The sequence below is a fragment of the Lotus japonicus genome, chromosome 4, assembly GCF_012489685.1.
Source record: "Lotus japonicus ecotype B-129 chromosome 4, LjGifu_v1.2".
NCBI classification, from domain to species: domain Eukaryota; kingdom Viridiplantae; phylum Streptophyta; class Magnoliopsida; order Fabales; family Fabaceae; genus Lotus; species Lotus japonicus.
This window is the reverse complement of record NC_080044.1, coordinates 81,542,660-81,657,610: the sequence shown is the minus strand read 5'-3', so window position 1 is coordinate 81,657,610 and position 114,951 is coordinate 81,542,660. Positions and strand designations below refer to the sequence as shown.

The following is a 114,951-nucleotide window of genomic DNA, read 5'->3' as shown; positions in this document are numbered from 1 at the left end:
GGGGCGGGGGAAGAGGGTACGTATGACATATATGGGTGGGAAGGGTGGGAAAGAGAGGAATGGCACATGTAAGCTAACATGTCATGCTGAGGTAAAAAAATGTAGGCAATGAATGACATAGGTAAGGTTGACTAGGAGTGTGGTTGTGGTGTTTTTCTTGGAGTTTTTGTACCAATGTGATTGTGGTCTCCTATGTGGCCTTTGTTCTGTGCTTTGTTAGGGCTGTTGGTTAGTGGCTTCATAGTGTGGGTGGTTTATGAGCTTTTCTTTTATGGCCTTCATAGTTTGTTTGGTATTCTCATGCTTGTTCATTAATTAATCTATTTTTTTGTTGTTAAAAGTTAAAAAAGATTGACTAGGATTACCGTTTAACTTAGATGGACAATTTACTAGTAGCATTTAGCCATGACTAAAAATTAAAATCGTAGTTTTGGAAGGATGAAAAAAAAAATCAAGAATGAAAAACAATAATTAGATGTATTATAGGGTAAAAAAACTAATTTAAATGATAAGTAAACAAGATTTAGGTCATTAATCTAACTCAAATAACCCTTAGTCATTGGACTAGTCATTTTAAAGCACTATTTTGTTATGCATATCCAACATACTATTAATTTGGATCATGATCCTATAGAGTTAAACCTCAAACTAAACTACATGCTCCTACAATTCAATTCAATGGTGAGAGCATTGATCATTTTATTTATGTTATTTAAGTAGTTCTAAAGCATGTAATATTCAATGGTTAAAATCGCATGCTGTTAAAAATTAAATCGCAGAGGATTCTAATCCATTAATTTATTACTCATCATGATATAGAAAGTGTTACAAATAAGAGTATCATACAGATATCATCCCATTATATATTTGTTTAATAGATTTAGCTGGATAGGGATCTTAATCTTAATAATATATAAAGCCCATCCACCAAAGTGGACCGTACTGTTATTTAATTTCCACATGTCACAGCTCTATTGGTTGGTTTCTCCTATTTTCCACATGGGCTCAGCTGATTGGTCCAAATCCTTGCATTTTGATTGGTCGAAATCATTGAATCATTAAATAGAAACATCAATAGTACACGGTTTTGGCAATATTAGTACCCGGTTTTGACAATATTAATACCCGGTTTTATTACAAATTGCACATGGTTTTGACACAATTAACTTCCTCCACGTTCAGTTAGAAAGTTTTGGAAAATATGATAAATTTTGCACACATATTACGTAAATTTTGCCCATACAATTAATTTCCTCCCGTGATTGCACTATAAACGGAAATTTGGACTCTTAATAATGAAAATATGCATTGATTGTATCAACAATTTTTTTTGTAAGAAACGTAAAGTCAATAATTATATTTGCTAATAATGGAAATGTACCACACGTACCGTTTTATCAATTCAATGTCACAATAATATTTGAAGTTGTATTTATCAATTCAATGCCACACAGAAATGTACCACACGGTCTCTTCTGTATTAATTGCCTGATAGCAATTTTTGAATTCAAACTTGAACAACATCAATTCATTTATCTCATTGTTCTATTTTTACGTTTCTCATCAAATTTCTTTCCTTTCACACCTTTTAAATTTGATGTGTCTGCGTTATCTTTGTTCTGTACTTCTCCCCCTCCAGATTCTCATCTTCTCTTCACGGCTATCTCAAGTAGGCCTCTTCTCTCTTCTCTATCTGCTTCACCTACAGCTTTGCCCCTTTTCACATGATTTATTTCAAATTTTTGTATTTCACCAGCAGGAAAACAATTTATTGTGTTGTTTGATACTAATAAGAGATGAAACTAAAAGAGAGAGTCAAAGCACTAATTATATGCTTTCATAAGGTATATAATATTGAATAGATTGCGATTTTGTTTGCAGCACTCAAGCTTCAAACCCTGGTCACAGCCAACAAGCTTCATTGCATTGGTTATCTTCTGAGTGTTCATGGTTTCAATTCGTTCTCAGAGCTCGCTTATGCCGCCACAGATTAGGGAACTGCACTACCATCTATAAGTTAAATTTTGCACAAATTCCATTACATGTTCTTTTCTATGTTTTATGTTCCTTTGAATAGAGAAACTCTTGCTCTTCCCGTCGCCTTTTTTGTTTTTCGTGCTCATTCTTTGAAAAGCTTTTTTTTCCCTATCTGTGAGTTTAACTGTTGAATCATTTTCTTTTCAGTGGAAAGAATATGAAAAAGGAGTATATTGGAGTACAATCTTATTTCTCTTATGCGCTGAAGTATGTATCTAATTATACTATTCTCTTCAGTTTGGTTATTTATTTTCACTTTTTCTGAACTAATTTTAGCTCAACGATGGCAGGAGGGATAAAGAAATAAGCAAGTTGAGTGACCATTTAGTTCAAACTGCAACCTCATTCTCCAGAAAACCTATTAAAGGTAAAATTTTCTATCCCTTCATCATTTCTTCAAGCTGAACAAGCATAATTAGATTAACTTGGTTGGGCTCCAACAATGAAGTTCAAGGCAATTATGTTGTTAATTAGGTGAAAATGAACTTTTTTATTACCACTTAACGTAGTTTATGCAAATGGGCACTTTATCTTCTTCAATTACAATAGCGGATTGTTAGCACATGTATGATTTGTGAGGGATGAGTGATAGTTATTTGATCACTTTTATGTGAGAAATCTGAGTATTTACTATGTATTTTTTACTGCTCATTTTTTCATGACATCTGATCATTGTTTCTCAAATCATAGCTATACTATGAATTGCCCCTTTGCCATCCTATAACTTGCTTCTAGCTACTCTTCAACTTGATAACTAGCTTCCTAAGAATGTTTGATTCCAAGTCATTGCCAAGTAGCCCTCTTCTTTGGACGTTACCAATTAAGTGCAACTAAAGGGCTAATTGTCTTTTCTCTTTAGCTTCAAAAAGTGAGTTTTCACAGATATAAAAATGTTGTGTTTTGATTCTGCACTGCTGCTTCGCACTAAAAGTTCCCTTGAGAATGTGTCTTGCTATGAGAAATGTAACATGAGGGATATGACTAGAAGAAAGCATGAAAGGTGACTTTTTGTTTCTGGGTCACTTGAAAAATATTATCAAGAGTGGTGCATTAAGTGATCAAACTTTAGTTTGCTTCCTTTCAACATATTAATAATACCAGAGTTGAAAGGAAACTATTTTTTTAATAGGTCTTATCTTGACAATCAAGTAATGATGGAATGTAATACATTTAAATTTTTACCTGTGCCATTTGATCACACACCATTTTGTTCCTTCTACTAAAGTTTGATTTTCTATATTTCATGGAAAATAAAATTGCATTTCTATTTTGCAGAAAAGGCTACTGAATTACATATGACAATAAGTGTACTTCATCTCCAGATCTTTCTTTATTATGGCACCTGACCCTATAAATTCAGGCTGTCTTCAGTCTTTAACCTTTATAGTTTTCTAATGTAAAAATAACACTCTCTTAAATTGTGAGTTTCTTTTGCTTTTTTAGAGATGTGAACTCTGAGTGTCAAAATTGTTTCATGTTGAAGAAATTTATTGACTATTTATTTTGGTAGTTATCTGTTTGAGTGACTCTATCTCATATATCCACAATGAGACATATGTTCAAAAGTTTCCTATGTATCCCACAATTAATTTTTTCGTTTGCAAATGACTTTTCAAGTCTATTATTTTGCACCTCATCTGGTCTTACCAATTACTAAAGCAAAATTCAAGAGCCTTTTATTATATTTGATCTATGTATGATTCTGTAACTTCTACAGTTAGTGTTTCCATGTTCTGCATGTTTTTTTGCCCCTTTTTACTCTTACCAAACTGGAGCTATGTAAATAATGTGCCACATGAAGGATGTAAAAAGCTTACTTTTATAGTTTTAATAACTCTAATCACGCAGGTTGAAAAAATAAGATTCAATGTCTATCACTTCATTTGTTTTGGTTGGGATGAATTGTAATTTTTTTTGGAAATTCATTGAACATTTGCATCAGTTAGTGTCTTAGCTATTTGCCCGCTGTGTAGAGAGGATTGTGAATTAGCGGACCACCTGTTTGTAACTTGCCCCTTTGCTGTTAAGGTTTGGAGTCTTTGCTATGGTTGGTTGGGTATCCTTACTGTTTTACCTGATAATTGCAGAATGCATATGCTGCAATTCTTTTTTCTGGGCCTAAATTCAAAGCAAAATGAGGTTTTCCGAGCAATCTGGCTTGCTGTTTCGTGGTCCCTGTGGCTGCATAGGAACCAGATCATTTTCAGATCAAGTGATATGTGCGAAAGGGAGGTGCTGGAGGCTGCAATTCTCAGGGTGTGGCATTGGGTTACAGGCAGGGGTAAAGGGAACACATGTCTCAGTTTATGAGTGGTTCTCACAACCACTGGTATGTATCAGAATGTTGGGGTAGCAAACTATTATTATTTCCAATTTGTGTTGTGGAATTGAAGGGTATGGAGGGAACGTATCTGGTTGGCTTTTGGTCTTGATCAAATTGCTTTGCATATTTAGATAGTATTGTCTGTTTGCTCTTCTTCTCTTTATCTTGTCTTTTATTAGTTTTTTTAGTTCTTTTTTTGCTGTTGTCTTTTCCCTTCTTATTTGTACCATGGGTGGCACCCCTTGTGCCTTTCAATGTTACTTACTTTGGCTTATCAAAAAAAAAAAAGCATTATGTTTTTTCTTTTCCCTTTCATTTTTGTTTGGTGTGGTGTCTTATTTTAGTTATCATTCTCAATTTGTTATTTCTTTTCTTTTCTAATCCATGCTTCTAGGTGTGATAATTTAACCTCAAACAGTAGATATCCCCTACCACAATTTTGACGGCAAACCCTCTTTAAGCTATTTTTTTGAAACCAACCCCAAAGAAGCAAGGGGACGGGGAGGGCTTGGATTGCTAATTTTTTCAAGTGTTAATCAAGATATTCCAATGGCTGTTAGTTATAAGACTAATCTATCGTCTCACTGTCAACACACTAAGCAGTAAGATATGACCAATGAATTTTTTCATTCGCAAAACTTGGGATCAAACCCGACCAATGAGATATTGACCAATGTTTACGTTTATGTGGTTTCCCTGCAAATGATTAATCCAATAGTACCACTTACTAATAAATAGTGCAACACTTTTTCCTGAAGCTTGCTATTTAAATATGAAACATCATAACAATGAATATGAGTGAAACAACTATAGCTCCTATGTGAATTGTGAACTACATGGTCAAGTAAATTAAAATAAGGTTTTGAGTTTAAAAAAATATTTTGAGTTTAAAGTTTAAGTGAACGAGGTTTTTTTTTTAAATTAAAATTCTTAAAGTTTTACTTTTTTATTTGGTATTAAAATAATTTAGAATTTATGGTAAATTGAAAATATTATTCTTTATTAAAAAAAAAGACTCTAAAACAAGTGTATAAGAAATATTTAAAAAATATCAAACTTATAATATTTTCATCACTATAGACCCTATTTCAATATTTAATGGAATATGAAGAAATATTAATGTGAGTATTATAATACATTTTATCCAATGTTTTTAAAAGTAAATTAGAGAGGGATTGTATGGAGGCGATAGTAATTTTTATTGAGTTTAATTTTGATGCACAGACAGTGTAAATTTTTTTTACAATCAATCAATCAATCGGATTTCAAAGATTTGTCATGTCAGTCAATTTAAATAAATAAAAAATTCAATTTCCCGCAATCACGAAATCTGATTGGTTGACAGTGTAAAAAAAACTTTACATTGTTGGTGCATCAAACTTTTTCTCATTTTTATTTTATTTAACTATGTGAGAATTTTCCAATGAGCTAACAAATATAAGAGTACTTCTTAATGTGGTTGTACACGGGGTTGAGTTGGGTGGACTTTTAGATTAATCAGGATCTGAATCAATTAAAATTGTTTCGGCTGAAATTTTGCAAATTTTCACTCTCAGACTCGAAATAACCCAACTCGACAAGGTTCGTGATCGAGGGGTTGATTAAATCACTATATTAAAATAATAATAAATCTGTAATATTGAAAAAATATTAAAAAATTGAAAAAAATCATAAAAATAGTAAATTTATCATAGTACCAAATAGTATAAAAAGGATAAATAAAAAAACAGACTAAATAGCATGAAATAGTACAACATGCATCGCAAATATCATACCATGAAAATCAAGTACAGCAATGAAAGTGAGAGTCTGCGTTGTTGGACTTGGAGAAGAAGGAAGATCGTAACTGAAGAAAGAGTAAATAAAGTGAAATAAATTTAGGGTTTCGAATTTTACATGTAGGTTAGGTAAAATTATTAAAATATTTATTAAATGATACATCATTATTATATGTTTGGATTTGAGTTTGGGTTGGGTGGATTATTTTTAAAATCGATATTCGATTTTAAAAATGATTGGATTGTAATAAAATTCATCCAATTGACCCGTTTGTCCAATCTAACGCGCATTTTTTCATTGGATCGGACGAGTTCATTGGGTCTACCCGACCATGTGCTTCTTAAAAACAATAGTATACCTTTTTCTAATTTAATAATTAAAAGACCTGAAATTTTTTCAAGATAGAGCAATATTGGCCCATACACTAGAAGCTGTTGAAATGATAAGGACTTACATGTTTGGCATGATAGCTGCACCTGAACATGAATATCTGAGCTTCGACTCTGCCTTGCGATTTGATGATAGTTCTGAAATTCGAGGTGAGTGGTTTACCGCAGAATTTTTGAACAACACTAAAAGTTCAGGAATCCCAAACCACAAACTATTATTGAAAGTTGGTACTCCAATCATGCTTTTGAGAAATATAGACCAAACATCAGGTTTATGCGATGGAACCAGGTTAATTGTACTCCAATCATCCTTATGATTCCAAATTTTCAATTAAATTCAGAAGAAGACAATTTTCAATTACAGTATGCTTTGTGATGATCATAAACAAAAGTCAAGGACAAACACTATATCAGGTTATGCTCTTCCTTCTGAGGCGCGTCTGCACTCATGGTCAAGTATATGTAGCTCTCTCTAGAGTAAACTCAAGAAATTAAACTTTGTATTGAGTCGGGCAAACAACAGCAAGTACTGTAAATGTGTGTTTAAGGAAGTTTTTCAAAATGTTTATTGTATACAACACAATTTCATTTATTTATTCTATTTTTCTCTTCATATATTATTACACGATTGACTTTTGTATAATTTAAAAATTACATATATATGAAAACTAAATTATTTATTAAAAAGTTCCAACATAAAATGCCGTGCAACACACGGGTTATCGTACTAGTAATATATAAAGCTCATCCACCAAAGTGGGTCATATTGCTTTATAATTTCCAAATGTTAGCATTCTATTGGTTGGTTTCATTGAATTTCCACATGGCTAATTTTGATTGGTTCACATTGGTCGAAATTAATTTCCACATGGCTACTTTTGATGGGTTCACTTCAATAAATAAATTAATCAATACATATAAATGTTAATAAATCATGCAATTGACCTTCAAATAAATTCACCGCGCAATTATTACATTCAACAAATTTGTTTACATTCAAATTTTGAATAATTTCCTTACACGGCCAGCCTTTATCATTACTTACGTTTTGAATAATTGCACCACCTTGAATAATTGCCTTTATTATTACATTCAAATTTTGACCAATTTCTTTCACGGTCAGCCTTTCTTACTTACGTTTTGAATTTATTTTCAATACCTGCAAATCTTCGCCCATGATATATGTAGAAATCTATATCTATCTATCTATACTATATATAAAAGAAGAGTTTTTGAAGCTTGGAGGGCAACTTTGTAATTTAATAATGAAATGCACAACAATCTAATTTTTAATATGGACATTTTAGTAAAAGTGCAATTATTTTTTAAAGATGCAATCACAGCCGTCCATTCCTTTGCAACCTCTCATCTTCCGTCTGTTCACATTCATAGTTGTTTTCTTTGTTACTTTTGTAACTCTTTATTGTGGTTACAAAAATAAGTGCAAGAGTCCCTTCCTTTTCTCTCATATATGAAACGTCTTTTCATTCTCCTTATAAATTCTTTTCATCTTTTCTATCTTGATCTCCATAACCTCTATTTCTATGCAAGAAATTTCTTCTGTCTGGATTCTCCAATAGCATGATCCCTCCACAAGAAGATCTTCCACCAGGTTAGAAAATTTTCTTCTTCGTCTTTTCTACTTCATCAACCACTTCTTCTTCATCACTTTTCATTCTTAGGCTTTGATGTTCTTCTCAACTAACTTTGTCCATCAGGTAAGAGGTCATTTTTTTCTCCCTTTTGGTTTATTTATTTTGATTTCACCATCATTTTTTCTTCACATTTCGTTTTCAGGCTATGTTCTTTTCAGCCGAACTTTTTTCTTCTCATTCCTAATCTTTCACCGAGGTAAAATTCAGTGTTTATTCGTAATTTGCATGTTGTTGCCGCTAATTCAATCAGTGAAAGTTATCCATTTTATTTTACTTTCGTCATTGATGCATGTTTTATTCTTATGAATTATTAAAATTATTATGATATTTTATTAACTTATTTCTGTATTAAAAATGTGTTTTCTTCACTGTCAATTGTAACATTAAACAGTTAAAGTCATCTCCTTTATCATTCTCTAATCGTGTTTCATTGTTTTTCACGCTCAATTTCATGATGTTGCTTCTCTTTCTTTGATAGTTTAATGTCCAATTAATGTAAGTTTCTTGCTTTTTTTCATTGTTTTATTATTAACTAAATCAACTAAATAATTTTCTTTTCTTCTAAAGTAATACAATGAAGCCTTCGTTCTCCTTTTACATTTAACTGATTTCGTTTCAATATTTTTTCTTTCAGACTTTGCCGCTATTGTTTCCTTCTACTAATGTATTATTTTGAAAACATATAAGTTTCTTGCACTTTTTGTATGTCTGAAAGATAAATTAATATAGTAAATTCCAATGAAGCCTTTGCACTCCACAATGTGTTGCATCTGTTAAAATATTTGTATACAACTCTTTGTCTTCTCTAAGATGCTGATTTTCTTTAAAGGATCCATCATGTAATAAATTTCGTTATTCGATGTTGTTACATCAAATTTCATATCAATGCGGAAAAAAACATTTCATTAACACTTTTCCCTACAACTGTCTTCCTTTCATATAAAAGAAAATGCAGGTTGATGTTTTGACATTAAATTTTATATGGATGAAAAAATTACTCACTAAAATAAAAATATTAGTAATGGTATTCCATAGGATATTTTAGACTTTCTAAATTTTAGAGAATATACAATTAATATTAATATTAATCTTTATAAAGTGAATACCTATGACAAAATTTCATAGACCGGATAACATATTTGGTTTATTGTGTATTAAGTTAATATTAGTTATAGAACTCAATAGGACATGTATGTTATTTTTTATTTATAGAATATTTCAATTGATATTAGTATTAATATGTAACAATTAAAGGTAGGAATTTTATCATTAAATTAGATTTCAAAAGAGTGTTAAATTTGATATGAGGATGACAAAATAAATATTGGACTAGCCCCTTTCACCTTCACAAAATTTTGTTTTTAAAACCATATTTAATATTAGTTACCCACCAAATAATGAGGTCAACGTCGGTTATATAATACATAGGACACGTATAATAACTTTGAATTTATAGAATTATTAATTAAATAATATAATATTAACACTAATATTAGTCCATAAAAGTTAAAGGTGGCAGTGAAAATAATATTAAATATACAAAATAACCTTTCCACTATCCATTTTCCTCGCAACTATATAAATATTAAATATTATTGTAACAAATAAATTATACATATCTTTCTTTAAAATGCCAAATATAAAAAATAACCTTCCCACTATCTGTTTATTATTATTCGGCTCATCCTAATTTAGTTAATATGAGTTATGGAATTTCTTATGACACAATTAATTATTTTTTATCTAGAGAATTATTAATTAGTTAATAATTAATATTAATATTAATTCATAAAAGTTAGAGATGGTGGTTTTAATGCTAAATACAATATCACTCCAAAAAAAAAATTCACTAACAATTTTTCCTACAATTATATGATTTATTAACACATACATTTCTCATAGTCCATGGTGAGGTATATGCATTAGATTAAGGCACAAACTTTTAGTCATTTGGCATATATACATATATACGCAGGAGTTTGATAGTGAAGTACTACCTTAAAATATCCAAATTTGCTATAACTTTCTCTTTGATATCCTAATGATTTCCTCTTTGATTCCAAGGTGGCTTTCATGTATAACTAAATGTTCCTCATTTGGCATATATACGCAGGAGTTTGATAGTGAAGTACTACCTTAAAATATCCAAATTTGCTATAACTTTCTCTTTGATATCCTAATGATTTCCTCTTTGATTCCAAGGTGGCTTTCATGTATAACTAAATGTTCCTAATTTTTCATGGTTTGCAAATAGGATTTTTTGCGTTATTTCACGGTAAAAAAACAAATTTATGATATCTTATATCTATGATGAATTTTATTCTTTTAATTCATAAACTGTTTTTTGATAGATGCAACAAAATAACATAGATTTTGAGGAATTATAGAGTATAAAAAAGTGAATATTATCTAAAATTATTTCTAAATTTCATAAAGGGGCTTCATTCATTTCCAAGCATAAGAAAAGCGTATGAAGTTACATATGACATCTTGAGGGTAGAATAGTGATTCAACAGTTCATTACACTATATTTAAATTTTGACTATGATCATTTTGGTAAAAATGCAAATTATTCTCCCTGATTCAATCACAGTCGTCCACTTTATAACACTCTCTTTGCCTTTTTGCATTCCCACATTCACTAAAAATCAGTGCTCCATACTTTTGCCTTTTTGTAAAAATCAATGCTCTCATTCATAGGGGATCCTAAGAACCTTTGAAGAGAACTTCAATATTCTTCAGTTTTTTAGACACTCAATCTTCTTCAGTTTTTTAGACCTCCAATCTTCTTCAAAGCTTAAGCTACATGTATAAATACCCCTTTGCTCCATACTTATTTTTGCCGGTTTTCTTACTTTTATTTTTGCTTCTTATTTGGTTTAAAGTTGATTCAGTCATTGACACTTCAAGCCTGATCAAAATCTAAAATAATATCTACACACCACACCAAAATTTTTAAACACAATAAACTCTTCAGGGTTTCCTAATCAGCAATTAAATCTAAAAATTGGTGCTCCAGTAATGCTTCTAAGAAACATCAACGAATCAGTTGAAATGTGTAATGGTACACGTCTGATTATTATACTCAAATGAGGACAAAAGACATATATTTTGGAGGCAATGATTATACATGGAACAAATGTGAGCCAAAGTGTCAATACCAAGATTAACATTAACTCCATTAAATAGGATAATTCATTTTAAATTTTAAAGGAGACAATTTCCTATAGCACTCTTTTTTTCCATGATAATAAACAAAAGTCAAGAACAATCATTAAAAAAGTGGGGTTATATTTGCCAAAATAAGTGTTTTCACATGACCAATTATATGTTGCATTCTCTAGAATCACGCACTATAAAGGACCAAAAATCCTCATTTGCGATAGCGATGACAACAATTCTCACAGTACTTCAAATATAGTTTATAAAGAAGTCTTTCACAATGTCATATGAAGATATTTTCACAAGAAATGTGCAACCATACACTCACAATTTTATTCTCAATGTAATTATTTCAATTGTAAGAAAAACATTTCGTGGCTATTTTTAGTACATACATGTTACTTCAACCCCTTAAACTAAACTATTCAATAAATATAAAAAACTATCAATCATGCATTTAGGAAAACAAGTACAAAAGATAAAAATAAAATAATAACTAAAAAAATAAAAGGAAACATTAAGTAAAAAAAACATACAAATTTATGATTTCGTATATCTAAAATAAATTTAGTTCTCTTAATCCATGAAATATATTTACACGAGCATACAAAAAATCAAAATGAATAAGTCAAAGTACTAGTACTATATATAAAAGCAAAGTTTTGGCAGCCTAGAGGGTAAGTTTGTAATTCAATATCCCATTGCACTACAATTTAATTTCCAGTATGGGTATTTTGGTAAGGTTAAATATTATCTTCCAAAGATGCAATCTCAACCGTTTATTCATCCGCAATCACATTCGACAACCTTTCGTATTTTCAATCGCTCCGTTACTTTACTGGAAACTGAAAGGGAAAAGAGAGAGGCACTTGGAGGAGAAATTAAATGTGGAGCCTTGCCCTCCTTAGAAATAATCGTTAAAAATCAGAATCTGAGTCAATTGTTAAGGGTTTTGGCTGTTGTCGATCCCCTGTGCGCCGTTCTCCATTTTGCAGTAAGATCGACAACACTCTCGACGTCAATTTCGCAAATGTTTCTTTCATCTTCATCTCCATAACTCGATGATTTCTTTAACTATCTCTTACAGAGAAGCTGCTTTGAGAAGGAAGAACAACATACCCCCTATTAAGGTCCTTCTTCCTCTCATATATGCCCCTGTTCTCCCTCTAAGTCAATCACTTCTCTCATTTTCCCCCTCTTTCAATTTGTTTATTTTTGTTTGGGTGTTTCCCTTTTTCTTTTATTTTTATTTTTTCAGTTGGTATAGCGCTGCAGCTGAATGTTTCCTTTGACGTTTTTCAAGTGAGGGGATGTGTTCCAAAATTCTGATTGATGTTTTTTTTTTGTACTCATAAATATTTTTATTAGAAGAAGTGAAAGGAAGGCATAAAGTCCTCTCGACCATTTCTTCTTCTCTGCAACGTTACACTAAACTTTCACCTTTCATCGGGTAAGAACTTTCTTTTTCTGCATTCTTCCTTCTATTTTCAGTTATTCTAATTTCATGGTTATTCTGAACTTGACATTTCTTTCTCAGGCTATGTTCTTCTCAGATGTCATCTTCTACTCCGGTAAGAACCATTCATTTTGCACCTTTTTTCTGCATTTTGACTTTGGCACACTGATTTCTCCTTTTTTATTTTTGTTATCAGACGACGTGTTCCTCATTGTCCTCTTCCGCTCCGGTAAGAGTCCTCATTTATTTTCCTTCTTTGATCTTTTTCAGTTCCACCTACTGATTTGTCAAACGTTTGATAATAGTTCTTTTGCTATTGAAGTTTTTTTATTAAATGGGTGCTGATGTCTCCTGAATATAGGCCTTTTATGTGGAGAGGTTAATTTTCTTTGAACAAAAAAAGATACCAGCTCAAACATCTTTGTTCATCTCTTACAAGTTGGTGAGTTCAATGCCTATTCAAATAAAAGGCCTATATTCAATGCCTATTCAAGAATTGCCATATATTTACAAGTTTCAATGCAGAGCTCTCTTATAAGGTCAAAGGTAAAATCTTCTTTTTAATTTACATGTGCTTATTGTGTTTATTGAAAAATTTAGTGGTTAGTGGTTACAGACTTACAGTACATATTAGTAATTAAAATTGGTTAAGGAAATCCATAGGACTGGATTAATTAGTTAGGATTTATACAATACTCCTAAAAAATAAAAGTTGACAGTTTAAACATTAAATTTGATATCAATTCCAATAAAACCTTCCCACTACAACAATTACACGTAACTCTCTAATCTAACTTTTTTTCTTCTCTATTTGTGGCCATTTAATACACAAGCTGATTTGTTGTTGAATGTAACAAGAGTGGGAAAGGGAAAGACCTAAGCCAGGTGGTACAACTCCTATTGAAGAGGATGAAGAGGAAGAAGAGAAGGAAGAGGAAAAAGAAAAAGGACGATTCTAAGAAGTAGGATAACAATAGTGTCGTAAATGACTTTTTTTTCCCTTAAACTATCTTGATATGTTACCAAGAGTTACTTGCTATTTTTTTAAAATTAAGGGTATGCTATGAACATCATGTTATTGCATCATAAAGTTTGAGCTTTCTTAGTTTGTCTAGCCACCATTGCAATGCATACCCTTATATTCAAATATTTATTAGGTTATTCATAGTGAATTGACAAAGATACAACTTTATCATTGAAAGGTAGATTTTAACATACCCTAAGAGGTTAACGGTAAACTATATCATTTTTTGTAAGTGGCTAATTAGTGTTTTTTGGTTAAATGGTAAAGTTAGTTTGTGGTTAATTATAAGGATAGTGGTTAACTCAATTTGATGTTTGAAGAAAAAAATATACTCTCTTTTTTTCTTCATTGGAAAACAAGAAAAAATATAACCTAATACAATTTTAGTATTTTTTTTATTGGAAAAATACAAAGTTTCAGGATTCTTAAATTTTTCCAAATAGTTTCAAAATAATTATTTCTGAATCAATACAATTAATAGTCTAGAATTCCTAATATTTTTACTCTTATTTTTAGTTAGTTAAATAATTTTATGAGTAAAATATATCTTACTATATATTTAATGATTAAATATATGTGAATATATATGAAGGGCGAAGGTCTGCCTCAAGCGTGTGGCTCTTAACGTTCGCACTCTTCCACTAACCATTTTTCCTACAATTATTTTCCTTTCATTTTTGTAATAAAATACTTATCAGAAATGATCAACTTTTTTGGGTACATGAGAAAAACATAAGAGATGATCAATTAGTTTAAATTTATAGAATATAACAATTAATTTTTTTTAAATAAAGGTGGATGTTTTAACATTAAATTTTATAAAAAAGTTAAAATTAATCATCAAAGTAAATGGTAAATATAAGTTATGATATTGCATAGGATATTATAAATTTTTGAAGTTCTTTAGAATATATCAGTTAATATTAATATTAAAAAATTGAATATGACAAAATTCATTAAACATGATAAAATATTCTGTATTTCTAAAATTTTGGGATTTTTACATTAAATATGACATGAATGCAATAATAAATTTTATATTTTTTTATTTAGTTAATAGTATTTACACATCAAATAAAAATAAAAATATCAGTTACGAAGTCCATAGGACATGATAAATATTTTGAGAGTTATAGACTTATAGTAATATCAGTTACAAAATTTCATAAGACATGGAAACTATTATCAAATTTATAAAATATATAAATAATTATTATTATCATTTTTTATCAATTAAAGTTTGTGAATTTTAACATTAAATTTAATATGAATGCCGCAATAAATTTTCTACTAACCCTTTCACTTACACATTAATAATTTTTTTGCTGTTTAGTTAATATTATTTAACACTAATTAAAAAATTTAATATTAGTTATGCAAATACACATGATATGCTTGATAATTTTATTATGATTATAGAATATAATAAGTAATATTAATATTAATCTTAATATCATTTCCAAAATTCCATAGGACATATTAAATTATTTTAGATGTATTGGGATTATGATTTAATTAAACCATTGAAATAAATTATACTAATTATAATTTTATCATGATTTTCTTGGCATTAAATTTGTTACAACAAAAGTAGTTGTAACTTTCTTACTCCATGTAGTTATTGTATGAAAAAAATCAAATTAATTTATCAAATTATACTAATTATTGTCTCTATTTTTTTCTCATATCTTAGAAATCCAGCGTGTAGATAATAATTTTCAAGGCCCATTCTCAATGTAATCATTCTATTTGTAAAAAATATTAACATAAAAATTATTAATATAGTATTTTTAAATAAAAAATATTAATATAATCATTACTTACTCAAATTTTATTAGTTCATATATAATATTTCATATCAGTTCGAGAGTCTCAAGCTTTTTGCTATATATAATTTATCTTTCAAAAATAAGTTCATCTGTCTAAAATAAACATTTCATTTTTATATAAATACCAAATTAAATAGTTCAACATTGAAATAAACGTTAAAAAAAACACAAATTAGTATAATTATTTCACTTCTACAAAGGAAATTCATACACAATCAAAAATATAAAAACACTTCAAAATTTACTTTTTCTTATTTCTAAAATCAATTTTAGCATTTAATTCATAAAATTTGTTTTAATAAACCTAAAAAAAAACATTATTTTATTAAATTTTAACACTATAAGCAAAAAATGAATATTCCCCGTGCAACACACATGTAATAAAATAGTCATGCGGTAGACTATGACTCCTAACTAAATATTTTACCATGAGTTTTTATGTAATTTCGTACAATATTTTTTAGGAAATCAATCATGACTGCTGATTAGTTTTGATCTTAATGCTACTCACAAATTATTGAAATGTACTTATTATTATTTAGATCTTATTATTCATGGAATCCCATAGGACAAATATATTTATTTTTCATTAATTAAAATATTAATTAATATTAATAATCCTTTAGAAGGGAAGTTGGTGGATCAAATATTAATATAATTCCACTCAAAATATAAAAAATCATATCTAACATTTTTTCCTCTCATCAATTTCATGCTATATCCTTTAACTCTTAACCTAAAATTATTTTTAATGGATTTTATATTAGAGAAAAGGAAAAATACACTGTCTGTGTAAAATTTTTTTACACAGACGTTCAATTGATTTCCACCACATCAGAAACTATAATTGTAATTTAATTAAAATAAATGAAGAATATAAGTATTTATCCCACGTGGAATACAATAATTGGATGACGGTGTAAAACTTTTTTACACCGACAGTGCACATCCATTAAACTCTTTATATTATCTACATCTTATTAATTAGGGAATTTCATAGGGAAAACATAATTAACTTTAACTTATTTAATAAATTAAATATGATTTCACTAAAAAAAACCACTAACATTTTCCCCAAAATGACACACAAAAATTCATGCTACGCTTTAAGGAGAGGAGATGTATTTTCTATTTTGATTTAATGAAGTTACAAAAATTCATGATGCAGTTTCCAAAAAAAACACACAAAAACTTACAAAAATTATGAATGCTTAAGAAAAAATATTTAAACAAAAGTAAGTATCCACGTGCATCGCACGGGTCAATAATACAAACACATATCAAATGTAGTTTACAAAAAAGTATTTCGCAATGTCATATGAAGGAGATATTTTTACAAAAAAAAATGTGAAATATTATCCTCTCAGCTTTATTCATAATGGAATAATGTCAAATTGCAAAAAAAAAATATTCTTAGTACATACATGTTACTTCAACTCCCTATTATACACTATCCAATTGATATAAAAATAATACTAATCTAGCATTTAAAACAACAAGGTACAAAAGATAAAAAAAACAAAAACAAACATTTGGTAAAAATAAAAAACATAATTAAATAATTCATAGTCTAAAATAAATTTATATATTTTAATCAATAAAATATATTTAAAAATATACAGATTTAACAAAAAAAAACACACACACACACATAAAAGATAAAAATGAACATCCCCGTGCATCGCACGGGTAAAAAGTACTAGTATTTAATATTATGAATCATTTCTAATTATATGAACATAACCGGTGATATATGACTAAAAGTCAAAAACAAGAATATAAAACATTGTTAAATTAGGAATAATTGTTACGAATTCAGTGTTTTGTTTTTGAAATCTTAATCTTAATAATATATAAAGCTCATCCACCAAAGTGGGTCATATAGCAACATTAATGCCACATTTTTTTTATTGGTTGTTACAATGATTTTTCAAATGTCTTTTTTTTTGAACGTTACTTGCTCATTCTTACATTACATGATTCATTGTTACACTTTTATGGTTTCATTTAAGTTTTTTTTTATATTTCTGAATCTTGATGGTAGACTAAATTATCGTTTGAGTTCTAGGTTATTCACACATGTTCTGCATGTGCTTCAGTTTCCTCTTTGCAAGAAAAGCTCCAGGGACAAAGATAGTGCACTGGCGGAAAATATTGTGACTATTGTTCATGATGGAATAGAAAGGAGGAACACAAATTTTCTAGAATTACGAAAATTAGAAACAACATACAAAATTTAGTGTATTCTAATAAGTGAAAATAAGGCTCTTATGCCACTACTACATGCTTCTGCCCTTATGTTTAGAAATTTCCCTCGAAGAATCACACCATTATGCCTTGGTTGAGACAAATGGACACCTAGACAGTGGAAATATAATCAGTGTTGGTTTTTTTTATTGAAATATATTATTGTTCTTTTCATTATTTGTCACTCTTCTAAATCATGTAATGAAACCAATGGACATCTAAACGGTAGAAATATAATAAGTGTTGGTTTTTTTTACTGAATATATATTATTGTTCTTTCATTATTCTTCACGGGGAATGAAGTTGAACACACTTAATTATTTAGTATAACTAATTTTTTAGCAAGTCAATCTTTTGAAAACAAAATGGGATTAAAAGTTGTACAAAACTCGGTGCTATGTTAATGGTAAAGGTTGTTATCATTAACAATTATTTTGATTTGTTTTAAAAAAATTTGTTTGATTTTTTTTTTGTAAATTTAAGGGCAAGACCCAAAGGGTGAGCGGGTACCGAATGTTTATACAAAAAAAATGTGGGCAAGATCCTTTGTAATTGCAAATTTTTTGAACGTAGAATTGAGACTTATATCATCATTTTAAACTCTGGAATAAACAAAAAAAAAATTAAATGTCAACTCATTGAATATAGTCAACTACTCTCACTTATCTCAGGGAATTTATTAACTACTACCTAATATAACATATGATCAATTTTGAGAGCATTTTAATATAGATTTATATTTTTTTTTCATAAGTTTAAAAGTAAATATGTATATAAAAATACAAAATTTTGATACTAAGAATTTATGATATGCAGATTAGAATAAATTAACATATATCGTCAATATTTTTTATGTTTAAGTTACATTGTAAAAAATTCTTATGGGGAGGAACATTTTGAATGAAAATAATTTCAAGTTGAAACTAATAGAAAATGTTTTAGTATAATTTTATTACTTTTATAGAACTACTTTAATTTAATTGTCAAAATAGAGACTTAACAGGGAAGAACATTTATATCAAAATATTTCCAAGTTGAAAATAACAAACAATAAATTTTGTTAGAATTTTAGAATTTTTTAATAAATTTAAAGGTAAATATATATAAAAATATGAAATTTTGTCAAGAATTGGAATAAATGAACATATATAGCTTATATTTTTTTTTTAAGTTGCATATTAAAAAATTGATACGGGGAGGAACATTTTGAATTAAAATTATTTTAAGTTGAAACTAATAGAAAATGTTTTGTTTTAATTTTAGTACTTTTCTCATAGTTTTTAAATTATTTAAGAGTAGATATACAGAAGCATTTTAATTTTATTGTGAATATAGAGCTTTCACGGGAATTAAATTGTGCCAGCTAATAATACAAGCGTTTCAATTGGAAAATAATAACAACTACCTTTTCCATACTTTTGAAATAATCTTAAGAGTAGATTTATTAATGCATTGAAAATAGGGATTCCACGGGAAAGAACGTTTACATTAAAATATTTTCAAGTAAAAAAAAAAATTAATGTAATTTTTTTTTATAAGTTTAGAAATAAATATGAGAGAGAGAGAGCAATTTGTCACACGGGGATGTAAAATATATAGTCTATATTTGTTGATATTTAGGTTATATATCAAAAAGCTCATATAATGAGAAACATTTAGCATAAAAATACCTTCAAGATGAAACTAATAGAAAATGTTTTAATATAATTTTTAAACTTTTTCTATACTTCTTAAATATTTTTAGGAGTAGAGATACAAAAACATTGCAATTTGATTGTGAATATAAAATCCGATGGAACGTTTACATTAAAATATTTTCAATTAAAAATAAGAAATGAGCAAATTTAATTATAATTTTATGGGTTGAGTGGGAGAGGTCGAAAGATCAATTACTGGATGGTGGAATTTATCAGTTTGATGTACCAAAAAATATCACATCTTTTATATGTTATAAATTGTGTAGAATTATTTAGATATGGGAAAAACGAAATAAAAAAAAATCATGCAATTAATTATATATTCAATTTTTATATCATAATCATATTAATTAAACATAGAATTATATTTGTGTTTATTTATCATCTGTATAAAAAAAATCAGAATTATACTTCGTGCATTGCACGAGTTCCTGACCTTACGAACAAAATGAAAGACCCGCAATTCTTTCAAGATAGAGCAAAATTGACTCCTACACTAGAGGCTGTTGAAATGATAAACACTTACATGCTTGGCATGATAGCTGCACCAGAACATGAATATCTAAGCTTCGACTCTACCTTGCGATCTGATGAGAATTCTGAAATCCGAGATGATGGGTTAACACAGAATTTTTGAACGACACTAAAAGTTCAGGAATTTCAAACCACAAATTATTATTGAAAGTTGGTACTTAAATCATGCTTTTGAGAAATATAGACAAAGCAGTAGGTTTATGCAATGAAACCAGGTTAATTGTGGATGAACTTGGTGAACGTGTTATTGGTGCAACTGTTATCACAGGAACAAATGCTAATGAAAAAATGCACATTTTAATAATGGACTTGGTTCCTTCTGATTCCAAATTTGCAATTAAATTCAGAAAAAGACAGTTTCAAATTGCAGTATGCTTGGCGATGACCATAAACAAAGGTCAAGGACAAACATTATCTCAGGTTAGGCTCTTCCTTTCGAGTTTTGTCTTCACTCATGGTCAGTTATATGTAGCTCTCTCAAGAGTACGCTCAAGAAATAGTCTTAAACTTTGTATACTCGATGAGTCGAGCAAACAACAGACCACCACTTTAAATATAGTGTTTAAGGGAGTTTTTGGAAATGTTTGACGTATACAACACAATTTCATTTATTTATTCTGCTTTTTCTTCATATATTATTAAACGGTTGACTTATACACAATTGACCTATTTATAATTTAAAAATTACATATATAAAAAACTAATTTATTTATTAAAAAATTTCAACATAAAATTTCGTGCAACGCACGGGTTATCGCACTAGTTGCAATATATTGCATAAGTACATCACATAATATTGAATTGCAATTTGAAAGCTCCCAAAAAAACGAATGATTAAATCTATATAATTCAGTGGATTGCTTGCCCAAATACTCAAAGATCAATCTCCTTCGTACCCTTGACCAGTTGACCCCAATTCTTAGTCTTTTTCTATCCTCAAGGCTCACCATCTAAGTTTTGCTGGGAAATACTGCAAAACATGACCGAAAAGAATATAAGAATCACACATATAAAAACAACAAGAAGGAAATGAAATTAATTGATAAAACAATCAATATAATTAGAATTTGACCTCACCTTTTCAATGAGTGATAGATAGTATGGCTTAACCTTTTCAACATCAATTAAAACTTTGCTCTTGCTGTATAGATCATATTTACTGTGAAAAATATATATTTTATAGGTCAGTTATGTGTGAAGCAACAAAAGACGTGTACAAATTAACAAATCAAAACACAATCATACTTAAATATGTGGAGCCATTTCAAATTATCCTTATCTTCTTCATTCATCAAGTGAGTATATGCACCTTCCCTGTGTAAAGCTGCATATATGGTTATAAGTTGTGGTCATTAATTTGTCGGACCAAAAATGCCTAATTATATCACAAGTTTACCCAAAAGGATATAATAGATGATGAGAATGCTTACGATAAAAGGAGTGATATCTTATAATGAACAATCCTGGTGATGGCAAAGTGGTACCATTTTCCTTAGCAACCTTCAAATTGGAGTAGACCATGTATTAGATATTAATTAAATAAAATGTAAAAGCATGTTTATAATATATAAGTTTTAAACTACCCCTGTGATTTCTTAATACAAATTTAGACTCACCAAATACATATAATCATCATGTCCCCATGACATCATCACGTTGTCTAGTCCACATTTTTCAGTGTAGATCCCATTTTTTGTGCTAAAAGCAGGGCATTTGGCATCAGGGTTGTCCTTGAAATACTAAAGCAGGAATGAAGTGTAAGCCCTTTGATAAATTAAGATAAAAATTAGTGCCATTATCATGATTTTGGAATAAATTAATTACCTTGTGGTGAATATTTGATTCATCAAAGGCACAACCTAGTGGAAACGTATCTCCTGCCAAATATGTCATTGACCTTTCAGTTAAAATGTTGAATTGAAGTTATGTTACTAATTGGACATGAGGGAAATCTTATACATGAAAGGTATAGTGAACACAGTTCTTACCAACAACAGCCCATTGTGGAAGCTCACCAAATTTAGGAAGGAGAAGAATCTTTCCAAGATCTGAAAGCAAACCAATAATCTTTTGTTGATCATCATTGGTTAAAAAATTATTGTCTGTCTTTCTCCAAATATATATACAAGTGTGGTACATTTTCAAATAGAATGAGGCCCAAACTTTTTAAGAAAATATAAGTACCTTTAGGGAATACAATTATGTTTGAACCGAAAATATTCATATCACAGTGGGATTAGTTCTTCTCGTACAAGTTTTTATTTTTCATCTACAAAACTCGAACTCAAAATATTTTTTAAGGAAAATTGAGCATTTAACATGTGAACCAACCATCCATGGTGGACTAAATTACATATTCATTTAGGAAAAGTGACCATACTTTATATATTAATGAATTTTTTATCCTGGCTTATAAAGAAGGAAAATAGGAAGAAAAAAAGACATTTCAAGCTCATGTACCATGGATGAGAGCAGTCAAATGCAACCAATCTTCATCAGGGTAGTCTTTTCTGATAGCCTCAGCTGACTGTAACAAATGTTGAATTTGAGGTTCATCCAAATCTGGATCACTTTCATCCACCACTTCATTAAGCAATTCACAACATTCCCATATGCTCATTTCTGCTTTGTCCAGTTTCTTATATTCCTCCCTCGTTCTCTTAACCTGATTTAGCATTTAGCAAATTCAAATTTTGTCACATTGCATTTCCTTTTTGTGAGTAGACATGAATGCTTTTGAATTTTTTATGGAAACAAACTTTGCTTACAAAGTCATATGTCTGGTTGATGTGTTGCAACCTATAAAATTCCTCCACCCCTTTCTTTCTTTCACTTTCTGCATCATAATTTCTGCAAAATGTTTCATTTCAATTGGATCATGTCAGTTCGTTTCCACTTTTTAACTTGAGAAAAAAATTATAGCTATAAAGTGTCATGTTATGAAAAAATTAAAAGTTTAACACAAATGAAGAACATAGAGAATCTGAAATGGAATAGCAACCTAAATGAATGGCCAAATGAATTGATTTCTGGGACAGTAAATCCATCATTTGACACTTGCTTTAATGAGGGGAATCCACCATCCAGCACAAGCTCATTGGTTTCTTCAGAATGCACATTTTTCTCTTCAAATTGTAGCCCTGAAAGCATCAGCATGTGATGGGACTAATTAATGTGCTACTATGAGCCAAAAATACAAATAATAAAGTGAAATCAATCATACCAAAATCATGTTGCTCAAGAAGGATGACCATTTTCTCCAACAAAGAAGACTAGAACAGTAAATTAAAGGGTTGGTGGAGAGTGGAGAAACAAGAAAAAGCAAGAAATATCATTATGAAGCTTTGATAAGCAGGTACATTTATAGTTCAATGAGTAGTCCTTGCCAAGAAAATTGGAAGACAAAATAAAAATAAAAAATCAGTACGGTCCCATAGAGAAATTGTGATCTCCTACATTAATTCAAGGAAAACGCAGTCAAATGTCAGTTACAACAAGTAAATAAGGGAAGATAAACCCTACAAAGAGTACACAAGTGGAATAAACAGTACTTCAAAATAAAATAAAATAATACAACACATTACATATTTGTTTTCAAAATTTGAATAAAAAAAATGTTTTCAAAATTAAAAATTGACGTAGTAGAAACAAACAAAGAAATAAAAAAACAAATCCTAAAACAGATTTGACAGGAAAATCAGGCCAAGAAGGAGCTTCCAAACATAGTACTGTTGTTTCAACTTGGACATATTATCTTGGCTAATGGCTGGCACCGGCCAATTTGTAGTTTCGTTATCTGGTGAATTTTTTGCTTTCAGTTCAGATAAAAATGGAGTAGCAGCTGAGAAATTTTAGACTAATAGGTAAATTTTACATGGTAAATAGTTATAAGTATTTGAAAGTATTTTGATTAAATATGCAAAATAAAAAAAAATTATTGAAAAAATTGTTAGAAAAAGAACAGGCTTGATCGTGATGGAAATCACTTTCTTTAAAGTATTTCAAGCACTCTTTGAATTTGTCTTAGAGTTTGGATGCAAGAATACCCAGGATAATCAGCCTTTAGATTCGAGTTTGCACAAGACTAATGAAAACTCGAAATGAGGCGAAGTGGTTTTCTGGAAAATCAGAGGATATGATTGTATTTTGAATTCTGAACATGCACTATATTTATAAGCAAAACAGAACAATATATAAGGTTGCGACCCTTCATAAATTGTGTCTGTTACCAACAGTCGCAAAATTCAAATTCAAAATCGAGCAAAACAAACGGACGTTACGGCAACGGTTCGTGCTCAAGTGCCGCCTACAAGCCGCCACTAGCGCCTTTACGCCTGCGACGGGTGGTGTGAGTGGAACATGTGACATAAAAGTTTGGGACCACCAAACCATGCACATGTGGCACTATATCCTCTCTTTGTCTCTTTGTTGAATGGTTGACATTTAATGATATATAAATGCTTAGAAAAGTTTCTCCCCTTTCTATGTGGGACTTGTTTCAAATTCATTCAATGCAAAATCAACACACTTATCATTTTGGAACACTATATAATTATTACTACTTGAGTAATTATTACAACAAAAATATCTATTCATGCACTTGTCCTTATATGTCTTTTTTTAAGGACTTATATAGCTTTTTAATCATTCTATGAACAAAGAGGGATAATAATTATAATTTCGAATTTTGAAGATGAAAGTGTGTCCTTATATAACTCAGTTGGCAATGCATGTTAAGTGTGTGAGAAGTGCTTTCGGGTTCGATCCTCACACAATACACTCTGAGGAAGATGATGAGCCTTAATACACATTGTCGAATGATCGAACCATCCATTAAATATTTAAGGAAACTAACATTCTACTAAGTGTTATAAGATTTATTTATTTTTGTTGACACTAAAAAACTCAATTTCAGGAATATTCCTCTCATCCTATATTCCTATGGTAGAAGTGGCCCTTTTCACCATTTATTTTGTTGGACCGCTGATTTGTAAGCCAGGCTTGATCAACGTGGCCCATGATATGTGGACCTTGTTTGTTTCTCCTAATGAATCAGTGGACATTGATAAACGGAACGGGTTATCAAAAATCTTAGCCCCACACACACACGGACCACACCCCATGTGCTAAATGAGCTAGTTTTGGGTAACTGACAAAACCGTCCAGTATTTTGGGTTCATCTCAGCCGTTCATCTGTTGATTTTCGTGGATACTGTAATCTTTTATTGGTCCCCAAGAAAAAAACCAAACAAAATCTAGGGTGGCTTTATTCATCAGTACTATTGATGTACAGAAAACGCGTACATAGTTGTATTCTACACGTACAGACAACTAAATTTACGTTGCTCCTTGGTCCCCATCGGCTACTAGGTTAGGGATGTTCATAAGTGGTGTCTGTGTTCACTTTTAATTCGATATCAACTTAAATATTTCGAGTTTGTTCATTTTGTGGATGAAAATCCTAGCTCAATCTTGTCATGATTAATGATTGATCCGATTTGATATTTTCACATGATACAACGATTTGGTAGTAATTCATTTCTTTTGAAGTTATAAGGAATTATCTTACATGCATACTATAAACTATAAAGTTATAAGGAATTAAATCTTAAAAGTATATTAAATGAATTTTCTTTGTACTTAACTCTTATCACTTGCGATTTTTCTTACAAATTTTCTCACACCAAAAAATGTTGAAAACATATTTGTATGAAAATTCACATGAAAAGTTTATGAAAAAATGACAGTTTAAATTATCCGTTAAACGTGAAGAGAGAAAAAGAAATAAAAGTACTTAGTGGCAGTTGAAAACTCCCGCTTAAACGCACATGTTGAATGAATATGGCTACATTCATTGTAGTTGTTGGTATTGGCATATTGAATAACATTATGTTTGATTGATCTATAGGTGTTTGAAGTATTGCGGTCGCCATCCACGCTCCTTCATAATAGTGTGAGATCTCTAACTCTTTCATCTATTGTTATCTATCCATTCACCACCTGCCCTCTCATTTACCACCTACCAGTCGTCTCTGTTTTACCACAACTAAAAAATTTCAATCTGCTACATTATGCAGAGAAGTCTACACTACACTCCAACTTGCCAAATAATAGGAAAAAGTTGAGATACTAGCTAGATCCAATATAATCTCCTTATAGTGAGTTTCCCATTTGAACCATGGGAATATGCACATTTTATATGTTTTTGCTAATTTCATTTTGATTCAAGCTTTTATTCATCACTAACGCCGTTAAGAAATTATCAGCTGATTTGCTGATTTGGAGTACCATTTACTTGTTATTCAAAATTGCCTAATTCGCATATATTGATTGATCATTTAAAATACAACTAAATTTTTTTGTCACATGGTACAAATTCAATTCTGGTAATTTGAATTGAAGAGACAATGAGCATGTTGCAACCTTGTTCTTCAATCAAGGAACAAATTGCTAAAGTCAAAATAAAAAATGCATCAAGTGACTGTCCAGCTAAAAATGTATCAAAGACCCGTTTTGTCGTGTTCGAGCTTTGGGCTTTGTAGCATTGGTTGTATGTATACTGGGCTTATCTCATTTTGTTTTGGGCTATTCCCAATCTCTGAGAAATAAAATTTCATTGACAAAAGGAAACTAGAGTTAAGGGCAAAAATTTAACACCTGTAAAATTAACAATAAAAGAAACTCATGTTTGTTTAGAACTTTAGATACAGACTAAAAAACACTCATTAGAATTTATTTACTTGGAAAAGCATTAATAAGCTTCAATAAATACTATTCCGCATCTAAAATAGCTCATATTTGAGTAGGCACTATAAAATTTATTAGGGTCAACCAATAATACATTTGAATACCATTTTATTTATAAAAAAAATCTCTTACGAGCAATTGCCCCATTTTGAATACATTTGGGGTCCTCCTGAGACTATCATTGATATGTCAAAATAAAAACATTAATATATCAAAAATTCAATTTGGCAAATTAGTAACATGTCAGCACAAAAAAATCAGGTACAATTGCTACAATGCAAAACCAAATAATTGAAAGAAAAAAAGTGTCTAGCAACAAATTCCACAATCAATTGGATCAGGCATCAATTTTTTTTTTACATCGAAAATATAAAGAAAATAGCTTATAACTCCAAATAGTTTTTTTTTCTTCAATTAATGACCAATTGAGAAACTTCTCCTCGTCTCTACCGTAACATTATCAAATAAAAAATATGTAGTAATGAGCAAACACTACATGCTAAACAAAATTGGTCCGAGTTAAAAAAAAAAAAAACAAAATTGGTCCAATCAAATCAAATATCTTTAAAAGAACAAATCGAAATACTACACAAGATAAAAAAAAAAACAGCATAATAAAGAAAAACATGAAGTTTCCCAATCACAAAAGATACTCAGATATTGAGCTCTCTAAATTTCACCGGTTTGTTGATGCATCTGCTTCGTCAAGAGGATTGAGTACTTGACCAATAAAGAGAATTGTTCCGTTGAAATCTTCTCGGATTAAAAAGAGAAAAGGGTGATCAGCTACAAAGTCTATAGTGGTAACGGGACGATGACCTTTTAATGCCAGAGCAAGGGTTGCCGCTGAAGCTATGGTGCCTTTTTCATTTACCTCAACGAAAGCTTTCTGAAATACGTTTTCCACACATAATGTATCCAAATGTGTGTTCATTTCCCCCACCATTTTTGTAAAATCGGCAACTTGGCGAGAGAATGGCGAAATTAATCCCAACTCCTTCATAACATTAGAAGCTTCAAATGTAAAAGAAATCTTGAATTTTGGAATAAGAAAGTCACGTACTTGCACTTTTCGCCGAGGAAACTTACTTTTTAAGAAATCAGGTTCTGAAGCTGACTTTTCAATTAATGCTAATAGCCCATATTTTGCATCTGGAAGAAAAATATACATGGAGAACCGACGCGTTTTATCTGTACCTTGTCTATAAGAAAGACGGAGAACTTTAAAATCATCAAAAACACTGATAAAGTGCTTCTTTTGCATGCTTTCCATGAAGGGAGCTTTGATTGAGGTGCCATTAAAGAGGTGAAATTTAAATTTAATTGATATAGCCGGAAACTTGTGTTTCCACTCGCCCTTGAAGTGCAGTAAATTTGCAAAGATAAGCTTGGTTAAGTTGCTTATAGTACTGGGAGGAAGAAGATGTGTGATAAGGCCATTCGTCTCTTTTTCAACCCACGAATTCACTTCATAGTGTACTTGATCACCCTTTAAAATCACATCAAAATCAAAATCAATATTTTTCATAAACAATTAAATAGACAGATATGTTGATCAATTACAAAAAATTAAGATGTTGATGAAAAGTGATCCTTGGTCTTAAAATCAACTGAAGCTAGAGTGGCCTTGTAATGAGTGATCACAAGTTGTTTAAAAGAATGGGAAAGGAAAAGTGATTCATCAACCCACATTCCATTGGCGAAACACAGACGATCGTCAGAGAACAACACATGGGAGATGACCTGGGAAAAGAAGGTGGTGAGATGTCCATGTAGTCAAATCGGAGGAATGAAAGAAGCTCATCGAGTATGCTTTCGGCTACAAAACTCGAATTCAATTATGTTCGAACCGAAAATATTCATATCGGGATTAGTTATTTCCGTACAAGTTTTTTTTTTCATTTACAAAACTCGAATCCAAAACATTTTTTAAGGAAAATTGGGCATTTAACATGTGAACCAACCATCCATGGTGGACTAAATTACATATTCACTAGAAATTAAACCCGCACGGGGTTTTTTTTAAGTTATATGTTAAATTTATCTTCGTATATGTAATAATATAGTAAATGTATTGTGTAGTAGATAATTAAAAATAAGATAAATATATGAAATGTAATTACATTGATAAAGTTTAATAAAATATTTATTGTAAACTAATTTTTTAGTATATTAAAAAATATTTTATGTTGCTTACTAAAATTAATTTTCAATTCATTACGTGATCATATGTTTTCATAATAGTACACTCTTTATAATAAGTAAAAGGAGGGAAATATATAATTAGAGTTGAATAACTTAATTTTTGTTTTGTGCAAAATGATGTTTCTCTCTTACTTTTATGCATGTTTTCACCTTGAAAGCAATGTTTGCATTTGAATTTTTATGGGAACAATGGTATCGAAAAAGTTTAATTATGAAAAATATTTTTAGTGATGCATATAAAATTTATATTATTTATTGTTTAATAAGAATTTAATTAGTTAATATCCAGCTTGTAAGAAATTATATTTTTTAACTTAATTAGTTGATAAATGAATTAAGATAATAGTTTATCTTCTTGGTACACCAGAAAGATATATTGCACCCTTCATTGATTGATATTTTGACCTCCCCCACCCTACCCACATGTCCTCTAGCTCTTGTCACTTGAGCTATCATTCAATGACAGATAATAATTTATCTTATTCAATATAAACTTTTTACAATTTTGAAGATAGTAAAAAATTGAAAAAACTTTATAAGTGCAATTTACAAACACAAATCGTTCTATCTGATGTATATCTATCATAGTGGTTAAAATTAACTCTTTAATCCCTAAGGTTCGATCATTAAGAACTGTACTCTATGGGAGACCTTTGACTTTAATCACACTCGAGTAGAACATGGTTTCCTCAGTAGATGATACATGTGGTTAAAAACTAACAAAAATTGTAAAGATTTAGTTAAAAAACTTCATAAGCTCGTCTACTATGAATATAAAGATAAAAATAAGTGGAAGTTGGTTAAGAATAATTTTTATTTTTTATCAATTAAGAAAAATTTAAAGTATACCAAATATAATTGCATTTAGGAAGTTCATTAAACACTTTATTGTATACTACTTTTTTTCCTATTATAAGTTAGTGCAATATGTCCATATTTATGTAAAAATCATATTACATATTATTACCAAAAACATATTTTTAATATAAATTATAATTATTATCAACCAAAAATTTCAAAATTAAACTATTTTGAAAAATGAATTTATTTGAGTTATTCTTTTATTTTGTTATAATAAATATGATATGCATAATATTTCAAATATTCCTTCTAATTTTATTAATTTATTTTTAATATATTTAATTTATTTATTATCATATATGTATTTAATTAGGGAAAATTACTCTATTATAATCAATAATGAGAAAAAGTTTGAAGCACCGACGGTGTAAAGTTTTTTTACACCGTCAACCAATCAGATTTCAAGGATGTGACATGTCAATTAAAGAAATTAAATGAAAAGAGAGATTTTCTCACATCCCTGAAATCTGATTGGTTGACGGTGTAAAAAAACTTTACACCGTCGGTGCATCAAAATTAACCTCATCAATAATTACTTGATAAAAAATATAAAAGTAGCAATATCAAGAAGAATCATTAAATGATAACCATAATATGTAATTAATGTAAAAACTCAAGTGAGCTTTACATATATATAGATTTAGGTAAAGTGACTATACTTTATATATTAATGAATTTTCTATCCTGGCTTATAAACAAGGAACATAGGAAGAAAAAAAGACATCTCAAGCTCATGTACCATGAATGAGAGCAGTCAAATGCAACCAATCTTCATCAGGATAGTCTTTTCTGATAGCCTCAGCTGACTGCAACAAATGTTGATTTTGAGGTTCATCCAAATCAGGATCACTTTCATCCACCACTTCATTAAGCAATTCACAACATTCCCATACGCTGATTTCTGCTTTGTCCAGTTTCTTATATTCCTCCCTCGTTCTCTTAACCTGCATTAGCATTTAGAAAATTCAATTTTTGTTACATTGCATTTCCTAAACATGCATGCTTTTGAATTTTTTATGGAAACAAACTTTGCTTACAAAGTCATATGTCTGGTTGATGTGTTGCAACCTATAGAATTCCTCCACGGCTCCACCCCTTTCTTTCTTTCACTTTCTGCATCATAATTTCTGCAAAATGTTCCATTTCATTTGGATCTGTGAGCCAGGCTTGATGAACGTAGCCCATGATATGTGGACCTTAATTGTTTCTCCTATACATTGATAAACGGAATGGGTTATCAAAAATCTTAACCTCACGCACACGGACCACACCCCATGTGATAAATGAGTTTTGGGTAACTGACAAAACCCCCAGTATTTTTGGTTCATCTCAGCCGTTCATCAGTTGATTTTTGTGGATATTGTAATCTCTTATTGGTCCCCCAATGAAATCCAGTACTATTGATGTACAGAAAACGCGTACATGGTTGTATTCTACACGTACAGACAACTAAATTCACGTTGCTCCTTGGTCCCCTTCCTAGATTACTAGGTTAGGGATGTTCATAAGTGGTATCAGTTTTCTTTTTTAATTCGATATCAACTTAAATATTTTGAGTTTGTTCATTTTGTGGATTTATTTAAGGGATTTCTCCTATGTTTATGGCTCGGGTTTGATCTCATCTGAGGTCAAAAATAATATTTTTGTGGTTAAAGACATTACTATTATATCCCAAGCTAAATTAGTCACGTGATCCACATTTCTCTGTGGAAACTAGTGGTCAAAGAACAAAAATAATTTTGTGGATGAAAATCCTAGCTCAATCTTGTCATGATTAATGCTTGAACTGACTTGATATTTTCACCTGATGCAACGATTTGGTAGTAATTCATATCTTTTGAAGTTATAAAGAATCTATACTAGATACAAAGCAGAGGTCCTTTAGAACGACAAAAATCTAATGTGTCATTGTATGAGCACCTCTCCACGTGTCAACTTATCGTAGCATTTTATTTGGCATCGTTTAAGTATTCAGTTAGCAGAACATGTTTACTGACCACTTCCCCCCTGTAGGTGCACGGATTTGTTTACTTGACCTGTTTCCTCTTCCATGGGGCAGATAGGTACCTACGTTTCTGATTTGTGTCTATTCCGGGTCCCTCTAGTTCAGCTGTATGTGTGCTAATTTCAAGTTTTTTACAAATGCATTGTCTCAAAATTCTTTTCCTCTTCCTCCTCCGTGAACGAAACTCTACCCTCTTCTCCGCTCTCCCCTCAATTTCGGCATTCACCTCACCTTCCTTCTCCGCCAACGATTACAACTTCAACCACCCCACCATCGACCTATGCCGGAGCCCAAGCCCAGGCACCGTCCCTGAAAAGCCGACCCAACACTGTCTGGAGCTCGATGAGCATGCTCTGCATAATCTCGATTGGGACTCCATCATGAATGACATCGGCTTCCACGACGACACCACTGCCGCCGGCGGACACGTTCCCCCTGTCACTGACTTCACACCTTCGATCAACCCGCAGAACTCACCGTCACCGGCGACATGTACGGTTACAACTTATCTTACCGTAATGTAAATGATTGTTTGAATTTAATTATCTTAAAAAAAATTAGAAGAAAAAAATAAATGACAGAAGTTTTTCTTTTTTTTATGTAAAAGACATTTTCAAATCTATAAAAAATTACAGAATATTTTTTTTTGACAAAAAAGACAAGCTTGCATTAGAAAATGTTGGGAAGAATGTCCGAAAGAATAGAAGATTGAAGGCACATTGAAACAAAAAATTCTCCCCATGAACCAAAGAGTACTTTGAAAGCACACGTGCCGCATTATTTGTTTGTCTATACTCTATAAACATGAACAAAATTAATAGAAACAAAACTAGCTGCATATTTCTTAATCTCAGATACTACTAATCCAAGATAATTACTGTGTGTTTCAAAAAAAAGATAATTATTGTGGCCACCAACACCCTTCAGCTCATTGATCAATATTTATTTGATAACAACTCCATTTATTTAAAAAAAATCAGGTACAATTGCTACAATGCAAAACCAAAAAATTGAAAAGAAAAAAAAAGTGTCTAGCTACAAATCCACAATCAATTGTATCTGGCATCAATTTTTTTTTTTACATCGAAAATATAAAGAAAATAGCCTATAACTCCAAATAGTTCTTTTTTTTTTCTTCAATTAATAATGACCAATTAAAAACTTCTCCTCGTCTCAACCGTAACATTATCAAATAAAAAATATGTAGTAATGAGCAAACACTACAGCTAAACAAAATTGGTTCAATCAAATTAAATAGCTTTAAGAGAACAATATAATAAAGAAAAACAAGAACCTTCCTAATCACAAAATATAGTCAGATATTGGGCTTTCTAAATTTCACCGGCGTGGCAGATGCATCTGCTCCATCAAGAGGATTGATCACTTGTCCGATAAAGAGAATTGTTCCGTTGAAATCTTCTCGGATTAAAAAAAGGAAAGGGTGGTCAGCTACAAAGTCTATACTGGTAACCGGACGACTACCTCTTAATGCCAAAGGAAGGGTTGCTGCTGAAGCTACAGTACCTTTTTCATTTACCTCAATGAAAGCTTTGTGAAACACGCTTTCCACACATAATTTATCCAAATGAGAGTTCATTTCCCCCACCATTTTTGAAAAATTTACATCTCGGTGAGAGAAAGGCAAAATCAATCCTAACTCCTTCATAACATTAGAAGCTTCAAATGTAAAAGAAATCTTGAATTTTGGAATAAAAAAGTCACGTACTTGCACTTTTCGCCGAGGAAACTTACCTTTTAAGAAACGAGGTTCTGAAGCTAACTTTTCAATTAATGCTAATAGCCCATATTTTGCATCTGGAAGGAAAATATACATGGAAAACCGACGCGATTTATCCCCACCTTGTCTATAAGAAAGACGGACAACTTTAAAATCATCAAAAGCACTAATAAAGTGCTTCTTTTGCATGCTTTTCATGAAGGGAGCTGTGATTGAGGTGCCACTAAAGAGGTGAAAATTATATTTAATTGGTATAGCCGGAAACTTGTGTTTCCACTCACCCTCGAAGCTCAATAAATTTGCAAAGACAAGCTTGGTTAAGTTGTTTATAGTACTGGGAGGAAGAAGATGTGTGATAAGGCCATTCGTCTCTTTTTCAACCCACGAATTCACTTCATGGTGTACTTGATCACCCTTTAAAATCACATCAAAATCAAAATCAATTTTTTTCACAAACAATTAAATAGATAGATATGTTGATCAATTACAAAAAATTAAGATGTTGATAAAAAACAAAGTGATCGATAGTACCTTGGTCTTAAAATCAACTGAAGCAAGAGTGGCCTTGTAATGAGTGGCCACAAGTTGTTTAAAAGAATGGGAAAGGGAAAGTGATTCATCAGCCCACATTCCATTGGCAAAACAAAGACGATCTTCAGAGAACAACACAGGGGAGATGACCTGGGAGAAGAAGGTGGTGAGATGGTCCATGGAGTCAAATCGGAGGAAGGAAAGAAGCTCATCGAGTGTGCTTCCGGCTGAACCAGCGGCCATGACACTAAGAACAACATGGAGAGACAAGGGCGAAAAGATAAGGTTCTTCTTGTGATAATCTTCTTTTGAGAATAAATGCTTTGTGATGTTGAGTGCAACATCTTCTTGGCACCTCATTGATTTTTTGAGGTCCATTGTTGTTTGTTCTGATTTCTGAATGAGAGAGGGATAGTTACAATACTTATAGGGTGACTCATAATACACAGACCTAATTGTAAGCATTAAATAAAAAAAAAAGAATCTGATATATATTTCTTTAATATTTGTACTTCTATATAGTAACAGAATCACACAAATCAAATATCGAAATACAAGCAACAAGAATATTATTTGTAGTTGTGATAAAATCTTTTAAAATTTAAACATAATATTTTTCCGATTATTAATTTTTTTTTATCTTATCCTGAAAATCATTTAAATTAAGAAAAAATATTGAAAAAGATTTCACTTTTGTGATATGATATATTGTAATTTTAATTTTAAAAGTAACATATCTGATATCTTATATGTACTGGAGGTCTTGACTTTTGGTTTTTTATGTTAATTTGTTATTTGATCCCCGGCCTCACTTTTTTTTTAGATAAGCCCCCCAGCCTCACTTGATAGAATATGCGTTCTCACCACATCTAAGATAACCCAGGTTAGATAAAAAACAAAAGTAAATCATTTATGCACAGCACACATGAGACATAGAAAAGGAAGATGAAAATTTAACAGATTAATCCATGAAATCAGAAGCAGGATCTAAAACAAGAAAGGAAGAATGCACCTACCAGGAAGGATTGGATAGTGAGTGATGCAAATGGGAATGCTTGCACTATTTTCAGAAGACAAGCTTGCAAATAGAAATTCCAAAAGTTTACACGCAAGAATATATTATTGAGAAAAAGTTTGATTCACCGACGGTGTAAAGTTTTTTTACACCGTCAACCAATTAGATTTTAAGGATGTGTCACGTCAATTAATGAAATTAAATAAAATGAGAGATTTTCTCACATTCTTGAAATCTGATTGGTTGACGGTGTAAAAAAACTTTACACCGTCGGTGCATAGAAATTAAACTCTATATTATTTGCAGTTGTGATAAAATCTTTTAAAATTTAAACATTAATTAAGATATTTATTTTAGTACTCTAAAAGAATAAAATTATTTTTCCGATTGTTAATTTTTTTTTAAATTTAAATTTAGACAAAATATTTATATTTTCAGTATTAGATCTTTTATTGTTCTAAAAGTAATTGAGTTGTTATTGTAACAAACTTTGGAAATAATTTTTTTTTGAGTATTTATCATAGTTTAACGATATAATTTTTATTTTAAAACTAACATGTCTTAGCCTCTTAGGTTTTCTCATATCTTGATTTTTGGTTTTTTATGGTGGGTTGTTAATTTTTTATTCGCTTGATAGAATTTGCGTTTTCAACATGGAAAAAATAGTGTCCAATCTCACCCACATTAGGTTGCAAAACCATGAAACATGCATTATGTGGTTTAGCTCATCTAAAGTGACTACTGACTGAGAGATCTAAAGTTATGATTTAAAGAACGACATGGTTTATTTGCAATCAAGACTCAAATCCTGCATTATGATACTAAGGTTCAATGTTGCATCCTCTGCGATACCAATGGCAAAAAACTTCAACCTCACTATTCAAACATCATAATCAATTACTCATAAACACGATGAATTATACATTTGAATAATGTTTAAAGTCGGCCCATGACCAAAAAAAGGACAACCAAAACCAACAATATTTGGCACGATCAACACAAGTGTAGAGCGCCGCGGTTTCCAACCTTCTGAAAAACGCGATACCAAATATTCCAGGCTAAAGTACAAGTTTTGAAGGGCTGTTCACCTTTATATATACATCCTAAGAATGTTCAATAAATTCACAAAAATAAGCGAGCTCCATGTCATTGTGCTCACAACTCTTCATAGAGACCACTTATATTGCACATCAATGCCTGCAAAATTAACCCTAATCAAAGCCAGCGACAAAATCAATAAGAACTGCATAAAGCAAGATCATCAAACTTATTCTGAAGAGCTGCATTTAACAACTCATCACGAGCTATAAACTAAATGTGTCACAGTTGAAGAAAAAGGGAACCTGCTCAAAGTGCCATCTCAGCCTGCAAAGCTGCCAATTCATCTTCCTCAGGAGTAGTCTTGGCAGACACAGGACGAGTAGGTTGCCGCCCAGCTGGGACATGCACTGAGGCCGCTGGAGCTGTAGTTGCGGGCTGAAGAAGCTGTTCTTCCAACTCAGCACCCTCTAGCTCTTCAAGTTCTGCTTCCAATTCATCCTGAAATGGAAAACAAATTCAGAATGCTGTCCAGATATATCACATAATACTAACACACACTTACCAATGCACAATAACAGCTCATTCCAAAGATAAAATTCTTATTTCACAGAGTACAAATAAAATCAAGTTTTCAGAAGATGACCTCATCGAAGTCAGCAGCTGCGCCAATTGGAGCTGACAATGCTTCTTGAATCTGTTTCATGTTCTCAGTCTGTTCATTGATCTCATCCATGGTCTTATCAACATCATCAATATTCCTGAAGAATACAATAATGTCTCAGCAATGTCGACCAGGAGTCCATTAAGTAAGAATGAGTAATAAAACTCAGGTTTTTTCAACCATGGAACAGACATGTAAAGTAAAGAAAAGCATATCAAGAATGATATAAAAAACAATATTATATATAAAACATAAATAGCTCTGTTTACGTTGCTTTCTGCATAGCCTTCATAGCAGAAGCACCAGTCCTCAATGCATCAACTGTCTCTGTGGTTGCCTTGGCACCTTCCAACATGATCATCTGTAACACAAATCACCAGCATAAGATACGAATGGTGCTGAAAAAATGGCTACCTGTTCGGACGGGGAAAACAAGTAACAGGTTCAATCAACCCTCAAAATCTGGAATGTTAATAACGAGTGAAAAATGAAAATACTGGTCTTGAACCAGTCCATGAGCGTGAACCATTCTCAGTTTAAGTGTGTGTTTGGATTAGTGTTAGAAGAATTGGATCTGGCCAAAATTGGATCTGGCTGAATTGGATCTATTAAACGTAAGTTTGAGTGACGTGATTTATGTTTGGATACAATTACAAGAACGTGATTCTAGTAAGAGGATTTTGTTTGGATATCTTTGATAAGAATTGCTTTTGAATGTGTAATGACCAAAAGGGGTTTAAATATTTTACAAGAGTGATTAATTAGTATTTAATTTTCAATATTTTACACAATATATTAAATAATATTTTATAACAAATATGATATCTATAAATTTGAAAAAAAAAAGCATATATGATCATAAAACATTGACGTAATAAAACTGAGTCATGACATAAAAAAAATTGAAAGTTTTACAATATCACATGAGATTAGATGAAAATATGAAAGGCTGATGATGGTTTTTTTTTGTAATAGATGATGGTTATCACTTGCTTCTGAACTTGGCCCATCTGAGTTTCTTTTGCCCCAGCAAGTTTATTATTACTTTTAGTTTTATATATATGGCCCCACACAATAAAACCCTAATAGACTCATTATCCTTTCTTCTCCTAAGTTACATGCGCAGCCACCTTCTCCTTCCTTCTTCCGTTTTTTCTGTTTCTCTGCCATTTATCTCTGTACCACAGTGCAAGAAGGGAAGGGGTATAAAGGGAATCAGGATTTCAGATGCTTCTCAGACCTGGAGAGACGCGATTCCTCTCACGGAGAAGCAACCCTGGGTTGCTTCAGCCAGATCCACGTTCCCTCCTTGAATCGGATCTCAGACGTGAGTAGCCAAACATCAATTTTGCTTTAGTGATCCACGTTACAGCTTCAGATCCGATTTTGAGCCTCAGATCCGCGTTTCAGACGCACAACCAAACACACACTAAATGATTGAACAAAATCCCTTTTGAAAAAATGAAAAAATTTTTTCGACAACAGTTATTAATCAATTCCCAATTAACCAAAACTTAAAATTTCTTCTATTAATTTGTCCAATGGGATGCAATAAAAATCTGTAAGGCAATAATAACTTTGCCACTAATAATTATTAGAATTTCACTTCTTCATTGTCCTTTTACTTATTTAGGTACTAATTAATGTGATAAATCGACTTAATTTCAGTACTTAATAATGTGACACACTTTTTATTTATTTATTTATACACTTCACAGATACATGAACAGAAGTGTAATACTTTTCTTTTGTATTATTGATATATAATATAATTATACTAGATGCAGTAACCAGTACAAAAGCACGGGAAAAAATCTATCCGCTCAAACGAATGACCATGTTTTTGCTGGGAAATGTCAAAAGAGCCATTAGATGGGAGAACGGTCAAATCATGTTTTACAAGAAAACTACAGAAAACCTTTTGGGCAGGAAAATTTTTAGAAGATTAAACACATGGCTGGGCTTCTGGAAGAGTTGAGTATAGGGTAGGTAGCAAATCAAATAATATAAACCAATAGTCGAGCTTTGTAACCTTAAAGCTTTGTTTATACCAACCTAATAGCCAGTTTAGTTTTGGAAACATTTGCAGTAAACTACTAAAAATAAAGTTGCGCACCTGGTCATGAATACGCAACTGGAAGTTCCCAAGCTGCTCTATTTGCTGTTCATATAACCTCTTTCTCTTCAAACATTGTATTGCCGCTGCATGAGGCAGAAATTCAAAACAATGTCACAATAAATTAATGCATCATTGACTCAAGTGGACAAGACATCAGTAATAATGAATCTCTAAAGGATAAAATGTTTACAGGTAATGCTTATCCATAGAAATTCAGTAAAAAGAGCCCCATAAATGGCAAGAGGAAGGGACTTCATACCATTCTGAACTTAAAGAGGACTCACACCGAAGTTTCAAATCTCCGATTGTGGTTTTTTGTCATCAATATGAGAAGTTGAATAAATTTAAAAAAAAGCGTAAAGTGACTTAGTTTTTTTTTTTTTTTTTTTAAATATGGCATGTAGTCCTGTACCTCTAATGTGCCACTAAGCTACAATTAAAAGTATCAGGAAAAAAGAGGTAGAAAAGTGAATAGCTAATGGCTGGATAGTTTACGGGTTTAGTTGATAACTTCTGCACTTCTTTTCAGTCAAACTAACTTTTGTAGTTGACAAAATTTGGTTGATTGAAGGAGCACAATTGAGTTCTTCCCAGTGGAATAATGTTAACCATTAACATGTTTTGCATAGTCAATAATGGAATTTTACATTCCATCATTATATTTGGCACATGAACTTAGATAAAGGAATAACATGAAAAGAAACTATTCAATAACAGTGGTGGGTGTGAATCGTGTGATGACAGTGGCAGCAATGATAGTACAAGATATTTGTTTATTTTAAGAAAATATACCGAGTTAAAATAGTAGAGTTATATTGATAATATAACTCTACTATTTTATTATTTTTAACATTCTATTTCCACTTTGTACCTTCAATTTAATTAAGCTTACATGTATGTATTTTGTCTTCATTCGCCAACCTATCTGTCTATTTATATGAGATAACTTAGTGATGGCAAAAATGTTTATTTTTTTGAACGTGTGTTAACAAAAATGTTAGAGAATCAGCAATAAAAAAACTTTGTTTCTTTATGACATGTCATCTGAATTAAAGTTTCTTAATTGTTGCAGAAAATTAAGTTTCTTCACGTGGCAAGCAACTTTGCTCCAAAGTTTCCAAGAGAAACTTTGAGCAAAGTTTCTCTTCTAAATTTAATGATTAAAAAATAAATAAAAAACAAATAAAAAAGTAAATAAATAGGTAACTGGATTTACAAGAAAATATTGGGGTATATTGTGGGATCCATTTAAGAAACTTTTTAGAATTTCTGGATTGGAGTAAAAAATGGGTAGAGTTTATTAAAGTAGTTTAAATGACGTGGCATTACCAAAATTTAAATTAGAAACTCATTAAACTCTAATGAGTTTCTTGGATAATGATCATCTTAGAAGTTAATGTTGATGTTTATGCTTTTTGTCTTTTCTGTGGCGTGTTATATGCTCCACCGCTATGGGAAGACCGTGGGGCGTTCCAAAAAAACCAATGGCGGTGATTTTGGCATGCGTGACAATCCAATCACCTTAGCCTACAGTTTCACTCCATCAATAGCTGTTAGTTACGTGGCAAACCAGGACACAACCTTTGCGCCTGTCACCTTAAGTCCGGTGACGAGAAACCCCCACTAACTTTTTAGAAAAATGGAGATTTTAAACCGCACCACGGTTAGTGAAAACCCAACCACGGTTAAATTCTGGTTTATAAAGAGAACACTAACCACCCAGTAAGTAACCATGTCTGAGTTGGTGTAAAACAAACAAAACAAAACATATCCATCACTGTAACACCATGATGCTCCGTGCAAATCCAACCGTACACGTGCCACCGTGGCCGATGGTGAATGATCCAACGACGGAGATCTTTTCTCCGTTAACCGCCACCAATGCCGATTACGATCACTCTCCGTTATACTTGCAGGAAGCGCTTGAGCAATACGCTCCCTCCGACGCCGATTCTGACCCGGGTCGTGACTCGGCGGATGTGTACTCATTCGACCAGTTCCGCATGTTCGAGTTCAAGGTCCGGAACTGCGCACGTGGCAGGTCACATGACTGGACAGAGTGCCCCTACGCTCATCCCGGCGAGAAGGCTCGCCGCCGTGACCCGAGGAAGTACCACTACTCCGGCGCGTCGTGTGCTGATTTCCGTAAGGGGAGTTGCATGAAAGGGGACGCGTGTGAGTTCGCGCATGGAGTGTTCGAGTGCTGGCTCCACCCTGCGCGCTACCGGACTCAGCCATGCAAGGATGGTACCAGTTGCCGGCGGAGGGTGTGTTTCTTTGCTCACACGCCGGAGCAACTCAGGGTGCTTCCTCAGCATAGTCCCCGCCCCCGGAGCGTTGCGTTTGAGTTTCAATCTGCATGTGCCAAGAAGCTTCCGGCTTCTTCTTCTTCTTCTCATGGTTCGGTTTCCCCGCCGGCGGAGACTGCAACTCCTCCGATGTCGCCGGTGGCTCAGTCGTTATGCTCGAGCTCCGTTGGTGTCAGTGAAATGGTGGCGTCTCTGTGTAATTTGCAACTGGGTAGGGTGAAGTCGTTGCCTTCTTCATGGAACATGCAAATGGGGTCTCCACGTTTCGGATCTCCTAGAGGACCCGTGATCCGACCCGGATTCTGCAGCCTCCCGTCGACCCCGACGCAAGTGCCACCGGGTCGTGGCAGTGTGAACTACTTTGATCTGTGGGATCAGAGGTGTGAGGAGGAGGAGCCTGTGATGGAGAGGGTGGAGTCTGGAAGGGGCATAAGAGCGAAGATGTTTGAGAAACTGAGCAAAGAGAACTCTTTGGACAGTTCGGGTTCGGGTCAGGAAGATGGGGCTCCGAATGTTGGGTGAGTTTCGGATCTTGTGAGCCCATTTTTCTCAGGATGATTGTGATTGTTCACATTTTCTGTTAAGTGTGTATAGAAGAATGCAAGGAAGCAGGAGAAATTAAGAAGAAGATGATGATGATTAGGAATTGTATGTGGGTTCATTTTGGAAGCAGCAAACACTTGTTTGTGTAAATATCTTATCCTCAAGAAGACTAAGAATTGATCTTCCTAGGTTAAAACTATCCTAATTCCTAAGCTTTGATTTTGTAATTTGTATAGATAGTAGTATTGTAGATGATATGGATGATATGGTTCCCATGTGTTAACAGTGTTTATTTTCATGTAATCATGTAACATATTTGAAATTTCTCATGTGTTTTGTAGGATCCATTATCCAAGCTAATGTCCTTAATCAATTATCACTCCTTTTGTTAATGTGATGTATATATTATTAAAATTTAAGATATGCTTCCGATCCCTTAATTCTTCAACAGAGATTACACACCCTTGTAACCAAATATGCAAAATATAATGAACCTTTTGTGTCTTGGTTTGAAGTCTTGTTGGGTGTTTTACGTGCAATACACGGCATACCTGAGAGGGGATGGGCCAGATTAGCATCCCTAAGTGGGGTATTAGCGGCTAATGCAAGGTGTATTAGTACATTTGTCCTGATAAGCCGTTTAGGGACATGTGGTCCCCCTTTTCGGGTACATGGATCATGGATGGGTGTATATGGTACTTTTCAAGCAAGACCAATACAAAGAAATAGCAGGCAATGAGTATAAACCAAGTTAATAGAGAATTAACATTTTCACTCATAAACCAAATCAACTTTTCTTTGTCGTTTTAAAAAAATCTTTTTCTTTGTCATATCTGTGGGGGAAATTTTATGTGGGAAAAGACTTGCTGATCAGCTTATTTATGTTTGTATGGACGAGAATGGATTAAGGTCACAAGTATTCACATAATGAGTAGGTATTCATGTAAGTAGATATTCACGGATTTAACCCCTCTAATCAAGTAACTTAAGAGGATAAAGTAAATTATTGCATTCGTTAACTGTGATCATATACTATCTCATCAAATAACTTTTGAAGGTAAAGTGAAGTATTGCATTCGTTAATTATGATCATATACTAGCTCTTGCATATTTTAAAAGGGTTCTCATACTCTGAAAAAGGATAAAGATGAGGAGGTAGGAGTAGGATGGACACTTGGTTAGAAATTGTACTAGAAATCATATATCATTTAAATTGTTACTCATTATGTACATGACATTATAAACATTTCATATTAATTTTAAAATATTATTCCTCGTTTGAAAATGGAAGCCTGCATTTAGGATACAGGATTGCCGCCAATAAAATGCTGGTCTAATGACAGTAAGCCTAAATGATAATATAAAATCAAATCCCAAAAAAGTTATTTATTAAAAGGAATTGTCACATATGGGTGTCTAAATGACTCATGGTGAAATTTGGGTTAAATAACTCATTGTTTAGGTGGACCAATCACATTTAAGATAAATTAGTTAAATTTTTTATATTTTATTTATCATTTATTTAGAGTTAAATATGTTTTTGGTCTCTCACTCATACACATAAATATAAAATTGAACCTGAAAAAAACCACAAAAGTTTTAGTCCTTGAAAATTTTCATTTAATCTAAAATGGTCCTTATAATATCATAACACATACGTGACAATTGCGGTCCCTTTAAAATTTCTTCCATCAAATTTAGCCTTCTTTCGTCCATTATTATTTCATACTGTAAATGAATACGCAGGTTATATGAATTCAATTTTTTTACAAGTCAAATATTATTCAAATAAAGAACAGAAAACATCAAACAGTGGCCTGAGAATCCAATTATTCATTATTAATTGGTTTCATGAGATGAAACGGTGGCATGAGAATCCAATTATTCATTATTCATTATGAAATTTTCAGCCATGAGATGAAACGGTGGCCTGAGAATCAAATATTATTTATTATTCTGTATATTTAAATTTGAAGAACACAACAACATGAAACCAATTGACCTAAGAATCTCATGGCTGCGTTCTTTGAGTTTTGGGATATATAAAATTTTAGGTTTGAAATAATTATGAGAGAAGAAGGACTAAATTTAGTGGAAGAAATTTTGGAGGACTGGAATAGATGTGAAAAATAATTTTAAAGACTAAAACCGTTGTGTTTTATTTTTCAGGTAGCATTTTAGATTCATTTGTATAAATTAGGGATCAAAAACATATTTAATCCTGAATAAATTAATAAATAAAACATTAAAACTCAATCAATTATTTTAAATGTGATTGGTACACCTAGACAATAAGTTATTTAACCCAAATTTCAACATGGGTCATTTAGACAACCCGTCACATATTTATACCAATTCAAGGAAGAAAAGAAAATACGGGTTCACCATCAATAGTAGTAGTTCATTATGAACTCAAAGGAAAAACTTGGCAGCTTCCCCTGGGTTGAGGGAACACTGTTGGTTCCGTGCCAACAGGTTTTGGATTTGAAAAGAAAAGATATTGTTTGATTAATACCACTTCAACAACAACAGACAAGATCCTAGGGGTTGTTGCACTTTGTAGATAAGATGCTGATGGAATTGACTGATAAAATAAAATATCATACATTCGACATTAATCAAAGTCCACCATAGATAAAATAACTTATTGAAACTTGAAAGGGAATATAAATATATATATATATATATATCCTTGACATTATCTAAAGATAGAATCATACCACCAAGATAAAACCACTTTCTTGTGTTTTGGATTGGATCGATATCTTCATTTCGGTTTCTAAGATTTGTTTTTGAAGCCATCATCATTTCTTTATGTTCTTCAAATTAAAAATGAACATAACATATGTTAGTATTTCAAAATATGTAACATATACCAAACCATATCCTTCATTTTCTTTTTTCATTTCAGGATGTGAATGAATTAGTTCTGGAAATTGTTCCTCTAAAAGAATATATGGAAGTTGTCAATTTTGTTTGTAACTTGTCATGTCTTGATAGATGGTAAATTTTCGCGTTGAAATATTTGATTAGGGAAAAGCTACCCCTAATTTCCGTTGAGGTAGCAGAAGTGTGATACAGGGTGATGAGAATGTGAGTTAAAACATGTTGTATATTGTTTTTCTTGCAGATTTGTACTTGATGTTCACTTAAGATAAGTGTAAGTATAAACAACCTATATATTCTTCTAATCTTCTTTGTTTGTCATTTTAGTCCCTTAGAATATAGGAAGTAGTTGGCCTTTTCTTCTCCTATCCTATATAAATGGTAGATGGGATAGATTCAGCTTCTATATATGTAAAAAGTGTATATGATCCTATTCTGAAAAATGACCACTAAGGCTTTCTTCTTATGATTTTCATCTGCAAAGATCCATTAAATATATAAGTGCTATTTTATTGCGAATATTATAAATTTAATCAACAGACAGGTCTTGACAAAGTTGTCTCTTCTTTTGGATAATAATATCAAGTATTGGGGCATAATATGCTCTCTATTTCCAGTCACTATTGTATTTTGTTTTTGGGTTGAATCACGAGCTAATAACAATAAAGAATTCCATGATCTTGTTTTTTTTGTTACAAAGGAACATTAAAACAAAGCTAAACTAAACTACCAGCATACAATGCTGTCAAGACACTCAAAGGAGGTTTCATTTAAACACGATCATCTCGCACTGCTTGCCGAGCCATGATCTTGAAGAGCTTATTTGAGCTTATCTGATAACATAAGCTCTTATGTCAGTGTTTGGGAGAGTTTATGCAAACAACTTATGATAGTTGTTTTGAGCTTAAAATAACTTATGAAAAAAAGTTTATGCTTATATATAACTTATTTTTAATTTAAAATAATTTATGAATAAACGCTCATGTCATAAGCGCACATGACCATTAGCGCTTAATTAAGCTATGTTTCCAAACGGGGCCTGAATGTGTCTAATTAGTGCATTGGTTTTAAAAAAGTACGTGCATCTATTCTTCCATATTTACTCTTTATCATTTTCTCTTACAAGTAATCATTGCATTAATAGTAGGTAGTAATTGGAATTTTTGAAATGAAAACACACAATTAATGTAAGGGGTATATATGGAAGAGTACAATTTTTTTTGTTAGATTATTATAAAAGGTCTAATATTTAGGAAAATAAAAAATGTAAAACTATGTCTTATAATTAGAAATAAAATGAAGGGAGTATTAAGTTGTGATAGGTTTCTCTGAGGGATCATTATGATACATTGGGATCGAACACTCGATTAAATAGTTAAGAAATTCAGCTATTGATCAATTGTGTGGTAGACTCTTTCTTATACTACTGTAGTAGAAGTAGTGGAGTATGGGAGAAAAATAAAATGCGAATATTAAATGGAAAGATAATTAAAGCATGATAACTAGACATAGTTTTGATCTAATATAATGCAATTTTGATCGAAATGTCAAAAGCCCACAGTGCCATGAATTGGTGACAAAAATAAAAACCGATGGGCAAAAGAAAGTGTAGTTTAATTTAGGTATTTGTTATTAGCATCCCTATAGTTTAATTTCACCTTGGTTATATATGTAAAATTAATAAATGCCCTTGAAATTTTTTCCCTACGCACTTTAAAGTGTGTTACCTACGTACTTAAAGTCCGTTGCTATATGAAAGTAGACTGTTGGAACTTTTTAAAAAGTGATCATAAGCCTAAAACGAATGAAAGATGACACACTTGGTTTATGCTATGTATGTATTAATCCGTTTTAGTTTATAGCTCGTACTGAGTTGTCAAATGCAGCTCATCAGAATAAGTTTAATGATCTTGCTTTATGCAGTTCTTATTGATTTTATCGCTGACTTTAATTAGGTTTTATTTTGCAAGCATTGATGTGCAAAAGTTGAGACCATTGAAGCAAAATGCTTGAAGGCTAGCATAAAAGATGAAGTTGTCACAGCAAAAAAAATATCCACTCCACCTCCTTCAATTCATAAAGTGTCGTCTTTCAAATAGAGTTCAAGTGAAGGGCCAAGAAAAATAAGAAACGTTCAAGAGTTGTATGATAAAATTGAAATTATAAATGATTTTCTTGGTCACATGATCACGAGCCAACTCATGGAATTGGACGAGTCTATGATTCTACAAGACCTATGTGTATTGAATCGTTTGTTTATAGAATCGTTGTTGATGAGAATCGGGTGGAATCGTCGTGTTTAGACGCAGACTCGTAGAATCACGAGTCGTCCCTGATTCAATTTTCTAGAAATCTGGTCACATTGACCCGCCGACTCAGATAAAAAACGTGATTCTTTGTTCACTCACAACTCGCACCACAACCTTCGACCTTAACTTGAGATCCTACGCACTCCCACTCCTCTGCAGTTACTAATTTTGTGAGGAACTTTATTTTTCTGTTGTATAGGCTTACCTTTGGTTTTGTTCTCCTTTAGCATGCTTGTGCACTTGTGCGTATGATTGTTGATGGTATTGGACTATTCGCCATTGTTGGATAGCATGCTTTCCTAGGTAGAATCACAATTTTGTCAATATTGTGTTGATGACTTGAAGTTGTGGAAGACAAAGGTTGGAGGCTAGCCATGGAGGAAGATATTAAAGTCATTGAGAATGACACTCGTGAGTTATCAAATCTTCAAAAGGAGAATGAAGCAATTAGAGACAAGTTGATGTCAAAGATTAAGAATAATACATTGAAAAGAAAGAAGTGAAAATAGTTACTTATATTTTCACTAACGCCTCAAGTTTGAAGACTTGAGAAGTTTGAGAGCAAGACTTGGTCTGCAGAAGAATTTTTCGGAGGTTTCTAATTAAGGAGATGTTATAAATAATGTTAGTATAATTAGAAAAATAAAGGTTGTGTGGTTACAAAATGAAAAGTTATGTTACAAACATTAAGGCGCATTAGTATTGTTTAAGGGCTATTATGTTTAGTTTTGTAACCACTAAGCATTTACCATTTCCTTTATACTTATTTAGTATTTTAATTGTGATGTTATTTATTGGTTATAGATTGCTCTATCATAAATCAGCACTGCTACGTGGCCTGACATGTGCACGAGAATCATTAAGTGGCGGTTTGAAACCGCCACAAAAATACAAGTGTAAGAAAAAACAGAAAACCTACAGTTTAACTCATGCAGTGCACGTCGAACCGCCACAAAAATACAAGTGTCAGAAAAAACAGAAAACCTACAGTTTAACTCATGTAGTGCACGTCGTGCCAGTCAACATTTTCCATTATAAATATAGTATCATCTCATGTAATGGGAGTGACAAATAATAGAATTCTCATTTCTCGACATTTTTTTGTCCAACAAGTGTCCCCCAATTTTGAAAGGAAAACTTTAACAACTTTTAACTCACGAGAGATGGAGTAGAGACACAGTTTTTGGTTTGAATGGAAAGATGAGATTGTTTTATTTGTTTTGCATGTGTTTAATTAATCATGTCGTGCCTCTACATTGCTGATTGTCAAGTCTTTTTCTGGATCTGATAGACTAGAAGTTGTGAACATTACTTCAACATAAGATGAAGAAGTTCTTTGACTTTACTTCTTGGAAATGTGGTGAACAATGAAGGGAAAGGGTTGTACTTACATCTAGCCAAATTTGAATAATAATAGAGATATCTTTCACTGTAACCTTATGTGCTCAATTTATTTGTTAATCATTATTGTCAAAATAAAAAGAATTACAATTCATCAGTAAAATTCTAAGAATCTAATTCTCTTGATAGTTTGTGGGCAGTAGAAAGGCGGGTTTTGTCTCCAAATTTAGTTGTAGAGTTGCATATCTTTCTTAGACCTGCGGTAGAACTTCAAATGGGTTTTCTTTGTTATTTCCCTGAACAACAATTACAAAATTTCAAAGTAGATCTGCTCATCCTTAATTGTTTCATTTTCTTCACATACCGAAAAATTACCACTTCACCCCTTCTTCCTTGGCCTCCTTCTTTTGCATCTTTGAAAAATGAACCAACAAAGCAAGTGTTGACCACTATTGTCAATCCTACTCCAGGAGACAGCTTCTTCATCACATTCAACGACCAAAATGTATCTGACAACACAATACACATATAGGATATTAAGAATAATAAGAAACTGGATGTAATTATAAAAGGAAGCGAATGTAATAAAATAATTTAGAGATGATGCATCAAGAAACAAAACTAATAGATATATGCCTACGATACCCAAATTGTCTGAAGCGATTATTGCAGGTACAACATTCAAAAAGTGGCAGTGTCCTGCTATGTACAGGAACAAAATGTCACCTGTACGAGCTTTTGTAACCAGTAACTGTACATGTTTACGAATCTTCCTTTTGTGGGATGTGTGTATCCTTTGGAGTCACATAACAATTTAATATTTTCTTCAGGGAAATCAAAATTGTATAACAATTTAATATTTTCAAATTTGTGATTTCCAATTAGCATTAGATAATTTTACATTTTAACACTTGGTTTATTTTTAGCCTTAGACATGTTAATCTAAGTGCAGTCGTGATGACATCTTAAATCTTAGTTTATCTCCTCCTCGACCCTATGTGCATCTCTTTGAGATCGCTTATGTTTCCCCGCGTTATAATAATGTTTTAAGTAAAATATAATTTTTTTTAAAATTACAAAATGCAAAAATTTGTTAAATTAAAATTCGTGATAGTGAAAAAGTTATCATGAATATTTCTTTACGTAGTTATCTTGAAAATATTTTGGAGTATGAAATAATTATTTTATGGTTTTGACACTAGTGAAAAATGTAGTTCACAAATTAAAAGCGTTTTTTTATAATTAATTATAGTGGACAAAAAATCATATTTTAAATGATATTACACTAAATATGATATTTTATAACAAGAAAAAACATAGTTAATGGGTGGACCAAATTTTAACATGGTAAATATAACCTCTCATATTGTATACCTATTTATATTTCATTGTCATGCTATTTTGTGCACTCATGACATGTTGGTTGTAAAAAAAAACCACAATTTATGTTTTAATCATGACAATGTCATGTATTTAAAAGCATTGGTTATCATGTTCGTCATATTAAAAAAAAAATCAAAATGAAATTCAAATGTTTTAACCTAATTACAATAATAAATGAAATAACTCTTAAAAAAATATCTTTAGACACTTCTAGAATATTTCTACTATAGAGTCTAAATTATTCATCCAACAAACATATGATGCTTCTTTATATAATAAGTATATAATACTAGTATTTTTTACCTGTGCGTTGCACGGGTGACATTCATTTTTATTTTGTATTGTGTCTTCTTATGGTTTTGTTTAAATATTCGTATGAAAAGGAGAAAAAAGAATATTATTTGTGATAATTATGTTTTTTTTGTCGAAGTGTTAATTTATGTTTTTAATTGTGTTTTTATTTCGTCGTACGTTTTTTTTATGACTGTATTTGTTTTTTTATTTGTGTTGTTTGTCCTTGTTTATCTTATTGATGCTTTTGATTTATTCTTTTGATATAACAATTTTATTTACATTACAAATAGAAGTAGAATTTTTTTGTAAGATCTTATTTAATATTAAATAATAATGAACTCATTTAAAATAATTTTGAGGTTAGCAGTAGAAAGCTAGTATAGAATAACATTAATGGATGAAGTTCAAGAGGAGGTTTTTTTTTGCATCACATGTTTCGGATTTTCATTTTAGTATTTATTATGTATATCTTTTTTTAGTGATATCATATTTAATATTAAGTTTACTCCTATGACATTCTATAACTCATATGAATTAAATAATAATAAATTCATTTAAAATAATTTTGAGGTTAATAAAAATTATAGACTAATTAATATTAATGGAGGAAGTTCAAAGGGAAATGTATAGTGGAGGTTTTTTATTGAATGGTCTTTAACTTTTAAAGTTTATTGTTAATATTAATTATTTATTGATAATGATTCAACAAATTTAATTATGTATGTCATAGAATTCTCTAAGTTTTAATGTAATTTTAATTTTTTCCTATGAAATTTCATAACTCATATGAATTCAATAATATATGTGCTTAAATACAAAATTTGTTCTTTGTTAATATTAGGTTTTGCTATTCGTTATCATAAAATTAAGTATTGGTAAAAATTATAATTATATTAATGTTGACATATAAACTTTAAAGTAATAAATATGTAAAAAGTAAATAATTCGTAGTTTTTTATTTGGTTACAAATAACTCATAGTTTGTTCATACTAAAATATAAAGTAGGATAAAATTAAGTTAAACCCGCCTAGATAAAATTTTCACACTCTAAGTAAATTTGAACCTTCTCATTTTCTCAGGAAAAAATAAGAGAAGTTGTAAGCTACGAATACTTATTTGTGAACATGTACATCTGAAAGTTAGATCATAAGAAAGTTTTGTATATATGCAATATGCATGTTGGAGAAAGTGAGTATTAGTGGCTATTGAGGAGGACGATGCAATGTAGAGTAAAGTAATGAAGAATGGAAAAAAAGTAAGAAACAACATAGTATTAGGGCCATTCATTTAAGCCCATGTAAAATGTAAGAAAGCAATGTTAGAGGTTAAGCCCATATGAATTATTGTTATTTAGAAGATGAAATTAGTTTTCATGTGGTATTATATGTCCTTTATTTTATAAAATAAATTAGCACTATAAACTTTGGTTTCTTCAGAGATGATCAATTAAATTGAAAATGATGTCAACTATATTAAATTATACAAAATCAAATTTTGTTGTAGGAGTAGTGTTACTTGTAGCCTCCTCAGTTTTTGAGATGCTTATTCAACTTTTATGCTTTGTGACTCTATATTTTCTAGCAGATGCTTGAACCATAACATTTTGAATCGCATAAACTCGTCCTACACATAGTGTCACTAAACTGTGGCATTTGAAAAAAGACAATTTTAAAAATTATTGTTATGGTAACAATAAACAGTTTGAATTAGGTACCATGAAAGTGGCAAAAACAAAAAAAAGTGATTACCTTTTCAACGATTAAGAGCAGTTCAATACTATTAACAATTTGAGGTTTATTGAAATCCCTTATTTCCCACACATGGAGCACACGAACTGTTTGAGTCATCCTTCACAACAAAAAGTCGAGCAAATCAAAGAGAAATTAATTTTTTAGGTGTTTCAATTTTACATGATGAAATCAATTGAAGTTCATCATTAAATAAAAAGCATGTTAGCACATATGTAAACATTATAGATTAGTACATCAATAGTTAGCCGTTGAATATATGTACTTGGAAAAATGTCTTGAAGCTTGAGCCTTTGAAGAAATAAAAGCAAATACCTCAACAAAACTTATGTGAAGTGCACATTTTGAATGAGTATTAACACTTATTAATTTGAATAGTGGTAGAGAAAAAGGCTAGTGATAGTCTTTTTTTCTTTTGCTAAGATCTTATTTAATATTAAGCCTACCTTTTTGAATTTCATAACTCATGAAATATATAATAGTAAATTTATTGAAAGTAATTTTCAATTAATATATAGTAGAAGTCTATAGAAGGACATTGATGAAATAAGTTCAAGAGGAAGGAATAAGAGAGTTTTTTTTAGTGACCTTTAACTTTTAAGGTTTATTATTAATATTAATTATTAGTTAATTAATACTTCAACAAACTTAAACTAATAATATGTGTCTTATGGAATTCATAACTATATCACATTTAATATTAATTTTGACCTATACTTAATTTATTTAAAATAATTTTGAGCTTAACAGTAGAAAATTATATAATAACATTGATGGATGAAGTTCAAGGGGAATGTCGAACGGCTGAGATTAAAAGTCTGTTGACCATCGAACGGTTGTGAAAAATTACATATGAAATAAAATGTATAATTACTTAAAAGCTCGTAGGTAAAAAAAAGAGTAAAATACACTCACCCCCCTCAAGATTTGTAAGAATGACACTCCACCCCATTCTTTTTAAAAATCTACACTCCACCCCATTTTTTATAAAGGCAAATTTTAGTGACGAAAACAAATTCCTCACTACTAAAAACTAATTACTAATTAGTAAAAATTTAAATAAATTTAATGCATATACACTATCATACATTAATTTATGAAAATAATTTTACTGAATTAAATTTAAAAAAACCATCCACTCTGTCTGTTAAGTCCACGTCTCATCTATCTCCAAATCATATTTCTCACCACAAACGGCCACCACCAAGCCTTTACTCCCTTTAACACGGCTCCACTGTCCCACAATGTGAAACCCCATGGCACCTCCATGCCTCAAAGTTTTGTTGCGACCTGAACCCCAGAACGTGAATCGCACATCCCTAAAGCCACTTGTTCAACTACTTCTTGTGAATTTCACCCCTTTAAGTTGTGAGCGAACGCTCTGTTGGTCTTAGATATTGTTGGATTTTGTTAAAAACGATGCTCCACCGCCTCGTTGGGCTCTAATAACCTCAGATCCACTTCATATTTTCATAATTTTGTTTCTCTATTTTCTTCACCCATTTGTGTTGCTTTTTTGGCCTACAACCCAATTTTGAAAATTGGAGGTATAAAGAGATTATTTTGATTAAAATTGAATTATTACCAAATATGAAAACACAAGCATGTTTCACTATGTTCGAGATATGGTTTGTAAATCAGGCAGGTGTGCTATTGCATAATTTGCATTATGAATTTACGGAGGAAAAACGCGATTGAGAGAATGAGGAGGATTGTGATGTTTTCATTTTTAAATTTATTGGATTATATTGATTTTTTTTGAAATTATTGATTAACAATTTAAATAATAACTAATTATTAATGAAAAATATTTTTCGTCACTAAATTTGCCTCTATATAAAATGGGGTGGGATGTAGATTTTAGATAAGAATGGGGTGGAGTGTAATTCTAACAAACCTTAAGGGGGGTGAGTGTACTTTACTCTAAAAAAAAATATGAAACAATTTTTATTGATAGACTATTTTACCCTCGAGGTTGCTAAGCTTCTCCTTTATATTATATATAAATAAATAAATACAAGTACCTTTGTGAATTTCATAACTTATATGATATAAATAATAATAAATTTATTTAAAATAATTTTAAATTAATAGTAGAAGTCTATAAAATGACATTGATGAAGGAAGTTCAAGAGGAAGGATAGAGGAGTTTTTTTATTGAGTGACCTTTAACTTTTAAGGTTTATTATTAATATTGATTATTAGTTCATTAATACGTCAACAAGCCTAAACTACTAATATGTGTCTTATGAAATTCATAACTAATATCATATTTTATATAAATTTTGACCTAAGACTTCATAACTCATATAAATTAAATAATAATAAATTTATTTAAAATAATTTTGAGCTTAATAGTTGAAAGTTATATACTAACATTGATGGATAGAGTTCAAGGGGAATATCGAACGAGTGAGATTAAAAGTCTGTTGAAATATCGAACGGGTTCTGAAAATTCTCATATGAAATAATATGTATAATTTACTTAAAAGCTCATAGGTAAGTAAAAAATATGAAACATTGTTTAATCAATGAAATGTAAAAGGAGAAAAAAAGGCTTCATTGAACCGGATTAGAAGAAAAGATTATCATTTGGTCAACTTACATTGGTTGAAGATTAAACTGTCAAAGAAATAGAAGCAAACATCATAATTGTGCAAGAAAGATAATGAAACACAATTAGAGAAATAATCAAAGAGATGACTTTAACAGTTTATGAAGAAAAAGTATTTTTGAAACGAAATAGAAGTTACGAACAAATCATAATAATATTGATAATCAATAGCAAAGAACAAAACATGCATAAATTACAAAAGTAAAATAAAATATGTAACTTTCATCTATTAAATAAGCGATAACAACATGCATATTGCAAATAAAGAAGATGAGAAAATTGAGCGGAAAAAGAAAGAAATAATATTTTTCTAAGTTCGAGTGAGGAGAAATTTGTATGAGTAGCTAGAGAAAATTCAAGTTTATTATTTAATTTTATCAGTGTACAGAGTCTAGTGACCTTTTTTTGTTTAATTCCTGATCTCTTTTTTTTTATCAATTCTCTTTCTGCTAATTTTTTTATTTTTGGCCTTTATTTTTTTCATCTAAACTACTATAAATTTTCCAGACACAATATTTGCTTGATATTAGGACCTGGGCTTTGAGCCTTCCATTGGACCAAAATTGACCGGGATAATAGTACACTCATGTCTAAGTAGAGATGAAAAAAAAAGTGTCCAATCTCACCCACATTAGATTGCAAAACCATGTTTGTCCAAAAACAAAAAGATTGCAAAACCATGAAACATGCATTATGTGGTTTAGCTCATCTAAAGTGGGGGCTTTAGATGGCAAAATACGTCATCAAAACTACTGATTGAGAGATCAAAATTTATGATTTAAAGAACGACATGGTTTATTCTCAATCAAGACTCAAATCCTGCATTATGATACTAAGGTTCAACGTTGCATCCTCTACGATACCAACGGCAAAAAACTTCAACCTCACTATTCAAACATCATAATCAATTACTCATAAACACGATGAATTATACATTTGAATAATGTTTAAAGTCGGCCCATGACAAAAAAAAAGGACAACCAAAACCAACAATATTTGGCACGATCAACACAAGTGTAGAGTGCCGCGGTTTCCAACCTTCTGAAAAACACGATACCAAATATTCCAGGCTAAAGTACAAGTTTTGAAGGGCTGTTCACCTTTATATATACATCCTAAGAATGTTCAATAAATTCACAAAAATAAGCGAGCTCCATGTCATTGTGCTCACAACTCTTCATAGAGACCACTTATATTGCACATCAATGCCTGCAAAATTAACCCTAATCGATGTCAGCGACAAAATCAATAAGAACTGCATAAAGCAAGATCATCAAACTTATTCTGACAAGTTGCATTTGACAACTCATTACAAGCTAAAAACTAAAACGGATTAATACATTGCATAAATCAAATGTGTCACAGTTGGAGAAAAAGCGAACCCGCTCAAAGTGCCATCTCGGCCTGCAAAGCTGCCAATTCATCTTCCTCGGGAGTGGTCTTGGCAGACACAGGACGAGTAGGTTGCCGCCCGGCTGGAACATGCACTGAGGCCGCTGGAGCTGTAGTTGCAGGCTGAAGAAGCTGTTCTTCCAACTCAGCGCCCTCTAGCTCTTCAAGTTCTGCTTCCAATTCATCCTGAAATGGAAAACAAATTCAGAATGCTGTCCAGATATATCACATTCACATAATACTAACACACATATCAATGCACAATAACAGCTCATTCCAAAGATAAAATTCTTATTTCACATAGAGTACAAATAAAATTAAGATTTCAGAAGATGACCTCATCGAAGTCAGCAGCTGCACCAATTGGAGCTGACAATGCTTCTTGAATCTGTTTCATGTTCTCAGTCTGTTCATTGATCTCATCCATGGTCTTATCAACATCATCAATATTCCTGAAGAATAAAATAATGTCTCAGCAATGTCAACCAGGAGTCCATAAAGTAAGAATAAATAGTATAACTCAGGTTTTTTTCAACCATGGAACAGACATGTAAAGTAAAGAAAAGCATATCAAGAATGAAATAAAAATAAATATATTATATATAAAACATTAATAGCTCTGTTTACGTTGCTTTCTGCATAGCCTTCATAGCAGAAGCACCAGTCCTCAATGCATCAACTGTCTCTGTGGTTGCCTTGGCACCTTCCAACATGATCATCTGTAACACAAATCACCAGCATAAGATACGAATGGTGCTAAAAAAAGGGCTACCTGGTCAGACTGGGAAAACTAGTAACAGGTTCAATCAACCCTCGAAATCTGGAATGTTAATAACCAGTGAAAAATGAAAATACTGGTCTTGAACCAGTGAGCATGGACCATTCCCAGTTTAAATGATTGAACAAATCCCTTTTGGAAAAATGAAAATCTTTTTCGACAACAGTTATTAATCGATTCCCAATTAACCAAAACTTAAAATTTCTTCTATTAATTTGTCCAATGGGATGCAATAAAAATCTGTAATGCAATAATAACTTTGCTACTAATAATTATTAGAATTCACTTCTTTAATGTAATACATCGACTTAATTTCAGTACTTAATAATGTGATACACTTTTTTATTTGTTTGTACACTCACTGATACACGAACAGAAGTGTAATACTTTTCTTTTGTATTGATATATAATATAATTATACTAGATGCAGTAATCAGTACAAAAGCACGGGAAAAAATATATCCACTCAAACGAATGACCATGTTTTTGCTGGGAAATGTCAAAAGAGCCATTAGATGGGAGAACTACAGAAAACCTTTTGGGCAGGAAAACTTTTAGTAGAAGATTAAACGCATGGCTGGGCTTCTGGAAGAGTTTAGTATAGGGTAGGTAGCAAATCAAATAATATATATTTAAAAATATAAAACACTAGTTGAGCTCTGTAACCTTAAAGCTTTCTTTATACCAACCCAATAGCCGGTTTAGTTTTGGAAACATTTGCAGTAAACTACTAAGAATAAAGTTGTGTACCTGGTCATGAATACGCAACTGGAAGTTCCCAAGCTGCTCTATTTGCTGTTCATATAACCTCTTTCTCTTCAAACATTGTATTGCCGCTGCATGAGGCAGAAATCCTTTAGAGATTCATTATTAATCTTTACAGGTAATGCTTATCCATAGAAATTCAGTAAAAAGAGCCCCATAAATGGCAAGGAGAACGGACTTCATACCATTCTGAACTTAAAGAGAACTCACACCGAAGTTTCAAATCTCCAATTATGGTTTTTTGTCATCAATATGAGAAGTTGAATAAATTTTAAAAAAAAAAACGTAAAGTGACTTAGTTTTCTTAAAAAAAAATGGCATGTCGTCGTGTACCTAATGTGCCACTAAGCTACAATTATAAGTATCAGGAAAAAGAGGTAGAAAACTGAATAGCTAATGATGGATAGTTTAAGCGTTTAATTTATAACTTCTGCAGCTCTTTTCAGTCAAACTAACTTTTGTAGTTGAGGAAATTTGGTTGATTGAAGGAGCACGATTGAGTTCTTCCCAGTGGAATAATGTTAACCATTAACATGTTTTGCATAGTCAATAATGGAATTTTACATTCCATCATTATATTTGGCACATAAACTTACATAAAGGAATAACATGAAAACAAATTGTTCAATAACAGTGGTGGTTGTGAATCATGTGATGACAGTGGCAGCAATGATAGTACAAGATATTTGTTTATTTTAAGAAAATATACTGATTTAAAAGGTAATTGCAATTAACCCAATGGAATGGAATGACCATTTTCCTCCAAAGGAAGTCCCGTTCAACTTTGAAGGCACTTTCCACTCATTTAATGGAATGGCCTTCACAATCCCAAAAAACTATAGAATGAACTTTTAGCTCATTCGAATTTCCAACTACCACAACCCTGATTCCAACAAATCACGTAATGACCCGCTATTCTTGATATTCTATTTCTATCACAATGCAAAATTTTGACAAGAGAGCTATAAATATACGAATTTGTTTGGGTGCATACCCCTTTTATTCTTTGCCTTAGTGAAATCTTTGGCCTTTTCAACTTCTTGAGAAGCCTTTTTAATGAGCACTTTCTCCTTTTTCTCTAGCATATCAAGTGTCTACAAATGAACAAAACAACCAAATGAGAAAACAATTCCCCCAAACTATAAATTACTACTAGAACTAGAATCAACCAATACACTTTGCAAACATCGACAGCTTCATGATTGAACAAATAAAATACAAAGTTACAGAACAAAACATTAGGATTTGAGAAAGGGAAATCGGAGAGAGCGAGGTAATACCTCGTTTAGCTTGTCCAAAGTGGCGAGAGCATTGGCTTCCTGCTTAGGTTTACCAAAAATCCGCGTAAACATGGTTGATTATTATTGTTCGAGGACCAAGATTGAAGGGGCAAAAATTCACAAACCGATCACGCTGGAACAACAATAGGGTGGAATTAATCTGAATCGATTATTTGGAGTGAAATTGTGAAGAATAAAGAGGAAAGCAAACCTGCGTGCGTGTAATGAGTTAGGGTTTGCAGTGAAAGAGAGAAAGGGTGATGAACGTAAGGGTTGGGTTGGGGTTGCAATTTGGAAGAACAAGGAAACAAACTAGTGATCGGTTAATGAATATTTCTTTCTTTTCTTGTTTATAAGCCAAATCTCTTAATTCGAAGTAAAAAAACAATTCAATAAATAATCTACTCATAATTATAGGGTTTAGTTCCTATTCCTATATATTTATAAAATTATCATACTAATTAACTTATTTTTTCCTGGCTGATTTGTTGGCACGATTAGGGAAATCTACTACACCAAAAAAATAGAAACTGTATCTTTATAATTAAAATTGTATCAACGAAGTGATCAAAAAATCTGAATAATCAAAACATAATCATAAATATCAGCCTGAATTCAATCCATTTAGAAAAAACTTGAATGTCAAGTTATTCAATCTAATCATGAATTTAATTTTTAAAACACATAAAAAATTATTGTCCAACGAACAACAAAGAAAACAAGTGACAATAATCGGAGTGGTATTGAGTGCTATAGTTGAGAGTGGTGAAAGATTGAGAGGTAGGAATGCAAATGAGAGTTTAAGAGATGAAATTTCATGCTTTGTGGATGGATATGCGAATATAATAATTTTTTTTGTTACATAAAGAAGAAAAAAACACCAAAACAAAACTACACTACACTAATGCATTTTGCAACAAAGTTGAAAACAAGCTTGAAGTCGGTTGCCTCCTGATACGACACGACACGCCGTCTCTCGCCGCTTGACGAGCTAACACATTCACTGTAGTGTTTTGCTCTCTCAGTATTTGAACCACCGACACATGCCAATCCCAATTAAGCATTGTTCTTATGCGAGAAATTTCCTCCCATGCCCATAACTAGTCGACAAAAATATCAATTGCGGAACTGTTTGAGCGGTCGGTGTAGCAAACAGTTCTTTGATATCCAAGGTTCCATTTGTGTTGTATGCCCTACTCCATTGTCTGAACTTCTGCCGTAAACATTGTACCAACACCATAGCATCGTGATGTCCCCGACACCCACCAACCAGATGCATTCTTGATGATTACACCACAACCCATTCTCATCGTTGCAGGGTTCCAACTACCATCTACAAAGATACAAATCGAATAATCTAGAGTGTTTTGCTGGTTCATTGCTTGCTGTAGGGAATTTAGAGGGGAAGCTTGCGACCCCATCGCCAAACGATCATATCCAAAATAACTTGTCGTAGCACATAGTTAAATGGCCAAGAATTATCACTAAACACGCTATCATTCCTCCATCTCCATGCCCACCAGAGCATCGTCGCAACAAGGGTGTGGTCAGCTTGCGAGAGAAGCCTTATGAGCTAATCTTGGAAGGGCTCAACATTTGAAAGGGAGGGGAAGAGCGTTCCAAACTGGTGTTAGAGTTGGCTAGACCGAGCACAGCTCCTGGACACATGGTTGAGATCCACATCATCCACGTCACATTTAGAACAAGCCGCCGATGCACAAAGATGGTTGTTCCGCCGCTTATAATTCATCGGCGGAGCCCCCTTTGCAATTAGCCAGAGAAAAAAACGAATTTTCTTAGGTACATTGCTCCTCCAACTGTGTTTCCAACAAGGGTGATGATCCTCCGCAGTCGCCCTGAGAGTAACACATAAACTGAACTCGAAAAGTGAGATCTTAACCGTTTTTCCATTTAAATATGATTAAGATTATGATTATGATTCATGTTTTATCATTACTGAAATTCTTTCTGATTTACTTGTTTAAAGTTTTACTATTTTTCTCTTACTCATTTTGATGTGAAACAAATAAAAAAGAGTTGACATTTTAGAAGAAAATTAACTGCTACTAAATGCAGAGCAAAACGAAAAACGGTGATTTGCGTTAATTACTACCAGTAATTATTCTTTCACTTCACTATTAAAAAGGTAACGACACTAAGTTACATTTCCAACACACAATTTTTAGGGTTTATTCCTCTCATTCTCGCCGGCGCTAACAATGGCAGACACTTCTTCTCCGCCGACGGACCAACTCGCCGCCGCCACCATCACCGACGAGGTTCCCAAGGAGCAATTCTCCGACCGCGTTCTGATCCAGTCCATAATCCGCCGCAGCGACGGCGGCTCAGGTCTTGCCGGTCAGAAAGCCAGGGTCGGCGGTTGGGTGAAGACTGGAAGGAAGGCTGACAAGGACGCATTCGCCTTCCTGGAACTCAACGACGGTTCCTGCGCCGGAAACCTGCAGGTGATTGTGGAGGCTTCACTCGCTGAGTTAGGACAAATCGTTCAAACCGGCACGTGCATCGTCGTCGACGGCCACCTTAAGCTTCCTCCTGCCGGCACCAAGCAGAAGATCGAGCTTCGCGCCGATAAGGTTCTCCATGTGGGTCCTGTTGATCCCGCCAAGTACCCTTTGCCCAAAAGCAGACTCACTCTCGAGTTCTTGAGAGATTACGTTCACCTTCGCTCTAGAACCAACACGGTACTTCCCTTTCTTTCTATTTTCATTTTCCTATCAGTTTTTGGTGCCAATGGGTAATTGATTATAGCTCTATAAGCTTAAGATGATGTGTATTTAGATTTGTAAATTTGATTTTTCTATGAAAATTGATTGTTAGTTGAAGGTAGTGTTAAGTAGAATTCAGTATGAAATTCTCAACAGTACACATGCCTGATGCAAAATCACATTTAGTTAAAATCAACCAATCATGCTAGTAGATTTGTTTTTCGCAAATTTAGAAATGATGTGTTTGTGAAGCTCTTAAATTGGTTGATATGATTGTTATTGGGTTTGAATGCAGATCTCTGCTGTTGCTCGAATTCGGAATGCTCTTGCTTATGCTACGCATACATTTTTCTACAAGCATGGGTTTCTTTATGTGCACACGCCAATTGTCACGACGAGTGATTGTGAGGGTGCGGGTGAAATGTTTCAAGTGACAACCTTGCTCAATGAAGCAGAGAAGCTGGAGAAGGAACTGATACAGAATCCTCCTCCCACAGAAGCTGACGTAGAAGCTGCTAGGCTTGTTGTTCAGGAGAAAGGGGCGATTGTTGCCCAGTTGAAATCTGCTAAAGCTAGTAAGCAGGAAATCAGTGCTTCTGTGGATGAGCTTAAAAAAGCAAAGGAGAATTTCTCTAAGGTGGAGGAGAGATCTAAGCTTAAGCCCGGTATTCCTCAAAAGGATGGAAAGGTTGACTATACTAAAGATTTCTTTGCCCGTCAAGCATTTCTAACGGTTTCAGGCCAGCTTCAGGTTGAGTCTTATGCATGTGCTCTTAGTAGTGTGTATACATTCGGGCCAACATTTCGTGCTGAGAATTCTCACACTTCGAGGCATTTGGCAGAGTTTTGGATGGTAGAGCCTGAAATTGCATTTGCAGACTTAACGGTATACGGAACTTGAACTCACTCTCAATTTATTATGATTATCATCAATGGCTATTGTTTTAAGGACACTTACTGTTTTCCTCCATCCTCTCTGGATCTAATTTTTTATCATCAGATATGTTATTTTTTGCTGTTGTTGTGGTAATACTTATCAGCCCAAAGTGAATTAAAACATCTGATTTCTAGTGCAATAAACTTGTTAATTTTCTAATGCAATGTTTGGTTCTTTTGCATTTCTTGTGCTGGGAATATTAAAGTTCATGGTTTTGTATTTTTTTGTAGGATGATATGAAGTGTGCCGAGGCATATGTGAAATTCATGTGTCAGTGGTTACTTGATAACTGTCTTGAAGATATGGAATTTATGGCGGACAAGTTTGATAAAGGTTGCATCGATCGTTTGAAAATGGTGGCTTCCACCCCCTTTATTCAACTTTCATATACAGAAGCAGTAGAAATATTGGAGGAAGCTGTCAAGAATGGTAAGAAATTTGAGAATGAAGTAAAATGGGGGATTGACTTAGCATCTGAGCATGAAAGGTACTTCTAATTTAATTTTTTCAAGTTCTTGTTCTTATTGAAATGTGTTGTGTGATATCTTCAGGGTGTGATGTTTTGCAGATACCTAACTGAGGTAAAGTATCAGAAACCTGTCATTGTCTATAACTATCCAAAAGATATCAAAGCATTCTACATGCGCCTCAATGATGACTCAAAGACAGTTGCTGCTATGGATGTGCTTGTCCCAAAGGTGTGTATCCTACATCTTTTGTTTTGAACGTATTTTGACACCAAACATAATTTAGAGAGGACATTATGATGTATCTAACTCCACCTAGTGAGAAAAGACTGTTGTTTTGTTGTTATATCTTGATTCCTAGTGGCTTTTGTTGGTTCGCATAATAGAAACATGTAAATGTAATTTCAGGTTGGAGAGTTAATTGGTGGAAGCCAAAGGGAAGAGCGGTATGATGTCATTGTAGAAAGGTAAATTTTACTTACCTCCAACACATCCTACTTCACTTTTTTAGTTTATCTTTTGCTTAAGTTGTTTCCTTTAAGCTAAGGATTTTGCATTCCTTGGATGATGGTTAACTTGATTTTTTCTTATTTGCATTATTGCAGAATAAAGGAGATGGGGCTGCCTCTTGAGCCATATGAGTGGTACCTTGATCTGAGGCGTTATGGAACAGTGAAACATGCTGGATTTGGTCTTGGCTTTGAAAGGATGATTCTTTTCGCAACCGGTATCGAAAATATTAGAGATGTGATTCCCTTCCCACGATATCCTGGCAGAGCTGATCTATGATTTTTTTATTACCGATTACAAATTGCTATTACAATTTTCTTGTTGGAGTAGTTTAGCTCGACAAATGTACGTTTGGATTTCCGTTGAACTATTTTTGCGTACATTTGCTGATCTATGATATTGTATTTCCCGTTTTGTTAAGCTAAATATAGAAAGGTTAGTAACAACTCTTTTATTTCATCATGGATTATCCTATCACTCAGGCACAGGTAAAAAGTAGCTTTGTTTTTTCAAAGCTACAATACATAATGTTACGGGTGAAACACTAAACCGCAATTAGTATAACAGAAGAGCAATACATTGTGTTACGGATAAAACACTACAAATCTGTAATTATTATAGTTTATTAGTAGCAATGATATACACCATTTCTTACTTCCAAAAAAAAGATACATACATCATTTTTGGAAAACCGTAACAATACTGCAAGCAAACAATTTCCGCACGTTTCTGTTCAATTGATACGGGGTGGGTGGTGGGGTTGTATGTATTGCTCTATTCATTCTCGTGAAGTGTTTGTCCACTGGGATAGGATATATGTACATCTTTTATCCCTTCACCCTCACCATTATTGATCACCAAGAGGTATAGTACAAAGATGATGGAGACTATTCCAGTGATCGACCTTGACAAGTTTAATTCAGATCAAGCGGAGTGCGACAAGCTAAGAGAGGCATGCGAAAAATGGGGTTGTTTCAGGATCATTAACCACTCTGTTCCTGCGACCCTCATGGCGGAGATGAAGATGGTGATCGGAGCCTTGCTGGACCTTCCTATGGAGATCAAGATGCGCAACACAGATGTTGCTGCCGTTGCTGCTAGTGGTTACCTGGCACCAAGTGCTGTCAACCTCTCTATGAGTCTTTAGGCCTCTATGACTTGGGTTCCTCACAAGCTCTGCAGGATTTCTGCTCACAACTGGATGCTTCACCCTATCAAAGGTTTGTGTTGTACTGCTATCTACTATGCTACTTAGTGATTCAATTTCATCAGACTAACTATCTAAGACTCGGATATTACATTAAGTGAGTTGATTTCTCGTAACAAATCATTCTTCATACACACAGACATCACACTCTCAACTAAATACTTTAGAAGCTAAACTATCTACCAACTGTGTTGGAACTTCTTGGTTACGTAGTAGTTCAATTTGATTAACAATTATCACCATTAAGAGATAGAATTAAAAGATAACTTAAATTATTGGCTATTATACAAGTGTCAATAGTAGATTTAATTTGTTTGGTTCCCCAGGGAAATTATGGAGGCATATGGCAAAGCAATTCATGATTTGGCTGTAAAATTAGCACAAAAAATGGCTGAAACTCTGGGCGTAGAAGGTGCTAGTTTCGAGGATTGGCCGTGCCATTTTAGAATTAACAAATATAACTTCACCCCAAAAGCTATAGGGTCACCTGGAGTTCGACTACACACGGATGCAGGGTTCCTAACCATTGTTCAAGACGATGAAAATGTCGGTGGTCTTGAAGTGATGGACAACAATTCTGGCTCATTTGTGCCTGTCCCTCCATTTGCAGGCACCTTTATTGCAAATCTTGGAGATGTTGCTCGTGTAAGCATTAGTCCCTCCACCGTTCCTTACTATTTATATATGGATCGAGGTCATTTGCCCCTAAATGACATCTCATTTTCCGTCTCAACTAATGAAGTTACATTCTATCAATTAAAAAAATACAAGTATGACATTTTTAATCTTACATATATGGTTTTTTAAATAAGAGTTTAATTTTTATGCACCGACGGTAAAAAGTTTTTTTAGACCGTCTACCAATCAGATTTCAAGGATGTGAGAAAATCTCTCTTTTTATTTAATTTCATTAATTGACGTGACGCATCATTGAAATCTGATTGGTTGACGGTGTAAAAAAACTTTACACCGTCGGTGCATCATTTTTTTTCTCTTTAAATAAACATGACACAATCTCATTGGAGAGACATAAAATAAGACGTTATCAATTTAAAAATACAAGTATGACGTTTACTTTTTTGAATGTAAGTATGACGTTTATAATCTTACATATATGATTTTTAAATAAACATAATTAATAATCTCTTAAAATTATAACGGATAAATTAGAATAAAAAATCTTAAAATAAAAATTGTGATATATAAAAAGGAAATGAGAGTAACAAATCGGTAACCACCTCCACTTAAACTTTTGATAAAAAATAAGGTATAATAAACTTTGGGCATTCCCTTGGAATATGAATTTTGAATTTATGCAGGCATGGAGCAATGGAAGGTTTTGCAATGTGAAGCATCGTGTACACTGTAAGGAAGGCACTAAACGTTTGTCAATTGCTACATTCATGTTAGGACCAAGGAGTGGAAATGTTGAGGCCCCAGCAGAGGTGATAGACCATGATCACCCACGTTTGTATCAACCTTTCAACTATGAAGATTATAGGATGTTGAGATACTCCAACAAGATGCCTGTTGGTGAAGCACTTGAGCTCTTACGCTTAACCTAATTATGCGAGGAAGTAAGACTTGGGAAGGCTCCAAGTTTAATGAAAGTCAATGCCTACGTGAGAAGCTGGTATAAAAGAAATTATATTTCTACTCAGTATCAAATTAGGAATATGTAGTGGTAACTTTAATAAGTTATCATATATTCCTTATATAATGGATGTTTTTTTTTGGAAAAGTATAATGGATGTACTGCCTTAATTTTTTTTTTATTGATATGATTTTTATCAGTAAAAATAACGCTTAATATTTTTTCATATGTCTACTCATATTTATGCTTGATTGATTTGAGATATTAAGGATCTTCTGGGCCGAGCTTGGACGGTGAACCTTCATCATACTTTGAGGGAAGGTAATGCTTGTGCGGATTTCTTGGCGAAGCAGGGAGCTAGCCAAGGGGATGCATTGGTTGTGATTGAGGATCCGATTCCAGGATTGAGTTTGCTTCTTCTCGCGGATGCGTCGGGTTTCTCCTCTTTGAGGATGTAGTCTCTTTTTTTTGTTCATCTCATGTACCAAAAAAAATCTTATGATATATTATCAATATAACTCTACTATTTTATTATTTTTAACATTCTATTTCCACTTTGTACCTTAAATTTAATTAAGCTTACATGTATTTTGTCTTCATTCGCCAACCTATCTGTCTATTTATATAAATAAATGGAAGAAAGCTTTTCAACCTCAATCTTGCCAAGTGCCGTCACCACAATTGCTCAAATTCCCGCAAAAAAATAATTTCATACTGTAAAAGAAACAAACCAAGTGTGTTTCTAATGGATTTGAATTCATGTTTCTCCTCAACTCCAACTCAATCCAATTGCACCCTGCATGTCATTCAAGTATGTGTCTCTGAATTTCCATGAAACTCAAACCCAATTCACGTTAAAGTTTAAACTCAAACTCAGTTCATAAATCTTAATTCTCTATTTGAGATTTGTAAAATCACATTTGCGACAAAGAACGTGCACTAAATAAATATTTCCAACTTTGAATGGAGCTTGTGAATTCCCCTATAAACTAATACAATAATTAATTACTCACCAGCATGGCCTGTCCAAGCTCCAACCTATATCGACAATTTCTTTTATCATATTTATTCTGTTATAGCATAATTTAAGATATACATCGATCAGTCTGATGAATAATTTTAAATTCGACTAGGTTCTCAAGGAATATAAAAAGAAACCATATGCGTCGATACTCGACTACGCACAATTGTACAAAGCTGGGTTTTAAACTTTCAGAAAGAAACGGGACGTCTAAAATGAAGAGGTGACAAAGTACAAGTTTTGAAGGGCTATTAACTTTTTAATCAACTTTATATACATCATCATCTGCTCTTTCAATAATTTCACAAAGATAAGCAGAGCGTGAGAGGGGGCTGAATTCTCCATGTCACTGGTTACAAATCTTTATAGGGGCAACGTAACATGCACATCAATGCCTGCAAATGCAAAATTCTGGCTTAATCAAAGCCAGGAGCAAAATCAACAAGAAGTGCATAAAAAAGGAAAGTCAAACTTTTCTGACAAGCGACTTTAGACAATTTATTTCAGACAATGATAACAGAAGTGAACTCAACGGTGCAGGTTTATATCAAACATGAAACTGGTGCATTCACAAACCATTCAACTGATACATTACCAATCGAACTAAGACATTAATGCACACATAGCATAAATAGTGCCACAGCTGAGAAAAGAGACCTGCTCAAAGTGCCATCTCAGCCTGCAAAGCTGCCAATTCATCTTCCTCGGGAGTAGGCTTTGTAGTCACAGGGCGAGTAGGCTGTCGGCCAGCTGGGGCGTGCACTGGAGCAGCTGGAGCTGTAGTTGCAGGCTGAAGAAGCTGTTCTTCCAACTCAGCACCCTCCAGTTCTTCAAGTTCTGCTTCCAACTCATCCTGAAATGGCAAACATTCAGATTACTAAGTGGATATATCACAAAATACATACTTGTCAGTGTTTAATACCCAATTCAATCAAAAGCTAATAAATCCTCATTTGCAGAGGGTGCAAAGCAAATTAACATCTGAGAAGATAACCTCGTCAAAGTCAGCCGCTGCACCGATTGGAGCTGACAATGCTTCCTGAATCTGTTTCATGTTTTCAGTTTGTTCATTGATCTCATCCATGGTCTTGTCAACATCATCAATATTCCTGAGAAAGAAAGAAAGTTACAACTCAACAATGTCAGAATCAGCAGTCCATTAAATAAGATGAGGAAGAGCACGAAACAATATCTGCTACATCCTACACGCATGAAGAAAGTTTTCACCACATAGTAAACTTCTATGGTTTTAAAACAAGCATAAAACAGAGATGTAAAATTCAGAAAAGTAAAACAAAATTTATAAAACAAAAATAGTGCTACATACGTTGCTTTCTGCATAGCCTTCATAGCAGATGCTCCAGTTCTCAACGCGTCAACAGTTTCTGTAGTTGCCTTGGCACCTTCCAACATAATCATCTGTCACAGTTGCCAAATACCATCACATTGGGAATCATTTCATATCCATAGTTGTCAGAACTAGACTGGTCCAATCAACTCTTAAAAACCAGTAAAAGAAATGCAAATACAGGTCATGAACCAAGCAAACTATGTGAACCAGTCATGGTTTGAACAATTTAGCTGGCCTATCCTCCTTTTGAACTTTTAACAAAAAAATTATGACAACGATTATTTGGTTGCCAATTAATAACCAAGACACTGGCATTTCTTTTGTTAATTTGTCCAATGTGAGACAAATAGGAAATGCATCAAGAGTTTGGTTAAAGTTTAGATTATATCTCAGGAAGTTTCATTCTTTTATATCTCAATATATGTTTCCCTATTGGATTAGGAATAAGAGTCTAAAACCAGTATAAATAAGAGTGTGCTTTTCCCTCTGTATCATCATCATAAGACCCTAATATCAGTTCAAAGTCTATATTCTTTATCTTCTCTCCTTCCATATCTATAAACATAGAACTTCAAAATGGTATCAGAGCAATACGCCAGTACCACCCTCTGTGACCTCGTCTTGTCACTATTTTGGTATTGAGTTCTTTAAAGTTTGGGGCTCTACTTTAGTAATGTCATTATCTTCTAAGCTATCTTTAAGTCAGTGATTTTTTCCTCATTTACCACCGTAACATCAAATAAGCTCTTACTGCCCTGAAAATATTTGGTTAGTGATGGTGTGAATACCCCCTACCACAGCTGCCAGCATCAAGACACATTTTACAGCCACTTTATAATCTTTCTAAGAAAACTTTTCTGGCTGAAACCACCACCATTCAATTCGACTCGAGCTGATCTATCTCCTATCAGAAAAATCAGTCTGGCCCCAGCTCCAAAGGGTATATTTGTAACAAATTTAAAGCTTAGGAAGCTTTAGTTTGAGGTGGAGTGTTAGAATTAGATTATATGAAAACATCGTATAATATCTTGATCTTATCTTAAAGCATCTTATAGATTATCTCTTATGATTAGCTTCCATATTTTTTCACATCTCATAATTTATTTCCTTATTTAACTAAGATTAGGAGTCCACTAATAATCATGATTAGCTTTCCTATTTGATTCGGATTTGGAGTTTAGTAATAGTATAAACAAGAGTTTTTCCTTTGTCTTCAGTATCATATTGTCATATATACAAGACCATAGTGATGATTCTAAGTCTTCATTCTTTCTCTTCTTTCTTTCCTCATCTAAAACCCTATAACTTCAACAATTATTATTTATTAGCAGAAGTTTCACTTCTTCCTTCCCCTTCTACTTGCTCAATATGAGACTAGTACATGTTACAATTAGTTTGTTTAGTACTTTTAGTCTAATACTTACTAACATGATTAATCAATTTAATTGCAGTAGAATATATTCCTATATTTTTCCTCACGCAAAACATTTTTCTTACATGTTATATATTTATATAACAAGTATGAGCATATAACATTATGGTAACGTTTGGAAACCAAAGAGAACAGAACGGAACAGAACATAACAGGACGGAACGGGACAATAATGTTCTGTGCATTGTGTTTGGTACATACATCACATACAAAACAGGACTGTAATGTTAATTACAAATGTACCCTTATCATGTTCAGTGTTTATTAAGCATGAAAAATAGCAAAACAATGGAACATATTACTTTTTTATGAAAATGAAACATCTGGTTAATATTTTTTTATAGCGATTGATGTTTTTTTGATGGAAGATCAGCAATTGATATTACTAGTGTACATTAGATTGAGTCGTTGAGAAATGGCATCAGACCATTGTTTTCATCCATCGTGTCATCAAACTGGAGATGAATTTGGTTTGATCGATAACGTCCATCTTCTATGTGGGTGTACATGACGATGTGATTAAGAGGAAAAAGTAGAGTGATTGAAATTTATTTTACATGGAACAGAGAGTTCGCAGATGAAGAAAATTGAGATGAATGTAACGGCTGGCAGAAAACTGAAGTGAATAATTGGGGAAGATAAGAGCATAAACCTAGGGGTAGTTTTGTCTGTGTCAATATTTTTTTTCAGTGTCCTGTTCTGTTCTCTTTGGTTCCACCCTTTTTCAGGGAACCAAAGTGTTCTGTTGAATGAGTATTTTGTCCTGTTCCGTTCCTACTTAAACATGTAACAAACATGGAACAGAACCCTCATGTCCCGTTCCGTCCCGTTCCAACATGTCTTCCAAACGCTACCTATGATATATGCATATATAAAACACCAGTTCAAAACAAGTTGAACTTCGCAACGTTAAACCATCCTTTTTGCCAGAGCAATAGATAGTCCAGTTCTGAAAACATTACCAACTGAATACAAAGTTACATTCACACCTGGTCATGAATACGCAACTGGAAGTTTCCAAGCTGCTCTATTTGTTGCTCATATAGCCTCTTCCTCTTCAAACATTGTATCGCCGCTGCATGAGGCAGAAAAAATAATAAGCAATGTCACAATATATTAATACACCATTCTATTAGGATTTTTTTTTATATATAAAATGTGCACCGTTAAAGCTTACCCATAGAAATTGAGTAAAAGTGCAATATAAATGGCAAGAGGAAGGTGGTTCCTACGATGCCACATTTAGGGAGGATTCACACCCAACCCACGTTTTGCAGCCCCCAATATTTTTTTATTATAATAAAAAGATAAAGTGTAAAGTAATTATATTTCAAGATTTCTGGAAAAATATGGTATGTGCCGCATTAAATATAAAGTTAGAAGTAACGGAACAAAAAGAAAGATGGAGAAATTAATTGCTAATGGCTACATTGTTTGTGTTTAATATCTAACTTCTGTAGTTGAGATGAGGGGGCGTATTTGCAACTCGTCCAAAAATAAAGGGGTGTGATTGCATTTTATTCCCAATAGAATAATATTAGCCATTAACTTCCTTTGCACCGTCGACAATGGAATTTGTATTCTGTCACAACTTAGATAAAGGAAGAGAACTGTGATGGCGATGGCAAGGGCAGCAATAGTGTCATAGGACAATTCCTTTCATTTTAAGAAATTACACGGAGTAAAAAGGTAACCGTAATCAGTTTTGATGGCAAAGAAAGACTATTTCGTCCAAAGGAAGTCATATTGAATATCGAAGGAAAAGTAGAACTGTACATTCATTTAATGGAATGACCGGACCGAAATTACGATGGACTAAACAGGACCGAAATCTTGATGATACTATCAACAACGCGAGAATTTGACCAAAGCATACATTCATAATCTCCACCAATAACAGAAATATAGGTGAAAGCAGAGAGGCATCATAAGTTCCAACGGTATTATTCCATATAATAACAAGCATCCATGAGTTTTGGTACATACCCCTTTTATTCTTTGCCCTAGTGAACTCTTTGGCTTTTTCAACTTCTGCAGAAGCTTTTTTGAGGAGAACTTTCTCCTTTTTCTCGAGCATTTCAAGTGTCTACAGAAAGAACAAAATGAGAAAAATGATCCCTCAAACTATAAACTACTGCTACAGCTAGAAGCAACCAATAAAGTTTGCAAACATCAACAGTTACATGATTGAATCACAGGATTGAATTGATATTGTGTAAAACAAATGAAAAGAAGAAAGTAAAAGATTGAATTGATGTATAGAGCAATTAAGGGGTGAAGATACCTCATTCAACTTGTCCAAGGTGGTGAGAGCGTTGGCTTCCTGCTTAGGTTTACCGAAAATTCGAGTAAACATGATTGGTTATTATTAGATGATGAGTGAAAACCCCTTTCTGAGATGAAAATTGAAGGTACAAGGTCAATCGGTGATGACCAACCGATCTTCCTGGAAAAACAAAAGAATCCATTAGAAATCGAAGAATTGAAATTGAACAGAGAAAAAGGAACGGAAGATTGAGATCGACGAACCCTGTTGAATAATTAGGGTTTGGATCGGAGAAAGGGTTGAGATGAGAGATCTGCGATTGCGATTGCGATTGCGATTGCGATTAGCGAGGGAGAAGATGATAGAGACTTTACCGCGTAGGAAACAACAACAAAATGAGAAGAAAGTGAACGGAAGATGCCTCCACGTGGCGCGCAACTATGTGGGTCCCTTCATCAGCTAAGATTGTGAGGGGTGGCTGACCTTGGATTGGAAGGCACTTTATAAAGTACTTTCTACTTTGCTATATCCTATCCGATTGTTTTTTACTAACATAACAGTTAAGATGATATTTTTTTAATTTCATAATTAGATTTAGGTCTCCTTTCCTTCAATGAACAAAAATGAAAACAGAAATAAATATAGGATGAGAGAGTTGGATAAACAAGTGATAAGTTATAAATATATAATAAGCTCTAATAATGTTTGATGCACGCAATAGACTAGCTAGTAGCTATTACATGCAAATGATAACAATAATGGTACAGGTTGATGAGCGGTAATTGTGATGATGGTAGAGAAAGACATTAAGTAGTTATAATGGTTGGTGATTGAGTGTCTGACCGATGCCAATGACCATAGAGGGTGTCAAGTAATGGTGGTGAGTATGGAGACTCTCAAACAATGGTGGTGGAGAGTGCTCCACAACAACGACGACAACTGTCAACTTACGTGGATAATGAATGCTACCGAATGATTGTATTATCAAATTAGCTTAATAAACACATGACTAAAAATATAATGATATGAATTATCCTATCGTATGCTCCTAATCGTTAACCAAATTGGCATTAAAGGACAAATATATTTTTTAGGGCAAAATTTATGAAGAAAATATTAAAGTAGTAGACATAGATCGAGAAAATCAAACTTCCAATTGTACAAGGTGAAGGTACTCTTAAAGTGTTTAAAAATAAAAAATTATTACTACCTCTATCCTTTTTACAAGAACCGAATTCAAGGTGTGACTACATCATTTTTATAAGAACCAACTTGAATTCTATCGCATTAATAATGTTTTTTTGCCAAAAACACCCTTGATTGTTACTCGCTCAATGCCCTTTCTTACACATGCCACCTTAACCCATATCACCTGATCTCTGATCTGGTGACAGTTCCTATCTTCTTTAATTGCTTCTATCCAGAAAATACTTTTCAGTTTTTGTAGTCATGTTGCTCCAAAATGCTTCTCATGCTCCTTGCTCAATCACCGGGTCAGAACATCAGCTCTAGCTTGCTTTGTAGGTATACATGTACCCGCGAAGCTTTCTTACGTCTTCTGATGACTCCGCTAGTAAATGATCCACATAGAGGCAGAGTGCAGAGGCGCTGCAGCATAATAATCAAGCAATGCAGTTATTTAGTGTGTTTTGAACTCCACAAGTTTCCACATTGGAAAAGTAATTTTGGTAGAAGCTAAAGGAGTAAGTACTAAGTAGCCTTTTGAAAAATGAGGGATGATTTTAGGAGGTTTACCCAAGAATCCAAACAGACTGTTAGTTAATGCTTACACAACAAACACAAATAGATGGGAATCATGGCTTACCAAAGAGGACCAAATGGCAACCAGATAACATCCCAGCGGAGCTTTGGCAACCTATCAAAAACACGTTTTATCATCACATACTAAAAGACAAGAAGCACCTTGAAATAGGCGATACAAATAGCAGAAAACACAACTGAAGAGTTTGCAAGAAGCACTCCAGTATAGCAAACATTAAGGGTCTGTTTGATTATTTTTCTTAAAATTGTTTTTAATTTGTAAACACAGAAAAAGAGAACAAATCGTTTGATATGGACTGTTTTAAAAAACTGTGATTGAAAACATAGTTTATTAGTTCAGTTTTAAAAACTAAATCCTGAAACATCAATGTTTGCATTATCAGTTTTAAAGTCACAGATTTTTCAACTTTGTAAAACATCTCGTTCAAACAATTTATTTATTTTCTTCTTTTGGAAAACATATTTCAAAAGTTATTTCTAAAAAATAGTTTTAAAATTCAGAAGACCGAGAAGGGAATCAAATAAACTTTCTGCACCATCCCAATATTCCTGAAGTAGAATATGTACATTCTCCTTCTATCCTTTTCTTGATTTGTTTGGAGCCAACTGGAGAGCCTCATGATTCATGTAGCTACGAAATCCAAGCATATACCAAATATGGCTGCCTAGAGTTTTGTTATATATTTGATTTCACATTTATATATGATAACTAGTTTACCTATTTATTAAATCTGATATGGATCATATAAAATGCATCAGTTGGTGCTTATTTAAGAACTTTACCTCAACATGTAATATAACCAGAAAACTGCAAGAACAACGCCAGTGAAAAATGAGTAATGGATCCATCTTCTGTGATGCATTGACTCATCAAGCAGTCCTATGATGGCAAATGAGCATGCCAAAACAGCCACCATATCTGTAGAAGTTATTCAATTAACAAAATTTACAGTGCTAGTCCTCATAATTCAATAAGTGGATAACAACAGCATATCATATTTCAACCTCATGTAAATTGGTACAAGAATACAAGGAAGGCAGGCAAATGGTCTAAACTAAATACAATGGAAAAAGGTCGTGGTATAAAATAGGAAGCTGAAGTGGATGTATATGAATATGATATGATTCCTGACTAAAAAGAGAAGTGAACCTGCAGATATAATCATCCAAGAGTAGGTCTCCTCCATAAAGTAAGCATGGTACCGCTATTTATCAAAAGAACAAAGAAAGGCAACAACATATTCAGTTAGAGGAACAGTAATGAAACTCAGAAAATGCTAAAAATACTATTTTAAATGTTATAAATTTGGGGAAAAAAGAGAAAGAGTACATTGTTTCCATATAAGTCACATTTATACATAATCGACTTCAAGCAGAACAGGTAGCAGATGCACTGCCTAAAACATTATTTTCTTCTCAACCATACACAGAAAACTAATATTACTCTATTGTGATAAGAGGTTTTCTTGTTACAACAGGAACAAGACTACTTATCTTATCTCATAAGACCCACTTTCTAATAGTAATAAAATAGAATAATTGCACAAAGACATCAGATATTCAACAACATCCTGATTCCTGAAGCAAACATCTCATTAAAAAAATGAAAAAGCTACTGTTTTCAAATCACATGCAACCTTGAAAGACCATGTGTCATAAGAAAAAAACCCCTTTAATATAAACAGAACATTTGTAATTCTAGCTGACACTGAAACACTACTTGGCATACTTGTGTGCATACTGCATAATATATAGCTAAAGCCATAGAAACATACCAGTTCCCAAGGTGATGAAGCCTGGTTGAACATGGAGTACAAATGAAACAGGATGTAACAGAAGAATAGAGCAGCAAACACCCTCTATATAACAGTAAAAAAAAAATCAGTTGAGCCTGAGTCCAACATATCATGAATTTCAATCTAGTTAAAAAGGAAGCATGCCATTGTATACGTACCCTCCATACGCGACTCTGCTGAATTTGACTCCTTTCTAAAGAACGAACGAACTCTTCTTGCTCTGTACATCAAAATACAAAATCATCATTAACTAGATTATAACATGACCCAAATCAAAATTTAAGAAAAAAATGAAACATTTCTAAATTTTCTACAACAAAAAACAGTTGGGGTATCATATCATTGGTTAAGATCAAAGTGGGAAAATTTTGGATCATAAAGAGAAGAACAAGGAATTGTGAAAATGGGGTTCGGACCTTGAGGATCCAAGGGACGAGAGTCTTCGTCGTGAACAGGAAGAGAGTAGTGGTCATCTTTTGAATTCCGAAACTTTCTAGCCAGCTTCTTCATTTTTCTTCACTTCGCCAATTTCAAAACGTTTCTGGGAAAATCTTGTTGAACTGTTCTCTTTTTATCGTGACGGATATACAAGAATTTTGGGACGGATTTGTTTTCCGTCGCAAACAATCAGCTTCTCTTTTCCAAAAACACCCCAAATTGATAAATTGTTTTTAAACTAGTCTTCATAGGAAACACTCTAAAATTGAAGACACATTATTAGTGAAAGAGAGGAAAACAAATTTATAAGGGTCCAAAATAAAGCTCGATACAAATTAATTGTGCTAAGTGTTACTACAAGAGTACAAGTTAATTTTCTTTTAAAGCTCGATACAAATTGATTGTTCAATATTCACTGAAGCATACTAGTACACTAAAAACCCGGCTTTATACATAGCCGTTTTGAAAAAGGCTTTGCTGAGGAACTGCTCCCTCGCATAGGCTTGCGGGCAAGTCAATTTATGTGTGGATGGTGTGTTGTGTTTCTTACAAAGTGTGAAAGTGTAACTGAACTCAGATTTACAAGTGATATAGTTAACGATAACAATGAAATCATTCAAACATGGTGACTATGGTGTTTCAATTTTGTATTTTTGCTGTATGTTTTACAAGTCACTTAATTGGGAAATTGAGGTGAATATGTAACTGCATTAGTGAAAAATGCACAAGGCAGGCTATGATTTGAGAATCATTCTCAAAGATGAGTTGTATAAAGCAGGCACAGTTTTACTTGCACAATTTTCAATTGAAACAATTTGGTTGTAACTTTTAGACCGATTCATTTAGTAGCATATTAGAAAGCAAGATGGGAACTGTGAAACTTTTTTCTTTATTGTCAAATAAAAAATGAAGGGAAATCATCCACGCTATATAAGCCTGGTGAGAAACCTTAATCATAAAATAGGAATAGGACATAGCATATAACAAGGTTTTTTGGGATGAATAAGAACAATTTGATCAACACACAAAATCCAACAAATCATTTCCAATCACTTCAAAATGCAATGCTAATGTTGGATTCCCAACAAATCATTTCCAATCACGGTGATCAGCTATCCGAGTTTTATTGAAAACCATGAATCCTTTTACAATTACTATATCATCTAGAAATAAATGGAAGAAATTGAACAATGTACATTCCACCAAAGACCACCATATGCTCCATCAAGGATTGGGAACAGAACATTTGATCAAAGGCATATTATGTGATCTATAAAGAGCTTGGCGTACCACTGCTAGGAACCCACAAGAGCAAATTTTAAGTAGAATCATATAACCTGAAGTTACTATCGATCAATTTAAAGTTTCATGATTATCATTGTTCATGTACAAAACTTTAAAAACAAGGAAATAGATTCATTAAGTTTTGATAACACCAATTATGAGACCAAAATTTTCCGGCCCTAACATATAAAATCTCAACACTCAGTTGCAAGGCATCACTACTCAAAGAAGAAGAATACTCTCATATAACAAGGGGAAAATGTTTCCTTTGTTCAGTACAGATTCATCACGACATTTCCAAATCCCACATTATCCCCTGACAGCCAAGGAAAACAGAAAACTAGAGGGCTAAAACTCAGGCATTAATACTGTTTCATCTTTCAAATGCAAAAATTTAGGAGGTAGGAACCAAATATTATCAAACTACATATAACAGATGTCTCAACAAAATGAAAAGTAATTGGAAAAACCACATTAAGTAAATCAAAAGATATCTCAATCCTCATCGTCAATAACCTTGGTGCCCAAGCCTTTAAGCTCTTCCTTGGGGATCTCGACAACAGTAACAAGGGAGTAGAGCTCCTCCTTTGCGTCCTCATCATCGTTCCTCTTGCGAGCAATACGCACCCGAATCCTCCTCGGGACACTTCGGATCCCCTGGCTCCAAATAGCCTTGTTGAGCTTCACGTCGACTCTGACATCATTGGTCCCCATGGCTTTCTGGGCAAACTTCCTTATCTCCTTAATTGCTTTGGGAGCCTTCTTCTTAAATGTGCTGTTTTGTACAACAAAAGCAATATGAATCAATTATCAGTTAACAAATTTTTCCTTCATGGAAATGAAAATCAGAAACAACTCAAGTAGTGACACATCACACAATTTTATCACAACAAGTTATCAGTTACCAACTTTTTTCTTCATGGATATGACACTTAGGAAGCAAAAATGGAATACCAGAAACAACTAAGCAGTGATATATCTCACAATTTTATCACAACAAAACAAAATGAACCAGTTATCAGCTTACAATGTTATGATTCATGGAAATGGCAATTATGAAGCAAAAAATGAAAAACAGAAACAACTTCAAGACATCTCACAATTTTATCACAACAAAACAATATGAATCAGTTATCAGCTTACAATGTTAAATGGAAATGACACTTCTGAAGCAAAAATTGAAAACCAGAAACAGTTTAAGTAGTGATATATCTCATAATCTTCTCACAACAAAGCAATATGAATCAGCTTACAATTTTATTCTTCATGGCAATGACACTTATGAAGCAAAAAATGAATCAAATGATAAATGCAAAGGTAACAGTGCAATCATCCATCAATGTAAATCAGCAATAAAAACAAAATCAGAAAGAAAGGGTAAAAGGATAGTACCATCCATGCAAGCGTTTGTGAAGGTTGATAGTGTACTCTCTGGTAACAACCTCTTCCTTCCTTCCACTCTTCTCAACCATTTTCACGGCCTATTGTTACAGATATCAAATACAAAACCCTAACTCAGATTTCATTACATTTGAAGGAATGAGAAAGTATGCTAAATAGAAATCAAATTGCTATGCAAAGCAATCGGAGAAAACAAACCTTTCGATTCGGAGACGAAGTTGCGACTCGCCGACGAGAGGGAAGGGGTAGCAGCAGCAACAGAACTGAGAGAAGAGAAAGAAAGAGAGTATAAATACAAATGGGTTGCAACTTAGAAACCCTAATGGGCCGTAAGAAGGTCACTATATCAAGACCCAAAAAAATGGTGACAAAAATAAAATAAATTAAATATTTGAGAAAAATAATTTTGAAAAAAATAAATAAATTATGTTATATATCCTACTAGTTCCGTAACCCGTGCGTTGCACGGAAATTTCATGGTGTAATATTTTAATAAATAAGTAAGATATTCTTGTATAGACAACCCTGTAAAGATAGATGAAGAGAAAAATGAAATAAAAAATTGTAATTGTAATTGTGTTGTGTATACCAAACATTTCCAAAAACTTTCTTAAACACTACATTTACAGTACTGGTTTGTTGTTTGCCCGCCTCATCGAGTATACAAAGTTTAAGACCTTTTCTTGAGCGTACTCTAGAAAGAGCTACATATAACTGACCATGAGTGAAGACAGGCCTCGGAAGGAAGAGTCCAACCTGAGATAGTGTTTGTCCTTGGCTCTTGTTTATGGTCATAGCAAAGCATATTGCAATTGGAAACTGTCTTCTTCTGAATTTAATTGGAAATTTGGAATCAGAAGGAAACAAGTCCATTCTTAAAATGTGCACTTTGTCTTTGACATTTGTTCCCGTGATAACAGTTGCACCAGTAAAACGTTCACAAAGTTCGTTCACAGTTAACCTGGTTCCATTGCATAAACCTGCTGCTTGGCCTATATTTCTCAAAAGCATTACTGGAGTACCAACTTTCAATAAAAGTTTGTGGTTAGACATACCTGAACTTTAGTGTCGTTCAAAAATTCGGTGGTAAACCACTCTCACCTTGGATTTCAGAATCCTCATCAGATTGCAAGGCAGAGTCGGAGCTCAGATATTCATGCTCTGGTGCAGCTATCATCCCAAGCATGTAAGTGTTTATCATTTCAACAGCATCTAGTTTAGGGGCCAATATTGCCCTATCTTGAAAGAATTGAGGGTCTTTCATTTTGTGCGCAAGGTTAGGATGTGTATATCTAATCAATTCCATTAATGGGTCAGGACTATTTGGGATGAGCAGATCTGGCGGGATTTGGACATCGTACTCTCCTGCTCCGTAATCTGGATGGTCGCCATTTCCAATTTTAAGATCTTTGATTTCTTTTGCTTCATCAGCCGTCTCAGTTGCGGTTAGCCGCATGTTCTTAAACAATTTCATAACTTTGCAGTGTTTCCACGATGAGGAAGAGTTTACAGTAGATTCGACGATTTCCTGTCTGCTTTCTCTAGTTATTACATGTGGTATTTGTCTAAAATCACCTCGAAGTATTACTACTTTTCCTCCAAAAGGCTTATGGGCGTTATCTTCATTTTTCGACCTCATTAAATCTCGGAGTGTAACGTCTAAAACTTCGAAACAATACTTTTTCAACATTGGAGCTTCATCCCATATAATAAGATTTCAAGTAGAAGCTTTGCTCGTAGACTTCCCTGCTTTATATTACATGTCGAGGTCTCTGTAGCATCTAATGGAATGCAAAATTTAGAAAAAGTTGTTCTGCCTCCAGGCAAGAGTAATGATGCTATGCCACTGGAAGCAACGGTAAGAAAAATTAGGATAGAAATTATTTATTTCAATTTATTATAATTCTGACTTTCAAAGTAGGATAGAAATATTGAATTAGGCAAAATTTATTTCTCTTTAGTTATCATTTTCTTTATTATTAACCACCCAATATTAACATTAATTCTACATAAATATTTTCTTATTAATTACTCGATTTGAAGTACAATTATTTATTTGTAATTGTATTGAATTCATTCTTATTGGAGTAATTGTTAGGTGATATTGAAATTATGAAATAAATTATGAAATTCAAACTTAAAAATTAATATTATTTGAAATAATTTCTAAAATATATAAATATTTTTAATAAAAAATGAAATCTATCATTTAGGATTAGAAATAAATATTTTTTGAAACACATAAATAACTCAGTTTCTTTACTTCGGAAATATAAATAACACATTTTAAATAACGAAAGAAAATAAAAATCTGAGAAATGTATTCGATAATATGTAACATAAAATTTTAAATTTAAATTGTAGTTCCCTTTTATAATTATGGAGAGAAACTGTAACTTAAAGTAATAAAGGATTTTGTAACAAAAACTAAAAAGTAATAAAGGATTTAGTATTACTATAAAGTATAAACTCGATTTCAACTAATAATTAGCTAATTAGATAGAGTTTAATTTCTATGCACTAATAGTGTAAAAAAAAATTAAATAATCAACCAATCAGATTTTAAAGATGTGATAAGTCTATTTTTTTATTTAATTTCATTAATTAATATGACTCATCCTTACATTATGATTGGTTGATGGTGTAAAAAAAATTTATATTATCAATGCATAATCTTTTTTTCTCAATTAGATAATGATTAAAAACATTAAAGATGTTTAAGCAATCACCTGCGAGCACCTTTTTGAGTTGCAGGTCATGATTATGAACAAATCGGGATATCCAAAATGCATCCTGACAGTTGTTAAACATAAATCGCGGGCCACCGGTGAGTAGCCCGTGCAATGCATGAGTTCTTTAAAAAAATTAGAAAGTGTTTTAATTAATATGTATAGATTACTAAAATTTCTAAATTTAATTACTTTTTGAAAGAAGATTTATCGTAACTTAATTTCACTTGTGGATAATGCCATTTAATTTTGAGTTTTGACGCATAAAATCAAAATTGATTGTGAGTTAGAAGAATCACAATTTTACTTCATTATGATATGATGGCACTTGTTTTGGTGCTGAAGTTTCTTTTAGAAGAGATATTATGAATATATATATATATATATATATTTTTTTTTTTTAATTTTTTAATTTTTTCTTGCCCCATCTTATCTAATATTTCGTTTTGTATAAAAACGGTTCTCATTATAAAATGGCTCCATTCTATTAGAGACACTCTTCACAGCTTCTTGCTAGTAAAATAATATAAAAAAACAATTCGTTTTGTATAAAAACAGTTCTCATTATAAAAGAGAGCCATTCTATCAAAGACACTCTTCGAAATAAAAGTTAGCATGACTCATTAATATTCCTAAACTCTAATGTAAAAAGAGAAAAAAAATATAAAATGTAATGTATAGTATATAAGCAAAGACTACTGACATTTGCTTCAACCAAAGGCTAAATAGTAAATAATATCAACACTGACATGATGTTAAATTTAACGAAGAAAGACTACCAAATGACTCATCATAATTACTTATAAAATACTACATATATTTAATTCAAACTAAGCCTAAAGAACATTAACACTGGGATGATCTTCTCAGATTCTACTTTTGCTACAAAAGTTACTTTCCAAGGGTTGGATTTGATCAGAAGTTGTCGACCATCCAAATGAGTGAGCAAGAATTGGAAGCCACATAAAGCCTGAGTGGGGGACAGGGCATGCTCTATAAAGAGATCTTCAGCCTTTCTTTTGAATTTGGAATGTTCCACTAATTGAAGCACAAATATGATATCCCCAGCAATTGTTTCTGATGCTTCATCTGCGTCACCAGAGGATGGAATCTTATTCCCGTTCTGCATTCCCTTCTCCACGAAAGCTTCACATACATTCTTCTATAAATTGGACAGCCTTATCAACTTAGAACTGTGCGCAGCGGTCCCTATCACTTATAGTTTCTCAAGTACCCTTGCATACATTGCAAGGATGGTGCATTTGCATTGATGGACCTAGGTGTCTTATATAAACCTTCATGCCAGTTACAACCTGCACACTTTATGGAAGCTCCGGACTAAGAACCTTTACAACTGCACTTAGAGCTGTAGATGCACAAGACATATCTGTAACATGTTGGGTTGCAGAGTAATTAATCAAACTTTTTCCATGATTTAGATTTCAGTTTTGATGCAAGCATTAAAAAATCACAGGATAAAAAAAAAAATCACGAACTCTACTTCAAAGGTTGTGGCGCCTTTATACAATGAAGCTTCTATAATTTATGATAAGTCATTCTTTATATAGAATTACAGATACATTTTCTTACACTTGTGTTAAGCTTAATTTTTTTCATTCACTTACTTTAATAAGGGGAAAGCAAAGGAAGATAGGTATTAGAAAAAGAACAAACTTAGAACAACAATGCATTATTACCTTCAAATTCTGAAAGTCTATGGACAAGCCTTTTGTATAAAATGATTTGTTTCTAACAGAGTTATCAAATACCTGAAAGTAACCTACAAATTCAAAATACATAGCACACCAAATTAGATTGAAAAAAAAAAACAAAGTAGAATCTAGGAAGTACGGAATCTGGAAAAGTACACACGACATCAAAGAATGATCAGTGCAAACGGCATTCTGATCATTACTCAAAGTAGAATCTAGGAAGTACAGAATCTTTTCATTGCTCATTGAAGAGCAAGAATAAATACCTTCTTTTATAGAGGCATTCAGATCAGCTACTTTATCAACACTTGAAGCCATGAAGCTTGATGAGCCATTGCAGAAAGCTAACTAAAGAGATAGCAAGAAATAAGATGCATAGACCAACATTCAAGAATACAACTTTAGAATTTAGAGCAACTTTGCTTATAGATACCAATGCAAAGGCTACAATTCAGGCCATCTTAAAAGTCATTGACTCTATATCACTCCATCCATGCTCGTAACATATAGATAAATACCAGCATAACATCATATATGAGCACAAACTAATAGAGGATAAAACTCCAAAATTCAAAAGACATGTAGTTTTCAAGGGTGATATGATAAACTTCTTTCATTTTTTATTTTTTCAATATGCTCTCCCCTTGACCTTGACCAGAGACTCCTTTGTTGCACAATCTCTTGCACTCATCAAAATCAACCTATATCACATCGAATAGCCAGCATTGTGCTTAATGAACTCAATGATCTACCAAATATGTGTTGATGGTAATTATCATTATTGAATACATATCAAACTCTATTACTTGTTGATACTTGATCGGTTCAAAAAAACAAATGATAATGAATCAAAACTAATGCTACAGTTCAGAAAGAATCAAACTGTTCATAAGGCATTGCAGGTAATATCAGCTAACACAAAATCACCTGGACAAAAAAAGAGGATAGGGTACAGAAATCACATTATATAAACTGAAAAGGGTAAAAAGATCATGAAATGTGACTGAGAGATTTCCCAATACTAAAAAGTTAAATGAAAAGAAGTTAGTTATCAACCTTTCCATTACACTAAGCATCAACATATGGAACATAAGTCAGAGAGGAAACATGGTTTGGAAAATAAAAGAATGAAACACATGAAAGAAAGGCAAGTTTCTATACCTTGGGGCAACATTATCACCAAGTTTCAGCAGATGACAAAATCAGGAAAAAAGACAATGTGGTCGTGTGGCAACATTATCAAACAACACTATAAATTATCAAATAACAGAATTTTTTTTCCTTGCTGGTGAAATACAAAAAATTGAAATAATTCATGTGAAAAGGAACAACACAGTAAGGAATAAATGGGTAATGGATATGAGGTTGTTACAATATTGGTGGTTTCTAAATAATAAATTCACTGGGCGGGAGTTAAACCTTGCCCATATGATGTACAACAACAAAGTTCTGCATCTCCATGATCAAAACAAATATAATGAAGGAAAAAAAAGAACAGTACTACCAAGGTATTTTTTTTGTGTTTGAAATGTTAAGAGCATGTGAATTTATATAGCATGAGAAAGGAGGGATTTTTTAAAATGAAAAATTTTAAATTTTTCAAAAAACTAAAACATTGATTTCGTAAAAAACGTGAGATTCCAAATTTAGAGATATATATATAAACTCTTCTTTGTGTATGGTTTAAGGAGTATGGCCACAAATTTGGAAATTATATGAAAGTAAACCATTAACATGTTTTAGGAGCAATCATGGAATAAAGGAAAACGTATGGAAAAATGAAAAAGTCAAACCAATGGTGATTAACAGATTCCACATGACAAGCATCAGAAGGTAATAACATTTATGGTGCTTGAAATTGTTTATCAAAAGAAAAATGGTGATTGAAATTAAAGAAATTATTTATGGAATATCAAACCAATGGTATGAAATTAATGTAATTAATGAATTCAATTTGAAAATAGGTTGGTATTGAAACAATTAATTAATTAATTAATTTACTCAAAAAAAAATTAAGATACACAAATTGTGGAATTAAGGCTGTTTATGATTGTACAATTAAAGGCTGTACTTCAAAGTCAATTTGAAAGAATACGTAAATTGTGGACATTAATTCTCAAATTTACGTTTTTTTCCAAAATTTTCTAAATGAACGTTTATTTAATAAATGTCGGCCATGTGGAAAATTCTTTTATTTCCTAAATTGTGTATTAATTTATTTATTAATTTATTAATTAATTTTGACCAATCAAAATTCAAGGAATTGGACCAATCAGCGAAGGCCATGTGGAAATTCGTTGAAACCAACCAATAGAGATGTGACACGTGGAAATTAAATAACATTATGGCCCACTTTGGTGGATGGACTTTATATATTATTAAGATAAAAAATTAATTATCGAGTATTAAATGGTATTTATAATATTTCAATTTGATTCCTTTTTTTTTATTCATTGAAAAATATTCAATTTGATTCCTTGAGATTGGGTAACTTATTTTAAGAGAAAAAAACTAACCATTGATGAAAAAATATGAATGTACACATAATATTAATCATAAATTTTTTCTTCAATGATTGAGAAACTTGATTTAAAAAAAAAATGGTTGAGAAACTAATTTTATTTTTGTTGTTGTCCAAAACGTTAATTTGATTGACTTTTTAGATCAACCAACCTCTCTAATCTTTACTTTTTAATCCATGCAACAATCTATAAGTCTCAAGCCTTTCTTAACTTTATTCATTTTATTAGCATTTATACATGGAATCTCAGGGACCTCAAGCTTGTTGGATTTGGACTATGTTACTTCAGGTGCTATTCCCTGAAATCTGTATATAATTGTGCTCTTTCCAAGCACATTTCTTGCCCAAAGGATGTGTTGTTTGTTCAACTTTGGCATCTAAAGATCTCAGAGAAGAGTCGGTTATTACTCTAGCTAATTTCCCATGAGGTGCTCCCAACTAACCAGCTTAGACATGCTAGAGAGTATACTCCATTGCCCTAGAGATTGTGCTCATGCTAAAGAACTTTGGTTTTGTGCTGGTGTTCCTTCATGTCCAGTTTTCAAGCACAGCTGTTCTAGAACCTAGATTGCTTTCATTATCCACCAAGTGGACGACCTTAGGCTTGTTCTGTTATTAGTGGCTTTGGCGTTAGAGGAATAATATGATTTTTTATGAGCTTAAATGGAGAGTAGAGTATGTAGCACAAGTTAGAAAAACATTATCAGATTTTCAGGACTTCGTGGGGACTTCTTCAATGGCAGGGCCAACTCGTGTTATGCACTTGGCTACCTCCTATGCATGATTATGTAAAGCTAAATGCATATGGCTGTTGTAATAAATACTCAATACTCTTAACGCATTGTAGCATTAATGGTGAATGAACTTGTATTTCTTCTACTTCCATATAATCGAAAGATAAAGGTAAGAAGAAAAATGTTAAATGGCACATAGATTAGACGCCAATGTACCATGTATAATCAACCCTCCTATTCTGCCTGCAAACTTATCCGCTAACCGTGTCTACCAGAACTACCACATTATGGAAGACTAAAAAGCCAGTAAAGATGGAGTGAAGCTGCATAGTACAATTCTGTGCAGCACAAACAAATCAATATTCAGATGTTTCATTTCAATCCCTCAAAGGGGCTACATATAATGAACAACTAATTTTCCTCCTAAGTCGAAAGTTACCTATGGTTTACATAATCTTCTCTTACAATGTTGATATGTACGTTTTGTTTTTAGCGAAACACAGAATTCCATGTTGAAAAACTTCTAATTAGTAGCTCTGCTAATATGAAAAAGTCTGCTACTAGTTTGAGCTCTCCGTGAATGTCTCCAGAAACCAAGCGCCAAAACTACCAGACCAGCGATTCCTCCAAGTATCTGCAACAAGATAAAAATACCGCAATGTAATTATGGTTGTTTATTATATAATCCAAGCATATAACAAACTACAAGAGGAGAAGACTTGGGCATTAGATATAATTAACCTTTGCTTGTCCACCATACTTTGTTCGAGTAGATTCGAACACTGATTTTAGTAATTTAAAAGGAGAAGACTTGGGCATTAGAATCACTACAGTATACTGTTTTTTGCAAGGAAAAGGCAGTATTCTTTGTAATGCCAACTGTGCAGTTGAGGGTGTAAGGGATGATCTAACTTTTGATCGCCCTTCTTCTTGAATCTGCAGCAATGATAAGTGAAAAATCAATCACTTTTCATGTTATATGAAATGGAGTAAATACTCATACGATTCTATAACCTATGATGTTATCATAATTTGCAATTGTAACATTAACAGATCGTGATAGGTATTCAGAGAAAGATGAAGAATGAACAGAAGGAAACTTGTATTATTTACTAGGATTCTGGTGAAATCACCAAGAATCAGTGTAGAAACAGTACAGAAAGAAAGGAAATAACAGTGATAGCAGAAGCAAATTCGAGAGTGCTTCAATTCTCTCCTAGTCCAAGATTAATCCAATTCTAGCCTACCCCCTCTCTCTCTCTTCCTTTGGTGTTTATACACACCACCTGGCCTGATTCTCTGCAAAGGGAATCTGCCAGCTTACAATTAGTTACCCTACTCTCCTAAGGTAGTGGGACTAATGTTTATCCCCACTTTACCCCTACGCTTGTAAACCTTAGAGTAATCCTAGCTCTTACTAGAGATAAGGTTCCTATCATCACTCCCCCCCTGGGAAAAACACCTTGTCCTCAAGGTGGAATGTTGGGAACTGGTTCTGGAACTGCTGCAGTGACTCCCAGGAATTCTCAAAATCAGGGAGGTTCTTCCAACTGACTAAGAGTTCAGTTTCCCCAAAGGGGTTAAGTCTGGAGTCCAGAACAGCTGCTGGCTCGACTTGTAGCTCCCACTCTTCAGATAAACAATGGGGTAAAGGTTGCACCTGAACTGTAGGAGCCAAGGATTTCTTCAATAGAGATATGTGGAAGACTGGATGAATCAAACACCCTTCTGGTAGCTGCAATTTGTAGGCCACAGGGCTGATCTTGCCAACCACTTCAAATGGGCCATAATACCTAGGACTGAGTTTTTGATTGGTTCTTTTAGCTAGGGTCTGGAGTTTGTAGGGCTGTATCTTCAGATAGACTTGATCCCCTAATTCAAACTGGACATTCCTTCTATGCTTATTGGCTTGTTGCTTCATTAGATTCTGAGCTTGTGCCAAGTTTGCTTTCAGCTCCTCTAGCATGTTGTTCCTTTCAGCAGTTAATCTGGTAACCTCTGCTACTGCTGTGGAGGTCACATCACCTCTAACTATAGCAGGAGGGTCCTGGCCATAAAGAGCCTTGTAAGGAGTAGATTTGAGTGAAGAGTGGTAATTGGTATTGTACCAATACTCAGCCCATCCTAACCACTTAGACCACAGCTTCGGTTTACTCCCTGTGAGACACCTCAAATAAGTTTCCACACACCTGTTGACCACTTCAGTCTGACCATCTGTTTGTGGATGGTAGGCTGTGCTATATTTTAATTTGGTTCCTGCTAGCTTGAAGAGTTCTGACCAGAATGAGCTTAGGAACACACTATCCCTATCTGACACAATAGTTTTAGGAAAGCCGTGTAACCTGACCACCTCTTGAGTGAAACTTTCTGCCACAGTTTTGGCAGAATAAGGGTGTGACAGGGCTATGAAGTGGGCAAACTTGGTGAGTCTGTCAACCACCACTAGTATGGTATCCTTTCCCATGGACCTAGGTAGGCCACCTATAAAATCCATGCTAATATCTGCCCAGATTTGTGAAGGAATAGGCAAGGGTTGAAGTAGGCCTGCAGGACTTAGAGCTTGGTACTTGTTCCTCTGGCATACCTCACAACTCTGGACATAATGCTGAATTTCTGACCTCATATTTTCCCAGTAAAATAGAGAAGAAATTCTCTTCATGGTTCTGAAATTGCCAGCATGCCCTCCCACTGCAGAATTGTGAAATTCTTCTAATATCTTAGGTATCCTTGAGGATGTTTTGGGAATCACCATTCTGCCCTTAAAGTATAAGAGTCCCTTTCTATACTCAAAGTCTCCTTGTGACTCTGGATTAGTGAGTAGAGTTTGGATAATAGTGCTGTACTTGGCATCTTGGAGTAATTCTTCCTCTAACCCTTCCCACTCTTGGCACTGTGCAGTAGATAGAGCAGAAAAGTTAAATTTCCTGGATAGAGCATCAGCAACCTTGTTCTCTATCCCAGGTTTATATTTAATTGTGAAATTGTATCCCATCAACTTGGTGATCCACTTCTGTTGATCCTCACCCATTATCCTCTGTTCAGTCAAGTATTTGAGGCTCTTTTGGTCTGTGTGTATCACAAAGCTCCTACCTAATAGATAGGGTCTCCACTTCTGTACAGCTATCACAATGGCCATTAGTTCCCTTTCATATACAGACTTGTTCTGATTCCTATCAGAGAGAACCTTACTCATGTAAGCTACTGGCCTTCCTTCTTGCATCAGTACAGCCCCAATGCCCTTGCCTGATGCATCAGCCTCTATCACAAATTGTTTGTCAAAATTTGGAGCTGCCAGTACAGGTAAGGTAGTCATGGCCACCTTCAGCTTCTCAAATGCTTCAGTGGCTGCTTGGTCCCACTTGAAGTTATCCTTTTTCAAGAGTTGAGTAAGAGGTAGTGCTATCTTGCTGTATCCCCTGACAAATTTTCTGTAATAACCTGTCAGTCCAAGAAATCCCCTAAGACTTTTCAAATCCTTAGGTGTGGGCCAATCAATCATGTCTTTGATTTTGCTTGGATCTGCAGCTACTCCTTGACCAGAAATTATGTGGCCTAGATATCCTAATTGTTTCTTCCCAAAGGAGCATTTCTTCTGATTTACTACTAGCTGGTTTTCCTTGAGCAGTTGCAAGACTTGTCTCAAATGATCTTTATGTGCTTCTTTATCTTGGCTATAGATGAGAATGTCATCGAAGAAGACAAGGGCAAACCTCCTTAAGTATGGCTTGAGCACCTGATTCATTAAAGCTTGGAAGGTGGATGGTGCATTGGTTAGCCCGAAGGGCATGACCACATACTCATAATGGCCCTCGTGTGTCCTGAATGCAGTTTTAGGAATGTCTTGGTCTTGCATCCTTACTTGGTGATATCCAGACTTAAGGTCCAGCTTGGAGAATACTTGAGCTGTTCCCAACTCATCAAGTAGCTCCTCAATAACAGGGATTGGGAATTTGTTTGGGATTGTCATTTTGTTCAGAGCCCTATAATCTACACAGAATCTCCAGCCCCCATCCTTTTTCTTCACCAAAATTACAGGGCTGCTATAGGGACTATTGCTAGTTCTGATGACTCCAGAATTCAGCATGTCTTTTACCAATTTCTCTATCTCATTCTTTTGATAATAAGGGCATCTGTAAGGCCTGATATTAGGGCTGGTAGCCCCTTCTTTTAAGGTTATAGCATGGTCACAATCCCTTCTTGGTGGCAGTCCTTGAGACCCCTGAAAAACCTCTGGGAATTCTGCTAGAATGGCAGCCATGTCATCTGAGATTCCCTGCTCATCTTCTGTATCCATTAGTGGATTTTCACATGTCACATAGAACCCTTCTCCCTTGTTTTGCAAGGCTTTGCATAAAGCCTTCAGTGAAGTTTGAGTACAGCTTAAAGAGGGGTCCCCTCTTAGCATCATTTTCTGTCCTTCAACCTGCCATTGCAAGGTTAATTCTCTGAAATTTGCCTTTATATCCCCTAGACTGGATAACCATTCCATGCCCAATACTAAATCTGTTCCACCCAATTCCAGGACATAGAATTGTTGGGTCAAACTCAACCCTTGCACTAGCAATTGTAGGTCCTTGCAAACCCCCTGATTCTGAATCTTATCTCCATTACCAATCTCCACTTCATAGGTCACAGTCTCGGTGATGGGTAACATCATCTCTTTGACCAGTCCCTGTGATATGAAATTACTTGTGGCACCACAGTCTATGAGTATGAGGATTGACCTTGCTTTTTCCCTCTGACCCAGTTGACCTCGTAGCTTGAAGGATCTACTGGTGGTGATGCCTTCCTTGCTCTTGAGGGATAAGAGTAAGGTTTTGTGTTCTACAGCAAGTTCAGATTCTGCTTCAAAGAATTGTCCATCTTCTTCTTCTTCCTCTTCATCTACCGTCTCCATCAACACGAATTGGTAGTGCTTCATTTTGCATACATGCTCCCTGTTCCATTTTTCTCCACACTTGAAACATAGGCCCTTCCTGCTACGATCCTGGAGCTCGGATTGAGACAACCTCTGGCCCCCCGTCCACTTCTTCTCTTGTCCCTTATTCTCCCCTGTTTTAGCTTCAGTAGAGCTTTTATCTGCACTTGATTTCTCTGCAGTTGTAGATCCTGCAATTTGGCTCTTCCACTTGTTTCCATCTATCCAAGTCTGATGTGCTTTGCTCGAGGATACTCCTTTTTCCTTCCATCCTCGCTTGTCCTCATCTCCGCCCTTGCTGTTGCGCATAGCCAGATTTTTCTCTTCCAATAACAGCGCGCGGTCCATGATCTCCTCCAGTTTTCCAGATCTGTACAACTTCAGCTCGGCCCTGATTTCTTCCTTGAGGCCATTAAGGAAGATTCCCTTGATGATATCTCGGTCAGTGTGACGCAGCGGTGCTGCGACCATCTCGAATCGTTCACGGTACTCCATCACGCTTCCGGATTGTTTGATGCTCAATAATGGTCCAAACGGGTTCTGCACTAACCCGGGTTGGAACCTTCGAACCAGAGCCTCCTTGAACGCTTCCCAAGTGCGTTCCGGGGTCTGTTCTTCCCACCATTGGAACCAGTTCAGAGCACGTTCCTCCATGGCTACCACCAGGAGTCGCACTTTCTCAGTATCGTCAACTTCGTTGAGTCGGAAGAATCGCTCGACCCGAACAATCCACCCGTAAGCATCATCCCCATTGAACACAGGGAGATCGATCTTCCTTCCAGTGCGAATATGCCTCCTCGGGGAAGCATCCTCGTGTCGCAGCGAAACAGATCGGAAGCTACGAGAGTCATCGCCGGAGTTCGACGAGTGCTGACTTCCCGAGCGGTGACGGCGACGGGGCGTTCTAGATCTGCCCCTGCTCCGGCGTCGCGTCTGTTGGAGCATCAGCTGTCGGAGCTCGTCGACAACAGTCATCATCTCAGAGACGTTCTTCTCAACGCTCTCCATACGGTTCTCCATTTGTGCGCGGGTGAAGGTCATACAAAGCTCCCTTTGGATCGGGAGCTCTGATACCAATGATAGGTATTCAGAGAAAGATGAAGAATGAACAGAAGGAAACTTGTATTATTTACTAGGATTCTGGTGAAATCACCAAGAATCAGTGTAGAAACAGTACAGAAAGAAAGGAAATAACAGTGATAGCAGAAGCAAATTCGAGAGTGCTTCAATTCTCTCCTAGTCCAAGATTAATCCAATTCTAGCCTACCCCCTCTCTCTCTCTTCCTTTGGTGTTTATACACACCACCTGGCCTGATTCTCTGCAAAGGGAATCTGCCAGCTTACAATTAGTTACCCTACTCTCCTAAGGTAGTGGGACTAATGTTTATCCCCACTTTACCCCTACGCTTGTAAACCTTAGAGTAATCCTAGCTCTTACTAGAGATAAGGTTCCTATCAGATCGTTTAGTTGAAAGGAAAAAAAAAGCAGCTTATGTCAGGACCCAAGAAGATAATTTTAGTTTTCTAGTAAGATTATGAACAGAAAAAAAAAAAAGTAAACGGTTATTTGCTTTAGATCATAACCTGCAAGCAAAACCTCAATGGTGCAATCAATTATGAGAGAGAATCAAAATTGATAATAAGAGATAGTCTCCACCTTTCATACTAAACTCCATTTCAAACTAAATCATAACCATAAAGCAACAGTACTGGAACTAGAAGTCAAAATTCACTTCTTTCCGATAGTTGTTGGAAAACCAAAATGCATATATTAATCCTCATGACAGATTGCATCTCAATATATTGAAAAAGAAAATGCAAACAAAAGGATAGAGTAGTAAGAATTAACCTCAAAAGAAGTGCCAACATCACCAGAATAGACTCGTGATTGATAGCTGTGTAAAATCCTATCCAGCCAGTAATAATTTTCCTGAAAGAACATGTGCAAATAAGAAAAAGGAAATGGGAGCGTAATGTTACTTACATGTTACATCACTTTCATCCACAAAGCTGTAAGAAATGTTTACAGTTGGGACGGTGGATTTAATTTGTATGTCTGTGTGTGTATATTATGTTCCATTGACAGTGCAGAAAAAGCTGTGAAGCTAATAAAACAAACTTTAAGTCCAAATTAACCTGCAGTCCATTCTCATGAGCTCTTTGCTCAATTTCAAGTACAGTTGAAACATCCTGTTCTGAAGGCCCTTCCTCTTGAAGACGCAACATTTCATCCAAAGCAAGATCCACCTGTAAATGATTTACAAGGTAATTTTAAGCATGTAACAGTCTCGAAAGTTCACTTATTTTACAAACACACGAGACTTGCCAGCTTGGAAGATATCTCTGGATCACATGAGAAATTTATGCTAATGTCTCCACGAGCATCACCTGTTCTTGAGGGTTTATTACCACCAAGGAATACTGAAACACCTACAGAGTATATCTGGTGCAGAGATAAGGCTCAGAATTAGCACTAAATGTAACTGGGGGGGGGGGGGGGGATGCTGACAACCAGTACACACCTGTCCATGCTTGAAACGCAGAACCTGCATTATTTTTGTTTCAAGAAGCTTGCTCAGGAACCCAACAAAGTGAATCTCTTCTACCTGCCATGCCCCCAAACAGGATCAACAGATTATACAAGTTATTTGAAAGATTCAGTAAATACAGGTTTTTATATCATGGCATAAATCCATGGACTAGGAAAGAAAAAAATCACAAACCATGGTCCCATTCTTCAGCTCCACTGGAAAGCATATCTGCACCAAACACTGTGCTTCCACCATGGGACTTCGGACCACTTCTCTGCAACAACAGAGTATAGTTTATTTGGAAGATGCATTCGGTGAATACTTTGAAAGTGTCTCAGTACCCATTAACACCTGGGAACGTAGAAAGGTGCAAGTAACATCCATATTGGCAACAAGATGCAATAGAGAAGTGAGGATATACAGCCTCTTAGATATGATGTCAAAGAATGGTCTTTCCTTTTATTTTGAAAAGACAACATAGACCATTTGAGAGCCTAAACAAAAATTCCCCATCTTTTTCTGCAGGTACAACATTACACAACAAGAATTATCACACTAGCACCTTTTGTTTGCAAATGCAATGCATCCGAGTGACGTACCTATGGATGGTCGTTGGAAAGGTGAAGGGCAATCCTTTCAGCTCATCACGGTTAAAATGCATAATAGGTTCAGGAGGCTTAAGTATTCCACCCTGCATGGAAAGAAATCATTTAGTACAGAATAATTCAAGGTCTCTTGCCTTTCGGTAATTGGATTTACACTCACTAGGTACTGCAATATCAAGGGCAGTGCAATAGTAGAGTCAATATTTCCAACAATCACAACAGTGAAAGTTGATGGATCTCTGAAACATTTGCTGAAGTATTCACAAGCTTTCACTGGATCAACCTTTTGTAGGTCAGCTTTTTTAACAGGCTGCAAACAGATAATATGTTGAAGGTCAAGAGTAGTTTAATTAGTCAATGATTAAATTGACATCAGAAATTAGCCATACCCTGAAAAAATATGAATTCCCATAGTTAAGCTCCTTTACACGGTTTGTAAAAGCAGTATATGGATCTCTATCTTGAGCACAGACTGCTTCTTCAGCCATTTGCATCACTATTTTGACACTTTCTTCACCTGGTGTTAAATTTGTTGTAAACAGCTGATAGACAAGCTGGAAAATAAAAGAATAAACAAACAAATGATATCATAGTTACTAGAAAAAGATACGCCACACATTGATATGGGTGAGTGAGTAGTACACAATAAAATGGGCTAAGCATTTAGAGTATGATGCATTCAGAAATGAGGAAATCAAAATATACTTTTTGGGGAAAAAATAAGACCAAACACATTCAGAAAATTGTGCTGTGCTTGAAAATTGAAATGCTGCTCAGATGGTGGGGGGCTGAAAATACTTGCACAGAAAACAATGAATACCATGATGAGCATGCTAACAAACATAAGAGCGCAGCTGTTGCTGGCTAAATTAAGATGCACAGGGTGGGGGGCTGAAAATACTTGCACAGAAAACAATGAATACCATGATGAGCATGCTAACAAACATAAGAGCGCAGCTGTTGCTGGCTAAATTAAGATGCAGAGATTTTTCAAAGGTATAGGGGTCAAAGGGAGAAAATATGAAAGATAGAAGCAGTTGAACTAGTAATAATTTCAAACTGAAGCTGCAGCAAGGATCAGAATATTTTAAGGCATTGAGACAAACACCTATATATAACATAAGTCTTGGAGAAATGTATGGCTACCAACAGTACCAAACATGGATTGCACATCATTAGAGTATTCTTAAAATCATAATAAAACAAAAAAATCACCATACAACGTTAGATGGTATTGATAAGTTAAGTACAAAAAATAATATGAAGTTGACCCAATGCATGCATGAAGAAAAAAGAAGAAATGCTATCAGGGATTCAGAACAAGATTACTAATATATACTAATGTGGAAGTAAAAAAACTAAAAATACTTGCTTCATGCTTTAAACATAAACATGCAGTGATGCAGATGTATAATTTAATAATGGTTTTTAATGTGCTTACTTGGACGTGAGAAACTACACACTGCTTTAAGTTGTGATTAAACCATGAAAGGAACAACGTGATTTTGCTAATTAAATAAAATATACCTGCAATGCAGTTTCCAGGTCTGAAGGTGAACAGTCCCCATAAAAGGTTCTCATATATGCACCAATCTTGGTGCCGACTTCAGCTCTCTTGCCAGCAAGCATATCCATTAGGACAGATGGTCTATAACCAAACACGCCAATTTCCCCCGCAATAGTTGGTCCCATTGAGCAAGAGAAATACTCATTCTCTGGGAGTTCGGACAAGCCTCCATATGAATAACCTGTGAAGATAACCTGTTGCGACAAGTTTAGATTAGAACTAAAATAATGTTCATGCTAACTGATCCTAACTTAAAACTGATCCTATCCAATAAAATTAATTATTATTTTTTTCAGTTTTGGGTTTTTCAGTTTGGACTGTGCTCTGAAATTCTGAATAGGGCTGGGTTGCTTTATGAACACCTTAGGTTTAAATAACTTGATTAAATTCTAAGGATCATATGACACAGTTTAACAAAACTCGAAACAAGCTGTCAACCGGTACTATAAATAAATAGAGTGGTATAGAAGTTGGTCAATGTCTGTCTCAGAAATATGTATGAACTACGAATCTACGATCAACTTGATAAGCAATCCCAAGAAGAATCAGAACCTGATCATCAAGAAAGTCTGTACGCTTGTAGCAGACCCGCATGCCATTTGATAGAACTAGCTCAGTGGCTCCAATATTTGAATATTCCAATTCCTTCATAACATGCCTAATTTGAAGAGGGGGGAAATTATAATGTTATATCCTAAACATAATTTAAATGGACGGAAATATCGAATTAAACCAAATAGATAATCATAATCATGCCACAGAAAAGGTCATTCTAAAATCGTATGAAGATGGAAATTTGAACTATATAATAGTTTAATAACTGGTATATTAAACTCTTCAGTCTTCAGTGAATTTATAGTACAAGCTGGTTAAACATATGTCATTGTCATCTTACTACTTAGAACAATCAAGATTTTAATGAAACAGAGCCTAACAGCAAAGTAAATGAAAAACCTAAAAGCATAAGCAATTGAGTCCTACAAGGAAAACCAAGTAAGGAAGTCTTTTCACATTTCTCTAGTCATTCTGAAGCTCAATAGGAACTCTTCTTATTATAGCTATCTGTGTAGAGAGGAACAAAATGAATTGTAAAGCATGACCAAACAACTATAATGTATAAACATTACCTAACAAGGAAAAGGAACTTCATTTATTTTCACAACAAATCCAACTCAGAGAGGTTACAAAAGAACCACTAAAGTTTTGTGCTTATCACAGAAGAAGGATCTTATGATAATCACTAAAACTGCGAACACTGGCTCAAATAAGATCTGATAGAAACGTGTCAACCACTCTGTTTATATTATGATGAAGTTGCAAAGCCTTAAACAGCAACCTAGAATCTATAAAATAACAGAATCTATAAAATAACAGCAGAGGAAAGACATGATTATGTGAACTGCCACTTTGATTATTACAAGGATACATGCACATGTGAATCACACCCAAGACTGATTTATATGAGGTAGGGATGAAATCAGAAAGCAAATAAGTATATAGGCAAACCAAATTGTAATGTAACAATAAAGAAAGAAATTCCCTTTCAAACTCACCCCATATTTGGCTTTGTAGTAACAATTTCTTCTGGAATGTATTCATCATCCCAAGAAGAGATTTCACCCTCTTCCTCGAGAAGATTGACTTTCTTCACAACATTTTTCAGATCATCAAGCACAGCAAATGCTTGGGGCTCAATGGTCTTTATGACACAGCTATTTGACGTCCGTAATCTTTCTGAACACTTAGAGACCTCTAATGCCGATATATCTAAAGGGTATAAATAGCTAACATAAGCTTAATTATAAAGCTTCCCAAACTAAATTTATCCAGAAATATGGTATCAAGAGACAAAAGAACATGATATATATATATATATATAATCAACTCACGCGGTAGAAGTGTCTTTTGGAGTTGAGCTTCATACTCAATTCCAACAACAGGTTCATTGTGGAGGAAATGCTGCATGGACAGAGAGAATATCATCTCCAAAATCAACCACAGTTTGTCATTAGCCATTTTAATGTGAAAAAAGAAATATAATATCCACATACTTGTAAGTATTCATCTCTCATGCTGGTAGATTGAACTTGATCTCGCTCCAAAAAGGCAGATTCGATTTCTGACATCAGTAGTGAACGAACTATAGATACTTCACGCTCCGAAAAGCCATGAAGCCGTACCCTCGCAACCTAAAATATAGCTGTCATAAATCTGGAAAGAAGAAGGAAGAAAAAATGGAAAATGGAAAAAGGAGAAAGACAAAGAAAAAAGCTCCTAAGACCAATATGAAAAACACCTCTATTAACATTGATTCCAGAGCCTGAAGAGTTCCTTTTCCTTTACAAGATGAAGTCATTATATTGGCCTTTAATGGACGGACGAGATTATCAGCAGAAGCTGAGCAGGAGAAAAAGGGTGGATCCTTTCTACGCGATATTTTAAAGAATCTCTGGTTTAAGGCATGGAAGAACATGGATTCTGCCAGTAAGTTTCTGTAGTCTTTTACGGTTTTAAGCTCCTCTGCTTGCATCTTATAACTAATCATCACCGCAGACTGTTATCAGGGAAGCCCAAAGTTAAATGTTAATGTCCTACTGAGATAAAATTGCTAACAAAAACCTGGAAAGATTACTCAAGAAGTCAATGATTTGTTACTTACTTACCCCACCAGCTTCAGATTCAACAAAACAAGAAAATCGCGGCTCATCGTGTGACGGTATGTGGAATGTTGGTATAAGTGGAGGATCAGGTGCTGGAATTTTCTGGCCAAAATGAGTTTTTATCAACTCAACTACACTCTGTAAGTAAGAGTAAAAGCAGTTAATAAAAATCATGACCAAACAACAGATCATATTTGATATTTCCCCTATGAACATTAAAAGAGATAAACAACAAAAGAACCTGTGTATCAGGAAAATCTCCAACTGCTATAACAGCCATGTTGCATAAATGGTACCACTTCTTGTAAAAGTTCTTCACAGTCTCATGAGGAACTGTCCTAATTACTTTCTCTAGCCCAATTGGTAACCTTTCAGCATACTACAGTCAATCAAACGCTTTATGAAATTACATACATATATTGATAATATAAAAAATTCCCAAAAAACCACATCTATCTAACACACAAATATACAATACAAGACCACTTTCACATTGACTAATAGCAGCAAGTGGTAGATACCTTTGAACCTTCCATCAGCAAAATCCAATGAGCATCCTGCAGCCTCCCCGTGGCATTTCTGCTTCCCCTGTACTCTTCCATGACAGCTCCTCTTTCTTTCTCCAAGTCGTCTTTCGAGACGCGAATCTGCAGAGAACAATCTGATTACAATTACAAACAAATAAAACCTAGAAAACAAAAAATTCCAGATCAGAGCAGTTCTACTATACCTCTGAACTGAACTCAGCCAAAATGGAAATGGCTTGAGACAACAGCTCAGGCTTATCCACAGGAACCAAAAGCTCATAGACGGTGTCATCGGAAGAGGTAACCGCATTCTGACAAGCGCCGAATTCAGCTCCGATACTCTCAAGGAACTTGACAATGTCATGATTGGTGTACTTCGTTGTGGCACTGAAAGCAAGATGCTCAACAATGTGAGCAACTCCACGTTCATCCTCTTCTTCTAGAACTGATCTGAGATACCGATTTCACAACAATCAGCAATTGAGTTGAGGAATTCACGAAATAGGAATGAACAATTTGAAGAAAAACGATGAGTTAGGTTAGGTTAGGTTAGGTTACCCAGCTCTGACGGCGAGAGCGAGAGCAGCTCGCATGCGAGGTTTGGAGTTGCAGCGAACGTAATAGCGAAGGCCGTTGTCGAGGGTGCCGTAGTCGACGCCGACGGGTTGGTGAGGGAGGAGCTGCTCCATGTCGACGTTCACAAGCTTCAGCGATCGGAACCTTTGTTTCTTCGGGATCGGCGTCGCCCCCGCCGGAAGCAATTCCATTCTTCTTCTTCTTCTGTTATCGAGTCCTAACAACAACCCTCTACACACTTCTATTACTTCACCACCAGTGTCACTCACGTTACTTACCACCATTTGAGTTCCTTTTTCATTTTTAGTTCCTGTTAAATATGTAATTTCTTTTTTTCTTTTTGGGTCAAGAAATATATTAATTTGTTTTTGAAGACAGCCTTGAGGAAAGTTGAAACAAAAATCTATATGTAACAACAAGCCCATTTCCAAGTGATTTTTAGTTTTATGCTTCAGAAATTTGAAAAACCAAAATCGGCTTTGTTTTTCTTTTATTTTTCAGTTTTAAAATGTTGTGGTAAACTTTTAAAATTCATAATAGTCACTACCTTTATAAAAAACATTAGGCATGGTATAATACAACGTGTGTGGTGGTGGAGGGTAGCGACCAGGATAGAATGTGCAAATGGTGGTGCCGAAGGAGGTTGTTGGGTGGATGTTGTGTATGATACCGAGTAGTAATGATGATGGTGGTTGAGGAGGGTGGTTGTGGGGGAAGAAGTTACTTGGCGGCAACAATGGTCGTGGCGTTAGTGGTGGATGTTACATAGAGGCAACAACAATAGTGGTGGATTGTATCAAGTAGCGGTGGTAGTGGAGGGTATTAGGTGGTGGTGGAGATGGTGGTGAGTGTCAGGTGGTGGGGTGGATGTTACCTAATAGCAATGAGGATGGTGGTGGCATTGGTGTGATGGTGGTAGTGGCGGTGGATGTTACCTGGTGTTGGTGGTGACAACGACAACAATTGATGGAGTGTACTAGGTGCCAGTGGTAGTGGCAGATGTTACCTAAAGGCGACGGCAACATTGATGGAGGGTATCAAGTGCTAGTGGTAGTGACCAATGTTACTTGGTAGCGACGACAATGGTGGAGGGTATTGGGTGATGGTGGCGGTGGTGGGTGTCATGTGGTGGTGGCAGATGTTACTTAGCTACGACGACGATGGCAGTCCAATTCCTTCTTAAGGACCTAGCATGCCCATAAATGTCATCATAAGAGGAAAGTCATAAAACAAGCTATAGACAAAATTTTACAAGAATGTATATTACTAATTCTAGTGCTACACAGTTTCCAGTATAGGAAAGAGAAGCTGCCAAATTTAGTTAAAAGAACTTGCTTAACCTGGAAATGGTAGTATCAAAACACAGTTTTCTTGTCCAAATGCATTTCACTCAATAAACATTTGTTTTCTAGCAGATTTCCTATATATGAAATGAAAGCACAACAGGCATGAATAATCCAAGAATATACATAAGTTTACAACAAGTGATCAATGCTCATGACCAGGACAAAGATCTAATTCTAGACACATAAATGTGAGTATAAAAAAAAAAATCTATCCACATCCAAACATATGATATTTTGCAATGCCGCTTCATAGTTCACACTTCAGACATAAATTCATAGAAGAATGCCAGCTCTGATATATCTGGTTTCTTCCAAATTCATCTTCTTTGTCAATCCAGTTCAAAACAACTTTTCTCAACACGCATGCTACTATGGTCTATACTGCCCTTTCTGCTTCCTCATCTAGCTTCTTCCAACTTTCTCAAATTTTCTAACACTGCCTGGAAAGACTTTTGGTGCTACCTTGAGTTTCTTAACATCTGATGCTTACTCTTACTTCATGTCCTAACAACATCTCTGTACTGCCAAATAGCTACACAAATCAAAGATGACTCTCCCTTTTATAAGCCAAACCAGTTGCCATCAGAGACCCAAGTGTCCTTGAATCCTTCTTTCCATATTCCCCATCTCCATCTAACTCTTGGGAATTTGCCTCTGCATGCAGAGATGAGGCTGCTAGCATCATAAGAATCAACATCTCGGTGGATGAGCAGAGAAATGTCTGACAATTTCGTGCATCTATCCAAAACTGCGAAAATAAAATCTACGGTAATCTCAATTTCACGGACCACCACATGTGCAACAAGTTCTTTTAGGGTCTTCATCCCCATCCTATCTTTCATACCTCCCCTGAAGAAAGAATGTTCCATCACATGCCAAGCACCGGGACCTAAGTTAAGATAGCTTATGTTGGGTAAATAATCCAACAACTTATCAAGACCAAACCCACTCACTCCAAGCCCCTCATCCTCTAGTCTTCTCACCAAATCTAAAGTAAGCCTCTTTACAGAGACATAATGGCGGAGCATGCTAAACATGAGACCAAGAAAGAGTAAATCCATATTGAGCTGAAGACATTGTATGTTACTACAATTTTTCAACTTAAGTTCATTGGTGCTCTCAAGAGAGAGATTGAAAGTGGTCAAGGATGGGGCTTCAATGGAAATCAACCTAGGTTTGATGCACTTGAGATGAAAATCAACAAGGCTAGGTGCGTTTATTATCAAAGTAAGGGGAGCATTAGAAACAGACCATTGACAAGTTCTAAGGTGCAAAAGATTAATCTTTGGCTCCTTAAGTTCTCCAACCCCAATAAGATTGAGCTTGGTGAGATTAGGGAAACAGGTGTTGATCATGCTCAGGTCCTTATCATCCAGCCTCACAAACTCAAGCGTCAAATCCCTCAGCGTCGGCATCGAACACAAACCATCCACCGATAACCAAGCATTTTTTATCACCAACTGCACCAGATTATTACCTACACCACACAAATTCATAAGACATTCAGATCATGAAGCGAAATTAGTTAATAACATTCGGTTCCATGTCTGAAACTATAAGAATTGAAACTTCACCGCGAGAATCAAGTCAGTCTATTCAAAATCAATTATGGGATCAAGCTACAAATCCTAGCTTATGTGGACATAATCAATTGTGAGATTTTGCACTAAATTTCACAATCTATCCAACAAAATTCAATTTTCTATAAATGGGGCTAATTTGAGCAAAACTAATTCTATCCATAATCAATTCTGATAAAGCTCATTGAAGCACAAGCTTAGTTAGGCAGTTATAGACATTGATTTCAACCAACCAAAACTGATAAGATTCATATACGAATGACTGAAAAGGAATCAAATCGAGAAACAAAAATGGGGATTGAGAAGCTGGTAGCACTAACAGGTGGAAGAGATTAAGCACAACGCTTCAGATCGTCTCCAGCAAGATTGAACCCAGAAATCAGAGACGGAAAACGATCTGAGATTGTGTGAAACGGAGGGTAACCAGTCCTTCAAGAAGTTGATATCGGTGAGGTAGAGATCATCGGATTCATCCTCCACGTCGTCGAAGGAGATGCCACCGAGGGAGCGGTCGACGCCGAGAGAAACCAACTCCAGATTCCGGCACCGGCGAACGAGGTCTCTGAAAACGGTTTTGAAAGGGGTGATTTGGTGCCTGGTCTCCGGCGAGCGGGACTTGAGGTAGCGAGACATGGAGCACGCCAGGATCACCGAGCGAACGTCGTCGGCAGCCGCGTTGAAGCTCTTGCAGACGAGCCTGCACCGTGCGAGATCCGCCGAGTCGCTGAGTCGACTCAGGATTTCCACCACCAGCGTAGACGGCAGCTCCTCCATGATTGATTGAGTCACGGAATCGGAACGAAGGAAAGAAAGAGAGAGAAGTGTGGCTTTTTTTTGGAATCTATAATAATTTGCCGTACACTAACGATAAATACAAAAAATAATAACCGTCGATTCATTGTATAGTGTTGTGAATTGGACGGCCCAGATTCGTTGTTTCTTTGATTATATAGGAACGTTTAATTTAGCTGAACATTGTCCTAATTACTAATTAGAGAATTTGACCAATGAGTTTGACCTCCATAGATCTTCACATCTACGTGAGCTTCTCAGTTGTTCTATTTGTGTCAAGTATTTTGCTTCATGGTGGTGCTTGGCACTTTTATTGCACATGTGTTTGGGAGATTTTTCATGTATAAATGAAAGATAAGTTACTATGGAAAAAGTGGTGCCCACTAGGGTGAGCAACTTATTTTTTGGTCCACCGGTGGACCATCATTAACCACCGTAGGATCTTGGAATATAAGAATATTCTTTAGATTAATGGTCAGGATTGAATTTCAATTCAAAGGGTATAATTGTCCCCCCAAAATACCCCAAAATCCCTAAACCCAATCTCATTCCTACTTCTTCATCGTTCCTATGGAGGTGGTGGTGCTGCGGCTGTTGTGGCTTGCAGCTGGACAAGGGGAGGTGGTCGTGACTCGCGGTGGTGCAGCCATGGGAGAGGAGCTCGTGTGGTTGTTGTGGGTTCGTGGTGGTGGCTCTTGGTGTTGTGGCCGAGAGAGAAAGAGGGACGGTGGTGGCTGTTCAAGAGGAAGGAGGAGGCGCGGTGGTGGTGTATTACAGACTTGCTTCCTCTCATCGATGAGTTAACTGTCCCAGGCGCGGTGGTGGTCTAGAAATCCATTCGTTCATGTCGCAAATCCAGAACTGGGACAGTTCAGATCTGGATGAAAGGTTCCTCCTTTCTTTGTTCTGGCCTCGGATTTGAAGAGAGTGGAGGAAGATCTTCGATAAAGTACCTTCCTTTCTGAAAAAGGAGGTCATCGTAGCTACGTCGGGAATCGCCTCCGGTGGCGGTGCACTGCGACGGTTTGGCCGGGGCACCACTAAGCTACAATATGAAAATTGCAAGTTATTGTTTCTTCTGCTACTAGATCGGGTTGTTTTGACAGAACAAGAGGGAAGGGTACAAACCCGAACTTCATCTGGGTTAGTATCTTCATCACGTTGAAATATTGGTGGAAAATGCCAAGAAGTGCCCAAGTACAGACTGATCAGGAACGATCTTGACAATAAGGTAGAAAAGTCAAGGAAGCAGTTGAAGGAGCAGAAGAACAGAGCCAAGAAGATCCGGGGTGTGAAAAAGACCAAGGCTTCTGATGCTGCCAAGGGAGGAAATAAGAAATGAGTTTTGAGACACCATGTTTCAACTTTAAGTTTATTTTGCTATCGCTATTTTCAAATAGCTATGATCTTAATCTATTTCCATAGACTGAGATATTTTGGTGTTAGCATCAGATCCTTTTTGTAATTCATATTCGATTATAACTTCAGACTCAGTACTAGCATTGAACAATTTTGTAAACTCAGAAATATTGGTGAAAAATCAAATCTGTTAATACTGCAGTATGAAAATGAAACATGTGTTAAAATGACTGCATCAATTCCAATTAAATTAATAAAGATTAAACTGTGTACTTCATCACGTTGAAATATTGATCGGATTTAGGATTTGTTTCTTGAGTCTTATGAGGGAAAATCTTTGATGAAGATGTTAATGGTTGAAGATGATAGATTCTGGATTTCAGTGGCAGGGGAAGAAGGAGATTAAAGGGGGAAAGAAAAAGAGGGGGAATAACCTAAAATATCCTTGGTGTAAAGTCTGATATACCCCTGGTCCACCGGTGGACCAAAAAGAAAGTTGACCACCCTAGTGGGCACCGGAAAAAGTACTAGAAAAAAGTTTTGATCAAGTTCTTCCAAACATACCACATCAATAAATTTGTGTCAATGTGCTTAGAATCTAGCATGGTTACTCTTGCTCATTCTTGTAAAATTATAAATGTTATATTCATGTATTTTTAATAAATATGTCATAATTTCATTAGTTAAGATAAGACACTCATCATAATCTCATTAGTTTTCATTATAGGAAACAAGAGAAGCTTCCAAATTTAGTTAAAAAGAACTTACTTAAAATGAAAATGGCAGCATAAAATACACAGTTTTCTTGTCCAAATGCAACACCTTAAAATCTTATGACCCTTTGGTGGTTTGGGATAGAGTTGGATAAGGGTTTGGTATGATAAGAGCGAATAGTGATACTGCTACATCACAATTAACATCATAGTAACAGCAACCATTAGTTTTTATTTACTAAACATGGTCTAGTAATTTGTACAAGACTTTAACCATAATACAAGATAGGAAATAAGGATCAATGAGCACGCCTGCAGATGGTGAACCCATCGTGAACCCATCACCTACTGGAGCAACAGGAGTTTCAATGCGTGAATCACATGCAAAGGCTTGGTTGATAGCCAATGCACTTTGTCTGGTTCCTCTTTTTGGTTCAGGAACATCCTTTTCAAGCCAGGCAGTTGTTCTACCCCAAAGAGTGTTATCATAGATAATCAATCATCCAATCTTAACCAGTTTAACTAACCGCTCGTGGTAATTCCAATAGTTATGTTTATTAGCATCAAGGAAGGCAAAATCAAAAGTTCCCTTATTTTAAGGCCACAAAAGACAACAACATAGATATCATTAGCTAGTAATACCATATTTAGTTTCACAATTTGCAAAAAATTTAAGGCACATTTATTCGTAAGCAAAGATTTGTAGCTTTTAACCAAATGTGATTTTATGGCATTTCCCTAAGGAAACAAACATGCTTGCAATAAATAATAAACAAAAATTAACTTAAAAGTCGAAACTGATTTTAGAAAGAGTAAAGATGCTCACATCTTCTAAGAGTTTGTCAAGAAATGGTAAAGCTGAGGCTCTATAAAGTCAATTATGTGTTCTACACCAACCTTTTTTATGAAGGCTATCCTATCTTATAAGTTTATCTGTCTGGATCAGTGACTATAATCTATAATAGGTAGATAATGAGAGTTATTTTTCTATTTAAATTGCTCAACCACATGTTGGTTTAAAAAAATGTGCTCAACTCATTATACAATATAAAATAGAAAATGAATAAATAGAAATTACAAATAAATATTTTTTTGAAACTAAAATTACAAATAATTTGAACATGAAGCAAAATAAAATGATGGATAAAAAATACAATTAATATTTTTTTCAATTGATTTATTGTTGAAATGCCGAATATGCCCTTGAAGGAGTTGCGATTTCAAAACCCTTGCCTTCACTTCACTCTCATTTTGTGCTGTGCTGTGTCGTGGTGTCGATCGAGATGGGGAGGAGGATTCTGAACGATGCATTGAGGTCGATGGTCAATGCCGAGCGGAGAGGCAAAGCTGCGGTGGAGCTCAAGCCCATCTCCACCGTCATCTCTTCTTTTCTCCAAATCATGAAAAACCGTGGTAATCACCAATCTACACAACACTTTGTTAATTCTTCATTTTCTATGAATTATCTTCTGGAATGAGCAATTTCTAGCTTCTCTACTTGATTAGATGAAAATGAAAAGCCCTAAATCTGCCTTCAACATGTAGATAATCACATTAGTAGTGCAACTTTGTAGGGTTTAGCTGATTACTGTGTTGATTTCTGATAGGTTATGTCAAGAATTTTGAAGTCTATGATCCGCATAGAGTCGGGAGGATAACGGTTGAGCTACAAGGTAGGATTAATGACTGCAAGGCCCTCACATACAGACAAGACCTCAAGGCAAGGGATATTGAAGCTTACAGATTGAAAACTCTTCCAACTAATCAGGTTGGTTAGTGGTTAATGTTTTTTCGTGTTCGATTGAAGTTTTAGCGGAGCGGTTAATCATGAAATTATCTTTCTCTCTGTGCAGTGGGGTTATGTTGTGATTTCGACACCAGATGGTGTTTTGGATCATGAAGAGGCGATTAGGAAGAATGTGGGCGGTCAGGTTCTTGGTTACTTTCATTAAAAATAATCACTACCATGTTATTTTTGGTTTGATAAATATTTAGTGTATTTGATCATGGAATGTTTTATTCAGAAATGGAGGTTTTGTTTTTTTTTTGGCCTTTTATAGTAGTTCATGATGCATGATGAGCGTGATGGATTGAGTTTCATGCTCGGTGGAAATTAGTCCTGTTTTTGTTGAATAATAGACTGGACTTGAACAAATATCAGATGACCTACATAGTGTTGTTTAATTCAGAGTTTCACATATGTGGTCCTTATTTAATTCAACCACTCTATACAGTGTTGTTCTTTTGTTTTTTCAAAGAATTGCAGTTTTGGACTAGAAGAAGAACCTTTCATTGTAGAGGATAGTCCCTGTTGACATTTATTCTGCAATCCTGTCACACAGTGGATATTTATATTACCTAACAAATTGAAGCTCAATTGTTTTGCTAGAATGTTCCGAGTATCTAACTAAACTATCCATTTTGTAAAAGATATGTAGAACTACATTTGCCATCTGATTTATGGCAAATAAGAAATAAAAGCGAAATGATGTGTTAGTAACAACCATTTTGTAATAGATATGTAGAAATATATTAGTTTTTCCATTTTTTCCTATGTCCGGTGACCCTTCAACTGTGTGTACTTGTACCACAAGCAAAATAATTTCTGCTCTACCAACTTGTGCAATAGCAGTACAACTTTGTTCATTGGAACACATAGTAACAAACATTAGATCATAGGCACACGCATCTTATTTGTATGTAGTAAATAGTGATACTTCCAAATTACATTTAACTAGTTAACCACTTAACCCACAACATAGTAGGAAAATGAGTTGTTAGTAACAACCATTAGCTTTATTCACTTAAATACTTCCTGCCAAACATGATCTAGTACATGAATTTGGTAAATTTGCATAAAACTTCAACCATAATACAACATAGGCAAATAAGAATCAATGAGCACGCCTGCAGATGGTGAAGCCATCACCTACTGAAGCAACAGAAATCTCAATGCGTGAATCGCCTGCAATGGCTTTGTTGAAAGTCAGTGCACTTTGCCTGGATTCTCTTTTGTTTGCAGGAACATCCTCTTCAGGCCAGGAAACAGTTCCACCCCAGAGGGTGTTATCATAGATAATCAACCCTCCAATCTTAACCAGTTTAACCAACCGCTCGTGGTAATTCCAGTAATTATGTTTATCAGCATCAACAAAGGCAAACTCAAAAGTTCCCACATTTGAAGGCTGCAAAAAACAACAGCATAGATATCATTAGCTAGCAATACCCTCTAAATGCATGTATGGTTTCACGATTTGCACAAAATCCTAGACACATTTATTCATAAGCTAAGACTTGTAACTTCTAACCATAAGTGATTTTAGAGCATTTCATTGTGGAACCAAACATGCTATAAACAATAATTAGAAAGTATCTTCAAAGTAGAAACAGATTTTAGAAAGAGCAAAGATGCTCACATCTTCTAAGAGTTTGTCAAGAACTGGTAAAGCTGGAGACTCTATAAAGTCAATCTTGTGTTGTACACCAGCCCTTTTTATGAATGGCTGTCCTATCTCATAAGCTTCTCTGTCTGGATCGATGGCTACAATCTATAATAGGCAGATAATGACATAAAATAGACTTGTATTGTATGGGGAAAAGACATATATTAGAGAGAAAAGCATATGCAAACCTTTCCATCATCAGGAGTGCTAAGTGCTGTGAGGAGAAGAGAGTATCCAGTGAAAACTCCCACCTCAATTGTCTTTTTAGCATTCAGCAGCTTCAAGAGTAAGGCCATTAGCTGACCTGCATCGGGTGCTGTGCCCATGAAGCCCCTGATGAATAACAATGATATCCCATAAACAAAGTGTTAGATTTGGCAACCAAATGTATGAAATCAGAGTCATTTTTCATGAATCAATTATAGGTTGTTCACTTGTTTGGTGAAAGAACAAAAATGGTTTGGTAATATCATTTTGGACACACTATCAAACAAGAGCTCTTGAACTTCAGGAGTAGACAATGCAAAAGGCCTTGTACAACATGTTTGGATTAACTTTTTTTTTTTCAAATCAATTTTGGCACGTATAAGCTATCTAGAGAAACTTCTCCCTGGAATTAATTGTCTTTAAAATCAATTGTAGCTGGATTTCCAAACATGTAAGTAACATCTTTGTATGAAAATATATAAATGATCTTATATTTACATCTTTGACACCATTAACGTTAATATGGACAATTTTTGTTATACGTGTTTGGAATATTTTCTACATTGAGTTTAAAGCTAGAATCATCCTTGGGAGAAGCTTCTGGGTATTTTGGAGTGCCAGAATTGATTCTGAAAAAGAAAGTTGATTCAAACATGCTATATGTCCATTTTTGTGTCAAAGTCCAAGTAATCTTAAGCTAGCAATGTGTTGGGAAGAAAAATTACCAAGGGTGACTTGCAGTGGCATCCCTTAACTCTTTGAGAATCTTTGGTTCTCGTGGAAAAACACTGGTCTCCAGTATATACTGCCACAGCATTGTTAGGTTAAGCTAATAGGATTAAGCATTTTAAAGTTGAAGTCAATGAAAATGCGAGGAAAAAAAAGTTTAAACGAACCTTGGTCAAGTTCTTACTCTGAAGAATTCCAGTATTGGTGGACATTTTACAAATTTGGTATATCCTCTTTTCTCAGTTTACAGAATTGCAATGCCTGCTCTGTTGTAGGAGCCATTTTAATAGGAGTTTTCAGCGGTGGTTGGCAATGACATGTTGCAACCCCCATTCAGTAGTTATTTTTAGGTGTCAGGAAAAATGGTTTTATATACTTACTGACTGATTTTTAAGAAAGCAAAATTTCTCTGTCTTCTAGGATTATAAACGTTTATTATGTTCTCATATACTGTAATAAATACTCAAGACCTGAAGCTAAGTCTACCGTAATAAGCAATAATTGAAACAGACAAGTTATGCCATGGTGGACCGGGAAACAAAAGAAAAAACATGGAGAAGCACATGATAACAATGAGGTGACATACACCAAACAGTCACAAGTAAATTATGAAGGGAAGAGTAGATACGCAGTTCATTCTTACCGCGTGCTACAAGAGTGACAAATTATTAGGCACTTATGCAGTTGAAGCTCAATTATCAGCCCTGCATTATTTTGGGCCTTATTCCAATGATAGTTTTTGATGAATTATTCCAATGATATTTGATAGCGAGTAAATGGGTAAGGTGCAATTGCTCTAGTAGCGACTAATACACAAAGCAAAGAAGTGAATGTAGGTAAATTTATAGTACGAACTGGCTCTTTAAGGATCTTTCAGGCAAAGAGTGTTTCATCAATTCCTTTCTTTCATCCATGTTTTAATTTTGTGATCTTGATGCTTCCTTAACTAAACGGATATTGTTCGTGCATTACCATCTTGTCGTGGTCTTCAAAGACAGTCAACAATAATTTCAAAAAAAATAAATAAAAGACAGTCAACAATAAAGTTTGAATATAAAGTTCTACCTTTTATTTCTTTCTTATTTTGGCGAAAAAGGATTTATAATCATATTCCTGTGATTAAAAATGGAGAGAAAAATAATAAAATGACCACCTTCTTTACACAGAGTCAAGAAGCTTCAACAGCAACTACATTACAATTAAATAGTGAATTAGGTGTGGGTCGAAAGATGGGCAGTGTAGTTTTTCACCATATTATTTTAACTATTATTTATTTTCTATTATGAGAGAAAAATATGATATATAATAAATTCAAAATAGTAGCAAAATGAGTTGTTACTTGTTAGTAACAACCATTAGCTTTATTCACTTAAATACTTCCTACCAAACATGGTCTAGTACATGAACTTGGTAAACTCGCTGAAAACTTTAACCATAATACAACATAGGAAAGTAAGGATCAATGAGCACGCCTGCAGATGGTGAACCCATCACCTACTGAAGCAACAGAAATCTCAATGCGTGAATCGCTTGCAATGGCTTTGTTGAAAGTCAGTGTACTTTGCCTGACTCCTCTTTTGGGTGCAGGAACATCCTCTTCAGACCAGGAAACAGTTCCACCCCAGAGGGTGTTATCATAGATAATCAACCCTCCAATCTTAACCCGTTTAACCAACCGCTCGTGGTAATTCCAGTAATTGCGTTTATCAGCATCAACAAAGGCAAAATCAAAAGTTCCCTCATTTGAAGGCTGCAAAAGAAAACAACACATATATCATTAGCTAGTAATACCCTCTAAATGCATGTATGGTTTCATGATTTGCACAAAATCCTAGACACATTTATTCACAAGCTAAGGCTTGCAACTTTTAACCATAAGTGATTTTGGAGCATTTCATTGTGAAACCAAACAAGCTATAAACAATAATTAGAAAGTAACTTCAAAGTTCAAACAAATTTTAGAAAGAGCAAAGATGCTCACATCTTCTAAGAGTATGTCAAGAACTGGTAAAGCTGGAGACTCTGTGAAGTCAATCTTGTGTTTTACACCAGCCCTTTTTATGAATTACTGTCCTATCTCATAAGCTTCTCTGTCTGGATCGATGGCTATAATCTATTATAGGCAGATAATGACATAAAACAGACTTGTATTGTATGGGGAAATAAGCATATATTAGAGAGATAAGCAGAAAAGCATATGCAAACCTTTCCATCATCAGGAATGCTAAGTGCTGTGAGAAGAAGAGAGTATCCAGTGAAAACTCCCGCCTCAATTGTCTTTTTAGCATTCAGCAACTTCAAGAGTAAGGCCATTAGCTGACCTGCATCGGGTGCTGTGCCCATGAAGCCCCTGATGAATAACAATGATATCCCATAAACAAAGTGTTAGATTTGGCAACCAATCTTATCAAAACAGTCATTTTTCATGAGTCAATTATAGGCTGTTCACTTGTTTGGTGAAAGAACAAAAATGGTTTGGTAATTTCATCTCGGATACATGTATCTAACAAGAGCTCTTTGAACTTCAGGAGTAAACAATGCAAAAAAGACCTTCTAAAATATGTTTGGATCAACTGATTTTATTTTATTTTTTAAAATCAATTTTGACAATGGCGCGTATAAGCTATCCAAAGAAACTTCTCCCTGAAATTATTTTTTCATTTAGAATCAAATGTCGCCGGATATCCAAGCATGTGTGTAACATCTTTGTGATAAACTAACCATTTTTAAGGCTTACACTATTATATGAAAATATATTAATGATGTTATATTTGCATCTTTGACACCATTAACATTAATATGTTGGACAATTGACTTGAAAGCTAGAATCATTCCTGGGAGAAGCTTCTATGAGTATTTTTGTGTGCCAGAATTGATTCTGAAATAGTAAAAGTTGACCCAAACATGCTATATGTCCATATTTGTGTCAGTGTCCAAGTAATCTTAAGCTAACAGTGTGTTGGGAAGAATAGTTACCAAGGGTGACTTGCAGTGGCATCCCTTAACTCTTTGAGAATCTTTGGTTCTCGTGGGAAAACACTGGTCTCCAGTATATACTGCCACAACATTGTTGGGTTAAGCTAATAGGATTAAGCATTTTAAAGTTGAAGTCAATGAAAATGCGAGAAAAAAAAGTTTAAACGAACCTCCGTCAATTTCTCACTCTGAAGAATTCCAGTATTAGCGGACATTTTACAAATTTGGCAAATCCTCTATTCTCTCAGTTTACAGAATTGCAATGCCTGCTCTGTTGTAGTAGCCATTTTAATAGGAGTTTTCAGTGTTTTTAACAGTAGTTATTTTTAGGTGTCAGGTAAAATGGTTTTATACTGAGTGATTTTTAAGAAAAAAAATATCTTTATGATTTCTAGGGTTATAAACATTTATTATGTTCACTTAAACTGTAATAAAAACTCAAGACCTGAAGCTAATTATGAAGCGTTGATTATCTATGATAACACCCTCTTGGGTGGAACTGTAATAAGCATTTATTATGTTCACTTAAACTGTAATAAGCAATAATTGAAACGAGACAAGTGTAATTATGAAGCGTGACTGGGCGGTGTGAAACTTGGTGAAGAGTAGGTTCAGTTTTCTGTGGCCCTTCCTATGTGTGTTGTGTGGTTCCAACCACATGGCTATGCCAGCGGTTGATACAGACACTTAAAGCAAGGGGGACAGACAAATGATGAAGAAGGAACTCATAGAAACTTGAAATTTTGCACAATCTTCAATCCATGTGAGAAAAGCATGCAGCGAATAATGCCAGTTTCGGCTGTAAGATTGTACTCCCTCCGTTCCTAAATATAAGACCTAATACAAAAAATTGCGCTTATTAAGAAAATATTAAATGTGTTCAATTAGTGTATTGGTTTTTTAAAAATGCATACATTCCTCCATATTTACCCTTTGTCATTTTCTCTCACTAATTAATGGCAAGTGTAATCAAAACTTGGGAATTGAAAACATATTATTAATGTGGAGGGTAAATATGGAAGAGTACAAAACCTTTTGTTAGATTATTGTAACTAGGTCTTATATTTAGGAACTTCAAAATTTTGAAACTAGGTCTTATATTTAGGAACGGAGGGAGTACGATTTTGTCTTGTATATCATAATTGATTATTGATTTATTTCAACACCCTTAGTAAAATTTTTGGGAAGCCCCTTTTATCTGTTTTTGTAACTTTGTATAAAGAAAAGGAGATCATGCAGTATTTTTCTGGGTTAAGAATTTTTTCCAGGTTTGATTGATGATGGTGGTAGTCAAGAGAAAAGAAAATGAATTTTTTCCGGGTTTGATTGATGATGGTGGTAGAGAAGAGAAAAGAAGATAATTAATTATTTCCGGGTTTGATTACGCTGGCGAGGGATGAAAACCAAACTTTGCTCATCGTTCAGGACCAAAACCTTATTTAACCCTATAATAAATATTAGGGCTGGGCACCGGACGGGTTAGGTCAGATTCGGGCCGAAAACGCAAGTTGTGTCGGGTGGAAATCACCCAACCACAGGTCCGCCGCCGACCGTCCAGTTGCCACGGGCTGTTCGGGTTCGGTTTCGGCGGGTCGCAGTTTCGGCGGGTTGAACAATCAGAAAAAAAAATGGAAGATGAAGATCAATATTCAACATTCATAAAAAATGAAATTAAAGTTTACATTTCTCACTGGCATCCCATTACAAAAGAAAATCACAAATAACATGGAAGAAAGATCTGAATCGTTTGCATCTTCATCTACAAGAGAGGAACCTGAGGCGGTGGTGCGGCGACTGTTCGTGTCAACATCACGAG

General features: G+C 34.0%; 14 protein-coding genes, 1 long non-coding RNA gene and 2 pseudogenes across 21 annotated transcripts; 5 read left to right on the top strand and 12 right to left on the bottom strand.

The window, feature by feature from the left end:
- The first annotated feature begins 12,020 nt into the window (after positions 1-12,020).
- On the top strand, positions 12,021-13,253 carry LOC130713900 (uncharacterized). The gene is made up of 6 exons (XR_009011063.1): positions 12,021-12,339; positions 12,433-12,475; positions 12,714-12,795; positions 12,883-12,916; positions 12,998-13,030; positions 13,163-13,253. It is a non-coding gene; the product is annotated as an uncharacterized LOC130713900 (long non-coding RNA).
- Positions 13,254-20,823: 7,570 nt separating this feature from the next.
- Positions 20,824-23,535, bottom strand: LOC130712825 (inositol oxygenase 2-like). Of its 2 annotated transcripts, XM_057562642.1 has the most exons (11): positions 23,356-23,532; positions 23,134-23,272; positions 22,901-22,982; positions 22,593-22,797; positions 22,121-22,180; positions 21,957-22,009; positions 21,749-21,871; positions 21,563-21,632; positions 21,378-21,456; positions 21,210-21,291; positions 20,824-21,102 (listed from the first exon to the last, which is right to left on the bottom strand). In XM_057562642.1, exons 1-11 carry the CDS (start codon positions 23,384-23,386, stop codon positions 21,076-21,078), a joined length of 951 nt encoding a protein of 316 aa, XP_057418625.1. In that variant the 5' UTR covers positions 23,387-23,532; the 3' UTR covers positions 20,824-21,075. The 2 variants fall into 2 exon arrangements, with proteins under 2 accessions (XP_057418625.1, XP_057418626.1); XM_057562643.1 differs by lacking the exon at positions 21,378-21,456 and having other exon boundaries at positions 23,356-23,535.
- A 7,055-nt stretch (positions 23,536-30,590) lies between these two features.
- Positions 30,591-31,089, bottom strand: LOC130713453 (inositol oxygenase 4-like; annotated as a pseudogene).
- A 2,106-nt stretch (positions 31,090-33,195) lies between these two features.
- LOC130715279 (serpin-ZX-like) lies at positions 33,196-34,597 on the bottom strand. Its single transcript, XM_057565357.1, has 2 exons — positions 34,220-34,597; positions 33,196-34,102 (listed from the first exon to the last, which is right to left on the bottom strand). The coding sequence occupies exons 1-2, from the start codon at positions 34,595-34,597 to the stop codon at positions 33,266-33,268; spliced, it is 1,215 nt and encodes a 404-aa protein (XP_057421340.1). The 3' UTR covers positions 33,196-33,265.
- A 1,984-nt stretch (positions 34,598-36,581) lies between these two features.
- Positions 36,582-39,154, bottom strand: LOC130713452 (vacuolar protein sorting-associated protein 32 homolog 2-like; the record flags this gene model as incomplete). The annotated part of the gene is made up of 4 exons (XM_057563217.1): positions 36,582-36,773; positions 36,919-37,033; positions 37,206-37,297; positions 39,053-39,154. Coding segments are annotated over 4 exons (501 nt in total), but the record flags the coding sequence as incomplete, so codon positions are not given.
- A 1,635-nt stretch (positions 39,155-40,789) lies between these two features.
- On the top strand, positions 40,790-42,229 carry LOC130715294 (zinc finger CCCH domain-containing protein 20-like). The gene has a single exon (XM_057565372.1). It carries the CDS (start codon positions 40,843-40,845, stop codon positions 41,884-41,886), a length of 1,044 nt encoding a protein of 347 aa, XP_057421355.1. The 5' UTR covers positions 40,790-40,842; the 3' UTR covers positions 41,887-42,229.
- Positions 42,230-55,371: 13,142 nt separating this feature from the next.
- On the bottom strand, positions 55,372-59,068 carry LOC130715007 (vacuolar protein sorting-associated protein 32 homolog 2-like). Of its 2 annotated transcripts, XM_057564993.1 has the most exons (8): positions 58,910-59,068; positions 58,699-58,831; positions 58,413-58,512; positions 57,404-57,489; positions 56,503-56,594; positions 56,213-56,327; positions 55,866-56,061; positions 55,372-55,692 (listed from the first exon to the last, which is right to left on the bottom strand). In XM_057564993.1, exons 2-7 carry the CDS (start codon positions 58,768-58,770, stop codon positions 55,870-55,872), a joined length of 657 nt encoding a protein of 218 aa, XP_057420976.1. In that variant the 5' UTR covers positions 58,771-58,831; positions 58,910-59,068; the 3' UTR covers positions 55,372-55,692; positions 55,866-55,869. The 2 variants fall into 2 exon arrangements, with proteins under 2 accessions (XP_057420976.1, XP_057420977.1); XM_057564994.1 differs by having other exon boundaries at positions 58,699-59,036.
- A 1,791-nt stretch (positions 59,069-60,859) lies between these two features.
- Positions 60,860-63,784, top strand: LOC130714783 (asparagine--tRNA ligase, cytoplasmic 1). The gene is made up of 6 exons (XM_057564731.1): positions 60,860-61,400; positions 61,720-62,310; positions 62,592-62,848; positions 62,930-63,059; positions 63,237-63,295; positions 63,434-63,784. The coding sequence occupies exons 1-6, from the start codon at positions 60,918-60,920 to the stop codon at positions 63,615-63,617; spliced, it is 1,704 nt and encodes a 567-aa protein (XP_057420714.1). The 5' UTR covers positions 60,860-60,917; the 3' UTR covers positions 63,618-63,784.
- A 136-nt stretch (positions 63,785-63,920) lies between these two features.
- LOC130714784 (2-oxoglutarate-dependent dioxygenase DAO-like) lies at positions 63,921-66,983 on the top strand (annotated as a pseudogene).
- A 199-nt stretch (positions 66,984-67,182) lies between these two features.
- Positions 67,183-72,680, bottom strand: LOC130714785 (vacuolar protein sorting-associated protein 32 homolog 2). 3 transcript variants are annotated; one of them, XM_057564734.1, is made up of 8 exons: positions 72,473-72,680; positions 72,228-72,389; positions 71,930-72,029; positions 70,933-71,018; positions 68,488-68,579; positions 68,155-68,269; positions 67,818-68,013; positions 67,183-67,575 (listed from the first exon to the last, which is right to left on the bottom strand). In XM_057564734.1, exons 2-7 carry the CDS (start codon positions 72,297-72,299, stop codon positions 67,822-67,824), a joined length of 657 nt encoding a protein of 218 aa, XP_057420717.1. In that variant the 5' UTR covers positions 72,300-72,389; positions 72,473-72,680; the 3' UTR covers positions 67,183-67,575; positions 67,818-67,821. The 3 variants fall into 3 exon arrangements, with proteins under 3 accessions (XP_057420717.1, XP_057420715.1, XP_057420716.1); XM_057564732.1 differs by having other exon boundaries at positions 67,183-67,571; XM_057564733.1 differs by having other exon boundaries at positions 67,183-67,555.
- Positions 72,681-73,342: 662 nt separating this feature from the next.
- Positions 73,343-76,353, bottom strand: LOC130713091 (uncharacterized). Its single transcript, XM_057562891.1, has 7 exons — positions 76,204-76,353; positions 75,946-76,007; positions 75,767-75,850; positions 75,142-75,196; positions 74,775-74,910; positions 74,035-74,085; positions 73,343-73,817 (listed from the first exon to the last, which is right to left on the bottom strand). Exons 1-7 carry the CDS (start codon positions 76,295-76,297, stop codon positions 73,718-73,720), a joined length of 582 nt encoding a protein of 193 aa, XP_057418874.1. The 5' UTR covers positions 76,298-76,353; the 3' UTR covers positions 73,343-73,717.
- Positions 76,354-77,728: 1,375 nt separating this feature from the next.
- Positions 77,729-79,224, bottom strand: LOC130713092 (60S ribosomal protein L31-like). Its single transcript, XM_057562892.1, has 3 exons — positions 79,109-79,224; positions 78,902-78,990; positions 77,729-78,284 (listed from the first exon to the last, which is right to left on the bottom strand). The coding sequence occupies exons 2-3, from the start codon at positions 78,979-78,981 to the stop codon at positions 78,005-78,007; spliced, it is 360 nt and encodes a 119-aa protein (XP_057418875.1). The 5' UTR covers positions 78,982-78,990; positions 79,109-79,224; the 3' UTR covers positions 77,729-78,004.
- A 7,564-nt stretch (positions 79,225-86,788) lies between these two features.
- Positions 86,789-100,289, bottom strand: LOC130711066 (zinc protease PQQL-like). Its single transcript, XM_057560520.1, has 21 exons — positions 99,973-100,289; positions 99,618-99,864; positions 99,409-99,534; positions 99,129-99,266; positions 98,891-99,025; positions 98,524-98,781; positions 98,279-98,416; positions 98,117-98,186; positions 97,781-97,994; positions 96,780-96,885; positions 96,188-96,421; positions 95,050-95,214; positions 94,821-94,970; positions 94,655-94,746; positions 94,248-94,329; positions 94,047-94,130; positions 93,851-93,967; positions 93,661-93,771; positions 93,374-93,454; positions 87,348-87,542; positions 86,789-87,240 (listed from the first exon to the last, which is right to left on the bottom strand). The coding sequence occupies exons 1-21, from the start codon at positions 100,272-100,274 to the stop codon at positions 87,130-87,132; spliced, it is 3,156 nt and encodes a 1,051-aa protein (XP_057416503.1). The 5' UTR covers positions 100,275-100,289; the 3' UTR covers positions 86,789-87,129.
- Positions 100,290-101,356: 1,067 nt separating this feature from the next.
- On the bottom strand, positions 101,357-103,765 carry LOC130711067 (F-box/LRR-repeat protein At4g29420). Its single transcript, XM_057560521.1, is given in 3 exon segments — positions 101,357-101,958; positions 101,960-102,813; positions 103,237-103,765. Coding segments are annotated over 3 exon segments (1,389 nt in total). The 5' UTR covers positions 103,691-103,765; the 3' UTR covers positions 101,357-101,877.
- Positions 103,766-107,023: 3,258 nt separating this feature from the next.
- On the top strand, positions 107,024-108,009 carry LOC130714964 (40S ribosomal protein S15a-5). Of its 2 annotated transcripts, none has more exons than XM_057564952.1 (3): positions 107,024-107,190; positions 107,388-107,548; positions 107,634-108,009. In XM_057564952.1, exons 1-3 carry the CDS (start codon positions 107,064-107,066, stop codon positions 107,730-107,732), a joined length of 387 nt encoding a protein of 128 aa, XP_057420935.1. In that variant the 5' UTR covers positions 107,024-107,063; the 3' UTR covers positions 107,733-108,009. The 2 variants fall into 2 exon arrangements, with proteins under 2 accessions (XP_057420935.1, XP_057420934.1); XM_057564951.1 differs by having other exon boundaries at positions 107,028-107,193.
- A 533-nt stretch (positions 108,010-108,542) lies between these two features.
- LOC130714963 (probable caffeoyl-CoA O-methyltransferase At4g26220) lies at positions 108,543-110,484 on the bottom strand. 2 transcript variants are annotated; one of them, XM_057564949.1, is made up of 5 exons: positions 110,327-110,483; positions 110,156-110,235; positions 109,412-109,556; positions 109,197-109,328; positions 108,543-108,965 (listed from the first exon to the last, which is right to left on the bottom strand). In XM_057564949.1, the coding sequence occupies exons 1-5, from the start codon at positions 110,369-110,371 to the stop codon at positions 108,675-108,677; spliced, it is 693 nt and encodes a 230-aa protein (XP_057420932.1). In that variant the 5' UTR covers positions 110,372-110,483; the 3' UTR covers positions 108,543-108,674. The 2 variants fall into 2 exon arrangements, with proteins under 2 accessions (XP_057420932.1, XP_057420933.1); XM_057564950.1 differs by lacking the exon at positions 109,197-109,328 and having other exon boundaries at positions 110,327-110,484.
- A 905-nt stretch (positions 110,485-111,389) lies between these two features.
- LOC130713814 (probable caffeoyl-CoA O-methyltransferase At4g26220) lies at positions 111,390-113,439 on the bottom strand. The gene is made up of 4 exons (XM_057563623.1): positions 113,306-113,439; positions 113,136-113,215; positions 112,365-112,509; positions 111,390-111,909 (listed from the first exon to the last, which is right to left on the bottom strand). The coding sequence occupies exons 1-4, from the start codon at positions 113,348-113,350 to the stop codon at positions 111,619-111,621; spliced, it is 561 nt and encodes a 186-aa protein (XP_057419606.1). The 5' UTR covers positions 113,351-113,439; the 3' UTR covers positions 111,390-111,618.
- Between the last annotated feature and the right edge of the window lie 1,512 nt (positions 113,440-114,951).

Excerpts from the sequence above, each read along its gene's own strand:
- LOC130715294 (XM_057565372.1), top strand. The coding sequence starts at position 40,843 with ATGATGCTCCGTGCAAATCCAACCGTACACGTGCCACCGTGGCCGATG.
- LOC130714783 (XM_057564731.1), top strand. The coding sequence starts at position 60,918 with ATGGCAGACACTTCTTCTCCGCCGACGGACCAACTCGCCGCCGCCACC. Across the intron at positions 61,401-61,719 it reads TTCGCTCTAGAACCAACACG|ATCTCTGCTGTTGCTCGAAT; the intron begins GTACTTCCCTTT and ends GTTTGAATGCAG. Across the intron at positions 63,060-63,236 it reads TGGATGTGCTTGTCCCAAAG|GTTGGAGAGTTAATTGGTGG; the intron begins GTGTGTATCCTA and ends ATGTAATTTCAG.
- LOC130713092 (XM_057562892.1), bottom strand. The coding sequence starts at position 78,981 with ATGGTTGAGAAGAGTGGAAGGAAGGAAGAGGTTGTTACCAGAGAGTAC. Across the intron at positions 78,285-78,901 it reads CACAAACGCTTGCATGGATG|CACATTTAAGAAGAAGGCTC; the intron begins GTACTATCCTTT and ends TGTACAAAACAG.
- LOC130715279 (XM_057565357.1), bottom strand. The coding sequence starts at position 34,597 with ATGGACCTCAAAAAATCAATGAGGTGCCAAGAAGATGTTGCACTCAAC. Across the intron at positions 34,103-34,219 it reads CAGTTGATTTTAAGACCAAG|GGTGATCAAGTACACCATGA; the intron begins GTACTATCGATC and ends GTGATTTTAAAG.
- LOC130715007 (XM_057564993.1), bottom strand. The coding sequence starts at position 58,770 with ATGTTTACGCGGATTTTTGGTAAACCTAAGCAGGAAGCCAATGCTCTC. Across the intron at positions 56,595-57,403 it reads AGTTGCGTATTCATGACCAG|ATGATCATGTTGGAAGGTGC; the intron begins GTACACAACTTT and ends TTTGTGTTACAG. Across the intron at positions 56,062-56,212 it reads CAGCTGCTGACTTCGATGAG|GATGAATTGGAAGCAGAACT; the intron begins GTCATCTTCTGA and ends TTTCCATTTCAG.
- LOC130714963 (XM_057564949.1), bottom strand. The coding sequence starts at position 110,371 with ATGTCCACCAATACTGGAATTCTTCAGAGTAAGAACTTGACCAAG. Across the intron at positions 110,236-110,326 it reads AGAGTAAGAACTTGACCAAG|TATATACTGGAGACCAGTGT; the intron begins GTTCGTTTAAAC and ends ATGCTGTGGCAG. Across the intron at positions 108,966-109,196 it reads TTGACAAACTCTTAGAAGAT|CCTTCAAATGTGGGAACTTT; the intron begins GTGAGCATCTTT and ends TGTTTTTTGCAG.
- LOC130714785 (XM_057564734.1), bottom strand. The coding sequence starts at position 72,299 with ATGTTTACTCGAATTTTCGGTAAACCTAAGCAGGAAGCCAACGCTCTC. Across the intron at positions 72,030-72,227 it reads CCTTGGACAAGTTGAATGAG|ACACTTGAAATGCTCGAGAA; the intron begins GTATCTTCACCC and ends TTCTTTCTGTAG. Across the intron at positions 71,019-71,929 it reads TAGGGCAAAGAATAAAAGGG|CGGCGATACAATGTTTGAAG; the intron begins GTATGTACCAAA and ends TGCCTCATGCAG.
- LOC130713814 (XM_057563623.1), bottom strand. The coding sequence starts at position 113,350 with ATGTCCGCTAATACTGGAATTCTTCAGAGTGAGAAATTGACGGAG. Across the intron at positions 113,216-113,305 it reads AGAGTGAGAAATTGACGGAG|TATATACTGGAGACCAGTGT; the intron begins GTTCGTTTAAAC and ends ATGTTGTGGCAG. Across the intron at positions 111,910-112,364 it reads GCATTCCTGATGATGGAAAG|CCTTCAAATGAGGGAACTTT; the intron begins GTTTGCATATGC and ends TTTCTTTTGCAG.
- LOC130711066 (XM_057560520.1), bottom strand. The coding sequence starts at position 100,274 with ATGGTGGTAAGTAACGTGAGTGACACTGGTGGTGAAGTAATAGAAGTG. Across the intron at positions 96,886-97,780 it reads ACTACAAAGCCAAATATGGG|GCATGTTATGAAGGAATTGG; the intron begins GTGAGTTTGAAA and ends TCTTCAAATTAG. Across the intron at positions 94,747-94,820 it reads CCTTGATATTGCAGTACCTA|GGTGGAATACTTAAGCCTCC; the intron begins GTGAGTGTAAAT and ends CTTTCCATGCAG.
- LOC130712825 (XM_057562642.1), bottom strand. The coding sequence starts at position 23,386 with ATGGTCATCCTTCTTGAGCAACATGATTTTG. Across the intron at positions 22,798-22,900 it reads TCAACCAGACATATGACTTT|GTTAAGAGAACGAGGGAGGA; the intron begins GTAAGCAAAGTT and ends ATGCTAAATCAG. Across the intron at positions 22,181-22,592 it reads TTTGACTGCTCTCATCCATG|ATCTTGGAAAGATTCTTCTC; the intron begins GTACATGAGCTT and ends GTTTGCTTTCAG.
- LOC130714964 (XM_057564951.1), top strand. The coding sequence starts at position 107,064 with ATGGGGAGGAGGATTCTGAACGATGCATTGAGGTCGATGGTCAATGCC. Across the intron at positions 107,194-107,387 it reads CCAAATCATGAAAAACCGTG|GTTATGTCAAGAATTTTGAA; the intron begins GTAATCACCAAT and ends GATTTCTGATAG. Across the intron at positions 107,549-107,633 it reads AAACTCTTCCAACTAATCAG|TGGGGTTATGTTGTGATTTC; the intron begins GTTGGTTAGTGG and ends CTCTCTGTGCAG.
- LOC130713091 (XM_057562891.1), bottom strand. The coding sequence starts at position 76,297 with ATGAAGAAGCTGGCTAGAAAGTTTCGGAATTCAAAAGATGACCACTAC. Across the intron at positions 74,086-74,774 it reads TGGTTATATTACATGTTGAG|GTTGCCAAAGCTCCGCTGGG; the intron begins GTAAAGTTCTTA and ends TGTTTTTGATAG. Across the intron at positions 73,818-74,034 it reads TTGCCATTTGGTCCTCTTTG|CGCCTCTGCACTCTGCCTCT; the intron begins GTAAGCCATGAT and ends ATTATGCTGCAG.